Source organism: Haliotis rubra, unplaced genomic scaffold (assembly GCF_003918875.1).
Source record: "Haliotis rubra isolate DU_JTF1 unplaced genomic scaffold, ASM391887v1 Scf1430, whole genome shotgun sequence".
NCBI classification, from domain to species: domain Eukaryota; kingdom Metazoa; phylum Mollusca; class Gastropoda; order Lepetellida; family Haliotidae; genus Haliotis; species Haliotis rubra.
The window spans coordinates 7549-151727 of record NW_025765371.1 but is presented as its reverse complement, the minus strand read 5'-3'; the positions used below and the strand labels follow the sequence as shown (position 1 = coordinate 151727).

Here is a 144179-nt window from a genome sequence, read left to right as displayed (position 1 = left end):
AAGTTGACCACCGTACTAGGGACCATGGGGACGTTTTCTGCAAACAGCACAGACAAGAACAAATTAATTGGCAATGTCACCATGACATGGTTATGTACTTTTTGTGACAGATAAGAGAGTGGACGCTCCTTGTAATAACAACATATGTCCCATTCATTATATGAATCATTTGCCAATTCTTGATAAGATAGGCATGTTAATATCTGCATATGTGGCATACCTGAAGTATCGACTCATGGTTTTAGGGCATTAATAAACAAACTTGTTCTTCTCGACTGCAGAGAACACAATATTACTTGTTCGATGTGCGACTAATACTTAACTAGCTCCTCATTGCTTACACAGATGTAGACGTTGGACATAGCAGATTGGAGTACAGGTTTCCCTGACGGATTCTGTTTTACAATGACCCTTCATAAATACACAGAGGCACACCGTCCAACCTGTGGGGTCAAATATAGACTGAGTTTCCTGATAAATAAGATATTCAGTGTTGCCAAATCAAGTTCTTCTGATCTATTTTATAGATTCTTCTGACCGCCTCCGTGGTGTAGTGGTTAGAGCGTCCGCCCGGAGAGCGGAAGGTCGCGGGTTCGATCCCCGACCGCGTCGTACCAAAAGACGTTAAAATATGGTACTTGTTGGTCCCTGCTTGGCGCTCGGCATTAATAGGTACTACAAGGACTGGTCGGCTCGGAGTCAGTATAATGTGTCTGAGTGGGGTATTCATGCTTCACTGCGGCATGGTATCTCAGTGGGCTAGCACTATAAAACCAGCTTAAGTCTAGGCTAGTACAAGCAGCCGCACATACACACACACACGCATGCACGTCGTCATATGAGCGAAATATTCTCAATCACGACGTTAAACCAAATTTCACCTCACCTCACCTTATAGATTCTTTTGAAGGAACCCTACACACATATCTCGCCTTGCACGGACTTTATGTGTACTTTTATCGTTTACTGATAAGGAGACACTGACTAAGGAGAAACATAAGGTATATTTGTATATCAATGTGGAGCACAATGAATACACAGACGGTTCTGATTAGACTGATCTACGTAATCCATTTTTGGATATATCCATTAAATGAGTAAGGACATAAACGGTGCAAGTAGCCTTTTGTGAAAACTCATTTACACAACCTCAAGGTAACTAAACTCAGACAGTTGTTATTGGTTGAGACATATTTAAACCCACAAGCCATACATGAGGTGTTCCCTGTGGCATATCGGACCACTCGCCTTTGTATTGTATGTTCATGGGAGATTCACCAAGGTCATCAAACAACCATCAGTCATACCCTGATGACACACACCGTATGTGCGAAAATTCGAAATCCGTCCTAGTGAGTGAGTGAGTTTAGTTTTTATTGCTGCATCGTGAGAACTTAGAAGAAAGAAAGCAGGGGGACTAAAACGAGGAATATTAAGCAATACGCAGCGTCAAGTTTCTTTTATTGACAAGGAAAAATCGTCACACACACACACACACACACACACACACGTACGTTTTATGCCCAAATACCCGGTATAGGCTGTAGAGGCGGTGGGATAGCCTAGTGGTTACGGCGTTCGCCCGGGTTCGATTCCCCATATGGGTACAATGTATAAAGCCAATTTCAGATGTCCTCGCCGTAATATTGTTGGATTAGCGCTAAAAGCGGCGTAATTCTAAACTCTCTCACTCACTCTCCCTCACTCACTCCCTCGTAGACTACCACGAGGATAGATCCGAGCCTTTCATATTTTGTAGAATAAAATAGAGCAAAGGTGAAGTTTCCTGATGTTGAATGCATAATTTGATTACATCATACGAAAATGCATGTGTTTATGACAGGTGTCACACATGGGGCAGGATACGCTAACCCTTTCGCGAACACCTGGTGTCATCACTATTTGCTAGTGATGCATGAACGCATGCCCATGCTCGCTTTTAGCAGAAATTTCATATGAATGTGGACAGGGTTAAAACTTTGTTTTTACCGCTTTCAGGAATAGTAAGCAGGGGACAGCAGGAATTGTACCCCGTACTGCATGGATGCGTCTAGATAACAAAGGCCTACAGAAATATGTCAATGTGACATACAAGTATCTGCATGCTTGTGTTTCGTTTAAGAACCAAATGTTTATAGTGAATTTTGTGTCATTCATGCCAACACGCTGCTAGCTCTGTATCGGCACATCTCATCAGACGCTGCATGTTTGCTGAACAGATGTAGTTCCACTGTAGTTCAAAAGTGGGTCATCTTTATATGTAATAGGCGGTCCTTATCGGTCGGGCCAAGATTGTCGAGATGGATGGTTCAGGAAAACAGAACAAAGTTCCTGTTTGGAGTCATCTATACTACTACATTAACACGGGTAAATGAGTCAAGTTTTAGAAGTATTGTTAACCTCACGGGCGACTGGAAATTGTAATTACATCTATAGACTAAGCGACCATGTTCCACTATCCTACACCTGAAGGTAGTACCAAGTTTTTGGTTGTTTGTTGTTTAACGCCGCACTCAGCAATATTCCAGCTATATGGCGGTAGTTTGTAAATAAAAATATCGAGTCTGGACCAGACAATCCAGTGTTCAACATTATGAGCATCGATCTACGCAATTCGGATACGATGACATGTGTCTACCAAGTCAGCGAGCCTGACCACCCGATCCCGTTAGTCCTCTCTTACGACAAGCATGGGCTACTTAACATCAATTCTAACCCGGATCTTCACGTGTCACATAATACATAGATATTTATGTATTACCCACGTCTTACATGCATTAAATTGACAAAATAGCGTATTTGTGTTATTTTTATGATTTCAAACCGAACTGGTTTCATAAAGAGGTTGCGGAAGAATGTTATTCTGTATTACACTTTTTTGCATGCCGTCACACTGTAATGACGTCACTACGCCTTGCTCGTCTACCCCCTTGGTAACCGACGTCACGATGTATGTCCGTTGCCATCGTCTCGTACAGCCTCCTACATTAAACTACTTCGTAGCACCCAGTTTCTTAGTTTGCAGTTGTTTCACTCGGCTAACATCACTGGTGGAAACTTTGCGTTTATGTTTTTCGTCGCATATATTGTCTCAGTTCGCCTCACAATTAAACAGCAATACGGCAACGTTCGCAATGTTTACATTCCCACAATGCATATAAGTTGTAGAATGAATGAATTCACGTGTTTGTTATGAATGAAAAAGTAGTTCCGTCACAACATGACCTAATTGAGCACTCTCGTACCCAGATTTCCATGCGGCCAGCCAGCATATTACCTCTGCCACAGGCCAGAAAGATGTGACGATTCGTCACATCTTACACAGTTCATTCAATATAATATACATATTTCTTAACTCTTTTAGTTTTGATGGATCTACACATCTACCTAATCTTCTTTGATATAATGGTTTACTTTCACTGAGAAAATATCCAAAAATGTGTATCACTGAACCCGTTCGTTTTGTTTCACTCGAGTGCTTGCTTGCGCATGCTCAGATAGCCACCTCGCGCGAACGACACATTGCTCCGCTGGGCGACACACTCGGTTGACTGTTTACAAACAAATAAAATAATTTTAGGTCAGTTGATTAAAAATATGTCTGTAATTATTTTCTTCTGGTAATAGTGGTCTATAGACATAGACATGATGTAGTGTCCGAATATGACGCGTATGGGTTTGTAACACTCATTTGCGACCATCTGTGAGTTAATTCAATTGACCAAAACCAAAACAACAGCTTAGTTGATTACGAATTTGTTCATAAGTCAGTAAATAAGGACGAATATCTCTGGCCTACTCATGCATGTTGCTATAAACACCGCGTCAAATGACGTACTTCCGCCGCTCTCGCGATCTCGCTCCTCGATTCTGCGGGAGGGCCCAGTTGGCACTCGAGAGTACGCACGCTGTTACGATAGTTTTTCATTGAGAGCACTACGGTAACCATAACATCTAACATAATTGAGAGTGCTCTCCCCGGACTTTCACGATGATTATGGCGGTTACCACGGAATACATGTCGTGTTGAACAGCCAACAGCGTTTTGTCTTCTTGATAATCTGGGACCCAAAAGATAACTAAACATGGTGTCAGAAGACTCAACTCTTGTCCTAGAACGTGGAGGTGTCTCTAAAATTAATAGTCGCTCAACGTCTCGAAGTGACACTCACGTGGTTTTCATACTCGCCTGCCATTACGTCTGAACTAATTCTCAACGGGAATCATCACAAACAGACATTCTCGAACTCTGTAACTGGTATATGTGTTGTAGTAACTCTCTAAACGTTTGTGCTTGATGTTCTATGTGTATGCAACGCCTTGACTGTCTGACACACGTATCGTCTGCAAAGTCTCAATCCACAGCAAATACCGTAAAACTTCCAAAAGACTGCACAAAACTCTAAATGACTGCATTTTGGAAATGAACTCAAAATCTAAAGTTGTGCTCTGAAGTAAATTCTCCAAAATGTCTGAAACTAAAAAAACATGCTTCAACATCGGGTGGTGCTACTCCAACTAACTCTCAAAATACACAAAGCTTGCCAGTCTTCCACAGTAATGTGCCATTACCTCCTAAGTTAGAAATTCAAGGAAACCTCTGTAGTAACTGGAAAAGATGGAGACAATTATGGGACTCATTTGACATTGTAGCTAGAACACTAGAACAGGGCCACAAGTATAGAGTAGATACCTTTATTACATGTGTGGGTTCTGATGCACTAGAGATCTACAATGGTCTACCCCTTCCAGATGCAGAATCAAAACATAACATTGACTGCATTCTCAATTTGATGGAACGACAATGTCTTGGAGAGACAAATGTAGTTTATGAACGTTACATGTTCAACAACCGCACTCACCAAGAGCACGAGAACATCGACACGTATGCTACTCAGCTTCGAGCTCTTGCTCAGTCATGTGAATTTCGAGATCGACATGATGTACTTATCCGTGACCGGATCGTATGCGGCATCAGAGACAATACTGTAAGAAGAAAACTGTTACTGGAATCATCTCTGTCTCTAAAAAAGTGTATTGATGTTATTAAAGCATCTGAGTCAACACCTGCTCAACTTCGTGCCATGTTTGGAAATGAAGAAATTCACTTTGCTCAAGGACGTTCCACAAAATAGAAGTCGAGGAAACCTAAACCTGAAACTCTGACATTCGACTGTCAGTACTGTGGTACTAGGCATGCACGTGACAGGGATTCTTGTCCAGCCCTTGGCAAGGAATCTCACAACTGTGGTAAAATGTCTCACTTTTCCAAACAGTGCAAAGTCAAACCCATTTCCAAATTCTGTAGAAATGCTATGCAGCTGTCGTGTTGTCTGTGGACGAGGGTCGCACGGATGCTACAAGACGGCCGATATTACATTGGCGATATGTGCAGGGGCGGATACAGCTTTTTAGAATGGGACGGGTGTGTGTGTGTGTGGGGGTGCATACTATTGAGAAAAGGGAGGGTGCACATGTCATTTTCACCCGAGTTTCAAAGGTCATTTAATAAACTTTCAGGACAAAAGTGTGCGTGTGTGTGTGTGTGTGTGCTTGCGTGCGTGCGTGCGTGCGTGCGTGCGTGCGTGCGTGCGTGCGCGCGCGCGCGCTCACCCCTGCACCCCCCTTCTGGATCCGCCTGTGATGTGTAAAACGATACTCATAGGTACATAGGAACACTTATAGACTGAACTGTGTAACATTTCACGAACAGAAGTTCGTACTTAACTGTGTGTATCGGCTCACAGAGGTCACGCTCACATTAGAAAATGGCGGAGGGAGACCCCGGGGGTCAACCAGAGGCTACAACTATCACAGTTCAGATTAGGACACTTAACAGTTCACCATTTCTACAAGGTAATGACCAAATAACCAACGGCAGAGCCTGGGATGAATGGTTGGAAGGAATTGAGAGGGAATTTAGGTTCTTTCGTATCACAAGTGTCAAAGATAAGAAAGACGCTCTTATCATCTACGGTGGGAGAGAAATTGCCAGACTAGAAAAGAGTCTACTATACCTGGTCCTGGAAATGAAATGCTAAATGCATATGAGAAACTCAGGAAAATATAGAATGATTACTTCACTCCAAGAAAAAGCATCATGCGAGGTATTTATTCTTGAAAATGAAACCTAATTCGCATGAAACTACCACATCGTACGCAGCTAGGCTGAGGGAAAAACCACAGGATTGTGAGTTTGGTGCTACTATGGATGAACAAATTCTTGAACATTTAATCCAAACTAGTGAAAATCAAACTTTGATACGAAAAGCAATCAACAAATTATTCACTCTTGACCAATTCACAATTGAAGCATCACAGGTTGAAGACACAAGGTTACACGTACAGGAAATGAGACCTGAGTGTGCTTCATCAAGTGTGTTCAGAATTAGGAATAAAGGACGGGGAAGAGGATTCCAAACACAAGGACAAACTGTCAAGGGACAGCAGTGTAGGTACTATGGGTTGACAGATGTACACAAGCCTGCAATGAATTTTCCAGCATTCGGGGAAACATGCAAGAAATGTGATAAGAAAAAACAATACCAGAGAATGTGCAGAGCAGGCAGACAAATTTCAAGAGCCAAGACAAATTAAGAAACACAAGACTGTAAAGAAAGTAGAAGCTACGGGTTCACAAATAGATTCGTCAGATGAAGAATGTTTCAAATCTCACTTATCCATCAAGGTAATCAAGAAGCACCAACAGAACAGTACCAATTGCTGTTAATGATGTATCTGTATACATGGAACCTGACTGTGGGGCAGATGTAAACATAATGGACAAATTCCAGTTTGACTCTCTGCCTAAGGAGAGCCAAGTTCCACCACTACTGGAACACAGCACTTATAGGGTTAGTCAGGTGCAAGGCCAACTGACAGTTAAAGGAGAGTTCAGGGCTACAGTTAAGAATCCAACTTGTGGCATTAAGAGCATATTATGTCACCCCCGTTGATTGGACGAAAATCTCTCGAGGAATTTGGAATGCTGCAAATTAGAACAGATGGATCATTCAAAGCACAGGCCAATCTTAGAAACAAGCCAGAGCAGGCTAATTCTGTGAAAGACAATAGCAACATTGAAAACGTGATTGAAGAATTCAAACATTTGTTCGACGGAATTGGAAGGATTTGTGATCGCAAGGACAATAAGGTGTTTCCATGTCCATTACCTATGAAACCTGATGCAATACCAGTGGCACAGAAGCCAAGACAAATACCATACTATCTCCGGAAACCTCTGAAAGAGTTGATCGAGCAGGGTGTTGAGAATGATATCTATGAACGTAGACACAGAACCAATAACGTGGTGCTCACCATTGGTTGTACAACCTAAACCAAAGTTCAACAGGCATAGCTCAAGATAGATTGACACCGAACATGATCAGAGCCATTGTTGATATGAGAGTGGCAAACAAGAGTGTGGACAGAAGCAGGATCATACAATCACAACGATTGTGTCATCTTTTCAAAGCTGGATATGCGTCAATGATACCAACAATTAGTACTTGAACAAGCCTCAAGAGAAGTCACAACATTTTAGCACTCCATGGGGAAACTACAGATCAAAGCGGCTGATATTTGGAGCCAAGGATCTATTTGACGAAACAGTGTATACAGTTTTTGGAGTCATTCCCAGATGCTTAAATCAACGAGATGATATTTTGATTGGAGGTAGAAACAAAGAGGAACATGACAAAACACTGGCAACTGTTTTGGAAAGAGCTAGCGACTTTGTCATCACGCTAAACAAAGAAAAATGTTTCTTTGGGGTCAAGTCAATTGAATTCTATGGTCATATCTTCACTGAGGGACAAAGTGACAGCTGTGAAAAACTGTAAAGCACCAAAATCAAAGGACGAAGTGAGGAGCTTTCTACGAATGACGGGATACTTATCGAAAGTCATCCAAAAATATGCAATTCTTACAGCTCCACTTCGGGAACTCACTCACAAGAACACTAAGTTTCATTGGGGCAGGCAGAGAAGAAGGCTTTTCGTGACCTCAAGGATCATCTAACAAATCTAACAACTGTCACATACGTCGACCCAAGAAAACCGATAGTGGTACGTGTTGAAGCAAGCTACCATGAAGGACTAGATACTGGACTGTTAAAAAAATGGACAGAGGTATGCAGCCAGTTCACTACATCGGTAGGCCAATGTCTGCCACAGAAACACGTTACAGTCAAACAGAAAAGGATGCTCTTGCCATCAAATGGGCAAAACAATGCTTCAGAATGTATTTACTTGGAGCACCCAGATTCAAGATAATCACAGCACACAAACCTTTAATCCCCATGTTTAACAAAGCAAGCATCAAAGAATAGAAAAATGGGTTATGGATATGCAAGATATAGACTATGAGCTTGTCTGCGAGCCAGGGCGAGACGCCGCAGACCAATTAGACTTCCTTTCACGCCATCCCTTACCGGTGACAGGTATCGACAACACAGGGAAAGTTGTTAAAAGCATCATAGAAATAGAGCATGCAATAGAGTTGGGAAGAATCAAGCAAGAAACCGAGAAAGATGAACACTTACAGAAAATCAAGCAGAGAATATTGAAGGAAGACTGGGAAGAACACAGAAAAGACCCGGATGTCGCATTGTTTAACGGAATTCAGAAAGAACTGAGTGTAATCAATGGACTTATTTCCAGGCTGCACAGGATTGTAATCCAAAGACAGTAACAGCGAAAGGTAATCAAGGCCGGACACTCCCTGGGCCACAAGGAAATGTCCAAGACTAAAAGAATGCTAAGAGAAAAATACTGGTTCCCCGGCATGGACAGAATGATAAAAGCGGCCGTAAAAGATTGTCATGACTGTCAAGTGACAACAAAGAGTCACCTGTGAAACGCACAACCATACCTGACAAGCCATGGGAGGTGGTATCCATGGACTTCGGAGGACCATACGCGGATGGTCACTACGATCTTGTACTGATCGATAAGAGAACTATGTATCCAGAGGTCGAACAGATTTCGTCAACAGCAGTGGCACCAACGATTAAAGCGCTCAAGGAAATATTTGTCACGCATGGTATTCAAAGACAAATAGAAACTGATAATGGACCCCCATTCAATTCACAGGAATTAGCAGACTTTGCTGTCAAGAAGGGATTCAAACATCACAGAATCACACCTCTTCACCCTGGAGCAAATGGACAATCGAGAACTTAATGAAATTACTCAACAAGACTAAACAGATTGCCCACATGCAGGTTAGAAATAGCCAATTAGCAGTTCAGGAATTTCTCATGGGCTACAAATCAACACCTCACCCAGCTACAGGGTTAACACCATACAGAGCTCTTATGAACAGAGACGTAAGCATCAGGCTCGATTTCGAAAGTACAACAGATCCCAGTATAGAACAAGAAATTAATCGAAGGGACAGAATTTTTAAAGAAAAGACAAAAGAGAATGCTGAAAACAGATACACAAGAGAGCACAATTTCATGGTTGGTGACTATGTACTTGTCAAACAGCACAAACGAAACAAATTATACTCCAGCTTAAGAGTCATCGCTCTACACCATATTCCAAATAAAGGGATCAGCAATCTAGCCGAGAAGGATAAATGATGGGAGAACGATACTAAGAGACGCAAGCCACTACAAACTGGTCAACAATGTAATCCAAAATCTAAGCCAGGAATACGAAGACAAGAGGCCGACTACACAGCCTACTTCTTTGGATTGGAGAGAAGAAATGTTGTACAAGGCTAAGCCAGAAGAAACATTTCTTAATGTTATTCAGCCATCATCGCCAAACATCATCACACACAGCGGCAACATTGAATCGTCAGATTCAACAGTGCAACTGCAACCGACATCGCAGACAACCGTGCAGACAACCACTCCAGCTAGAAGTTCAAGACCCCAGCGTACTGAGAGAAGACCAGACTACTTTAAAGACTATGTAATGTGAAAGTGACTTGTCATTGGAGAAATAACAGTAAGAGCAGGGTTTGATATAGTGCTGACAGATGAGCTTATGAAACTGTTGAACTGTTGATAATTGAAAAAGGAGACCAGAGACACTGATTTTAATTTTTTTTAAATCCAGATTCAATAGGAACATTTCTGTTAAACTTAAGGTTGTTTCTGAGCAGAGAAAAGAGACTGCTTAAAGACTCTGAAGTGAAACATCCAGAAGTATGGATATTTCCAACAACTTCCAACATTTTGATTTATAGAAAGAAAATTCAGGAATTCATTTTTCGAATAATAGTGATGATCTTTTGTTTTGTAGGGATTAATTTTCCAGTGGTAATTTACTATCTCTAAAGAAAATGAGAAACGTAACAACAGCGATTGCAGCTGTCCAAGGGAGACAACTCTACATAAAGTCATTCTCTAGACATGCTATGCAGCTGTCGCGTTGTCTATGGACGAGGACGCACGCATGCTACAAGACGGCCAATACTACAGTAGCGATCCTTTGTTTACATGGGTTATGCGGTTCCACGTGCTGTCATCGAAGCTCTGTGCAGAGCAAGTGATGCAGTAACTTTGATGTATAAATATAGTCCAGTGGCCATTCTTCAAAAGGCATATAAAATAGGAGCAACCCCAACCGAAGGTATAACAAGACACAACCTATATTTTCTATATGAAATAGGTATGTAATATATATAATGCTCTGTTTCCATGGTAACATGTGCAAAATATGTTTTGGACGGGGGGTTCACTTAACCATCCACTACAACATTGTTTGTTGGGTTACAACTCTTTTTTTAAAATAATCTGTAATGTTCATCAATTCTATCAGTACTAATCATTAACTCTATTGAAGCCACAGATGGACACAGAAAGCCCTACTTACACTCATATGATAGCACATGTAGAGGCAATAATTTATCTGAAGGTATTTTATCATTTCCAACTGTGACTATGTAAAACAACCATTCTCAAAAACACTGTCCATTCATAAAGTTTCACCCAAGACTTTATGGGCGCTTCATTATTCCCAAATTTGGCAATGTTTGTTGAGAGTGATTTCCCCTCTGCTATCCAATTTGGAGTATTAGTGACTGGTCTGTCTGAGATGACATAGATATTGAACACAGTGAAGGTTCAGTGATCAATGTAAATTGGACTATGATGCTCAATATTGTGCAAACAATACAAAGATGAATTTGGCACCACCTGCCAAAAGAATCCGCCCAGTCCCAGATATAGGACATTGTATTCTCTACCATAGACAGCTTGCTGAAAAAGGGAAAGAGGCACCAAATATTGTAAGAAAACCCACAGTAGCCTCTGAAGTACGTCTAGATGAAGTGTATCATCATCTATTGCCATTCAAAGATGATATTGAAGTTGCTTTTCACAAGTCTTGTCGAGCATCGTGTACCAGCAAATCCAATTTTAACATCCGGCAACATTGCTTCATTTGTAGCAAAGGGTGGGAAAAGGGTGATAAACTAACACAGGTTGCCACAGGAACAGGGCAGACTACACATGAAAAGGTGCAGCTATTGCTAGAAATGACGGAACGGTTATTTTACGTATGACAACCTATTCTGGTTTGTTTGCCTTCGATGCCAAGTACCACCATCCTTGTTATGCTGCATACATCTCAGAACGAAACATTACATCAGCAAGGAGAAAGTTTGACCGTGACAAGGGAGACTCAGAATATGACAAGGCCTTTAAGTCAATATTTTTGTGAAAAACGTGTTTTCATTGCACGCCATGGACGTTCAGACTTATTGGTCTCCAGTACAGACACTGCGGGTGATGCTCTACGAAAGGCATCTGAATTGCAAGAACAGTATTTCATTGATGATGCTGAAGATCTTTACACTAACATCTGGATTATCTCAGATTGATGAATAACAGATCCTTCATTCTGCAGCAAAGATATTGAGATACCAGATGTCAAGCATTTGTGCCTCAAATTTGTAATATGAACCATCTACTCAACTAAATATATATGTTGTCATGTGCCAAATTTGTTCCCAATTAACTGTATGATTTTGTAATGTGGGTTACCAATGAAAAATCATACTAACACATTTCAGATTGTGGTGATGCAAATGTTTCAAATGTCCCAGTAGGAGAACGTTAGAGACCAAGATTTGTTGATGGTTGTATTTCAAAATGCATCAATGAAAGCAGTGTGTCCGATTTCACGGACCTATTCAGTTCCCACGAGGAAGCCGCTACAAGGGTGGTGCTGCATGCAATTCACTTTTCAGAACGATACGACCGTATCGTTATTCGAAGTGATGACACAGATGTCATGGTACTTCTCCTGTACTATACAAATAATGCCATGCTTAGATCATCCACAGCAAAAATAACTTGGTTTCCGCAATGCAGAAACCTGGTGGAAAGTGGACTGAAACTTAAGTTTCCACCTAGAATCCAGTGAGTTTCCGTTCTTTTACATTGAGTTTCCGCAATAACGAAAAATTACAATTACCCACTTTCTAAGGGTTTCCGCAAAGTTTCCGTTACCCACACTCCAACAGGTTTCCGCAAGGTATCCGTTACCCACACTCCGACAGATCCGTTGAGTTTCAGTTAACTTTGAAACCATCAGGTTTCCGCAAGGTTTCGGTTATTAATAAGACTCCAACAGGTTTCCGCAGAGTTTCAGTTACCAACAATCCGACATAGTTTCCGCATAGTTTCAGTTACCAACAATCCGACATAGTTTCCGCATAGTTTCAGTTACCGGTTTCAATTTCAGGTTCACAGGTTTTCATATGCGTTTCAAAGAGCCAAATTTAAACATTCTTCTTTATTCATATCATAAACTCTTGTTAAAAACAATATAAGCAATTTGTTATCATGACATTTACTTAAAGAAAAACAATATATAATAAGATTCATTGTTTTATTTTCTCAACATGAATATGAATTAGCCTATTATGATAAAGATCATACATATAACTAGTAATATAGCACTAAAAAAACAGGGCAAAACATTTTGGCATAACTCAATCCAGTTTAAGAAATCATATATCATTTATAACAAAGTAGTAATTTTTGATCAGTTAAACTTTCATTCACTTAATATCTTGAAATAGCATGTTAGATATGAAATTTATTTCTAAAATCATGCTAATGGTGAAAAATAACATTAACATACAACTTAACACAGTAATAAAACATAGCTGCATCGGACATTTATTTGCACGCCTTGGCATTCAGCCACACACTCTATGTCACAACTATCGCCAAACATCCACTATGATATACATCATACAATAACACAACATACAGCTTACAATACAAAAATAAAATAAAAATTACATTATGAAATTGAAAATAAATATATTGCAAGAGTTGGTCAGTTAGCCCAATAAGGGGCATCCCTGGGCGGAGATCCTCACGTTGGCCATGACGAGAGCAGTGGAGGTGTAGATTCTTTCCAAGTCCAGTGTCGTCGTGTATGCCCTAAACTTGCTGGACTCCCAGACAAAGGGGACGGAATGCAACTAATTGACGTCATCTTCGTCACTCACGACTGGTGATGTCATGTCTATGGTGAGTGTTGTCGCTACCTTTTTCTTTCGTCTATCTGGCCAATCAATAGATGCAAGACTGTTTAGGCGTTGTGCAAGTTTCCGAAAATGGCAGGTAATAACGAATTACTAGGTTATTTTGATAAATTACACAAACATCAATCAACAAGAAACTGACAATGCCAAGGATGATTTAAAATGAGTAATGCAAAAGGAAGTTTGAATATAAGAGAACTAAATTGAACAATCAAACTTTGCACTAGTTTTCTCAAAACTCAAATTATGCAATTCATCACACTTCATTGACCGAATGAAATATCTTATTTTCTATAGAGGACACACAATCTATACAAAATTTGCTCTGAAGTTACATGCTTCCCAGTCCAGAGGTAGTAATACGTTATATATATATATATGAACATTTATTGCATTTTCTATATAGTAATAATGATACTAGTAATAGATTTCCATCAAATTGCTATATTCAATCTCTTACAGTTCGTATTGAGCACATTTCTGGTGTCCCCCGCCGTGATGTTGCTGGAATATTGCTAAAAGCGGCGTAAAACCAAGCTCAGTCAGTCAGTCGTATTGTTGAAGGCACAAGTATATTCAACCAGTAGTGACTGTATGTTTACACCATTAAGTCTTTGAGGTGTATTTAGAAGTGAATAATGCAAGACATGAATGTTTACGGGTGTCAACGTCTTGTGAAGACACAATGTTTCGGAGTGAATGCTTACACCTGACGAAGGGGTAAGCATTCACTCTGAAACATGTTTTCACATAATAAAGGAGTTGACATCCATAAACCTTGTCTTTACACTATTAATTGGAAATTATTTACTATTTATAATGAAAGTCACTACAGATAGGTCAAAATTACCTTCACATGTTACTGCTGACCATCCTTGACCATTTGTTATACAGTCTCCAGACTCATCATCAGCTTTGCTGAAAAAAATAAACAAGAACACGTTACTTTTCTTTGCATTTCCCCATTCATTCATTCGAGTTTTAAACAAAACCTTAAACCTGAAGCGACATTTATACCAACAAGCAAACTACAGATTTATCACTCTAGGTTATGCAATCAGTAAGTGAACGGCCTGACATAAACATCCTGATGAATGAAGTTTAGTTATCTCATGTGAGTAATTACGGTATTGTAAAATCAAGGGGTCAGTTCGACTGCAATTTCACACAGGTGTGAAGTTAAGATTTATTTGGTCCAATTTGAAATCATGATTAAGTTACCGGTTATTCAAATCCATTTGCAAATGTAACTTTAGTATGGTTCATTTTGTGAAAATGTATCTAGGGAAGCATAATAATAAAATATTCAAAGTGAAATTATGTCTATGTTTCGTAGTACCATAAACACATACCTTCAGTAAGAGAGGGTGATCTTTTCCTCCAAGAGTAGTCGTGACACATGTTTCCTCACAACAGCCTAAATGAATAAAACAAATCCATTAATATATAATCTATTTGCTATATTTTTCAAAATTGTAGTATATTTTTAGATAGACTTATTTTACTTCACCAACCTTAGTTCGAGCAAAACAGTTTATACAGTCATGGGACTTAAATATACGTCCGTCGGCAAAATTCTCATAGACTTGCATGCTATTTTAGTGTAGCTGTGTAATTTTCATTAATTCAGTTTTCCATATTTGGTTGTCAAATTTTGCAGGTTCTTAGGAAATCATCTTGGTCACAGATACATAATTTTCCGCATTGTAGTTACATGAGCAACATATATACAACATTGCGTATTCTTTCCCCATAGACCGCCATGTTAAAAATTGACATAACCATGACACGCACTGAATTGAAAAGAAAACGGAAATTATGTCTTTGTAGCTGAGATGATTCATGACCCATGTGCAAAATATGAACAATATCAAACGGATATTAAATAAATTCAAGACATATTTCTAGCTGCACCAAATTAACATGTAAGTCGAATAATGCATAGTGACGAATACCTATGGCCAGCGGCTGTAATTCGATAGATTAGCTTGTTTACCAATCCAGATTTCTGTACGTAAAGTAAATAATTCATTAAACGTTATTTGACAACAAAATAAATTGGTCTTACCTGACAGGGTCGTGGTACTGCGAGTTTTTCGCAGCCATTTCCATCTTTCTTTTCCAGGAAGCGAATTCTCTCTTCCAGTGCTTTGAGGGAAACTGGGGCGGCTATGAAAATGGCGTCTCGCAAAGACTCACGGGAAAAACACTTTGTTGTTGTTTTTTAATCTAAATCTAGCATTACAGTTTGACAATATCTTTCCGCGTTATACAACAAAATAAACATACACTATACACCTAAAATGTCAGCTGTGTGTTTTTATAATGATTTAGGAAGTCTCGCGTGGACGTGATCCGGTCGCCATTGTTTTATTTGTTTACATTGCCGACATCAAAGGGGACCATGAAAGGTGGAAATGAGCAGATTGAATGTGAGTACCCAAAGTGACAACAGTGGGCTGTTATGGGCTTAAGGGTCTTTTCATCGGATTATGGGCACTAATTGCTCCTCCTCAGTGTCAAGCATCAACATGTAGGCCTAGAGATAATTAACAGTGAATAAATCTGAAAACATATTCACGTTACTTTAATAGTCCTGGGTGCCGTTCCACTAACCGATCTTATCTAAGATCAATCTTAGCAAGTTACGCCAATTTTACAATCGTCTTAGCTAAAAGTTACACCCGTTCCACTAACCGATTTTAGGCCGATTGTAGCCGGTCCTGATCTTACGATCCGATCCAAGCTTAGATCGAGACCTTTTCGTGCGAGAGATAGAGGAATGCGAGGCACGAGTTATCTCCCTTTGCATAGTCTAGCAAATGATGGAAGTAGTTTACGAACCAACTGAATGAGTGAGTGAGTTTAGATTTACGCCGCACTCAGCAATAGTCCAGCTATATGGCGGCGGTCTGTAAATAATCTAACTAAGATGCATAGCGTTCACTAACATGAGCGTTCATGTTAGTGAACGCTATGTATCTTAGCTATAAATAATCGAGTCTTGACCAGACAATCCAGTGATCAACAGCATGAGCATCGATCTGCGCAGTTAGGAACCGATTACATGTGTCAACCAAGTCAGCGAGCCTGACCACCCGATCCCGTTACTGGCCTCTTACGACAAGCATGGGTTATTGAAGTTCAATATTCTAACCCGGGCCTTCATTGGTATTTTTCAAACCAGGTGTAAACGTGGAGAAAAAAGCTAGAGCAAAATATTAGGGTAGTGAGCACCTTGGTTTCAGGTGCAAGTGCGTGTGAATGCTGGGTATGAGGCATAATATAATAATAATAAATGCATATTTATAGTGCGCCTATTCCACATCCTGGGGCATGCTCAAAGCGCCATGTACAGATAATTTACACGAGAGTATTTACAGCCGAGATTATATAGGCCAGTAGAATTGTCGAAGAACCCGGACATTTGCGATAACAAGCAAGTTTTATGTTCAAACGGCTCCAACAGCAATGCATATTCACCATAAAAAACCCAACCCAAATCAACCCTGGGGAAATTGTCATTTTGAGGCAAAAAAGCATTAAAAATGAGAGAAAATTGTTAAAATTTTCTAAAAAATATGTAAATATTTAATTCATCATTAGGATGATTGTATTTGGTTACTCAATTAGCATGCTATATTATTAGATTGAACCAGATAATGAAACTTCCTATTTAAGTTTATTTTTGTGAGAAAAGGCTAAAACATGAAAGAAAATCGTTGAAGATTTTCTTGAGGAGCTATTCCCTTATACATTGCATATTTTTTTTCATTATTTTACTCTTGAAGTATTTTCTTAATGTTTCGTACAATTTATGAAATATTTTTCTGAAACTGGGAATTTTCTTTGGGATTAAAATTAGAGAAAACTGGCAAAATTCACGATGGCTGCCATACTAAATTCAAAACAGCATATCTATTGATGTTTTTCAGAACTAAAATGTCTGCATCAAAGTAGAAAACATTTTGTCTTTCGATATGTTCCTGTCAATTACATATAATTCTTGACATAGGCACTGAAATGAAGGCACTTCATGACATTTACCTCTCAGTTATCACATGACCAATCCGTTTTCACACATGCCCTCACATTTGCAGCGTACACTGCAAGGCAATCTTCTCTTGAAGCAGCTGCAGGAACTACAGAGGTGTTTGGCAGACTTGCAGGAGCATCTAATGTCCTTCAAGAGTTCTTCTGGGGCTGGAGCTATGTCGGTGATGACAGCTACCACTTCTCCATCCACTGTCCTGAATCCATACTTGTCTCTGTCAAGCACAGTCTGAAGTTCCTGCCATGTACTCACTTGATGATGTACCCTCAGTGAATGAAAGTAACATGCTCTGCTGGTTGGAGGTATCCTTTCTATTGGTACATATTTAGTGGAAACAATGTTCAAATACCTCAGTTCATCCAGTGATCGTTCTTGACCTCCACCACTGAAAAGACCTGTCATGTATGTCTCTCCCGCTTGTGCAATCTCTTTCAATGATGCTGTTTGATGACCAAAAATGTCAACCTTCCCCTGAAGTTCTGATGATGATGACAGATATTTGAGATGTTTCACTTTACCAAACCCAAACAGAGAAGATGTGGTATCACATCCTGACATGGCATGGAGGAAAGGCAGCCGCCAGCATAATGAGAGTCCAAGAGAAAGTTGTGCTTGTTTCACTGATATGGTATTTGTTCTTGTCTTCATGTACATGTTGGAGTTCTGATCAACATGGTGCATTAGCAACACTAGTACATCTGTATCGTCTGATATGACAAACACTGGATCATGAGTAGGGACAAGCTTTAAGGCCTCTCGTACAATAACAACATCTGCATCTCCTTCATTACCAGCATGTACAACTTGAATACCAACATCTGCCAAGTAACTGGATATCAAATTGATAATTTGTTGTTTGTTGTTTTTGTTAGCAAGGAAACTATGTGAATCTGATGGCACTGGTGTTTTATCTTCAATAACTACATCAGCAGTCGTGGCTCTCATGATTCTACGACGTTTTTGCTCTGGACCCTTTGTACTGAGTTCCTGGTAACTGTCAAAGACAACTAGAAGTGGGTGTCCATCTGTTGATTTCTGTTCAGTGAGGTGAGTGTAGGCCAGACAAACATCATGTAAGTTTCCAACTTTTGGCCACTTCAGTTGTTGCAGGGCTGCACATCCATCTATGACTGAAACTCCAGGAGCAGGAGCAGTCTCCCTACAGACTATTGCTGGTAAGTCTAGGTTTATGATATGCCTGGCAAGTTGAGATTTCTGAGACTTTCGCATGCTACCATCATCGTTAAACAGTGAAGGGGATACAGATGCAAGTTCATATTTAAAGACAGATGCTGGAGGTGGCCCTGACACATAGGCAATAGCAAGGAGGCGTTGGTACAGTTCAGCAGAAGAAATGTGAAGTTTTTCTCCATCTTTTAAAGTGATTGCTTTTTTCATCACTGCAAATGTCACAACTTGATTGCTCTTCTTCATTGAAACATCACCAAATTTCTTCCCTGTGAGTGACTCTTGAATATCGGTTCCAATGGTGATCAGATTTTCAACGTTAACACGATCATCGGCTATGAGACCAGTAGCAATGTTACGAAGCTGTGAAACTTCCTCACTCTGGAATGGATTGTGACTCCTTAGGTACTTGAGAATAGTATTCATGTCCTCATAGTCCTGTTTGAGTCTCCCTGCATTTAGGTCTCTGTGCCCCATTGAAGATGAACTTGCTGAAGTCATGGTCAAGAGTCTCAGAGCTTCACTGTACTGGGCCATCACATGAGCCGACAGTAGCCACTTTGTCCTTGCTGCATCTCTGTGTGTGATATTTATAAGCCCTCCTTGTGTCTTTCCAGATCTCATGAGTGTCTGCTCAATTATCATATCACTCCATGTACCATTCCAGAATTGCTCGTTGTTTCGGCGAATGGTGAAAAGCCCATCATGAAGAAATTTTGAAGACAGAGGCATGGATTTTGGAAATCCTGAAGATAAAGCCGACAATACTTGGCATAATTGTTGTGGCCAGTGGCAGCAAACCATGGCAGCATATCTTGGGAAGCCTTTAAATGCAGATGCCAGTTTCCAGTCCTTTCAGCTCTTATGAACATACAGATTACTGAGACAAAGTCCATGAAAAGCAGCCAAAGCTTTGCTGTTCTTGATTTGCATAGCTTCTTTGCTAGTTCAATTTGTTTCATCATTTTTGACAAACAAAATTCATCTTCTTCATTTGTTGTCGTGTTCTTTTGTGTTATGAATTTCTTACTAAGTCCTTCCAACCTAGAGCAAAGTTCTTCTGAAACATCTTCACACATGCTTGTTTCATCATTTGTTTCATCCACAGGTAGAAGTAGTAAGATGTGCAATGCAGCACTTGTCAGCAAGCATGCCCTTAACGTCTTCGTGTAAGTCTTGCCATCAAACATCTTGGGGAGTGAGTTCCTGGCATACACATTTGCCCATACTTCATCAAGCCCACTGCCTTCCATAGCTTTGCAGCCAGCTCCCAAAAATGACATAATTTGGTGAAAACCACCAAGCCGCAGTTGGAGATGTCTGAACTCGAGAGGGTAGTCTGCCTTGATCTTGTATGCCTTAGCATAGAGTGCTTGATCAAATGTGAGCAGGCCGCAGCACTGTCCCACTTTCTGTCTCTGTCTGTCAACAAACAACATGGTACTATAAACTGCTTCATTTGTCTGAGGGTTCAAAGGAATCATTGGATGGTACACAATGGCAGAACATAATGATTCACCATGAGTCACTTCTGCCATAAAGCCCTGCCAGCTTGGTAGTACTTGCAAACGTGCATTTGAAAGCATCCACAGGGTGTCCTGTTTCATGTATTTCTCAAACAAAGACACACATATAGGTTCAATTTTCTCAAATACAACCTTCGACATGATGTTTCCTTAGATGGTAGGTATGGCCTGATAATGTCCCCAAAATCACCAGCACTAGCAATATCCTCGGTGGTTTTCTTCTGCCGTTTAATTACCAATCTATGCTCTGAAGGTGGGGTTTGGCATGCAATGACGCCCATGACATGTGTTGATCCTTGTCCTGTGAGAGTGTCCTCATTATGGTCAAAATTATCTGCAATCCATTGACAAAATCCGCCACCTGTGTCATTGGAGGAGATTCCAGCCGGAAGGTCATCTATAGTTTCACTGGAAACAGCTGACTTTTTAAAATCCATAACATGGTCATAGGATACGGTGAGTCCAAGAGCAGATAGGACATTCAGTAGGATCTTTGACCTTGTAGTCTGATGAACAAAAAAGACCAGTAGAAAGAAGCAAGGGTGACAAATAAGGCTTTGGAGCTGAAGCTTGCATAAGCACATGACAAAGTGAAACAATTTCAAGGTGTTGTTTTTCTGCAGCCGAATTTTCATACTTTTTACAAAATTGAACAGGACTGTAGGGATGTCTTTTTCAAGTTCAGTTATGTTTATGTCTTGCGGGGATGGATAAAACACATCTGATGATGTAATGTTTTCTATTGAAGTCCTGACATGACGTCCCAATCTTTGTGCCTGCTTGATCTCATCATCCAGGGTATTATCTTCCAAACTGTATGAATCCTGTAAGATAGATGATGCATTTTTCACAAATGTCACAACATTAGCTTTGCCATCTGTTTCTGATATTGTCAGATCTCCACCATAATATTCAAGAAGTCGACGCTTGAGATGTTTGACACTGTAAGGCTGAACATCATCAGGAAGATACAAGCTCATTTTCTCCTGCAGATCATATATTGTGAACTGACTTTGAGGATTCCTTGACAACCAGTCACATAAAAGCTGGAATGCATTACAGTTTACTGTGTCATTATTTTTAGTACTGGACTCTCCTCCACCTCTGCCCGTGAGAAACCGCTGCATACAGTGTCTGTGATACTTGGCTTCAACAGCCGGGAGATCACCTGCACAAACGATTCTTGCCTTAATTTGCAACGCATGTTCATCAAGTCTCTTTTCGCAGGTTTCAAGTATTGTTTTTTGAAGTTTGCTCTTTTTCTCAATTGAGCTTACAATCTCAATACAGCTTATTGCAGAACATCTATCAGGGTGACGTTTTAATCCATCATAGTCAAGTTGCTCAGCACAAATCAAGCAGTGGGTTTTATAGTCAAAGTTAGAGTGCAGAGTCCTCAAAACACGAGAGGTTGAATGAGTCAACTTTGTACAAACAGCATTTTTGACGTTTTTTGAAGCGGTATACCCTTTCCGACATTTCTCATGTACAAAATATAATTTGTCCTGCAATAACCTTTCATGTAAATCATCTTGCCTCTTCCCCGAAGCAGCAATTAGAGATAAAATTCCCTTTTGTGAAAGCTTGACATTCCCTTTCTCCTGGTTACAGATCGCACAAGACGTGTTTGTGCTTTCTGCAAAACAAGAATAAAAAATGAAATATTTTGATGATACATCAGTTATCTTTTTTTTATTTTTAATAGTTTTTTTCTGATTTATTTAGTATGAGATACTTCAGAAAATTAAATGAAGATAAAATAGCAAAAGAAAACTTCACTATTGAATATCTACATATTGTTAAAAGAAAATTTGTGAAAAATCTCACACTATTCAAATTGTACCATTATTAATTTAAAATTTTACTGCCTAAAAATAACTGCTGAAAATCAGTGATTTCCGTGGGATTAAACATTTTTGGCAGGATTTAAAAAAATATTCATTACAGATATATGCTATGTTTACTTTACATTAGTTCAGAACAAAATATGATTGAAAAAAAAAAGAAATCCCATTTTATATAAATATAAAAAGGATAAATTACAACAACAACACAATGACTAGGCTTTGAATACTGCTAATATACATCTAAAAATGTTTATTAAATTGTTTGAAAAAATTATGTATATTACTAAAGATTTCAGCATAGGGTCTTTGACACATGTAATTTGCCTGTGGTAAAGTAGTATATGACGCTTCCTCTAGCAGACGATGTAGTGAACATATTTTTGATAATAATACATTATTTTTCTATTATTTTGATTTTATCAGGTGAGCAGATCATATTATTATGTTTCTCACTTTGAAATAGCATCAACAAGATCATGGTTAGTAAAACAGTTCCAACTTGATTGAACAAATTGACATCACATGTATAGATCTATGTAGTCTATTGCACATAGGACAGCCCTTGCATTTTATCATGCTAGAATTATACCTAAAGACGAATTTTTCTTCAAGAATATAATAAATGTGTCCACACAGTTTATAGTTACCTGTAATGCAGCTTTCAGTTGAAGACATTTCCTTTGGAAATCACACTGGCATTAAATGCACTTGAGTGATGAGGTAGCACCTGGAGGCTGACATCTTTGTTGTGACTGGAAACGGTACTAGTTGCCTGACAACTACATACAGGTCAAACATACACACGGAGCTCAAGTAACAATTTTTTAATGAGAAATTTAACATATTTTCCCAAGGTTGATTTTGGTTGGGTTTTTATTACAGACACACAGGATCATGACAATCATTTTTGTCAACAAATTTGCTTGTTATCGCAAATGTCTAGGTTAACTAAAAAAACAGAGATTTTCTACTGGCCTATATAAGTAATAAACTGAGAACAGGTTTTAAGTCTGGACTTTAAAAATGTCAATTGTGTCAGAGCTTTTAATATGTGCCTGAATAACACGCGGCCTACCTTTAGAATCCCCCACCAAATATGCGCAGTGAAATCAAACATATGTGTATCTTATTGCTTCAGAACATTGTTCACTTCGAACACGACTGTCCCTATTCTTAACCATGACGTTGCAATATTGTTGTACAAATGTGTTACACCGACTCGCTCGGTTGTGTTCCCATGACGACAGTGGTCAGACTGGCCTGACATTTGTAAGGCTTCAGTGCAGTGTTTGTTTAGATCACAGAAATATACAAATTCATTTCATGGGAGATTTTAGGGGACGCTCACGGTGAAATGCTCGTTCTTATTTTTCACATAGAATAGGAAAGCCACCATTTTGGTTTCTCTACGATTGATTTTAGCTATCCTTAGTTGGTCATGAGCAACTTAGACTTTGAATCTTAACTTTACGATTGACTTAGGTAAGATTGGTTAGTGGAACGGTATGCCGATCGTAACGTCACGCTAAGATTGGGATTTTATGGGTTTACGATTGGCGTAGGGCTAAGATCGGTTAGTGGAACGGCACCCTGATCGAGCTTCATGAGTCCTACTCATGAGAACTTGTGTTAGTGACAAATAGGTGATTTTTCAAAACCCTGTTAGGAGTAGGCAATATACGAAAATATTTTTGCTGGACGTAAAACTTCATCATGTAAGTAATTTACCTATTGAGCTCCAAACATGCAAGTGTATTAGACATGCTTATATCATGTTCATTCTTTTCAGTTCTACACCGAGATATACTATTCCCATGTATTATAAGTTAAATTATCTAATTTTGCAGTATATATTGCTAGCTTATATGTAATGTCAGCTCAATATATCTGAGTGAGTGAGTTTAGTATTACGCCGCACTCAGCAATATTCCAGCTATATGGCGGTATTTATCCAATTATACCAGTTCTTCTGTTTTATCATTAGCATGAGTTGCTAAGATCAACTCTAAAAATCACGATCGCTTTCACGCATTCACGCAACTCTTCAAGGGGCTTACTAGTCTCATTCACATACGTAAGCTTAGCATTCTGAACGGCACGTTCAAACTCCCTTCATTTTATTACAAAGCAATGTTTAAGTTATACTGTCAAGATGCTAACATTTACACAACTTCTTCTCCTCTTCACACATTGCATCCCAAAGTAAACGTTGACAATCATATACATTCCACGACGGCTTTCCCACTCGCTGTCTCTTGTAACCTCTCTCGGTTTAGTACCGAGAGTGGCACTTCCCTCTGTGACCTATGAGATTTTAATTGATCTAGATGAAATTTACGCTGTGGCCAATGAGTGGCACTTGTGTGCAGTAAACCATGACTGATAAGGTGCTAAGAATTATGTGAGAGGTTGTTACAAATACATAAGAAATCCCAACTCCAGGTGAGAATGTAAGTCCAAGAGTCTCACATTTCGTCTGAAGAAGCTGGATACAACTGTGGTAGGTGTAACCTTTCATGTCAGGGAGCAAACAGAATATTTCAGGTATATTTTTATTATTTATTATAGTATATTTATATAGCGTACATATCCACGCAACTGGTGCATGCTCAAGGCGCTGGTATTTTTCCCATCGTATTATCAATCTCAACTCCTTGGGGAGTATACAACTCTTGCTGCCACTAGGCGCACCGAGTTATTGTGGCATTCCCATCCTTACGAGTTACCCATTCACAGCTGTGTGGACTGGGAAACATAGTCACAGTACTTTGTCCACGTTTACTGCACGTTGCTGTGCCAGCAACTGGGTGTTTGCACGTATTCATGTGGCCACCATCTGGTCATATACCAGCGGATTCGTGGGTTCTTTTAAGTGCACAGGGTTGTGTACTGTATACTAGGGGTTGTGACAACACTGAAAGAGTCTGCCCACAAAGTTGACTCCAAGGTTTTTACACCCGGTCACAGGTGGGCTCGATCCCGTCACCTCAAGCTCGCTGGATCATTAGCCTGGCGCTTTAGCCGGTTCGCCCACCGCGCCCCCATATATGACTTGTCTAGATATTCTAAAGTCCATACAGCACTTTCACCTCATGTGTTATACAGCATGGCATTGTTATATCCAGAACTGAGAGAAGAATTGCAGTATGTAATAAGGATTGGACCCGGAAGCAAAATATCAAAAGAATGCAAAAAATGTAATACCTTTGCTAATGATTACTATCATCATGTTATCCTAAACTTTCACAGAGAGAGATGCATTTTTCTCAACTCTAATAGATAATCTTGATGTTGACATGTACATGTATATCAAAATAGAGATGATGGAAGAGCATGACATGGCGGCATTCTTTCTTGGGGCCCATAACAATGACATTGATGAAATAACATGGCATTTTACTATTATAGGATTCTCAAAGTATTTGTATAAACTAAAAGATATCCTCAATCACCTGTGGTAATAATCTATCTATCCAATACCTGACTGTAAATAACCTGTATATATATGGGGAAATCTTCCCATATTCTATATTACATATATATATAGCGCTGCTCTGCTGGCGACAGACATCAACAGAGCTCCCATTGTTTTTATATTTACACAAGTCAGTACGTTTTGAGGAACCGTATCTTTGTGCTTAACAATCCTGTAAGTATGCGGTGGATTCCACCGGTGTGTTATTTGGGCGATGACGCTAAGTATATTTGTCCGCTGCGTGTCATCGTCTTGGAGGCCGTTAGTTGACTTCGTAACGGCGAACCAAGATGGACGTCATTGGCACCAGTATGGACGTGAAGAGCTGCTGGCGCTGAAGGAAACCGCGTTGGAGTTGAAAGGACTTAAAGACTTGCCCCCGGAATGTGCATCAGACAAAGGGAATAATTCAAATTCAAATTCAGGATCAAAAGTTACTAGGAAACGAGGTAAGCGGGGAGGAGTCCGCCGACGAGTTCGGGCGCGCAAATCAAGACCACCTCTTCCAACTTTTCTATTATCAAACGTGAGGTCTCTTAGGAATAAACTTGACGAACTTTCGACAAGCACAAAATATTTGTACGAATTCAGAGACAGTTGCATTCTATGTTTCACAGAGACATGGCTATCACCCTTCGTGGACAGTAACACCCTCTATTTGGACGGATTTGGTACTCCAGTTCGATTAGAAAGAGATTCAGATGCTACAGGGAAATCTATTGGAAGAGGTGTATGTATGTATATAAATGAAAAGTGGTGTCGAAACTATCTTGTGAGAGAAAGGATATGTTCACCAAACATCGAACTTCTATCAGTGTCTATGCAGCCTACTTATCTGTATATATGGAAGCTGGACACAACACACAGTCCACCAACAGACGGAGGTACGTTCCCATCAGTACCATAGCTGTAACAGTGGGACATGATGTCTGTCAGAGTTTGCCTGCAGCTCACGCACTAACTGGCTGTGACACAACTAGCAGCTTCTACAAAGTTGGAAAATCCACTGTTTAAAGCAAACTCTTGCAGCATGTTAAGGAAGAATATGCATCTTTGCGGAGATTTGGTATGTCAGGCAATTTTGAGGATGATGTTACAATAGCAAGGAGATTTATTCTGTCAATATTCAAGAGAAAAGACCAGCCCTGTGCAACTCTGGATCGTCTGCGATATGTGATGGCGTCAACGACTGACAAGTCTGCTGCTAATCTACCTCCCACTGAAGATGCCTTCTCCCAGCATGTGAGGGGAGCCAGGTACCAAGTAGCCAGTTGGTGCCAAAGTCACGTACCCATGCCAGTTCTTGGTGAGCCCATGGAAAATGGGTGGGTAGTAGCCGTGGGTGGTTCTCTGGAACCTGTGATGAACTGAACTGAGAAATCTCACACACTTGTATTGCACAGACAACGACTGTAGTGTTGGAAAGAAGTGTCAGTGTCTCAATTCTGGTTTCAAATGCACAGAATTTTGTAAATGTGGAGGACAGGATTGTCAGAACACTATTTCTTCCAAATGCTCTGACAGTGATGGAGATGAAGAATGTGACTAACACTTATCATACTACACAGAAGTTTTAAACATGACGGTTGTTAGCATATGTGATAGTCTGGATCCTACCCACAATGTAAGTTCAAATGTGAATAATTCTTTCTATGGATATGTGAACAAATAGATAAATTTGTAGTTGCATATTTAGTAGAAACTATTAGATATCTTGACGAGAGTGATGATGTGATATTAACATTGGCGTACATTTAATTCGTGCTCAGTGAAAACAGGTGCTTGATGGATGACAACCCCTTTTTACTATTAGGTTGTTTTGACATAGATCCTAATAATGTTGTCATACAAAACATACATATTGCTGCCTTCCATTGACAGATCATAGTTCAACTTGCCTAAAATATATATGGGGGTAGTCAGACAAACGATGTATTGGCTACTTACCCCCAAACTGAAGTGTCCATAACATATTCGTGTTTTTTCTGTAATACGTCCCAATTAAAATCAGATAAATTAACAAGTTTATTACAACTATTCTCAGTTTTATTGATATTTGTGTAAAGCTGAAGGTTTAAACAATCTAATGGACACAACCTTACTCTTGTTTTTGTCATCTCTTTTTTTCAGTGAATTTTGAAAACACATGAATTTGCAATTTTGGCTAAAATTTCATTTTAGATGAACGAAATACAACTATTACAAAAAAATTCAAAATACATATCTGTGTTGTGAAAAAAGCCAATCTATGTGCTTTAATTTGCAATCAGTTATGTTGAAAGATGAAATATTTCAGAAGTTATCACACATTTCGTGAAAATGTGTGTTTGTGTAAATGTTTATGTGTTGCTATGGCAACATGTTGGTTACCACGTGCCATACCTATTTTATGCGACCACAACCTTACTTTTCATAAAGGGTAGATATGTACCATGATATTAATATAGGTTTTGGCTTGTTATACCTCCGGTTGGGGTTCATCTCTCTGACGAGTCAGAAACCATGCATTGTCATGAATCTGACGGTCTCAACTGTAGGAGAATATCTATATAACAATGTAAAACAATATGAAGAGAGCACCGAAAGGCTTGCACAAGATCAGTCTCTTCTGCTTTACTTATAAGAGCGTTTGTTTACAAACAAGAGAAAAGTCCGGTCAAGTTATATGCAAATTAGCCTGAGGCAGTGATGTTATGCTAAGTCATCGCTGCACATGCACGGTCATCGGTTATCCAATCAAATCGTTAGAATCTCAGGTCAAGTCGTTACGACACAGGACAACGCGGTACGACACTCGTGTGAGGTATAAGATTGGTATGCAACAACCCATAAGTAGACCACGTGGGTGAAAAATGAGCAAAACGTCCTCAGTCCGCCGTTAAACTGTAAATCAATGCAGCAGGGAGCGGCAACCAGGTCTGTCATACCTCAGTGGGAATACACACGTACATACACCAAGCTGACCTGTGGCAGTTTTATAACTGTACAGAACTAGGCAGCGGATAATAAATAAGAAACTGACTCTATGGAGGAGGTTTATCACACTGCAGGTCGATATTGTGCAACATTAATGCATACATACTGTTATACACCTATATCAGCCGACATTTTGTTTTAATCACGGTGCTTTGGTTATGTGACCGAGTGGAAATAGTTCCGACAGTACGGAACAGTGACGTCTTCAACGGATGAGTAATAAAAAGGAGATGATAATGTTCTACCATATGTTGTTATATCTCAGCTTAAATCTAGTGTATCTTAGCAATATGCTACTCCCCTTGGCACTAGGTTTAGGTTTATGTGGAACCCGTCATATTTTGGTGTATTTCTCAGATATTCTCATGTACTGCTGTTCATAATAGATTGCATTAATTATGTTTATCTTAAATTTACTTTACTGTTTTGAATATGTATTATGACTGTATGCTGTATATCTTATGTTACTGTCCACTCGGGTAATGTACACAAGTTTGTCGGGTGTGCTATATTTAGTCTTATCAAAATGGTTGCATTAGATTGTTTATCTTACCTTCATGTAAAATACTTTAACTTTCATTGGTCAATGATATCGGTTACTTCATGTAAATATATAACAAGTTTCCGTGTCATCAGGAGGGTGACAACTGGAAAAAATATTACCCGCTGCTACGGTAACCGCCAAGCTCTCCGCCGAGAAGCTGAAGGGCTAACAATCCTATAACGTTATAATATGACGCCCGGAGATCGAAAACCGTTCCATAAGCTGTTTTTGTGTTCACTTTGTACAGATTTATTTTACCGACTTTCATTGCTTTATTTAAGCTGTTTTATACATTGAGTGGTTTGCACATAAGTAACATTTTTTAAAGCAGTTTTATGCTTGTCAGAATCTGTTTCACTGATGTTAAAAATCCAGTCGAGAAGCAGACGCCAATTTGTTTACATGACATATAGTCGGTCGCGATCTTTAACATAAAATAAACTGATGTTTTGTACATTTAACATGGCGTTAAGATAAATACGTTGTATACTACCGGCTCGGGTGACACTGCTACAAAAAGGCGTACATGATAAAGATAGCCGGGTCAGGTAAAGGTGATCTAGCTGGGATCATAAACTTGATCACGCAACAGATAACGTACGAGCTTCTCAGCACGTGGAACATTCGGTGTTGCTCCAAATAAGGTAAATGCTACTACAGCCCGTAAGACAGCACGTGTTAGTAAATCATGGTTCGGTAAGGATTGTAAACAAATGCGTCGCCAGTTTTTCCAAGCTAAACACGCGTTTGCGCTTCAAAAAACCGAAAGAAATCCTACCGAATTTGAAACTCCTACGTTTCAAAAGTAAACAGTATAAGGAGATTATGAATAAATATAAGAAACAGAATGTGAGGGAGTGAGTGAGTTAACATTTAAAGTTACTTTAGCAATATTTCAGCCTTATTGTGACTAAAACAACATATATATTAACAATAATTAAAGATAGAATATAAAATCAGTAAAACAACTAGAATATCACAGATATAAATGTAAAACTAGTAATTAAATCTAAAACATTTTAACTATAGAGGACAACACAATATAAAAATAGGCTATAGATGACCAACAACTGAGGGTAGTTCACCATACTAGGGACCATTGGGACTTACAGTACTTTTGCTACCTGCATGGACCCTAGTTGGATTTACAAATACCTTCTTCAGCCGTTGGCGATTGTACAAACTGTTAGCCAATTAAAATAACAAGAATACTACGTTTAAAATCCTGGTAAGTTTAAATTAACTTTGAAAGTTTTGGGACTTACGTACCCTCTCAGGAGGACAATAATTTTACGATACTTCAACCCCTTTTAAGGGTACAGCCACTAATAATCTAAGTTACTAATCCAAACTACCAATAATAAAATATTTATCTATGTACAAACTATTCATCAAAATTTATCTAATAATTCTTTCTCTTTTAAATATTCAATAATTAAATGAAAATGAACAGTAATAAAAAAGATCCTTAACAGTTTTTCCATTGGAATACTTATCCCTTGTCATGGAAAAATCAGTACAGTCAAGCAGGACATGCTTGACCGTGATTCTCTCATCACAAGGGATGCAAAACGGAGGATCCTCACCTTTTAACAAATATTCATGAGTATACCTTGTATGGCCAATGCGACATCGTCGCTTGATGACCTCTACAAATCTGGACAGACAACCCAAGTAGGTGTAACCAATATAAGGTTTTATTTCATGTAATTTGTTAATACCTACTTGGGTGTCCCACTTCTTTTGCATCAGATCACGGATGTAGGTTCTAATGCTAGCTTTGTAATCAGAGTATGGAATGAGAAGTGGTGTCACAGATTTATTGAGTGCTGCCTTAGCAGCCAGATCAGCCATTGTATTCCCAGGAAATGCCAACGTGGCTGAGCAACGAACAAAACACGATGTCGCATTGGCCAGTAGCAAGCTCGTTATACAATTCAATAATTTCTATTAAAAGTGGATGTTTACAAGAAAGATTTTTAATAGCCTGAAGACACGAAAGAGAGTCAGAAAAGATTAAGTATTGTTTATATTTACGGTGTTTATTAATATATTTACGAGCTGTAAAGATAGCGTTAGCTTCTGCTGTGAAAATAGAGCTGTTGTTTGGTAGTCGAGAAGATATTGTTCGGGATCCAATGACAGTGGCACATGCCACCGCGCCACCATCCATCTGTAAATAAGGATTTGTACGTATTCTATTTATTTTTTAATTGATTATAGTCTTGCTTATATTCTAATTCATTAGTTTCAGATTTCTTAAACTTTGTCAGAGTTAGATCAACTTGTGGTTATTTTGATAAGTAAACAACAGAACTGCACTAACGTTGTCATGGTGTTTAATGGGTTTGTTGTGTACAACCAATGCATCAAGCAACGCATTGACTACGTGCTGTAGTCTTGAAAACCTAAATTGAACCCAGGCAACCATGCAGTTGTTGTTTTTTAAACCAGTGAACTTCATATGATAGATCTGTCCATTCGCGTTAATTATTTGAGTGATTAGTTTTGTTCATTAGAAATACCTTTCCGGAAATATGGCAACTAATATAAACTCAGGTTGGATGCGACCTGAACAGATCACTGTGACAGCATTGCAAAAGGCAAACATAGTTGAATGATAATGTTTTCAACCAATAGAACATTATATACATAACGTGCAAACCTAAGGCTACTTCTGAAGATATCTGTTAAAAGACATGGGGAAAGCATGACAGCATAAACGTAGGAAAGTATGACGGCATAGAAAAGCATGGCGGCATGAATCGTAGGAAAGCATGACGGCATGAACGTAGGAAAGCATGACGGCATAGGAAAGCATGGCGGTATGAACGTAGGAAAGCATGACGGCATAGGAAAGAATGGCGGTATGAGTGAGTGAGTGAGCGAGTTAAAATTTATCGTCACATCGGCAATATTTTATCCATATCGTGACGCGAACAATTAAGTTTATACATAGTAATTAATGGTAAATTGTAAAAACCTGTCAACGAAGGACAGTAAAATAACTAGATTATCACAGATTCGAATTTAAAACTAGTAATTAGATCTAAAACAGTTTAACTATAGATGACAATACAATATATAAACAGGCTATATATTGCCAACAACTGAAGGTAGATCACCATACTAGGGACCATGGGGACTTACAGTACATTTGCTTCCAGCATGGGCCCCAGCTGGATTTACACCATCCCTTCAGCTGTTAGCAATTGAGACAATTCTAGCCATATATTAAAAACACACATATTCTACAATTAAACAGCCACTAACAATCTGAGCTACTAATTCAAACTTCTAATCATAAAATACTTAGCTATTTACAAATCTAATTCTTTAAAGATAACTAAATGAGAACTGATATTATTAAAAAGACCCTTCATAGTTCGTGATTTAAAATAGTTATCCCTTGTGATGGAATATTCAACACAGTCAAGCAAGACATGCTTGACCGTGATTATTTCATCACAAGGGATGCAGAACGGAGGATCCTCACCTTTCAATAGGTATTCATGTGTATATCTGGTGTAGCCAATACGACATCGTCGCAAGATTACCTCTTCAAATCTGGACTGACAACCCAAGTAGGTGTAACCAATATAGGGTATTATTTCATGTAATTTATTAATACCCACTTGGGTGTCCAACTTCTTTTGCATCAGATCACGGATATAAGATCTACTAGTAATAGCAGCCTTGTAATCAGAGTATGGGATCAGAAGTGGTGTCACAGATTTGTTGAGTGCTGGCTTTGCAGCAAGATCGGCCATTGTGTTCCCAGAAATGCCAACGTGGCTGGGATTCCAACAAATTTTGCATTGGCTAGGAGCAAGTTCATTATATAATTCAATAATTTCTATTAAAAGTGGATCTTTACAAGAAAGATTTTTAATAGCCTGAAGGCACGAAAGAGAATCGGAAAAAATTATGTATTGTTTATTTTTAGTTTGTCTTTTAATATATTTAAGAGCCGTTAATATGGCGTTTGCTTCTGCTGTAAAAATAGAACTGCTGACCGGTATTCCAGAAGATATTGTGGCACAATGACAGTGGCACATGCCACCGCGCCACCATCCTTGGACCCATCTGTAAATAAGGATTTGTATGTATCATATTTAGTTTGTAATTAATTATATCTTTGTTTGTATTGTAATTCATTACTTTGGTCAACTTCAGGCCTCACCAGTTGCCAAGGAGGAGAAGAAAGAAAACGGGAAGGAGATATATTTTATAGCTCAATGCATTTACTCAGGCAGCAGAAATGAATGGTTTAATTCGTAGCCCAAGAGGCGGAACAAGAGAAAACTTTATGTTGTATAAATCCTCATAAAGAGTGAGTGAGTGAGTTAGAATTTAACGTCAACCCGGCAATATTTCAGCCTTATAGTGACGAGAAATGTTTTACATAAACTATAAATTAAAGTTGCTATATAATGAGTCATCGAAGGACTGTAAAATAACTAGAGTATCACAGATGGAGTCTAAAACTAGCATGAACATGTTAAAACTATTTTATTTACGAAGACAATACAATATAAAAACGGGCTATAGATCGCCAACAACTGAAGGTTGATCACCATACTAGGAACCATGGGGACTTACATTACTTTTGCTACCTGCTTGGACCCTAGCTGGATTTACACCATTCCTTCAGCTGTTGGCGATTGTAGGACAATTTAGCCACGAATTAAAATGACAAGAATTCTACGTTTAACTGACTGACTGACTGAGTTTGGTTTTACGCCGCTTTTAGCAATATTCCAGCAACATCACGGCGGGGGACACCAGAAATGGGCTTCACACGTTGTGCCAATGTGGGGATTCGAACCTGGGTCTTCGGCGTGACGAGCTACTACGTTTATAAACACAGGACGTGAAAATTTTACTTTGAAAGTTTTTGGGACTTACGTACCCTCTCAGGAGGTCCTCATAAAGAGTATTAAAAACACAGTTAAATGCAGGATTAGACTCCTTAGAATAGGGTTTTGGTATATACTATAATGGTAATTTGATACGACGTTGGGTAAGGGATGGCTCATAGAGACTGTCAACAGGAGAAGTTCTAAAAGACCCAAGACAAAGTCTTAGGCCTTGGTGGTGGACAGAATCCAGTAGTTTTAGGTTGCTTTTGCTGACGTTGGTTAAGGGATGGTTCATCGGCCTCAACATAGAGACTGTCAGTAGGAAAAGTTCTAAAAGACCCAAGACAAAGTCTTAGGCCTTGGTGGTGGACAGAATCCAGTAGTTCTAGGTTGCTTTTGCACGCTCCACCATATACAATGGAGCCATAATCAACTTTAGATCGCACCAATGATCGATATAAGTGAAGAAGGGTAGTTTGATCCCCTCCCTACTTAGAATTGGAAACAACCTTTAACAAATCGAGTGCCTTCAGGCATTTAGCTTTAAGGGATTTGATATGTGGCAAGAAGGTTAAATGAGAATCGAAAATTAGACCCAAGAATTTGGCCTCTTTGACAACTTTGATGGGAGTGCCATTTAAAGATAGTTCTGGGTCTTTATGCGGCTTATATTTTCTACAAGAGTGTAGACAATTTGTGCATATATTTACCGTGACAAGAAATATTAAAACCATCCACAAATAATGATCCATCAATTGAATCAGTTAAAACCTTGGATTAACTGTTGATCTTAATGATAAACAGTGCGACAGACAAAATACTTCCTTCTGGGACACCCTGATCTTGATTATACTCTCTCTGACTTGAAATTGCCTGCCTGTTAAAATCCGTGATATACAAAGAGGTAAACGACCCCTTAAACCAAAATCATGTAAATCCTTTAAAGTGCCATGCTTCCAGGTGGTATTGTATGCTTTTTCAAGATCAAAGAAGATCGATACTGCATGTTGTTGATTTACTATAGCATTTTTAACAAAGGATTCTAAACGCACCAAATGATCAATGGTACTACGACTTTTCTTGTAACCACATTGAATATTTGTTATAAGGTTATTGGTTTCAAAATACCAAGTTATTCTATTACTTACCATTCGTTCCATGGTTTTACAGACACAACTCGTAAAAGAGATTGGTCTGTATCAGACGGGTCAGTATGATCCCGGCCAGGTTTTGGTATTGGGATTACAATGACAATACGCCACGAAGTAGGAAAATTTCCAGATGTCCATATGTTGTCAAATATATCTAAAAGTGTGACCAGACATGGTTCAGGCAAGTGTTTCAGTAGCTGATAATGGATATTGTCATCAGCCGGTGCTGTGTCATGAGCTTACTCAAAAGCTGTATACAACTCATGCAATGAAAACACTTCATTGTAGTCTTCACCGTTATTGGAATCAAAATTAAATTTTGTTTTTTCCTGTTGCTTCTGATATTTCTGAAACCCAGGGACGTAATTTGCAGATGAAGAATTTTTGGCAATATTTTCGCCAAGTTTATTTGCAATGTTACATCTGTCAGTTATTAAGTTGTCACCATATTTAAGATGGTGAACAGCAGATTTTGAACCTTTACCTTATATTCTTTGAACCATGTCCCACACCTTAGTCACGGGTGTGCGTGAATTAATTTTGGAGACATAGTTTCTGCAAAATTGGCGCTTGTTTTGTTTATATGCCCGGCGTGCCTTTGCATTTGTAATTTTAACATTATTCAAATTGTGAGCTGTAGGGTGTCTGCCAAAGTATTTTTCTGCCTTCTTCCTACATTTCCTGGCTTGTTTGCATTCATTATTAAACCACGTTTTACGTATATGAGGAATTGTAGAGGACTTAGGAATTGTTTGTTCAGCAATTTCATTCAGTTGAGTGGAGAACAAATGTATGGGATCTGATACATGTTAAAAATTGTCCGGAATGAATTTTTCCAACCACATTGTTTCAAACAAGGACCAGTTGGCCTTCGGAAATTCCAACGTGATGAAGGTGGATCATCACCCGGTTTGATAGCTTTTAGGACAGTAGGGAAGTGATCACTTCCACAAAGGTCATCATGAACAGACCATTCAAATTCGTTGTAAACATTCGAATCTACAAGAGACAGATCAGTGGAAGCATAGGTTCCTGTAGCAGGGTGTAAATAGGTGCTTGATTCATCATTAAGCACACAGAAATCATTATCAGAAATATAATCCTCAATGACCTTGCCTTTATTACTTGTATTTTTACTGCCCCATAGAGGGTTGTGTCCGTGATAATACAGGACTTAGGTAGCTGATCATACAGAATCTGAAGATCAGATTGCCGAAGAGCAGATGACGGTGGATTGTACAAAGAACACAAAGTAAAAGTAATGTGCAAAGTAAGCCCAATAGCAAAGGCTTGAAGATTGGTATTTAGATGAACACCACTATTGATGATATTCTGTCTTACTAATGTAGTGGATCCTCCAGTCGCTTTATCCCCTGGAGGAGAAAATGAATGATGACATTTGTACTGCCTTAAATCAAATGCATCAGTGTGTTTAAGATAGGTCTCTTGTAGACAGAGTGCCAACGGTTTAAAATCCTGAACCAACAATTGGAGTTCATTAAAATTATTTCTAAGTCCTCTACAATTCCATTATATTATATTTTGCGAATGATTCATGACTTGGGAGCATTTTTGGCGACCTACCACACCTCGGCTTTGTAGGCGATAAACTCCCCGTCCGATGATGGATGTGTTCTGATACATCCATATCTTCGAGGGATCCAAACTTATTATAAGGCTGGATCTCATCTTTTGAAACCTCAGCAAATTTATCACTTTGGTTGATTCTGATTTCCTTTTACAGTTTGTTTAACTGGAGTTTCGTCTACAGTTTTGGAGGAACACGAACCTGTTTATGTTTTATATGAGCAGTTTCACTGTTAGTTTTTCTTTTATCTGAAAGTCAGAGTCAGTAACAAGTCAGTCTGTGTAGCAAATTCTACAAGTTGTACAAGGTCTTCTTTCGGGACAAGTTCCGGATAGGTTGATTTTGTCCATGTTAAGTCCGTCTGACATTCACCTGAGGCTGTAGTCGGAGATGTTCTTTTGATTGGAAGCATAAGACTCACTTTGATTGAAGGATGGTATGATGTTTCTTCGCACCAGTATAGCTAATGTTTTGAGTATGCTTTAATTTATTTACCTCTATTTCCCTCTTCCATACAGGGCAATCTTTTGATGATGACAAATGATTGCCAGAACAGTTGACACATTTTTTACAGCTGCTTTCACAGTCTTCTGTCACATGTGATTGCTCTCCACAATGAGCGCAAGTTATAGGATTTAAGCACGAATTGATTCCGTGACCACATTTTTGACATTTAAAGCACCTCAACGGATTTGGGATGTACAGTTCAACTTGCAGATTACAATATCCTGCTTTGATTGATTTTGGTGCAGTTGGAGATACAAATGAGAACAGGTAAGTATTCTGACGTCGAGTAAATCGTTTCACGTACGTGACACCTTGATCTTTAAGTTCTAGCCCTAACAATACCTTTACTTGAATTCAGGGTCCGGTGGATAGACACTGTAACAGGAGATCCAGCTAACGATCAGTTGCAAGCAGGTTGATTGCTTGTTGCCTTTTGCTACATTCTATGAGCAACGATCCAGATTTCATTCTTTTGATATTTTTTACATCTCCTGCTTTACCATATATAGCTTTAGAGATAATAAACGGGTTCAGTTTGATTGGTTGTTATCTGGAGATTCAATTACCAGAAAACGTGGCCAGTAGTCTATTTGTTTGGATGGTATTTGAGTTGTACTTTCAACATTATCAAATTGACGTTTTTTATTCATGGGGGTTTCAAGTTCCATGTTGAGGTAGAGAGTTTCATCATCCCAGCTCCCCACCCACCACAGAGTATCATAAAGACAATGCTATATACAAGTGGATCTCCGACTTGCAGCACCAAGGATACTGAGGTGATATACTCAAGCAGAAAGATTAATTAATCAATCTACCAGATTGGCCCATGAGCCACCGCCTTCTGGGCACAAGACTCTAGGCAGAATAACCAGGACATATTTCAAAATCTAATGTACAAACAAAAAGAGCCAAGACCTAAAGTCCAAAATATAGTTCATAATTCAACATATGTTATATTTGGGATTACACTTTCTTAGTAATGTACAAATTCTAGTACTTATTTTGAGTTCAACCCAACCCGGGATTCGAACTCACACCCTCAGAGTCAGGCACCTAATTACCAGCACACAAAGTCAGCCGCCTAACCCGCTCAGCTACCGCGACTTCCACTTCAATTCAAAATTCAATTTGTGCAGATACAAGTAATGCACAGTGCTTGGCAAAAATGACCAGCCGATTGGTTTAACCGGGCCCATTCAACCACCCGTCTAGGTGAAGTAAGGGGCGAAGTGGTGTGTTGGGCAACAGGAACACCTGGTCCTGGTTCCAGAGCCCTCAACCACCAGACACCACCTCCACCGACACAAGGGCGCACCCACAGCAAACAGGTTGGTGGACCAAATATGCCCCCGGGTCCACATGGGGGGTTGAAGAGTACGGTGTTTGTGTTGATCTGCTCATGTCACTTTAATGTCAAGGTCACATATGGCCGATAAATGAGTATGATTGCCGATGATTTTGGAGAAACTGCCTGCTTACTGTCGAGGAAATGATATGTAGATGTTGCAATAAGTTAATAGACGCGTGGAATGTGGCTACCGATAAAATCTAGCGCTACATAGGTGCTGTCAACGTGGCTGGAATTAATAAACGAATTTATAAGGTGAGTTTTCGCTGTCTTGGCTGATCCATTATTTCGGCTTGAAATTGTGGAGGTAGCTGTTTTCGGTTAGTTGTGGCGTATAACTATTGACTAAATGATGCGATTGTGACCATGTATAGCTCATTTTGTAGGGAAATCAGCTAGCTTTCGATCTGTATGCCTCGGCAGGACCTTAAATATTTTACGCGGTGAAATCTAACTTCGATTGAGGAGAGGGTGGTTTCGTCGTTACATCCCTTTTCTTTTATATGGTAATAGGGTTGGGTCTATACACCTATATGTCTTTCTAACGCTGTTTCTAAGCGAGACACGCCCCTATGCTTAGATCGCTCATACGAGGGGCGATCAAAAAGTATTTAGAATCACCAAGAAAACGATACAAATGCAGTTATCTTTATGTTTTATTTTTCTACACATTATCTGTCAAGCTCAAGCAATTTGGCTTTGCTATGTTCCAGACTCACGATCCCCATTTTGTTTGACCTTTTATCTTCGTACCCTCAAAAAACGCAAAATCTACAATAAATGCATCAAAAACTTCAGGAAAGAAAATATGCAAGAACTATTTTGTGTTTGGGATTGATAGAAGTCCCCTAGAATCACACGTAGATAGTAAAGTTCATAAAAAAGCAATTTGAAATTACAATCGCTCGTTAGAGTGACTCCCCCCTTTATGTTGACTGAAAGAGCTTGTTTGGAGACACAACCCATCCCCTTTCAGATGACGTAATCATAAGGACATAACTTATTGTAATGTTTTCACTTATTCATACATGATGCCAACGGTTCAAACTAAACACTGAATGGTCTCTCAAATGTCAGCTCACAATATATTGTAAACAGTACCAGCTTGAATATCTGGACACAATGTTTTAGGAAGATTGAAATGGGTCTGTCCTTACAAAACAGCCCTCGACTAAATATAAATTAAGCTATCCAAATATTTGACTGTTGATTATGACGGGAAGTCATCCAATACTATACTGAACATATCTTATATGATATATTCTGAGGGCATACCATTATCCAAGAGGTACCAAATAACAGATCGTTTTTCATTTTCTTCAGTTTTGTTAGAAATATTATACCCCAATGTGTTGTGATGTGAATCACATTACCCACATATGTGAAATTTTGGATATGACTTTGCTAAAGATTCCTTCAAAATATAATTGAAGCTTTTCAAATATTGGACTTCGAGAATACAGTTAGTCTACGTACTTTTTGATCGACCCTCGTAGACAATGGCCATATTAATGAAGCTTGTCAATCATTCTACAATGTATTGTTGTCCTGTGCACGCGACTTCAAGATCCAGTTTGTTTGTAAACAAATGTCACGTGGTCATACCAGTCAGAACATGGTTCCACGTGCAGCTGCCAGGTGGAAACTTCGTGCTTTTCATGCAACAAACTGTGCCGACGACCGACTGCGCTACACTGAGGCATGGAAGGAGTATAAACACCTGTGTCAAAGTAGACAGTCCTCAGCTGGTACAGCTCAGATACTTATATTGCAGGATCCATTTATGAATAAAAACCATAAACTTTTTAGGTCACATGTAAGAAATTGGTCACCTTTTGTTAATAATGATATCTCCCCGAGTGACTGGATATCAGATTTCAAGGATCTTTTTAATGGACTTAATATGTTTCAAGAAGAACTTGACTTCAATAATTTTGTTGAAAGATGTGTTCACTCAATATATGGTAATTTGATTGAAATTACCTATCATATGAATATGGACAACCTAGACAAAGATATATCATTTGAAGATATACTTATTGCTATTTCAGATATGCAGGGGAAAGCTCCTGGTTTCAATGGGGCTATTGGTAGAGTTCTTCAAATATGCACCTAGACAATGTATTGAGCCCCTGAGAGTTTTGTTTAATGCCATTTTGTCAACAGGCGTGGACTGTAGGTGTTATTATCCCCTTGCACAAAAAACGTGATAGAAACTCTTCCTCTAACTGTAGACCTATTACCTTGTTAGATGTAGCTGGTAAAATATTCTCCAAAGTTATTTGTAATCAGCGTGGGCTGAAGAGAACGCACTGCTTGTTCCAGAGCAGGCTGGGTTTCGGAGAGTTGTCCAAACATGTGACAACATATTTGTATTGGAAACAATCGTAATTAAATATTTATCTCTACATAAAGGACGGGTGTATTGCGCTTTCATTGACATAAAGGCAGCGTTCGACATCAAGGGTAGGGCATTTAGGTTGATACAGAACATGTACAGCACTGTTAGGTCTGGCGTCTCTTTAAACGATGTACTCACTGATTTCTTTGATTGTCTCTTTGGTGTGTAAGCAAGGGTGTCAGATGTCCCCGTTATTATTTTCATTTTATGTAAATGAATTATTGATTTCATCGGAAATAGTAGCAATAAATCTATTGAAATACTAGTAGGTATTTTGCAGATATTCATGTTATTTGCAGACGACATGGTGATAACGGAAAGCTGTCATTTGGTTACAGAGGTTACATAAACTAGGTGAATATTGTAATAAATGGCAACTGAAACTTCATTGGTTTTCAGGAAGGCCGGAAGGTTGAGAAAGTATGAGAAGTTATATTTTAACGGCTGCAAGATGGAGATTGTCTCCAGCTATAAGTATCTAGGTGTTCATTTCTCCAACACAGGACCCTGGTCAGTCGCCCAGCAGACACTGTCTCAGCAAGCCCTTGAAGCTCTTCGTATCGTCAGGTCTAGTGTTCATAACTTAATAAATAAAATAATCAGTGCTTTGCTTATTTGCCATACAATATTCTCTATCATATTTTTTATGTTAAGATATTGTACGGTGCGGAGATCTGGGGGTTTCATCCATCACTATGCATATCACGTGTTCATGATTTTTTTGTAAATAAGTCTTACATCTGGGAAAATTCACTCCGAATCTTGTCGCTAGAGGTGAGTTAGGTCGTCATTCATTAGAAGTTGATCTGTTTGTTAAGATTATAAATGTTGGGTTCGTGCGTTGAAGCTGGTGGATAATGTAATGACCAATCACTTGCTGAGAAGGGACTTAGCTGTTGGGCACTCCAAGTTAAGAGGCTTCTATTTAGTTATGGTTTTGGTTACGTGTGGATCAATCAGAATGTCACATGCAGCCAGGAATGTATATCTCTGTCCAACGTAAGATGTATAGTCATTGATCGACAGACATGATGGAATACCACCTTTGCATGGTCTGTCCAGTTTATGAAACACTTAGAAACTCCGTTTCACCAGCATATTACACGACCTATCAATCATTTGATAAGTTTATTCATTTATTATCATCTGCAGACATCGACGTCATTAACAGTCTTGCACGATTTGTATTTCTTGGCATGAAAACGTGTGTTCGATTTTTTAAATCCAACTTGTAACAACCTTGCCGTTCCACATCACTGTAATAAGCCTGTACTGCACTTGTATAATGGTCCGGTGGCCTCCTTCCAGAAAAAAACATCTCTCACGAGCATCACGTCAATAAATGGATGGAAGAAATGCTTACAGGCTAAACAAGACGCATGTCATATTTGAACCTATAGCTGTCTCACTGGTATACGGACCAGCGACAGTTTTCGTTCTGTGCCATCATAGTGTAAAGTCTGTTTCTCTGATCTGCCGGTGATACATTCTGTCAAAGAAATCTGGCACGAGCGAACGTTGACATTGCGATACGAAAAAAGCGTATCGATATATTTATCGTTAGATGAAGTATCACGATTATCGATACTACGATATATCGTCACTAAAATCTTGAACGTTGTCACCCCGATCGAAGAACTTTTGAGCAGGATCCATATGGCTCCATGAGAAACGTTCGGGCAAGCTGGAATCTCCTGCAAAACTTGTAGACAGCACATGCTGGAGAGGCTTGAATATATCTTAACGTGAATAAGCAATATAAACAGACTATATTCCAGGTCCATTCAGTTGCAATACTTTATTTATAGATAAAATCGAGAGAACCCCTTCAACAGAAGAGCTCCTACTGCACCAGTAGATGATATATAAGTAGATAATGAAGGCCATTACCGGCTCTCATGGTCGACCAATATGCTTCGTAAATATTTTAGTGGAGATTCGTCTCTGTATCATCGACTATGTACGGCAGGAAAATCAATAACAGATCTCGCGTAAAGGTTATAAAGTGTTTGTGTGTATGTGGTGTACAATGTGTGTGTGATGTAGTGTGTTTGGTGTGTGTTGTGTGTGCATGTTTTGTATGTTAAGGGGGTATTTATTTTAACGAGTTTTATGTAGTGAATAAATACCATCGGTCGTGCCATGTTTTGAATAATGGCCTCTTGGGCTATGTCTCGTACAGTGAAGGTAGAAATGATCCCGAGTGATTGGTATTGACGTCCACAAAGGCCAGCGCATACAATAGGTACAACTAGCATGGATTCCTGCATTTGGCTTCAGGACATCGCAAGAACAGACCAGCACGTGGCGCATCACACGGGATAAGGTGTCTCGCCCGCCGCTGTGGTTAGTGCTGCCCATATTATTCCTTAGCTACAACTGTATGTGTTGAGATTATTAGGAACTTACAAGATCCGCTACGTCCTTGTGTTCATTGTTTGCTATTTATTCTCTACTGCCAGTTATTGTATCGAATGTTTGTGAGCGTTTAAGTGAGCGAGTTAGTGAGTTTAGTTTTAAGAGGCTCTTAGCAATATTCCAGCAATTTCACGGCGGGGCTTCACACATTGTAACAATGTGGGGAATCGAACACGGTTCTTCGGCGTGACAAGCGAACGTTTTAACACCTAGGCAACCCGATCGCCTCTCTCTTAAGAGCACCATTGCATTACACGACTATGCGTGGGAGAATAAGCCTGATAGCATATTTACTGTATCATTTGGAGTTTATACGCTGCATTTGGTTACATGTAACTGGGAAAATCCTTGGTGATATCAATGGATTTAACCACCTTGTAAACTGTTCATATTCACTTACCACACGATCCTCTTCCCTAGGTATATTTCATATTTTTTGGTGATTTCGTATTTGATCTGTGGTTGTTCAAATATATACACAAAGATCTTTGTTACGCACCCCCTGACATATCTCACGATTGAATGATTCAGTAACTGATTAAATGAAAGACTGAGTAATCTCACGTGACAGAGATATGTCCACAACGTTCAGAACGTTAGTCCATTGTCAACGATTTCACCTGATACCAGTAACCAACTGACTGTTCAACCACCCCTTATACCAGTAACCAACTGACTGTTAAACCACCCCTTATACCAGTAACCAACTGACTGTTCAACCACCCCTTATGCCAGTAACCAACTGACTGTTCAACCACCCTTTATGCCAGTAACCAACTGACTGTTCAAACACCCCTTATACCAGTAACCAACTGACTGTTCAACCACCCAATATGCCAGCAACCAAATGACTGTTCAACCAACCCTTATGCCAGTAACCAACTGACTGTTCAACCACCCAATATGCCAGCAACCAAATGACTGTTCAACCAACCCTTATACCAGTAACCAACTGACTGTTCAAACACCCCTTATACCAGTAACCAACTGACTGTTCAACCACCCAATATGCCAGCAACCAAATGACTGTTCAACCAACCCTTATGCCAGTAACCAACTGACTGTTAAACCACCCCTTATACCAGTAACCAACTGACTGTTCAACCACCCAATATGCCAGCAACCAAATGACTGTTCAACCACCCCTTATGCCAGTAACCAACTGACTGTTAAACCACCCCTTATACCAGTAACCAACTGACTGTTCAAACACCCCTTATACCAGTAACCAACTGACTGTTCAACCACCCAATATGCCAGCAACCAAATGACTGTTCAACCAACCCTTATGCCAGTAACCAACTGACTGTTCAACCACCCAATATGCCAGCAACCAAATGACTGTTCAACCAACCCTTATGCCAGTAACCAACTGACTGTTCAACCACCCAATATGCCAGTAACCAGCTGACTGTTCAACCAACCCTTATGCCAGTAACCAACTGACTGTTCAACCACCCAATATGCCAGTAACTAACTGTCTGTTAAACCACCCCTTATGCCAGTAACCAACTGACTGCTTAACCGGCCCTTATGCCAGTAACCAACTGACTGTTCAACCATCCCTTATACCAGTTACCAACTGACTGTTCAACCAACCCTTATGCCAGTAACCAGCTGTCTGTTCAAACACCCCTTATACCAGTAACCAACTGACTGTTCAACCACCCTTTATGCCAGTAACCAACTGACTGTTCAACCACCCCTTATGCCAGTAACCAACTGACTGTTCAACCAATCCTTATGCCAGTAACCAACTGACTGTTCAACCCCCCTTTATGCCAGTAACCAACTGACTGTTCAACCACCCCTTATGCCAGTAACCAACTGACTGTTCAACCACCCCTTATACCAGTTACCAACTGACTGTTCAACCAACCCTTATGCCAGTAACCAACTGACTGTTCAACCACCCAATATGCCAGTAACCAACTGACTGTTCAACCAACCCTTATACCAGTAACCAACTGACTGTTCAACCACCCAATATGCCAGTAACCAACTGACTGTTCAACCACCCCTTATGCCAGTAACCAACTGACTGTTCAACCAACCCTTATGCCAGTAACCAACTGACTGTTCAACCACCCAATATGCCAGTAACTATCTGACTGTTAAACCACCCCTTATGCCAGTAACCAACTGACTGCTTAACCGGCCCTTATGCCAGTAACCAACTGACTGTTCAACCACCCAATATGCCAGTAACTAACTGACTGTTAAACCACCCCTTATGCCAGTAACCAACTGACTGCTTAACCGGCCCTTATGCCAGTAACCAACTGACTGTTCAACCACCCCTTATACCAGTTACCAACTGACTGTTCAACCAACCCTTATGCCAGTAACCAGCTGTCTGTTCAAACACCCCTTATACCAGTAACCAACTGACTGTTCAACCACCCTTTATGCCAGTAACCAACTGACTGTTCAACCACCCCTTATGCCAGTAACCAACTGACTGTTCAACCAATCCTTATGCCAGTAACCAACTGACTGTTCAACCACCCTTTATGCCAGTAACCAACTGACTGTTCAACCACCCCTTATGCCAGTAACCAACTGACTATTATACCACTCCTTATGCCAGTAACCAACTGACTGTTCAACCAATCCTTATGCCAGTAACCAACTGACTGTTGAACCACCCTTATGCCAGTAACCAACTGTCTGTTCAACCACCCCTTATGCCAGTAGCCAACTGACTGTTCAACCTTCCCTTTATGTCAGTAACCAACTGACTGTTCAAACACCCCTTATGCCAGTAACCAACTGACTGTTCAACCATCCCTTATGCCAGTAATGAACTGACTGTTATGCCACTCCTTATGCCAGTAACCAACTGACTGTTCAACCTACCCTTTATGCCAGTAATCAATTGACTGTTCAAACACCCCTTATGCCAGTAACCAACTGAGTGTTCAACCACCCCTTATACCAGTAATCAATTGATTGTTCATCCACCCCATATACCAGTGTTCAACCAACCCTTATGCCAGTAATGAACTGACTTTTCAACCACCCCGTGTGCCAGTAACCAATTGACTGTTCAACCATCCCATATGCCAGTAACCAACTGACCGTTCAACCACCCCTTATGCCAGTAACCAACTGACAATTCAACCTACCCTTTATGCCAGTAATCAATTGACTTTTCAACCACCCCTTGTGCCAGTAACCAATGGACTGTTCACCCATCCCTTTATGGCAGTAGTCAATTGACTGTTCAACCACCCCTTACGCCAGTAACCAATTGAGTGTTCAACCACCCCTTATACCAGTAATCAATTGATTGTTCATCCACCCCATATACCAGTAATCTATAGACTGTTCAAACACCCCTTATGCCAGTAATGATTTGAAAGTCCAACCACCTCTTGTGCCAGCAATCAGTGGACTGTTCAACCACCATCATGTTTCATGTGTTTTGTGTTGATAAATAACTGAAAATGGTTATTTATATGTGATTACTTTGATTACTATAAATGTGGTCTTTGATCACAAAATTTTCAGGCAAGACTACATGACTCTTCAAGATAGTGCCAACAGAAGACGTACCAAGCCTATATACCTTAAATACTCATGTTATTTTCGAGCTAATACCTCAAGGATGAACTTGACCTTGACCTTGACCTGGGTACAAATGATATAAGAACTACATGCCTAAGCGGTACAGTAAATGTATGCAGGAAAATAGAAAAATCATTTTATAGAATTGGCATACATGCTAAATGTCTTAATGTTATGTCCGATTTTGAACAGTGGCCGATCGTATATCCTTCTCGAGTTAATAAATAAACTTATTCTCAGGCTATGGATGATGTACATACCTTCAATTTCATCAAAACACGTGCAATGCATAAATCTCACGAAAACCGTGATATCGTAAAGTCAGATTTAATGTCTATGGCATAATAAACTACAAGGTAACGTTCCAGGTAATTTTAGTTGGAGCTGATGTACACATTTGTTTCTATTGACCAGCCTGGCAAACCAATGAATCTGTAACGCAGAATACCAGGTTTATTCAAATACTATATACCTTTATAATATTTCTTCACTGAGCTACAATACCATCGATTATCAAAATACATAATTACGACTCTGATGATACAAGCTATATATTCATAATACAGTAAGCTGCGTTTATAACACGTTATACCTTATAACACTAAAAAAGACCACTCATTTCAGTTTGTTGAAACCGTATTTCTTTAAAGGCGTCTTCGTTATAAAAGTGGTTTACAGTATACATGGTATTCGTGATACTGAAACACTGTCAGCTATAGTTTCTGTTTATGGCGGTGTTCCAAATTTGAGAAATATGATAAAACATGGACATTGTACTGGTTCTGTGTTCCTTGTTCAAGGTACGACACATTGGACTTTCAAAGACGCTCACGCCGACTGTAAAGCCTCATCGTACAGCAAACCTGTTGGAAACAGAAAACAATCATTTAACATAAGCCTGAATGAATATAGTTTTATGATACCTTTTGTAATTCTCCAGACTAATGGCAACGGAAGAAGGCAACAAATGGCTCCAAACATTGTACCCATGTAGGGAATCGGACGTCCTAACAACCAGACTACACCAAGGTCATAAACATAGTCAAGTCAGTTTAATATGTACAAATTACATATACACTGTGTTAGGGTAAAGTCTCTCACGAGAGTTCGAATACCTACATATCTAACCATATACTGTGACACCCGTAATGGTGCAATTGGAACTCATTACGCCTAGACAAGCTTTGAGCGAAAAGATTTTATACTATTTGCCAAGCATACTTTGAATTTAATGTCTAAAATTTTGAAGGCAAATAATACGTTTTTTTTAATCCACTAACGGTACCGAAAATAGCCCAGAACCTTATATATCTCGGCCACTTCTACTTCTCACTCGAGTAGCCTAGTGGTTATCGGTCGTTGCGCTGGAGACCCAGGTTTGATTCCCCGCATGGGTACAATTTCTGGTGTACCCCCGCCGTGGTATTGCTGGAATATTGCTTAAAACTAAACTCACTCACTCACACTACTCGCTCACCTGCGATGCATGCTGTCATAAAGCAGGCCATCTGCCCAGTGATGTTTGCCCTCAGTACATATTTTGTGATGGTGGTCCTCCGTTCGGGGCACAGCGCGATCAGCGTTCCCATGGCAACACCAACTGCCCCTATGTGGTTGAGCCCACATAAGGCATACGTACCAAGCACCTCAGAACGTTTCTGAAATACAATGGAAGAATTAGAGTCTAGGAATTAGACATACGGATATGGGTGGCAGTCACTCGTGTGCATGTCATTTGAGACTATTTACAATACTGCATTTACATTCGCAGAATTCACATATGTGTCGGTTGTCTGCACTCAGCACTATTCCACAGGGGCTTGTAACGAAACAAAAACTGGCATGAGGTATATACAGAGACAGAGTCTTGACACTTAATAAAAGTAAAGGGTGTAACGAGGTCAACAAACCAAGTTCGTTTCGGGGCGAATTCAACAATGCCCACTGTATATACCCGATGAAATTATTTCGCATTTCAAGCCCTACAAAATGAGACAATCAGCACAAAAATCAAAGTAGTACTTTGGAAGCTAGGGTCTTCGGAGCTCGATAAGTCGTGATTTCCCGATTGCGAGCTAAAATCCCTGCTCAGAATCTGTGCTAATAACTTACCAATATTCTTGTTCATTTCACCGTATACACAAACATCATGCACTAAAACATGCTGAATTGATGGCACCTGTCAGCGCACTAGTCGCCATGGTTTCGGAGACACTTACACCTAACTGTCATAATAATTTTACATTGTCTATTCATCGCAAACAGGCCGGTGTTGCGCCCGTTTGCCATTGATGACCATGGCGATCTGATGGGACAACTTTCAGTTTTAACCAATCAGGTCGCTCGCTCTTTTCAGTGAGACCAAGGTTGTCAATAGCGAACGGGCACGACACAGGCCTTTTGGTGAACACGAAGAGCACTTCAGTCTTTATTTAACAAATAGTAACACAAACTTGACAGTTTGAAATATTCCTTTACATTCAAGCAATAGGGATATAGTTGTAACTGGGGAACTGCAGATTGGGTCTTTTTCTACCACGCAGTCATAGAGTAGATTTCACGGACTGAAGGCTACACAACGTCGATAACATACCCGGGCTCTTAAGCAGTACTTTGTTGTCATATGCTTCCAAGCTGCATTTTACGACTGTCTGGACATGTTGGTGAGTTTAATCCACCAATTTACTGTCCTAGTCATATATTTCTGCGCATGTCCTTTGGTGATTGATGTGACCGATGTGACCCTGACATTGAACGAGGAGCAGGCTTTCTCCGGATCCTGCATTAATGACCTTGTTAAGGGGCGACAGTACTTTAGCTGAGACATCGAACATTTTTCTGGCCGATTGATGCGGTTGTTGTACTTAAAACCCGTCAAAAAACATTTAACACCACGAGCGATTGTGGAACTGATTTAACAAGTAACACAGCAAGTCTTAATGCTGTAAATATACTTACGAAACAAATAGCAGAACTAAAGTAGGACATTGCTCCCTTATACGCTAATACTCGCTTAGGAAACATCTGAGAGAGTCCAAGCGATAGTAAAGTTGATGAAACAAATAACAGCGAGTCTTCACGCTCGAAATAAACTTATATTATTACGAAACATATATCAGAACTGAATTGCCTCTTTACAATGTGATTCGACGATCTCATTATATGAAAAAAGTAACAGCGGGTCTTAATACTGTAACTAAACTTACGAAACAAATATCTGTACTGAAATAGAGCATTGCTTCTTAACACTCTGGTATGACTCATTAGATAGACACTGGTTTAGGAAACATCTGACAGTCCAACAAGTTAAAGGGAAGGGAATGGGCATGACAAAACCCGATGGTGATAGTGAGTGAGTTTAGTTTTACGACGCACTCAGCAATATTCCAGCTATATGGTTTGGTTTCAACCAAACCATCACATGTCTAATACTTCAAACATAAAGTGTGACACAGCTAATGGTTTGAAATATGATGACACCTTCAACTATCAAGGCTAACTTCGCCTTGACAGATGGTGTAGAAACTGAAATGGTTGTGGTGGGTAACTTGACAAGGCGCCAGTAGTGTCACATGGTTTTACAGGCAGAGCGGGGGCTCCTACATAGCTACTCATCTCAAATTCACTACGCTGCGGATAAAAACAACAACAACAGCAAATGTATCCGAAAACTTAAAATTACCATGGAACCCAAAGTGGGAGACAGATAAGTGTTTGTCTGCTTGTTTGTTAGCAATATTCCAGCTACATGTAGTTGTATTTACTTTTGTTTGGAGAACGGTATCCACAGGATGATTTTCAAGGCGCTTCAATGTTTGCACAGTGACGTTAAAAGTATCGGCATCACTGAACGGGGAAGAAACGTGTGTTTGACTGTTCTACCAGTGTTAGACAAGGGTGTCCACTTAGACATATCTCTTTCTCGACATTTCTCGAAAACAGTCTTGAATATTTATATTCCTTTCCAGTTAATTGAATTTAATGCTATATATAGCATCCGAGCACTCCTGTTTGCAGATGTTATTAATTTGGACATGGAAATACATCTACAAGACAAGTCCAGATACTAACCTCAAGAATTCCACCGACCAATGTTACATTGGTTGCGTCTAATATTACATTGCCATCTTGCCAATGCCAGGTACCGTTATTGAACCAGCTGATATTGCTCAAGATCCTTCCTGTTGATGACCAGCCTGCCAAACTCCATAAATCCAACAAAGAATTGGCAAAGATTTTGATGCCCATCAGTTCGCCTATCTTGAAGAGGTCGACCTTGGGAAGCCCATTATGTACGCCAGCGGATAGAACATGTAGGAACAGAGCTGTGGTAAAGAGAAGAGGTCATCGAAACAGTAAGGTGACATTAGGGACTGCGGAACAATTCTTCACATTGTTTTACTTTGTATACGATTCATGGATTGATTGATTGATTGATTTTGTGTTTAACAACACAGTCAGCAATATTCCAGCTATATGGTGACGGTCAGTAAATAATCGAGCCTGGGCCAGACAATTTAGTGATTAACATCATGAGCATCGACATACGCAGTTGGGATACGATGACATGTGTCAACCATGTCAGCGTGAATGACCACCCGTTAATTTGCATACGAGCAAAAAGTAGAATCACTTCCTTTCAAATAATATTTACTATTTAGCTCTGACTTTACTCTGCTGTATACGTATAGAAACATATACGATATGGACACATTCAGCTTTTTTTGGAACAATTTATCAAATTTACCAAACTCAAGAATGTCGTGTAATTTATTTCCAATTTTATTTCATTAATAAGCTTATAAACAAACGTTGCTATGACACGCTTTTCGACTCAATGAAAACTTGAGAACTGAACTATGTTTGGATTCACGGACGAAATTGAAATAATGTCAACATTTAAAGATGTGGTATATATTTCAGGATATTGTGACAGTTGAAAGGTAAAGTGTTTCAGTTCCCAAGTTCATACGAAATGTATTGATCTCATCACGATAACAAGTTCAGGTTTGCGTCGATCACAATCGACGAAGGTGTATAACTTAACAAAGTTGAATTAGACAATCCAGTGACAGACATCATGAGCATCGATCTACCACCGTTCACTTTAGTTGCCTTTTACGACAAACGCTGGTTGCTGAAAGTGTACTCTTATAATCAGAACGCATAAATGATTCGCCAATGCTATACGTCATCCCACTACGTCAGCTCCACAAAAGGAGGTACACATACCGAGAACGTGACGCCTTCCACTCCCACCCTGTGCCCAAACCATTGAAATGCGGTGTCTATAAATTCAATAGCGGCGATGAAGACGATCTGGTTGACAACGACGGTGGACGCCAGTGTGATGCCATCAACAGCGCCGATAGATATTGCTTCCAATACGCTCTGAAATTTCCTGAAAGATATATCAAGACACTCTTGTGAACATATTATATAAAAATATAAACATATGATAATGTGAGAATGTGTTGCGATAAAGTGAGTTTAACTTCCTCCATCGGTGTGTATCGGACATCATTTGTCACAGACACTTCACATCCTGCCATTAAACATTGTGAACGCTTTATCACAACCTTGAATATGTACATTTCAAATTATTTAGATTTGGGAGCGTGTGGAGAAATTGTAACGTGAATATGCAATATGTTATGTCGAACACTTGTGTTTAGTGGTGACTTATAAATTCTTGGGAAAAAATGAACAATCATCAGGTTTGTCAGGGTTCTCGATGTGACCAAGCACATTGTTTGACATAAAATTACACCACTGCTACCCTTGTATGTCTGCATTGGACAAAGCGGCTGTTGGGTCTACTGGCATGTTTAATGATAGTCCAGACCATGTCTAGTGTAATCGATTCTTACTTACGCCATTGTTATATTGTAAGCATCTTCAGGTTTGACCCTAGTCCGTCGTGTCTCCGGCATGGTCAGTTTCGCCATTGCGAGGGCGGCGGGGGGCAGACATCACAGACGCTGTGAGGAGGTGGTTGGCAGGAGCCTGCAGAGGGATGCTTACAACATGTAACACCATACAGAATCCCCTATCTAAGGAGCACATACATACAGCCAGCAGTATTCTGTACCATCTAAAGTCAGTGGGTTTTTTTTGTACATGTTTGTAAACACCAACACCATAGGTGTCAAATTTTGAAGACAGTGCGATGACAGGCGACAGACAAATCAGGTCTTGAATGGCATTTAGAAGTAATAGACTTCTTTATTATGAGGACATAACGTTTCAGAGCATATCCTTACTCCTTCATCGCTCGAAGAAGTAAGGATATACTCCCGAAATGGTGTGTTCCTCATGATAAAGAAGTTGACATCCATAAAAACTATCTTCGATAGAGTGAGTGAGTGAGTTTGGTTTTACGCCGCTTTTAGCAATATTCCAGCAATATCACGGCGGAACACCAGAAATGAGCTTCACACAATGTACCCATGTGGGGATTCGAACCCGGGTCTTCGGCGTGACGAGCGAACGCTTTAACCACTAGGCTACCCTACCGCCGCTCTCTTTGATAGGCAACTCACCCACTGGTCATTGACATGATATTCGTATTTGTTTAAGACCTGAGTAATTCGGGGATCCATCTCTGAGCAAATATAGAACATCGATTGTGTTAATTCTGATATTGTCCTTTTGATGATTTCAGTGACTTAAGTGTCAATATCATTAGGTATCAACAAACGGCTGTACAGATAATTAGAAGAATGTATTTTGTAACTATGGTTATTAATGTTCGTTTTGTTATAAACCAAGAAGCAAGCTAAGTGAAAGTATACATTACATACGTGAATAGATACTTTTGACACAGACACATTGAGGAAGCAGCAAAGTTATAAGCAGTGAGATACAAATGAATGTTATTGGAACTCTCCGTTCTGGCAGTGGTGCAGACACGTCGTACTTCCCAATAGAGGAAGGAAGGTGAGGTGAGGTGAAATTGGGTTTTACGTCGTGCTTGAGAATATTTCGCTCATATGACGACGTGCATGCGTGTGTGTGTGTGTATGTGCGGCTGCTTGTACTAGCCCAGACTGAAGCTGGTTTTATAGTGCTAGCCCACTGAGATACCATGCCGCAGTGAAGCATGAATACCCCACTCAGACACATTATACTGACTCCGATCCGACCAGTCCGTATTGTACCCATTAATGCCGAGCGCTAGACAGGGACCAACAACTACCAAATTTTAACGTCTTTCGGTATGACGCGGACGGGGATCGAACCCGCGACCTTCCACTCCCCGGGCGGACGCTCTAACCACTACACCACGGAGGCGGTCAATAGAGGAAGGGAATATACCCTGGATGTTGCTAGAAAAATCGACAAAATGGCGTGTCAAACTAGGTGCTAGAGAACATTGGGGTCATAACAGATTGGGGTAGACTGTGTCATGTTAGTGTCACGAGATGGGGTGTCAGATTGGATGTAGGAGACTAGATTCGTGTATCAGATTAGACAGGGTAGACTAGATAGGGGTGGGGTGTGTGAGATTAGATAGGATAGACTATCACGCCTCTAACTCTACCACATAAAGAAACTGTGCATTGTCAAAATATTATCCCAGTTGATAAGTACGGTAACAATGTCAAAGGTACATATAACTTTAATGGAGGGATCATGAGACCATAACAAGTCAGGAGAATTTCAATTGAAAAGTCAATCACAATGACGTTACGAGTCCATAAGCGGGACAGGGTCAAACGACCATGTCACAAGCTCAATAACGGGTGTGTCCACCATCGGCATTGAGAACAGCAGTGCATCGACGACGCATAGAGCCTATCAAACGTGCAAGAGGAAGGCTTGTGGGATGTCACGCCAGATTCTCTCAAGTTCTGTTGCAAGGTCAAGGACGTTATCTGGCGGATGAGGAAGACGGCGTAGACGTCGATCCATCTCGTCCCAAACATGCTCTATCGGGGAGAGATCCGGTGAATTTGCAGGCCAAGGCAGTAAGTCAACGTTGTGGTGTTGCAAAGAAATCCATAGCAACCCTTGCCCGTATGAGGGCGGGCATTGTCCTGTTGGAATGTTAACCCAGGGCCATGACGTTGCAGAAAAGGAATTGCCACAGGTCGAAGAATCTGATCCCTGTAGCCCACACCAGTTAAGTTGACCTGAACAATCACCAAAGGAGTTCTTTGGCGTGCTGTTATTCCACCCCAAATCATCACGGAACCACCACCAAAGCGATTCCTCTCCAAGACACAGGCCTGTGCATAACGTTCTCCCACGCGTCTATAGGCACGTTGACGTCCATCACTATGGGAAATGTTAAACCTGGACTCATCTGTAAAAACAACATTTCTCCACCAAAACAAGGGTCTGCGGACATGATTTCGGCACCACATTCTGCGAGCTTGTCGATGACGTTGTGTCAGGATAGGCCGTATGGCGGGACGTCGTGGTCTGATCCCGTGATGACGTAAACGTTGTCGAACTGTGTTGGGGTGGATACGACGAAGTCCTGGGATGGTTCGGGCAGTCATCACTGCAGTCTGAAACCTGTGGCGAAGATGGGTCACCCTTATCCATCTGTCCTGTCTTGGCGTTGTTACACGTGGACGTCCAGAACGTGGCCGATCGATGACGTCATTTGTGTTCTGGTAGCGTCTCACCAGTGCAGAAATGGTGTTCCGGTGGCAGTGGAAATGTGCAGCCACTTGTCGTTGAGACATTCCCCACGGACCATCCCAATGGCCTCATGACGTTGTGCAGACGTGAGCCTTGGCATGCTATGCGTTTCAATAGCCGTTTAATTTTTTGAACGATCGCAAGGGCAGGGGTTGAGCTTTCCAAAGTGACAGTATTGTGTGGCATTCATTTGCTCTGTTTCTCTTTCCCGGAATGCACGTGCAACAACGTATTGCACGTCTCAAGGACGAACCCACTGATGTCACGGAACGTGGCACGTGCATGCATGTTGGATACATGTCACTAATCTCTGAGTTTAAATCCTTATGTGTCTACACAGGTTTGATAAATTTAGATTTTAAATTTTTGTATGCACAGTTTCTTTATGTGCCTAGTATATATTCAACTATGATGGTTCTTGAAGATATTGCTAACTCTTTCTTAACATACTTATATCCAAGGTCTATGCACTGCATTAATGACACCATGACCATCTGCATAGCTACGACATCTTTAGGATGGAGGCCATCATAGTACTAGTTTTCACCTTCTTCATTAAAGAATACCTTCGACGTTACCTTAACATATAACCTACATATAACCTGATTGTATAAGTGTCCTTTATAAACGCACCCTTCAATCATTAACACTTTTACGGTTGTTACCCAGAACGTACCACCCTGTACTCAAATATTGACAGCACAGTTACATAGATTGTGGAAAGGGGGCCTGTATTACTTGGTCATCCATGAATCAAAGTTTTTCGATAATACTATTGCAAACTTATGTATGAGTAACACGTTTGTCTGAAAATAGCTGAAGGGGTAAATCATTTTATATACAGGCTATGTTAAACACATCCTATGAAAGATATAACGAATTGACTGATATCTCTAAAGAACGCTTGGGAAGTGTTGAAAGTACTGTTAGTACTTACGGGACCAAGAAACATGTTGAAGGCAGCGTTGACAGATTCAACAGCGCTCGTACCCATACAGAAGAAGAGGAACTTTCCGAAGTTCTTGACAATAACTGGAGCACCCCGTAGTGGTACAGCATGTTGACTGTGGAACTCATGAAAATAATCAGTGGCATTGTCTGGAAGGATAAATCCAATAGTGTTATTACCTCTTTGGGGGAACACGTACGATTTAAACTATAGGTATCTGACCACAATATCTGATAAATGCATATACTAAGTTAAAAGGTACTAAATGGTTCTAAAACTTTCTGTATCGATTCATTTTTTTTAAATGATCATTTGATTTACGTTCCGAATATTTAAAATTGCTTTCAAGTTCGTTTAATATAATCTCTCGACCTTGAGAGAATGTTTTTTGGCATTCCAATGATCATTATGATGCAAATATCGACCAAGTTTCTTAAGATCACATATTTGCTTGGTTGCTATTTATTATAGTTTATTCACTTATTAATAGTCACTTATTAAATACATATACATATAAAACAATACCAATTTCAATTGCATGATTTGGGCAGAACAATCACCTTACCACTGAGTGAAATGAGCAATCTGGTTGCCCATATTGTGAAATATTTGGAAAATTATGATTCATTTTCACCTATTGCCCAATTAACGCAATGAGCGGGTGTTTGTTCGCACACTGCATGCAATTAGCAGGCTGTATTGCATATTGCACGCATTGGGAAAACAGCCTGCCCAAAGCACGCAATGGGCAGTTGCACAGATTGGGTATTACATATCGTCCATTTGGATGGCAGTGATGGGGCAACTATTCCTGACAACATGAGAACCAACGCACCACAAACACAAACTGGTGATCTCTGAAGCTGTCCCCAAACACAAACTGAGAACCTTTGTCTGTGTGTCTCATGTATTCTTCAAGCCTCTCTCCAACCAGTTGAAAACGCTGTATCCAAATCTCGACCGGAGGATGAACAGCGCAAACAGAAACTGTGTTGTAATGCCCCAGAACACTGCATGCCAGTTGACCTGTAGGAAATGAGGGATTTCTGAATACGAATCTGGTTTGCTTTCCAGAACTGATTATATATTTTTCCGCATTCCGTGTGTATAAGAAGGTTATCGATTTAGTGAAAGCCATGATCCCAATCATGGATATTGTTGTGACAAGGAATAATGATTATAGTGGATGCGAGATTCAAACCGCGACCTAAGGTTCCAGGCATGTCAAGGGTAACTCAGCTCATTTACGTCTAACGCATTACATAAGGACAACACTCATTGACTGTATTAAATGATGTAATTATCATAAACCTAATGTATAATCTTATTATCAGATCTTCACCAGAAGATCCGGGTTACAGTTGGTCTTCAGCAAAATATGCTTATCGTAAGAGTCGACAAATGGGATCGGGTGGTCAGACTTCATATCTTTGTATACCAGGGTGCCGTTGTACAAAGCGATCTTAGCACTAAGGTGACCGTAACTCCCATACATTAACATAGACTTACGACAGTCTTAGCACTAAGGTGACCGTAACTCCCATACATTAACATAGACTTACGACAGTCTTAGCGCTAAGGTGACCGTAACTCCCATACCTTAACATAGACTTACGACAGTCTTAGCACTAAGGTGACCGTAACTCCCATACATTAACATAGACTTACGACAGTCTTAGCGCTAAGGTGACCGTAACTCCCATACATTAACATAGACTTACGACAGTCTTAGCGCTAAGGTGACCGTAACTCCCATACCTTAACATAGACTTACGACAGTCTTAGCACTAAGGTGACCGTAACTCCCATACATTAACATAGACTTACGACAGTCTTAGCACTAAGGTGACCGTAACTCCCATACATTAACATAGACTTACGACAGTCTTAGCACTAAGGTGACCGTAACTCCCATACCTTAACATAGACTTACGACAGTCTTAGCACTAAGGTGACCGTAACTCCCATACATTAACATAGACTTACGACAGTCTTAGCACTAAGGTGACCGTAACTCCCATACATTAACATAGACTTACGACAGTCTTAGCGCTAAGGTGACCGTAACTCCCATACCTTAACATAGACTTACGACAGTCTTAGCACTAAGGTGACCGTAACTCCCATACATTAACATAGACTTACGACAGTCTTAGCACTAAGGTGACCGTAACTCCCATACCTTAACATAGACTTACGACAGTCTTAGCACTAAGGTGACCGTAACTCCCATACATTAACATAGACTTACGACAGTCTTAGCACTAAGGTGACCGTAACTCCATACATTAACATAGACTTACGACAGTCTTAGCGCTAAGGTGACCGTAACTCCCATACCTTAACATAGACTTACGACAGTCTTAGCGCTAAGGTGACCGTAACTCCCATACATTAACATAGACTTAAGGTAACCTTAGCGCTAAAGGTTGTTTTGAACAACAGCACCCTGATCTGTAGTATATTGCTCATAATCGATCTTAAGCGAATATAACTGGAATATTGTTTAATGCGGCGTTAAGGAAGGAAAACAAACTAATATCACCAGGTCTGGGCGTTTGGAGAATATGTAACCGATAACTATGAAGAAGACCAGTCCTGCGAGGGAGAGTGAAGTTCTTTGGACTTGTTTGTAGAATGGTTAGACACAGGTACGTGATAATGAACAAGAGTATCGACAAGTACAGGAACCTGGAAACAGCAAACGGACGTAATAAAGTATCTTATAGCTAAAATACATGGAATTATCATGAAACGGCTCTCCTGTTATCAGAAATTTGCGGTCCGCTGCAAATGATATTGGACCGCTCAACCTTAACGACGGGCCACTATCAGTTCTGTTGTCAAGTGACGTCATAGTTCGACATTAGTGGCTTTCGACTGGCAGATATTCTGGGTCAAACAAGTCAAAGCAACCCAAATTCCCGCTTTAAAAGCGGTAATTTTGGCTTTCTTGTTGGTGCTAACCTTAACAATTGCACTATTAAGACTGTTGATGGACCAAAACCGAACACTGTCATAGCTTGACATGTTGCAGGCTATGGTCTTGTCAAAGGCCAAAGGTCGAATATCGTCACTTTCTGTTGTGACGTCACTTGAATTGTTCGATGACGTAATTGCATTCGGGCAGTCAACCCCGTCGAAGTTGATTTGGGTAAACTTACAGTCAAATTCCTTCATTGTTTCCTTTTTCTTTTCAACACAAATTCCATGTATTTTAGCAATAATAACGGTAATGCTATTTTTGAGGGGCATTATCATTTGCAGAAGCCCTCGGTCTTTATCAACTGCCCTCCTTCGTCGGGCGGTTAATGGAAGACCTCGGGCTTCTGCAAATGGCTAATACCCTCAAAATAACATTATTATATATACATTGTTGTAATAACTAAATACCATATGCCAGCAATTACATAGTGATAAACACAATATCTTCACGAAATAATTAATTGAATGTGTCCAATCGACATTCAGCATGTCAAGTGTCATATTTAGATATTTAGGAGGCTGGGGTGGGGTTGGAATGACGACTGGGGACAAATTGTTGTTGTTTTATCAGGCTCGAGAAAGAGATATTCTCTAAAAACCAGGATAAAAGGTGTGTGCCGATTTTCATATCTAAACAACAATAATAAAGGGATTTCGTGTTACGAAAACTTTGATTTTTATCAATTTATAAAGAATATAAAATGTTCAACAACAAAACCAGAAGTGCAGTAAAACAAAATACAAGTAGGGATAATGACTTCATCAAAGACAAAATCTTACCATCTGATTCCTTTTCGAGATTATTGGCCTTCTCAGGGTCTGGCATCACCACAACCTTCTCTGATCTTCTGGAAGATTTTCCGCTGAAGTTGCTGTAGCCAACAAGAAACAAAACAAAACACATTACCCCAGACAAGCCACGACGAGAGCCTTCATCCCCAAACGAGTAGTCTATGCAGAAGCCAAGATACACCAGGTAGAGCCAACTAATGTAACCCAGACCCAACAACGCGACCGATAATAGTCTTGTGTTCATTCAGTTTGTGTACGATTGCTGTTCTTGTTTGAGCCACTCTTCCTCCACACTTCAAATGAGTACTCTCGAAACTCCTCCTCGTCTTCTCTCTCTTCTGCTCTTTCCTCCTCCTCGACTGACAGGTCATTTAAATAATGTCAGAAGTCCATTCTCCTCAGAAGTCTTCTTTGTCAGCCTTAATTAAAAATGGAGATTGAGATAACTTATTTTCCTCATGTCCGTGAATTATGCATGTCCGGTTCATCAGAATGGATCTTAAAATAATTATCTGGATAAATAACTCCCTACATATAAGTCTCATGACTATCAGGACAATGATGTGCAGCTGATGAATCAGGAGCCAACGCACCCATGAAGATCCGGGTTAAAATTGATCCTCAGCAACCCATGCTTGTTGAAGAGTCGACTAACGCGATCAAGTAGCCAGGTTCGCTGACTTGGTTGACTCACATCACCGTATGCAAATTGCGTTGATCGACGCTCATGTTGATGATCACTGAATTGTCTGGTCGGGACTCGACCATTTACAGAGCGCCACCATATAGGCTGCAATACTGTTGGAGTGCTGCGTTAAACAACAAGCCAACAAACAGGCATAACAGCCAAAGTGCAGATTTGTTAGTTTTCTTGTTTAACGGGGCGGTGGGGTAGCCTAGTGGTTAAAGCGTTGGCTCGTCACGCCGAAGACCCGGAGTTCTAATCCCCACATGGGTACAATGTGAAGCCCATTTCTGGTGTCCCCCGCCGTGATGTTGCTGGAATATTGCTAAAAGCGGCGTAAAACCAAACTCCAGTCAGTCTTGTTTAACTCAACTATACTCAAGTTGTGTGACAGCGGTGTGTGAATAATCGAGTCTAAATCACACAGTCAGTGAGCAACAGCATGAGTATTGATGCCAGCACCTAAGATGCAAAAATATGCAGCAACCAAGTCAGTCCAGCCTACTTCTCTTTCGAGAACCATTGGTTGCCAAAGAACCGAAAACTTCATGGGCCGCCAACATACACACAATCTAATAATCAGCTTCATTGTGTACCATTGAAACCAATACCTCATTTCAAAGTGAATCAATAGTCTTGATCTGACTAACTGAACTTTAATCATGGTAGAAACAAGTCTACATACGTCTGACTTTCCAGATTCTACAAGAGCAAAGGCCCCGCAGTTCTCTTTGAGTACACCATTCTCAGTTGACATCTTCAAATATAGCGGACCCTGTGACAAAAAAAAACAACATGTCATGAACAGAAAGACATGATGTTATTGTATTTCGTAAAGATATGTAGTGAGTGAGTGAGTGAGTTAAGATTTAAAGTAGTAAAGATATGTAAGCTTTATACAGAGCAGTTAAGAGACAGGGACGAATAGGTTCGGTGACTTCGGGTAACTTCTCCACGGGGTTAAAGATCGACTTGTGAGCAAGCACGTAGCCACGGATGAAGTAAAAAGGATCGTCAAACCGTCAAGACCGAGGATGACCAGTGACCGCGATGACCGGGACGCAGTTCGCCTGGCAAGACACAATCCCATGACCCATGACGAAGAACTGTTCATAGAGACTTACCGTTCGACTCCCTACCAGAACGAACCTGAGGGTTTGCCGGTCTGAGGGAACGTCGACATCAGATCTGGCCCCGATTTCTCAAAACAAACTGAAGTCTGAGTTTTGACTTAAGTTAGAGTTTTTTACTCAAAATGCGTTTCCCAGAATGAACTGAAATCGATATCTTGATAAATGTTCTATGTTGGAGTGCCTGAGTATATCAACATGTCTTACTTGGCGCTTGTAAACATCAAAATGCAACATATGTATCTACGACATGGTCTGTGTTAAACGCAGCATTGACAAGCACACAATTTTGTTATTCTTCGTGCCGAGGTTTTTTGTTTACTGTGTCAGTAAATGAAATTAATGAAATATATATGTGTTTTCCAAAGTATAATTATTCCTGGTTATCTACCCACACACGAGGAAACAAGAGTACCAACTCGGCGTGTTTTTCTTGTTAGTAATACAGAAACTAATGATGTTTTGTAATTCAAGATGCTTGCAAACAAACTTGTATTAAAAATACAATCATAGGAAATACACATTAAACATGTATCCGCAGCATGTCAACAACTAGCAACTTTATGGCAGATCTATGTGTAGGGCTGGCTATCGATACAGATCATAGTGATCTATAATCGTTAACACATTATCGATTGATTGGCGATAAACTTATTGGAGACGTAACAAAGAGCTGTCTGAAGAAATTAATACCAGTTGTGACATCACTGGTGGGGTGGACATGTTATTGCATGAATTAATTAACAAAACAGTACCCTGGAGCCTAGATTATCTCAAGCGCTAAGATAGTCGGAAGTGCCATACATTAACATTAACTCACAACTATCTTGGCCGCTAAAGAGCTTCGAAAATCTAGGCCCTGAACATGAATTTAGAAACTGAGGTCCGCGTAAGTATCCATCTGTTCAGCAAAATGATTGATCTATATAATTGTTATGGACTAAGTACACTAAAGAAAATTATCCAAATTGTGTAATTTTATCAAAAATTGTCAAAATCAACTGTTAGTTAAACATAAAGCGAGCCACTACCAATGTATAATAGTGAATGAGAGTTTATGTTTTACATCACAAGGAACAATCTCTCAGCCATAACATGACGAGAAATTTAATGTAATTATTGGATATAGTATGAATAAAGAAGCCTGTATTTGATGGACAGTACTAGAATATCACAGATAGAATATGAAAACTGGCTGATAGCAGTTAAAGAAATATATTATTAATCAACAATACAATATAAAACAGGCTATTGATCTCCAACAACTGAAGGTAGATCCGCCATACTAGGGACCATGGGCACTTACGAGTACCTTTCCTACCTGCATGGACACAAGTTGGATTTTCACCATCCCTTCAGTCACTGGCGACAATTGATGAGTTAAGCCAAAATTTGAAGAACGAATATGCTTCATTTAAAAGCCTGGGCCTAGTTTTCGAAGCTCTTGAGTGGCGCTAAGGTAGTCGTAAGTTAATGTGAATGTATGGCGCTTACGACTATCTTAGCACTAGAAGCTTCGAAAATATAGATCTGGCTTGAATGTAGATGCTTCGAATGGAATGGGACTTACATACTCTCTTAATGGAACAATAAACCAATGTATACTAGCTCTCTGTATAGCCTAAGTATGAATTATGTATGGAGCCTTTAATACATATTTGTATTTGTACTCAGTATATCTATACACTGGAGTCAGATTTGTCTCTTCTTCAGACCCGTGAAGATCCGGGGTAGAATAGGTTGCCACAAAAGGCGACCCCATGCTTGTCGTAAGGGGCGACTAACGGGATCGGGTGGTCGGAAACTCGCTGACTTGGTTGACCACATGTCATCGGTTCCCAAGTGCGCAGATCGATGCTCATGCTGTCACTCACTCACTCTTCTTCCATGCATGAAATGAACTATAAATATGTGTAATCTTACCCGTCTCCCTTCAATCGTGAAGATCCGGGTTAAATTGATCTTCAGTAACCCATACTTGTCGTAGAGGCGACTAACGGGATCGGGTGGCCAGGTTCGCTGACTTGGTTGACACATGTCATCAGTGTAGATCGATGCTCATGATGTTGATCACTGGATTGTCTGGTCTAGACTCGATTATTTACAGATCGCCGCAAATATAGCTGGAAAATTGCTGAGTGCGGCGTAAAACTAAACTCTCTCACCGTCAGCCCTCGCTTTCTGTTTCGACACTATTGCCAGTTATATTATTATTCAATGACATTTGCATCTCTAAACTTTACGTTGTTGTATCCGCATTCATTATTTCTGAATCCGTATGACTATATGATTTACGACAAACATGGGTTCCTGAAGATCAATTATAACCCGGATCTTCATAGGTCTCTCGAACAAACGCCGACAATTTGTTGTATACTAGGATAAAACACGTCCGAGGAATATTGTCAGATAAAATAACGCCCCGATGGGATAAAACCTAGAAACGACAACTCCGAAAGTTATTTTCGAAAATGAGCATTATAGATCATATAAAAAACGAGGGTAAGTGTTTTGTCTAACTAAACCCGAAAAAGGAAATTAAATCCATTAAAAAAAATTAAGATTATTTTTCCATGAACCTTAAGAAACGTGCGTAAAATATCATGTATTCTTGAAGAAGAAATGTGAAACGTATTGTGATTTACTGGCTTATCTCAGGCCAAAGTGATACGCACTCTTGTCTATAGATACAGAAGGTTACAAGTTAGATCCACGAAAATAACCCCAAATCATTCATTACATCATTATGTTGTGTACATAAATTAAATGCAAAATGCATTTCTGTAGAAAGGCATTCGCGTTATCAACGGAAGATACAAATCTATTATCAAAGGAGAGTCATATTAGTACCGGGAACTATTATAACACAATATTATGAGCTTAAACCCGACTCGAGAACAATAGGATGACCCACGGCGAATACATAAACTACTGTTAACAGGGAATATATTATTATTTCATCTGGCAGCATCCCATTTTAGACTGACTGACTGAGTTTGGTTTTACGCCGCTTTTAGCAATATTCCAGCAACATCACAGCGGAAATGGGCTTCACACATTGTACCCATGTGGGGATTCAACCCGGGTCTTCGGCGTGACGAGCCAACGCTTTAACCACTAGGCTAACACACACCCCCTAACCCCCACCCCCACACACACCCATTTTAGAAATAAAACGCGATGAGATATGTAAACAATTATAACAATTCTATTCGTGAAGCACTCTCACCTGTCGTTGTTGGAGCCATAGGGTGTTCCTCAATTGTTACTCACTTCCGGCCTAGAAGACAAACCTAAAGAACACCGATACATGGTGGAACCATGGCGCTCAGCGGTTCGGGAAACCAATTGTCATTTCACCGCATATATTTATATGTCATGAAAATATAATCTAATTCGCGTTGGGTTGTTTAAGAATTCATTTGTTCGACTGTGGTGACAGTTGGCGTTGTTGTTTACAAAGGTTTGACAGTATTAATTTATTTGAAATATGTTTATTCACTAATTAAATAGGAATAATTCAAGAACAGCATGGCTGAGTTTTGTGTCGGACCATAAAATATTCTGACGTTACACACATTCACATTTTGAATTATTGAAAATGTATCTTTTATTGTTGAATATATGTTCATTTATATATACTGTGTTTTGAAAATATATTCTTATTTATATTTCAAGATAGTGACATGTTAAAACCATCACTCATCTGAATCTTGTGTTAATTTAATTTCTAATAAATTGGGCGGTTGGCCACGTGTATTTGGGCGATGTGTTTTCATGTGATGGTGAGTGCAGCTTGGAGTTTGGAAATTTTGGTAATTTCAATTCAAATTGTTTCTTTAGCCCGTCAGTTTATACCAGCATGTATTTCCACACGACACGTGGGCACGCTCAAAGATTAATGTGGACTCGATTTGATTCTCAACTCCTAGGGAGGGATGCAATCAGTGCTGCCCCTAAGATGCTAGGTTGACAATCCCGTTGTAAATTTGTAAAATTAAGTACACTCTCCTGGGACTAAACAAAAACATCTGAATAGTGAGTGAAGTGTTTACGACAAATCAACAGTATCTCTGCCATGGTGACGAGACTAGTTTTCTTGATCAATGGCTGCCACAATGGACAGTAAATCATTACCATTCCAAGTTTCGAGATTCCAAGCTTGCCGTTTCCATACTAAAACATTGTAATCAATACATTCATCAATAGTACATTTAATACCATTGACCACCTTACTGGAGATCATGAATTAAACAGGGTTATTTGTTACAACTACTCTCTGTGTATTTGCCACAGTCAGGAAGTGCAGATGAATGTTTTGCACTGAAAGATCTTAGACGGCGGCGATCGTCAAAGAAGCTCTGTGAACAATTCCTTGCACAGTCTTGCGTCTCTTGAGCGTTGTTTCATCCAAAGGGTTTTGAATCCGGTATTTGCCTTGTTTAAACTTGTCAAAACTCCCATCACAAAGTCGGATATTTATAAGGTGCTCTAAATGAGTAAGTAGAGTGAGCGAGTGAGTGAGTTTTGTTTTACGCGGCTTTTTAGCAATATCACAGCGGGCGACACCAGAAATGGGCTTCACACTTTCTACCCATGTGGGGAATCGAACCCGGGTCTTCGGTGTGAGTGAGTGAGGGAGTTTAGTTTTACGCCGCACTCAGCAATATTCAAGCTATATGGCGGCGGTCTGTAAATAATCGAGTCTGAACCAGACATTCCAGTTATCAACAGCATGAACATCGATCTGTGCAGCTGGGATACGGTGACATGAATCAACCAAGTCAGCGAGCCTGACCACCCGATCCCGTTAGTCGCCTCCTCCGACAAGCATGGGTTGCTAAAGACCAATTGTAACCCGGATTTTCACGGGTGAGGAGGACGACGATGATGATGGTGATGATAATGATGATGGTGATGATGATTATGCTTGTATATGCAGGTTAAATACACTGTTTTGGCATATGCACGTGACTTTCGATTCTTTTTCGATCCGTCAATCTGACTCTCAATTTTAACCCGGATCCTCACGCCGTATTTAAGCAGCCATCGCCCTACATTTAAACACCGAGATTACCATCCAGTGTATTTGGTTGCCTGACAACGAGCCTATATTGCTGGGGAACCTGTATTGTTACCCTCAGGTCGTGAGTGGGCTAACATAGTTGGATACACCCTAGGACTGTATGGATCAATCCAAAACACAGAATTTCATTCATGTCATAATAAATGATAAATACATAGTTACATCCACAAGATATCAGTTTCATACGGTTTCAGTGCCTAGTTCAAATACCGAGGGATTAGAAAACCTTCGGTTACGTACACAGTGATTACCTGGGAAAGTGTTATTGTCTGAAATCCGTTCACCTATCTCTGAATGCGTACCAAAAACAAATATTAACGTGCCGTTAACCTCCTAGGTAATAAAAGTTTAACGTGATGTCAATTTTCAAAGAGCTGGGTATGGAATTCGAGTTCACACTGATCCGTTAACAAAGGGAATGCATGTTTCAAAAGGATTGATTTTGGCGCATTGTGAATATACACATATTAGATTTTACTATTGATTGTAATGCAGACAGAAGAATAGATAGTAGATCACCGTGTCGATAACGATTCCAAGTGAGGCTACATATCTCAAACAGGTTTTGAAGATTTTGTATTCCGAGGCAAGATATGTCACCAAGACGATACCTCCGAGCCATAGGCATCACCTTCTGCAATATGATAATAATCATTAATCATAATAATTTCTATAGCGCCTACAAACCACCAGTAAGGTGCTCAGTGGCGCTGTACAAAGTAAAACACATTTCGATGGTCAATTTTGGAAAACTTAAAGCGTTCGCTCGTCACGCTGAAGACCCAGGTTCGATTCCCCACATGGTACAATGTGTGAAGCCCGTTTCTCACTCACTCACTCATTTATGTACTAACGACAAGCTCCACTACAATCTGATAACAAAACATATAAAACATCAAGAGTCATTGTCATCATCACAGACAGGTCAAGTGCATGCTACTTTGGGCAAATTAGCGTTTTGAATTCTCTGAAGTTCAGATAGCAGAGATGTTGGGATATTGAAGCAGAGAGCATTACAGTAATGGTGTTGTGATGTAACAAGAGTTTGCAGCAAGAGCTTGACTGTTTCTGTGTTGAGAAGATTAGACCGATGTTGTGAATTTTGAAAAAAAAGCTTTTGACAATTGATCGAAGTGTTGCTCCATGGGCATGTTTGTCTGAAATGTACGTCCACGATGTCTGCGACAGGTAGATAATGCAATATCACAGTCACCGATTCTGACGGTGAGTGATGATGGGACTTTCTGTAGCTGCTGATTTTATCCCAAAGTACAAAATTATGTTTTGCTGACATTTATTCTGAGATATTTAATGGTCACCCATGTTCTGATCTCGGCTAGGCAGGCTACAATTGGTTGGACTCCATTGTGCCTGAGATGGTTCGAGTGGAAATGCACAGCTGGTTACCGTCAGCACGGAGTTGGAAACGAAGACAATGGCTCCTCACAATATCTCCAATTGGCAGGATGTTGATGCTAAAGAAGAGCGGTACCAGTCCTGAACCTTGACGCACTCAACTGTGAGAAATGTTGGCGCTGAGTTCACCGACCCCAAAGGTAATGTACTGCGTTCGCTCAGAGAGATAGCACACATAATCCATGAAAGAGCAGTACCGGTGATTCTCATCTCTTGAACAACACAGCATGGTCGATTGTATCAAGAGCCGCCGATAGATCTAGACGAATAAGCAATGTCATTCTTTCTGATCCATAGATTTCATGATGTCATTGTGAACTCTGACAAAGTGCTGTCTCGGTGCTCTGGCGACGGAAATTTGCAGACTGAAAGGTTAGAGTACACCATTTTAATTGAGATGTTTGAGGGAGACTCAGAGAGAGAATTCTGTCTAACGTCTTTGAAATAAAGGACAGGTTTCACACAGGCCTATAGTTTTTAAGTTCATTCCGATCTGGCTTCATGTTGTTAGCAATGGCGTGACAGCAGCCACGTTGAAAGATTCAGGGACAAGACCATCCTTGAGTGATATGTTCCCAATATCCAAGAGCAGATCCGAAACATTGTCTATAGTCGCTTTCAGCAGCCAAGTAGGGATTGCATCCAGTGAAATTGATTTTGTTTTTGATTTCAGAATCACGTCTTTTAGTTCCATCGAGTAAGACATTGTGAAGTATCTAAGTGGATTTCCAGTAAATTCACTTAAGTGAAAGTCCCGTTTAAACAAAGCACGTTTTTGTCAAGACCATCTCTGATTTATCAATTTTAAGTAAAGAACGATGTAGTGAGTTAAATGAGTACGTGTTCGAGGGTTCTATTATGCATGCATCTTTGCCATAAACCGACATCTTCCGAGATCTGTAAAGTCTCCATTAATCTTGCGCTACTGGCCATTTCGTACAAGTTATACACAAAGAACTTAGTTAAGCATCCCCTGACATATCCAACGATTGAATGTGCTCCGATCTGAACCCTTTGGAGCATATCTGGGACATGATTGGTCGTCGTGTACAACAAAGGGATCCTCCTGTACAGAACCTGGTCCAATTGGAAGCTGCTTTACACAAGGAATGGCGTAGTCTGCACCTTCAGAGGATCAGGAGGCTGACAGGGGGTATGAAGAGGAGTGTGCTGCCTGTCATACAGTCACATGGTGGTTACACTCGGTATTGACCTTGAATCGTGTAAGGTACGCAAAATGACATTTTGAATGTTCACATTCACCAATAAATTCAACTTTTAACATCCCAGGGCCATACTTGTACAGACATAGTTTTGTATGAAAATCAGTGGGGCGTTTTTGTAAATGAGCAATTATCATCATAAATTCAACATGGATTCCAGTCATATTTTCGTTTTGTATGAGTCAAAGGATCATACGGGTAAGAAAAACTCATGTTTTTTTCTTCATGGTCACCATGAGAAGTTTCATGTACGTGTTGGAAATCTGTCATTGCAAAAATATAATGGGTGCTTAATTAAGTTCGTTGTGTATATATCGCCACACATGAGGTGGCCTAAAGTCCGAAGTCTAAGGTCCCCAGTTCAATGTGCAGAGTGGCTTCCCTTAACGTGTGCCAGAGACCAATGATCACAGGTTCGAATCCTGGTACATTCTAAGTTTATCAATGCCATAACTATGCCCGTTTCTTGTAAGCGTTCGACACTTGCATCTTTCGGCATTTCGTCCACCACAAAGCACACATGCCGTGAAGGAGGCGTTGAAGTCCAAAGTATCCTAGGCTTCTCCTTTCATTCATACATGGGTACAATGAGTAAAGCCCCATTTCTTGAGTCCCCCACCGTGATATTGCTGGAATATTGCTAAAAGCGGCGTAAAACCAAACTCAGTCAGTCAGTCATTCATACTGTGATCGGTTTGTTGGCGTGGCTTCCTATGTCACTGTATCCCGGAGATGTATATGCTTTAAGGAGGCGGCGGGATAGCCTAGTGGTAAAGCGTTCGCTTTTCACGCCAATGTTCAGGTTTCCATTTCCTACATTGGATTAATATGTGAAGCCCCGGTGTCCAAACCGTGATATTGCTGGGACATTCATAAAAGCGGCGTAAAACCTTACTCAGTCAGTCAGTCATGTTTCAGTCATTACATTCCTGTATTTTCATATTTACAAATAGCAATCTAGGAATAAAGCTGACTATGGCATGGCATCAAACGACATTCGCGCTTCACTTAACATTTCTTAGAAGATCACATCAAGCGTGAAGACTGCAGTTTATTCCCACGAGAATAGTTCAGGTAGACCGTTTAGATTGCGTCTTGGGACAGCAGTGCTTACTTCTTAGGATGAAGTTCTGAAAATGGGAGAAAAAAAGAGTTAGATAAACGGAACTATATAGAAAGGGTATATGTAAAGTTCGTGATTAGGTATCTCTGTCCTCCACTGTAATAGAAATATTGAAGTATCGAATGAATGTAATCATCAACATCATCATCAATATAATGATCTTCCTCATTGCCATCGTGAATATTGTCAGTACAATCATTACACCTTATGTTGTCATTGTCACCGTTATAATAATCATTCATTTACTAATTACCACAGTTAAATCATGATTATCATAACTTGTGTCACCATTACCATCATAAATGTTATCATTAACATCATTCTTATCAATATCTTCATGAATATCATATTTACAGTCATGTAATGCAATAATCAACACCACAATTATTATATCCTCTATCATCTACAGAACTGTTGAGATTCTTGTGAGGCGTTTAGAAGTTGTTGAATATATAAGACAGGTATATGGATGGCAACCTCGTCTTTATTGTATAACACGACGTTTCTGGGCTACGTCTTGCCTGAAGAAGGGGCAGAAGTAGCCCAGAAACGTCGTGTTAATAAAGAAAAGTTGCCATCCATATATTTGTCTTATCTACAAACTTCGTTATATACCCAACTGTTTATACTGTCCGTTGTCAACAGATATTTCCAAATGAATAACTTCATCCTCTGAGACTGTGAGTATTACACACACGAAAATATTTTTAACTCCCTCACTAACTCCTTTATCATCATAATATCTTCTTTACCTCATAATATTTTCATTGTGAGTGAGTGACTTAGTGAGGTGAGTTAATATTTAACGTCACATATAATATTTTCATAACCATCGTTACCATTATTGACTTCGTTGGCACATGACCATTGTCTTATCATCACAATTAGAATAATCGTGCATGCAGAATGGTTGAAAATAAATCACTAGACACATGAGACTGGTAAACGTGTGAGCTACTCGGATGTTGTGAACGTTGTTTGCTCGAAGACGACCACGATATCGCGTGATCAGATGGAAACATGTATGAATAATTACATTTGTATGTATTTCACAAAGCGTTTTGTTATCACATTTACATCCGAGGACACATTAAATGTGACGTCCGTCAGAAATACAATGTTGACATCCGCTTGTCAACATTTATCTGTCAATACGATATGTACATACCATTAGGGCTTGAGTTCGTCTCGGAGAATGAATTTATTTATTGCATTTTCTGTCAATCAATGTAAATGGATGTATGTATTATAAATGTGATAAAATAATTAGATTGCTTTGGGATAAACATGTGAGACCACAAAAAACTCTTATCACCGTAAAAAATCAACGGCGCGCATCAATTAAAACGTGCTGTGGACATTCATAAAGTATGGATTTTGCATCAGCAAATGTTGCAGCGTTCGTAAACGAGCGATGCAGCTATGCGGGCTGGTACGAAATTAAATGAATATATTTGACTGACTGACTGACTGACTGAGTTTAGTTTTACGCCGCTTTTAGCAATATTCCAGCAATATCACGGCGGGGACACCAGAAATGGGCTTAACACATTGTGCCCATGTGGGGAATCGAACCCGGGTCTTCGGCGTGAGGATCCAACGCTTTAACCACTAAGCTACCCCACCGCCCCAGAATATATTTTGAAGTATATATTATATTTACACTGTAATCGTCCTATCTGAGGTCATGACGTATCCACTGTGATCGTCATATTTGAGGTCATTAAGTATTCACTGTGATCGTCATATTTGAGGTCATTAAGTATTCACTGTGATCGTCATATTTGAGGTCATTAAGTATTCACTGTGATCGTCATATTTAAGGTCATTAAGTATTCACTGTGATCGTCATATTTAAGGTCATTAAGTATCCACTGTGGTGGTCCTATTTGAGGTCATTAAGTATTCACTGTGATCGTCTTATTTGAGGTCATTAAGTATCCACTGTGATCGTCATATTTAAGGTCATTAAGTATTCACTGTGACCGTCATATTTGAGGTCATTAAGTTTTCACTGTGATCGTCCTATTTGAGGTCATTAAGTATTCACTGTGATCGTCATATTTGAGGTCATTAAGTATCCACTGGACAAAGTATTGTGAATGGGTACTTCGTGAGGATGGGAAAGTCTGCAAGTGACTGCACGAGTTGTATACTCCCCAGGGAGTTGAGATTGATAATACGATGCGCTGTTGAGATTGACATCCAATGATCGAGTGAAAAACCAGCGCCTTGAGCATGTACAAGTTGCGTGGATATGTGCGCTATATAAATATCCTATAATAATGATAATATGTATGCGAATGCGTGCTATGCTGTTGAGGTTGAATATCACTAGAGTCGTAGTAATTATTGGGAATTTCAAATATACCAAACTTACAGGCAACTAAAACATTAACGTGTATATGGCGTACAATTAGGCTCTTTTGCGTGAGAAATCAATGACTTACGATTGCTTACAGAAATCTAAGCATCCGGTATTTACCAATAATCAAGAGTGCGTTTCCGAGTATGTAACACACTCATAACTCATCAAGGTATAAAAACATCCGAACTAACTGGCCAAAATGAAAGAGTATTATATATGGATTCTTTAAATTTCTATGTACATTGTAATATTCTATAGAACATTATATAGACACACTCTGGTGCTTCTAAATATTTACGTCTCGTTAGTTAGGCATAGAATTAGCCAGCATGATAAATTCATGACAGAGCAAATATTTGCGACAAAACCTTTTACACATACATAAGAAAATGTCATTGAACTAAAGTCGAGTGTACGATTGTACGATTGTCGTGGGTATCTGTATGTGACTCACTATCAAATAGTGATTGAGTGAATGAGTGAGCTTAGTTTTCGCCGCTTTTTAGCCATATTCCAGTAATATCACAGCGGGGACACGAGAAATGGGCTTCATGCATTATACACAATTTGACAATCGAGCCGGGGTTTTCTGCGTGACGAGCGACCTCTTTAACCACTCAGGTACCCACTATAAAATAGTTAGGATTCCAGGTGTACCTACGTATTGTTGGCTTGGTTCGTCTTCGACAACTTTGAACGAGCCTTCTTCATTCACATCACATATGAGCTGGATAACGGAAGTTCTGAAACAGCATCTTTACATTGTTTCAAACAAATCATCTGAAACATAACGATTGTACATGATAAAACCAAATTATTATGAATATGTTTACTATCCCATTACATATCAGATCTATCCGCCTGTCAACCAATCTACCTATGTATCTTTGTTTGTGTGTATGTGAGTGTGTGCATGAACAGACACATTCCAGTAGTGTGGCCATTGTTTTGGTATACAGTCATGTATTAACTTTAACAATCTATGAATACGTGAGGATTTAATAGGCATGACTGTAACACGTGAATCCACTCAAACAGACCCGTCTTCAGCAACCCATTCCTGTCGTACGAGGTGACTCACGGGATCAGGTGGTCAGGTTAGCTGACTTGACTGACACATATCATCGTGTTCCAGTTGTGTAGATCAATGCTAACGATATCAATAACCTGATTGTCTGGTCAGGACTCGATTATGTACAGACTGTCGTCATACTGCTAAAGAATTGCTGAGTGCAGAGTTAAATCACACAAACAGCCATGTAATTGTGTTGAAATGTTTGTTGTTTTCCGTTGCACTCGACAAAATTCCAGATATATGACGTCAGTCTGTAAATTATCGAGTCCAGATAACTAAGCAAAGAGCAACGATATATGCAAGTGGGATATGTTGACATGTGTCAACCAAGTCAGGGAGCCTGCAAACCCCATACCGTTCGTGGCTGTATGCAACAAGTATGGTATGTATATTTGAAAAACAGTCATAACTACACTCTCAAGGACCTTGTATAATCCCAAGGTGGAATACAAGGGCAGGGCACACAGCAGCTGTTATACTCACAGTTACGTACAAAATATAAAAATGATACAACCGAAATCTTGGAAAACATTCAATGCAAATGTCACTTGTATACATGTCAAACCCCTTCTGTCTTGTAAACCGCCTGAATAATCTTCTTTAAGACCTTTGTGTTAATGAACAGGTCAGTCTTGACAGTTCAAGAGTCAAAAGTGAAATGTCAGTTATGACAATGAATATGTTTACAATGACAGTGAAGATCACAGAAGAAGCCAGGAATGTTAGTGTAGTGATCTTGTCATTAGAAACAGAACGTTACAGACTTGTGTTTACTTTAAAAATCACTCAGAAAAAGCAACTATTATGAACTGCAACCAAAGGGGAATATTTTGGTGTTTATACACACTCAACTACAAAGCAAAGTGGTCATCCTGCAAGACTCGCTACATCCACTTGAATCATCAGCGGCAGATTCACAGTCTCGCCTAGGCCATTGCACTGTCACAAGGTATGCCTATCTTACAAACTCAGTTCATCACTATAATTGGAATGCCAAGACCAAGTCCGTATTCTGGCACAGTTAAGATAGAAATAAAGTTGGATCCATTATCTCTCATTGATTTCCAAAACGACAAAAGATGATCAAACCATATTGTTTTAAAGCTGGTCAGATGTTCAGATCTATCTGAACTAGTGGTGGTCCGTTTAAGTGAAATATTCGAAGATTGGTCGCAGTGACTAAAAACGACCAAGCAATCGATCATGTTTTCTCATAATCGAACACAAACAATTCTGGAACACTTGTTTGCATTAACAAAAATTTCACAAGGTTGGCTTTGTCTGTTACATTTCATGACCACTACAAGTTCGTTCCAAGTCATGATTGAATTTATCTTCAAGACTCCAAGAAATTAATGTTCCTAACCTACTAATCATCCTTTAAAGATGTGAAATTTGTCAATGCCTTGTGTGCAATTTGCAAAAACACCAAAGAACTACAGGTTTTTTTCTTTATTCTTTTTGTCCATTAACAAATATAATCAGGAAAATTTCATAAATGACGCTAACCAAATATTATTTTCGATGATTGATCGGTTGTAATGAACCAATCATCAATTATGAGATTTTGACCAATTCCCAGCACTAATCTGAACACAACAAAGAACAGGCAGAGGTCGACGTGCACACATTTGTGGGGATCTTTAGAGTTGTCAACGCCAGCAACATTACCAGTTGTTTCACCTTCTGTCGTAGATGTCAGAAACGTTGTAAGCGAGGACGAGACCCAAACTGGGGTCCTGTATGAAGCTGGCCTGTGTGGAGTTCCCGAGGCTGTAGCTGAGGTCAAAATGCGGAGTCAGCTCGCACAACTGGAATGCAAAAGTTCTCTTTGATGCAAGAAAAAGATCCTATCATCCAAGTGAAAATATGACCCACAAGGAATGCGTGTTCCAGTTTGGCCTTTCAGGTACTTTAGACTTTGTTTCCTTCCTTTAGACCACTATTTATTTTTCAGTTATTATCATTAATAGAAGGAACTGATAATACAACTGAAATGCAAAAGTTCACTTTGACGCTAGAATAAGGACCCTAGTTCTGTGTCAGTTATTATCATTTATATTTATTTAACCAAATTTTTTCTGTACCCACAAGGATCCCTCTCACTGATTGCAAGCCTGTTATATGACAATATGCCCAGCGGGCACACAACGTTGAGAAAACGTTTAATCAACGTTGACTTTTGGTTGTTTGGTTGATCAACCTTTCATAAAACCTTGATTCAACGTTCATCATGCGACCAAAGAAAATTAGTCGAGATTCGTTTAGTTGTCAACGTTGTTTCAACGTAAGGAACCAACAAAATGTCAACTAATTGTTTCCTTGGTAAATTTGATACATAATTTATATTGGTAATAGGTATCCAACTTAGCATCTATCATTTCTGAATATTAATTTGATAAAAGATCCAGATCCATAATCTAACATATTGTTTGATTGTGCGTCGATCAACGGAAGGAAATGTTACGTAAATCATCGTAATTGAAAATGAAAAAATAAATGATTTTAGGTATAAAGTCAGCATTTATCCGAATTGCATTAAATTTGATATTTTCCCGCAAATTCCCGACAATTTGCTTTCAAACACATGCTAGATGTTGACCTTTCGATCGCCTCGTTTGGTCATATCCGGGCTTGCGCACAATTAACGCGCGCGCAAAGGCAGTTGATCGTTGTCAGTTCGGCGTTTCACTTTGGCGAAGTTCAACGCAATATCGTTTTATTTTCAACATCTTTACGGCATGCTGGTGTTTATTTGGTAAGTATTTCCTTCATGTATAATGAAAGGTTACCGGTATGTCACTTACGTGTTTCTCAATTTCGTGGAAGCCCGTGTTTTCCATGAACTTGTTTTGTTATTTTTCAATATATTTGCATGCATGTATTTGGCATTTTATTATATAATCGAATAAGATTTCCTTTCGTACCCATCACCTGATTGACTTTTGCAAATATTAATTGATAAATAATCAACGAAATACATCTATATAAGGGCAGCTATACAAAATCAAATAGAATCTATCAATATTATATACTACATCACATTATTATGAAAATTAGTTCGTTTTAATAGATCTATTAGTAAATTGTGCATTGATCACGCCCTGAACCGTGGATAATTCACATCAAAATGTCTTGTGCAAGCCTTTGTGAAGGGTGAAATTGTATTTAACTTATTTGAACTTTTTTTTATTTATAAAATGTGTAACTCCACTAATGATTCTTTGTTAGAACAATTAAAAAAAAGGAACCCAAAGACTTTCATTCTTACACTGGTTTGGAAGGGTTGTGATGATTTATATTTCTTCATGGTTAAAATGTTACATATAAAAGAAGTAATTTAGAAAGGAAAACTTAATTATTAAAAATAAGATTTATCTTTAATGGAAGATTGGGTGGCATCAATTTTGTGGATCACATGAAGGGGAGCAATGCTAAGGTAAAAAGTTTTTAACATTCCACCTGTTTGCCAGTATCTCCATCACAAAGTTTAAGAGAAAGATGATAATGATCTTTCATTACCAAACACTTTGTTTTCTCATCCTTTAATGTAAAAAATGCCTTTGTTACAATTTATGACTCCTGATAGCAAAATTGCTACATCAGTACATCACCTATTTAATTTAAAATAATCTTTTCCGGGAATCTCTAAAGAAAACTAAATCTGACAGAATAACAACAAACTTCCATTGGTTTGCAGGACAATGTCAAACAGTTTGATGTCAAGAATGAATGTTGATGGGCGAAACTGCAAGTTTTCTGTTAAGAATGCAATATTGTATTCAATTACCTCTGGTATGTTAATTACCAAATGCTCTTTGTCAGCATTTTCATCATGACCATAGCAACAAATATATGACAGTAAAGCATCGTCTAATTCATAGTCTAATTGAATAATCAACTTGCAATTGAGAATTTTCTTTGAAAATGTTTAAGAAGACTTCCATTCCTTTAGCTAAAAATATAAATTGTTTACACTATAAAAGCACTTTTCCTCATATTTTGTATTGGTGCTGTTTGTATGCATGTTACATATGTTCACGTGCCAAGTTACAGCAGTGAAAGGAACTTTCAAGTGATTGATTAAACAAATACGTGAACCATTTAAGACAATATATCTTCCATATACATGCATTTAAACATAAATATTTCAGAATGTGTCCTATCTCAGGATGGGAATGCATCCGAAGCAAATTTCAAGAAAGAGATAGGAACCTTTCTGAAGTATCCACCGTCAGAGCTGGGAGTGGCAGAAAGAAGACAAGCTAATAATTATTTGTTTGCAGTTGTAATTGTGTTGAAAGATCTGAACTGTGGTATTGAAATTGGTGGCATAAATGTCAGTTTAATGCTATATGCAGATGGTATTGTGATATTAGCACAACGGAGATCAGCTACAGACTATGTCATGTATGATGCTTTACATAATGCTTTAAATTTAGTCTAAAACAATTTCTCTCTCTGTGTTAATAAAGATTTCATGAGAAGTGTCTTGTTTTATGTGCTGTCTTCAGGTATAGTCCATGCATGGTGACAGTAATTGCAATGCATTTATTCAGGGGTCTATCTAATCGCTAAAATTCAGGCAAAATATCTTCTCGGGATAACAAGATAACAATACAACAGTAAATAGTTTTTCATAATTTGGAATACTCTTTCCTTCCTACTGGAATTATATTTCCAACTGACATAAAACTTAAATGAACATTATATTGAATGTGGAATTTGAACCAAGTATTTTATGAGGTAAATCTTTTACTGGAATTTTCTGTTTCACTGTTTATTGCAGGTACCATTTTTGGCATTTTAATTGGATGCAGGAGTTTGGTGCTACTTTAGTGTAGTTTAAAGTTGAAGTGCGAGTCTATTTACAGGAATTGGGAATACAAGTATTGTAACCTTGCTTGAATTTTCACGTATTTACGTTAGATTTCTAAATATAAAAACTCCCATACACAACCACGGAACAACTCATTTAAACGTTAATAATAGGTCAGACTTCAACGTTCATTCCACGTCGGATATCTACGTCTAAATACTTTCATATACAACCCTAATTTCAACGTTGAGGACCAAACCTATTCTCAACGTTGAAACAACGATGATGTGCCCACTGGGTGTGAATTAAAGTTGACAGTCAAGTTGGGATCAACAAACTGCAAACAAGCTACATTTGTACATGATACCTGTAGTAACATAATCAGTACTAACTGTCGAAGAGATTGTGTTGTTTTAAGACGACGGCGTATGGGACATTAACATTTTACACATTCTTTTATTTTAAGGGGAGATGTTCCTCCTTTGTGTATTCCTAGTTAATGTCAGTTTACCATGAGACATATTACTTTACATGTTTTTTTTTACTTTTAGACAGCTTGGATACTGCATTGATACGTGTACATATCTTAATGTTTCTACTTTCAAAAAACATTTTACACAAGTTCATAGCAACCAGATTCTATATTTCTTATGAAAAGACATAGCTTTTACCAAAACTTTCAATAGTGTTTGTTTTGTCTGTAATATATAACTTATATTTTACATTGTCTTTGAGATCATACGTTTTAGTATTGTATTTCGTGTGTATGTGTTAGATTTAATAGTTACTGGTTCTCGTCTCGTATAGCTGAAATAATGATGAGTGAGTGAGTTTACGCCGCACTTAGCAATATTCCAGCTATATGGCAGCGATCTCTGCATAATCGAGACAATCCAGTGTTCAACAGCATGAGCATCGATCTACACGTACGCAATGGGGATACGATAACCAAGTTTCAACCAAATCAGCGAGTCTGAGCATCCGACCCTGTTAGTCGCCGCATACAACAAGCAAGGGTTACTGAAGATCAATTCTAACCCGAATATTCATGATGCGGCGTAAAGCAATATTCATTCATCAGTTTACAGACGGCCCAATATCACAGGAGGGTAGTTAATGTCCTGGAAATATCGTTACTCTCATTACAGCCCGAACAACCAGTGCTCACTACGATAACAGCTCATGCACTATGGTATGGCATTCACACGAAGAACACAACAAAGGTCATCGTGACACCTGCCAAGAGACACGTTTTGAGCAAGGGGATGAACTCATGGCCTTCAATTCCGCTAACATCAAACTGAGAAAACGTTTTGAGTTATTCGAACGCCAACATTCAGAATTAGCTTAACATTTACATTGTAATTATAGCTATTGCAACCAATAGCATACTGGCATCTGCAAGAAATGTCAGCGTTTAAATCAATGCATGGGGCATAATTTATCTGTATCTTGTTGTTTGACTTAATCACAAGCTGATGTCAATTTATTTACTTTTGTGAGCAGTCTACCACGATGCCATTTAGCATGTATTTGTTGCTGCACGGAGGAGTATGGAGCTATATGACGACGCTCTTAAGTTTGCACCCAGTGCATCCTGAAAACTTTCAAGACAATTCCAACCCTAGAATATCTTCAGCAACGCATGCTTGTCGTAAGAGGCGACTAACGGGATCGGGTGGTCAGACTAGCTTACTTTGGTTGACACATGTCATTGTGTCCCATTTGCGTAGATCGATGCCTATGATGTTGATCGGGGCGGTGGGGTAGCCTAGTGGTTGAAGCGTTGGCAATTACTAACACGGAATAAGGGGGCAAGCGATCGCAAGCAACCAAATTTGGGACCTTAGTAGGGACCGTGGGGACTAACAGTTCTTCAAAATATCGTCTTAGTGATCTTTCATCTCAAGCAGGAATGATACTGAATAAGACCTATGATATTGAAAGTTGACAGAATCTGTTTACTAAATATAGCGGGGCGGTGGGGTAACCTAATGGTTAAAGCATTGACTCGTCACGCCGAAGGCCCGGGTTCGAATCCCCACTTGGGTACAATGAGTGAAGCCCATTTCTGGTGTCCCCGCCGTGATGTTGCTGGAATATTGCTCAAACCAAAACCAAACTGGCGTAAAACCAAACTCAGTCAGTCAGTTATGATGTTGATCACCGGACTGTCTGGTCCAGATTCATTTTTACAGTACGCCACCATACAGCTGGAATATTGCTGTGTGCGTCGTTCGATGGCAATAGTGTGCATGTCCATTTAACGTTTTAGGGGCATTTTGTCTCATCACTAATACCAAAGTCCATCGTAAAGAATTCATTACATAGTACGTTGAATACTACCTTGAGTTCAGAAATATCATGACGGAGGACACAAGAAATGGATTGCACACGTTTAATTCGGGTGGGAAACCGAACCCGTGCTTTAGGCGTCACGAACCAACTCTGTAACAACTACACTACCCCACGTAACCTAATAGCAGAGTAAAACTATGATCAATTATAGTAATAATTGTCTGGTCGACAAATATGTCAATGACACGTCATTAATATGAAGGCTTTCATAAAATCATTTGGAGATCTGGGATGGAAAGTTGCCTGATTCGTTGATTTGGTTGATGGGCCATCGAACCCAGACAGCGTGGAACCTTGCTGATAATATCACTCACTGGACTGTCTGGTCCAGACTCGAGAGGCCAACGTCATATAGCCGGAGTTTAGCGTTAAACGTTAAACGTGCTTAACAGAAGACAAAATGTACATTGGATTGCAAATACAACCTCCACTTGGTGACAGCCTTGTTCGTCGAAGTTAAAACATGGGTTCCAAGAAAATCTCAACGTGGCTTCTTTGTCCTTCGTGACATCCATGAATCTGAAAGAAACAACACGTTTTCGTATTATGCAGTCCTATCGTTGTATCAAAATGGAAAAATGAGGGCAACCATTGGGAACACGTAAACTGAGGGAGTGGCGGGTAGTACCGGTGATGTACGACATGCCACCTCGTGTCATCTCTGATTTTTGGGTGAACCAACTGTGGTGAACCCAAATCACAAACTCCACTATGAACTATGAAACTATACTTCACAAATCGGCCTCATTACACAGGAAACAGTGTATCCTACCTTGGTGAGCTGTCATTGTTAGCTAGGGGACGCAGATCTATAACACCGTCTTCTGTGACGGTTGTGCACGAGTTGTTGTCCTCAACGCCGTTCACAGCTATGAGGTATGGTGTCATCAACAGGCACAGTATCAGGACCATAATAAAACAAATTCTTTTACTTGACCCAGCATGAAGTGAACAAATCAACCGTGTGAGATAGCTACACAGATATCTCTGCTAGTGTGGCTTTCGCTGGTCTGTAGATAAGATAAGGTCACACTAGGTGAGGTGAGGTGAAATTGGATTTAACGTCGTGCTTGAGAATATTTCGCTCATTTGACGACGTGCCTGCGTGTGTATGTGTATGTGCGGCAGCTTGTACCAACCAAGACTTAAGCTGGTTTTATCGTGCTAGCCCACTGAGATACCATGCCGCAATGAAGCATGAATACCCCACTCAGACACATTATACTGACTCCGAGCCGACCAGTCCTCGTTGTACCCATTAATGCTGAGCACCAGGCAGGGACCAACAAGTACCATATTTTAACGTCTTTTGGTATGACGCGGTCGCTGATCGAACCCGCGACCTTCCGCTCTCCGGGCGGACGCTCTAACCACTACACCACGGAGGCGGTCCAGTGAGATTACACTCTGTAAGATAAGATCAGGAATTAGTTCATGCAAATAATGAATAGATGCGTGATTTTTTTAAAACCAGTCAAATTATAAAGCCTGACCACCCAAGCAAGAAAATCCCGATGAGGATGTACTGGTTTGTGAACGAATTGAAAAACGAAATCCCCAACGGGCATTTCATTGACGAGTACATGTATTGCTACAATGTTTTATACAAGCTATCTTGACAAAAGGCATAAGTGGTTTATTTCACGATTGAGGCATGTTTGTTAACATTGTTCCGATATAGATCCTTTGACTTTCGATTTATCATAAATATCGGAGACGTTAATATACAATACCGAATTATTTCAAGTCTATTATATTTTCCGAACATAATTTTAAAGCGTTGAATACAGTCTTAAATGTGTATATTGTGTCAGAAGATTGAAACTTTTTTCTCCCAAAATGTAATGTATGATATTAGCGATGACACAATTTTCATATCGATAATCAACAATAATTTTTCTTAGCGACGATAGTTTCAGATTATCGATCATTTTAGCCAGCCCTATTCTTTTCCGATTGAGTCTGTGTGCAATCTGAGAGTATTAGCGATGTTGTTCATGAACATGCCGGCTCTTAGTTTATACAAAGGTTTTGTCCTAACTACGCACGTGTTAATAAATAATAACCATAAAATATAACGAAAAGGGGCCCATTTTCAGAAACTATGGTAACATCATCATGGTGATTGTCCGCATGACAGACTTTCTGAGATAGTGGTTAAGGTTTTCACGCCGAAGATCGGGTTCGTATGACAATGTGAAGCCCATTATATTGCTGGACCTTAAAATCTGCATAATTTATGTTCACTTTGGAAATATACCTAAGTGGTGTATTCTTGTGGGTTGACGTACACGCATATTTGGTCACAACTCACATCAATCACGATTAGAACCGATATACCAAGTTCAGTTAATAATTTCTGTTGGGTGTACAAGAGGCCAGTTTGAACAAACTCACTTGCCAAAGGTGAGACCTCAGTTGGCCTTTTCTGTATTTACACAACTTAATGACATCATTTTAAATTGTCACACTATCAACATTAAACTAAAAACAAACCCCCAATACATTTATTTAACAACACTTCATATCGAATATACATATTCTTGAATGTTCTGATGAAATAAATCACCTCCATAAAGTCATATCAAGGTTGAACATTTCATTAACTAACTCAGCGCCCCTGACCACCTGATCCCGTTATTTGCCTTTCAAGACAAGCATTAGTGGCTAAAGACCATTTCTAAACCGGATCTTCACAGGTTAATAATAATGCTATCTTTTGCGCCTAGAACCCAACACCATGCTGCTCTCTGGCGTTACATTATTACCCTGACGGAATTGTACTTTCAAAGCCGCTACTGAGCGCTTCGCCCGATCGTATAGGTCCGTACACCCGCTTCTCAGGTATCCATTTTGAACAGCTGGACGGACTGAGTGCAATGTGGACGAAGTGCGTTGCCCAGGGTCACAACAAGTATGAAACCCAGGTCACAAATTTTGGTGTCTCCACCGGGATTCTAACCCAGGCCTTTGGCGTGAGATGCCTGTATGCTAACCATTACACCGCTGTGCTCCACATAGTGATAAATGATACTATGTGGAATATATATACTATCATGTACGTAAAAAATATTTGTAAGTTTCATCTACATTGTACCATCTACGTAGATGAGTGAGTGAGTGACTTTAGTTTTACGCCGCACTCAGCAATATTCCAGCTATATGGTGGCGGTCTGTAAATAATCGAGTCTGGACCAGACAATCCAGTGATCAACAGCATGAACATCCAACTGCGCAATTGGGAACCGATGACATGTGTCAACCAAGTCAGTGAGCCTGACCACCCGATCCTGTTAGTCGTCTCATACGACAAGCATGGGTTACTGAAGATCAATATTCTAACCCGGACCTTCACGGGTATGTACGCAGATGAACGTATCTCCCAGATGTATATATCACCTATGTGAATGAAAGTATCTTCTAGATACGCTTCTATCCATTTCGGAAAATGATATTAAACATTTAAAGGAGCATCGGATATGCATCCTTTGCTATGAATGTTAAATCCGTGTATATAATTAAAGGTCCTTGAAGTAGAGGTAAAAGACAATAATCAGTATCGATCATCCCCTAAAACGAATTCCACTGGTCACGGAAGGCAATAAGCGGAAAACAATTTATAATGCCAGGTGTTCGACCAAACGGTAAGAAAACCCCGCCTACGTGTAGGTCGCACAACCGCACCGTTGTCAGAGAAGTGGTTGTTCTTTATCTAACACGGCGAAGTAGTACTCTCATGAGACGTCTTCCCGTAAACACATCTGACAATGAAGCGATGGACAATTACTACCAGGGACACAGCGTACTAACTGACGTTGCTGAAATATTTGTTGGTTGGTTGTTGTTTAACGTTGCACTCAGCAGTATTCCAGCTGTATGGAGTCAGTCTGTAATTAATTGAGTCTGGACTTTCAATTGTTCGGTTTTACAGCTGCTAGATAATACTTAATACCGATTATTTCATCGATTTACCGAAATTGATTCGATTTTCCTGACGATGGACTGGTTATCGATATAGATCAGTGAGCTTGATAATCGTTAACGTAATATCGATCTATTATCGATAGATATCAGAAACGTAGTTTTGAGCAAAACTGTCTGAAGCAAATGAATATATTTCTCATTACTGGTGAGTGGTGACGTGCATGGATGATTAACAAAACAGCGTCCTGAACATAATTTAGAAGCAGTCCATGAATACAGTCTTAAATGGGTATATTGAGTGAGAAAATTGAAACCTTTTTTTCTCCCAAAATGTAATGTACGATATTATCGATGACAAATTTTCATATCGATACAGTCTTTGCAACACTAGTTGAGCGAAGTTTTATTGTTTCCTGATGAACAATCTTGCACAATGGATCCCATGAATGTGTATGCCACTGAACAATGAGCGTCCGTTGGAAATATGAAATAACAAAAGCAATAAAACATTGTTTGTGCTGTTCAGAACTCCTCCATGCAAACCAGACCTTACTACGCTTAGATTTCAGACACTTGCAATATACCTTTAATATGTGTATAGCTGGCTTACTGGATTTACAACTTTCATTTATATTTTTATATCGTTCCTAAACTATTATATATTATCGTATATGGAGATCGAGAAACAGTCGACTTTGTTGTTTGAAACCAACTTTATATTAGTATGAGTTATTAATATTCAGACTATGTAAAGGGCAACTGTCGCTTCACGTAGCACATTGTCCTAGTGCATCAGGCCAGTATGTACACCATTATACAGATGTTTACAGATTATTAGTACGGAATACATAAATGAAAAAGCACGTATAGGATAACGGATTTTATACAGGCATTGTTTACGATACTAATGCGTTCAGTTCACATTGTTATCAAAATATCTAAATTAGTTCATATTATGCATCTAGTGTGCGCAGATAGAAAACACATGCTATGTTTTAACAATGTACTGAGTTTAATTCAATGCCGCTTTGAACGGTATGCTGGTTATAACACAGGGCGTCAGCTTCATATGGGCGATCTGATGCAAGTCACAGAACACTTTGGTAAAACCTACGATCATGGGCATGGTGTTGAGAACCAAGAAATGTTATAGGTGGAATCGGTATTTGAACCCACAATCACAGAGAATAACGATCCCTCAGATAACGGTGTCACCATGCTTCCTGAACAGACGTAAGACTTCATGGTAATTTTCAAAAACAATGAAACAATGAAACAATGAAAATGAAACAATCGCTAAATACCATCTCTCCTCTTCCATCTTGTAAACGTCATCATGCTACGTTGTTGCCTTGAGTGAATAAAGTAACCTAACCTACAGGAAAGCGAAAACTGAGCCATGGCACCGATGATAAACCTACAATATACATTTGCCAAAATAGCAAATAAAGGTTAAAACACCGCATCACTGAAGGTGGTGGTGCACAAGTTACTGGACATCTCCGGCATGTCATGTTCTCGTTTGGGGCGTATAACGTTACCATTTGGTCAGACTTGCTGATGTGGTTGATGCTTGTCATCGCATTGGAGTCTTGTTCATGATGTCCATCGATGGATGTGGATGGTATTACGTCCATCTTAACTGAGAAAGGACTGAAGGATTTACCCATTTAAACCACTAGGGAAAGTTATGTCCATTGTTTTATTAGCATAACTGAATAACTAGGGCAATTACTTATATTCAAAAACAATAAATTTGTACTCATTTTGATAATCTTCATCATGCCTAATACATTACACGCGTATTAAATAAGTATGTCCTCGTTGTGTAAGCCGTTTAATCACCCTAACTATGGTAGTTATTTAAATATACTCTGCTCGGGCTAAAACCCTCGCAAAGCTTATTTAAAATACTACCCTTGTAAGGATGATTAACCTACACGTCACATACATCTATCGAGGTACATCTAAGGGTAAGATGTATGGATGACAACATCTGTATTACAGTGAGGAGCGATATTTCGGTGTAGATTGTAATTCCATTCTCAAGCTCCTCTTTGTTATGAAGAAGTTATTCACCCATACATCGTTCCTCACCAAGCACTCCATCTTCTAAATACCTCTCAAAGGAGTTATACACCTATCTACTAGTGATGCTGAATAGTTATCAGCAACACAAACAATACATTTATCCATTCATGCGGAAAGAAATGGTAGTGAAATGATTAGGTGATTTTTTGTTCTGTGTTTGTTGTTTTCATAACACAAAGGCTTGTTCCAGTGAGTAGTCATCTAATATTAAACCATTGTACCTCCATAGCTCGCTTGTGTCATACTGGTATATATAAAATGAAAGGGTGTTGTTAGTATCAATTAATAAAGAGCAGAGAATCTCTCCTGTCTACAGCTGAAACATGGCGGGATGCCAGCTGGATGAAGTAATTGACCTCGTCAAAAGGGATACTGTTCCAAATGTAAGTTTACGTTTCGTGAAGAAATATGCTCATATGATAATGATTGATGTGCAATTGTTCCGAAGCAAATTTTGTGTTTGCTGATGACATTGGTCACAAAAAGCTATAAACTTCTCCGTACATGTAGGGGTCTAGGACAATCGTCACCCGGACAATCGTCACCCGGACAATTGTCACCCGAACAATTGTCCGGGTGGCAGTTGTCCTGTTCCTACATGTAGCAACGTTCTCATGACTGTGGTTGTGGATTTCATTAACGTCGCCCACGGCATTATGCTAATATCGCCTTCAAGTAGCTGAAGGGGCGGTGGAGTAGCATAGTGGCTAACGCGTCATGCCGAAGACCTAGGTTCGATTCCTTACATGGGTACAGTGTATGAAACCATTTCTGGTGTCCGCTGCCGTGATATTGCTGGAATATTGGTAAATGCGGCGTTAAACCATTTGTAAACGGGCTAGCCCCACAGACGACAACGGCCAGACGTAGGGCAGAGTTCTTTATTTGATCCAGCCAGAGGTGGGTTAAACACCCGCGATCAATTCTGGAACATGCTATAGTACATGTATGTGTGTCCCAATCTCAGAATATAATATTTAAATACAACGTAATCTTAACGTAAACTAACTATTTCAGAAAACATTACAGCATTGCATCTTGCCTTGCATGAAAAGCATGAGCAGCAACTTACAGCCAATGAGAAGTTTCAAAGCTTCTTCAAAAACTTTAGGCCAATCCGTACAGTTGGTATAAAATATGAACTGTGATATATCCTAACATAGGTGGCAAGGCTCCAAATGAGTGGTACTGAGGGTCCCTACCCCATTATGAAATTAACAATATTTTTAAAGCATATAATTAAAAAACAAACACCAAAACGATGCCAAAATGAAAACAATATTTTGCACTCTGTTTCACATACGCACTCACTTATGCAGCTCAAATACTGTTCCAAACTGCATGACATACTGTTCACTGGGCTATATAATATGTTATGTTATAGTAACAACCACTGTTTTAACATTATGACACATTGTGTTTGTTAGTTATTTAACACCGTACCTTACGGCACTCAGCTCTATTCTAGCTACGTGAAGGCGGATTTTCTATAATCGATTCCTGGCCAGATACTCCTCGCACTTGGGATATTATGGCATGCATCAACCATGTCAGGGAATCTGACACCCGAACTCGTTTGTCGCCTTTTATAACAAGTATTGGTTGTTCAGACCAATTCTAACTACACAATCAACGCAATTTGGTTGCATGTGTCAACCATGTTAGCCAGCCTGACCACCTACTCCCGTAAGTCATCTCTACAAGCTGAAGACCAATTCTAACCCAGACCTTCAAGGCTGTATTAAACATACCAATACTCTTTTTCAGGAGGCGTGGATTCCAGTACAAGATTGTCCTAAGGCGACATTTGATTGTGAAGAAGAAGAAGATGAAGCCAAGACCACGCTTGGCGAAGAACATGAAAATCACGAACATTATCTGCATTGTGGAGCAGTAGTTGCCGGGGCAAGGGCGACTGTCTGGGCGAAGATAGTTCGCAAAAAGAAGCTAATTTGCATCACAGGTTCACTGGTGCTCTTGACAGCCTATGCCGTATATTTGGGATTCTGCATGAGGTTTTCTTTCGGAGATGAAGGATCTCTGCGACTGCTGCTTGGAACTGTCTTTTTGCTTTTCATCTATACGAAAATAAAGTTTGGAGCTCAGGCGCGAGATGCCCTCCTTCCAAAGATAAAGAGGATTAAAAACCTTGGCGTCGATAAGCAGAATAATACGATGGTTAAGTATTATATTTAATAAATGTTGTATGTTCTTAACACCACGTGTATTTAATCATAACCAGACATAAAAGGTCTTTTTTCCGAACAAATCAATTAGAAGAACTAGTCTAGAAAGAAATAACATGTTTTAAATTTCTTTGATGAATATGTGAATGTGAAATAAATCTGTCGCGATTTTAATCATTCGCGTTCTGCATGCATGACATGCTCTTTTTATACTCTCTTATTCAGTAATATATTTCTATTTTTAGTTGTCATATATGTTTCTGCATCTCAGTGAGCTAGCACTATTAAACCAGCTTAAGTCTGGGCTAGTACAAGCAGCCACACACGCGCATACACGTCGTCATAGGAGCGAAATATTCCTAAGTGCGACGTTAAACCCCATCTCACCTCAAATATGTTTCTCCGAGTATAGCTATTCTTGTATACTGGTATATGCTTTCTTGTTGAACCGTGGCACATATACTGTGTGATATGTCGTCATATCTTGGTATGACTGGAGTACTTATAACACCGGGCTATAATCCATTCCCTCACAAGTAAGAACTTTAGATGACCTGATGTTGGCAGGTTCCTGTATGTAGCCCTGGTAGTGTTCATCGCCGTCTACTTGACAACCAGCAACCTCACCGCTGACAACTTCGTGTCCCTAGCTGGTCTCATATTCTTCATTCTATTAGGATATCTGATATCGGAACATCCAGCCAGGGTAATGGATCTCATTTAGAACCGTTGACTTTTCGAATCTATTAAAGTGACTTTTACCTCACGCCGGCAGTGTTTCAGCAATACCTTGACCAGACAAGCGTACTTATATTGTCTAAAACCATCAAGGTAGTGTGGAATAACTTGTAACGTAAAATAAATCATTATTGGCATTTAAAACTACATGTAGTTTGGAACTAATAAGAACAGACGTTTCATCAATGGCATTAGTTACAAATCATTTGTAGACTAACAACAACCAAGATTAGGCCACCTTATGTGAGACCATGGGGATTTACGGTGCCTCTGGTGCCTGCGTGGTATCCCAACAGAATATATGCATATACATATAAAAAACTATGTACATACATGGATTTCTATTTAGCATATTTAGCATTACAATTAAGTTCTGGTGAGTATACCCTGAGCCAACTAGGTCTGCTCTTTGGGAATACATTGGAAATATTTGGCAGCAATGATGAAATAAGCAAGTAGGTAAAAGGCTTCACGCCATACAACGGCATCATGCCCTTACACATTTAAGTCGTCAGGATGCAACTGTCATCCTCAGGTGTCGCATTGGACATTGTCATTGTCAACAATCATTTTTGCATAAAAAGGAGATGTTCTCCCATGAAGTAGTCCTTCTTTGCCGTACTCAACTGATTATCAGGCATCTATTGTTGGAATGTATGGATTTTGCACCGATTCTTCACGGTCTTCATAGAATATCTGAACTTCCCAATACCGTACGTTGTTTATTCTCATCCATCACCCCCTAATCATCCAATCTTCATATATCACCATTTCAGGTGAATTGGCATTCGGTGTTCTGGGGAATCGGTACTCAGTTTTTGTTTGCCTTGCTGATACTGAGAACCAATTTTGGCTATGAAATCTTCCGATGGCTTGGAGAGAGGATAGAAGAATCCCTGGAGCATACAGACAAAGGCTCGGAATTTGTTTTTGGAAAGAGTTACAGAGATCACATGTTTGCATTTAGGGTAGGCGTGGTGCTCCTTCCCTTTGGTAAAATGAACTATTAGAATTTACCAGGCGATATATACCCTTGGATAATATTTACTCACCACTTTCGCTTTACTTCCTTTGATATAGTAATTTCTAAACATATGAACGTATTTCTGAATTACAGTCATATACTGAGAATGTTATCGATTATGTTATTGCATGTCCGGCATGTTCGCTCTTTGTGAGAACACCCGGTGTCATCTCTAATATTTCAGTTATCCATTCATGACTTCCACTGCGGATTTGCCTTGCACAGTGTATTCTGTTCTGTCGAATGATCAAGCCGTACTAATGTTAATCTCTGTAAAATATGATATATTTGGGGCCTTACACTTTCTCAGTAAATGTAGCTAAACACCATTTCGTATCCATCGTTATTCTCTCGCTTTGACCTTTTTTGATATTTACAGTCTAACTAGAATGTATTTTCGACTTAAATAGGTTTTGTTTTTATTTCTTATACATATAGTTATGTAGACTCAAGTGTCTTGTTTGTGTCCAGATCATGCCATTAGTGATGATGTTTTGCTCCACTATAAACGTGCTATACTACTACGGGATTCTTCAAGCGTTTGTGGCCAATTTGGGTTGGTTCCTTACCTTCTGCCTTGGGACAAGTCCAGTGGAATCCGTCAACACAGCCCTTAACATAGTCTTTGGACCAGTAAGGACATTCAACATTCTTAACAAGTTTTCACATATCCCTTAAAAAAGAAATAAGCCTGGAATTTGGGATACTGACCGAAATGTCACGTTGAAATCCTATCACGTTGATATTTTTCATGTCATCTGTACTTTCAAAAGTTTAGACTCACTTAGAACACTTACTTTGTGTTATGTATATAAACTACCGGACAAAGATAGTTATCACCAACTTCACTTGACCCAAAAATAGAAACAAAGGCGTACGTGAGATTTGTGATAACCAGTTTACAAACTGGAATCGTTTTCCAATATTTTGACACAATATTCATCGTAATCCTTGTCTTTCATTTGCCGTAATTCATTAAGAAAGAGTGAAGGGGTCAAAATTAAAAATCAGAGTTCATTCCAAACGTGCATAAAGAGTCCCATAATGAGTCAGGGGACACGTCATCAACAACGAGTGTGACCACCATACACGCCAACACACGTCTCCTCATTGACGTCGTCAGTCGGCGGATGACGTCAGCAGGAACCCTGTTCCATCAGTGGAAGAGCGTCTGTTCAAGTTCCTGTCCGTTCGCTGGAGGTGGATCAACTGTCAAGTTGCGTTTTGGCGAATGTGTTCTGCTTGGGTTCAAACCTGTACTAGCGTTTGCTTTTTAATACAATTACATTAAAAGTGATAACTTTCTTTTGACCGGTAGTTTATATATGGTTACATCGAAGATTGATTTCTCCACTTACTAGGGGAACCCTCTGCAAACCCTATGTAGATGAATTGCACGAGGATCATGCATCAAATTGCTGAAAAGCATGTGCAAATATCGTGCATGTGAACAGCTGCGTTTTGGTGTAAAGTTTTGTAAAAAAGTCGCCTATTATCACTGATTTTCATGACAATAATCTTTTCAACGTTACCAATTTGTTTTACAATACATCAGTTCATGTGTTAACAGTATCCTTGAACAGTATTGAATATCTGGCAAAATTTGGTCGAGAACAGTTGCCTGAAGTAAATGTCTATATTTACACTAGTGAGTCTAAACGTTTTAAACGAAGTATAGAATACCATGCTAAGAATATATATCTTTGGCTAAAACAAGACAAATTACATGTTTATCTCCGAAAAATCAAATTTATTTCTCGCGCCCGGTAAACAAAGTTTAGCTTTCCGTTTTCTGTGCTGTCCATCTCCCATCCGCTTGAATTTTCATTTCGAAATAGTAAGCTATTATTCTCAGGTTTCTCCTATATCTCAATGTATGACCTGTATCATGCTAAAAATTATCCTTTCTCTTGCACTCTCATTATCAGAACAGGTCAGTTTGATCTTCCTTAATCCTTGTTTATTTACAAAGTGTTCTGGCAGCCAAGAAGCTTGATCTGTACCATACATTGATACGTAGACTAATACCAAATGATCTAAATTTTTAATCTTATGAAATAAGTTTGTGACAAACAATTTTCCCATTTCTTAAATTAATTTCCCCTCCCACTAGGCCTTACGGTGGAGATAAGAAAAATTAAAACTACGAATGGCCTTTCTGTGATATAAACCATGTTTAAAATGTGTTTTCCAGGCGGAATCTCCTATTGCGATCAAACCATTCCTGCCGTTGTTGACTCCGTCTGAGCTGCATGCTGTGATGGCGGCAGGATTTGCGAGTATTGCAGGTTCTGTCTTCGGAATGCTTACATCCTTCGGGGGTAGGTTCATTCTTCGGGGTTCGTAGTTCATCCTTCTCGCAAGGTAGTTCATCCTTCTGGGCTCTGAGTTCATTCTTCTGGCTGTGTAGTTAATCATTAGGGCTTGGTAGTTCATCTGTATGGGTGTTTGTTCATCCTCCTTGGTACGTAGGCCATCCGTCTGGCTAGGTAGTTCGTCCTTTAGGTTAGTAGCTTATACTGCAGGGTAGGTAGTTCATTCTTTGGGTTAGGTAGTTAATCCTTCTCGAAAAGTAATTCCTCCTTCAGGGTAGGTAGTCCATCCTTCGGAGGACTTCCTTCAGGGTTCATCCTTCGAGGAACTTAGTTCATTCCTCGAGGTAAGTTGTTCATCATTTGGGGGATGTAGTTCACCCTTCGGGTTAGGTACATTGTAGTTAAGCGGGATCCCTGACCCAGTTAGTCCCAGTTTGTGTTTTGGAGGTATCACTCACCTCGGTGGTGTTGGGTTGCCTCGTGTATATTCTACATGGACATGTCTTTATTCATCGTTGCCATACCTTTTACAATCAAGAGTCCGTTAAGCGTCATATACGGACTGCGCCAAACGTACATATAAATACTGTATTGTGTTCGCCACTACGCCTACAAATTAGAAGATAAAGCTACTCTGTTTTCAATTTTGCGGTCCTTTATCGTTGATTTAAGACCGCTAAATGTTCAATTTTCACGCGTGAGGTTTTTAAATTGAACATTTAGAGGTCTTAAATCAACAATACAGGACCGCAGAATTGAAATCTTCATTCTAGCACGACTGATAAGCGTTTTAAAACCGGACTCTTTGGCGCGCATGGACACTAGGCGTGAAGGGGCCTTTTCCTGGTAATTGCTTGGAATCGTCCCGTTGAGCGACAGGTTGTGTAATGAATAAATTAAAGCATTTTCAACAACATAATTATTTTTTTTCAGGAACCAATATGTTTGTATTTGTAATAAATAGCCAATAACACTTTATTCTGTGAGCAAGTGCAATTATTTCATTTTTCTCAAGGGAATTACTAATCTCCCCTATTGTATGACAATCGCCTCGCCCAAATTCAAGCAGTGGTCTCGCTTGGTTTCTTTGCCGCTAACTTTATTCACGGAAGTAACTGTTGGTAACCACGCTACTATTCCCAATTTGGATAAGACCTGAGATGCCAGCATTTATGTGGGAAACATGGACAGTGAAAGTGGAAGGACAGGGAATTACGGCTGGGACGGAAGCGGACAGGTTTGGACGCCCGGTGTCAAGGTCATGCCCGCCAGATCTAACCCGTTTTGAAGCATGGCGGAATACTGCAGCTTTTGCGCTGCTGACGAATTATCGCCACCTTTAGAATTTTCCTGCTTCGAAGTTTCCTCAGTGGGTTTAGACTCAATAATATCTTCTTCAAACCATTCGGTTTTTATTTCAAACACATCAAAGATGCTGCCGAGGTTGAAATTGCCGATGTCCGACATGTTTGTTTACAAACAAAAGGGTCAACGAGTTCATTGTATTCATACGCGGTCAATCAATCACTTTAATTAGCGTCCTTCAACTGCCATTTAAGTACGGTTTTGATGAGCTCTCAGCCAATCAGAATCGAGTATCACACAATGTCGTGCTAGAATTATGCTTTTGGGTCACTAACTACACATTTAACTTGATATGACATCAATATACAGTTGAAACCAAAGTGCATAATTATTCGTTAAACCATAATTACACCATCAACCTTTCCGTCGTTGTCATTGAACATTGGCCCAAGGAATTTATAGTACGTCTAAGGAGTTTGGTGAAATAACGTCAATGGCGACCCGCATGTCTGTTGTAACACTATTTTTAAAGATTCACTATCACTGTTGACTCGATGTCTATACAGGGCTAATCCTACATGGGACCGATTGTTTATACCCTGTGGATTAACAATCAGATCATGGAATTACTGGTAGCCACGTCCTTAATCTTCCCATATGCATAGACCTTTAAAGTAATTAGACCAAAGTAACCCCAACCGTTGTGTTGAAGTTAAGGAGACCACGAACATACTTTCGAGGACGTACGAGGACCTAGCTTTTCCTTTTCGAGATAACCGTTTTCCTTCGAGATAGGTATCGACACATGCTGAATGTTGTTCCCAGGCTCCAGCCAATCACCTACTGGCCGCTAGCGTTATGTCCGTTCCAGCTGCCCTAGTCGTGCCCAAACTGATCGTAATATGATGACCAAATAGGATTGCCTACATAAGGACGAAAGACCTAGCTTTTACTTCGAGACAATCGTAAGCTCGACAAAACGATGTTTGACTCTCGCTTAACATGTTGTTCCCAGGCTCCAGCCAATCATCTACTGGCCGCTAGCGTTATGTCCGCCCCTGCTGCCCTGGCCATGTCCAAACTGATCGTCCCGGAAACGCAGTGGACCAAGATTAAACCCAGAGACGCATACAACATCCCAGTCCCGTAACGTATCACATGAAACTCGTGTCTTGTGTCTAGAATAGAGTGCCTTGTAATGTTGTTAAGGATACGCTGTCTTATGATTTAGAAATCCCAATCTCATCTGGATCATACCGGAAATAAATTGCCCCATTAGTCAGTTTTTCAATGGGATCAAACTTGTTGTGAAAACAAATATTTGACTCCTTTCCTAATGCACTCTTACGTTTTAGTTCCTTCCCGAAATTCGTCCAGGCCTCCTAATGCACTCTTTGTTCCTTCCCTCGAAATTAGATATTTGAAATCATGATCTTTGAAAGATCTTTTCCCAAATGTCAGCAATCATAAAATATATGTTGCTGTTTTTAAGAAATAGAACCTATCTTACGTTTTCGTGACTGTAATTTGTATAAGATATGTTACTATATGTTAAAATAAGGAATAAATTTGACTACGATTGTTAGTGGCTGAACACTTAATGAGGGTTGAAGCAGTGTAAAATAATTGTTCTCCGGTGAGGGTAACGTAAGACTATATCATTTAAGTAATGTTATTATTTCTCGGGTTCTAATCGTAGAAATTTTGATATTTAAATTGGGGAAACATTTGCTGATGATCGCCAGAAGATCGAGGGATAAATAAAATCTTGCTGGGGTCCGTGCAGATAGTAAAGATACTGTCTCCATGGTCCTTATGGTGGACTATCTTTAGTTGCTGAATCTCTGTTGTCGGTCTTTATAAAGTATTGTTAGCTATGGGTATATACTTTTATGGTTACATACAAGTCTGTCGGTCTTTATAAAGTATTGTTAGCTATGGGTATATACTTTTATGGTTACATACAAGTCTGTCGGTCTTTATAACGTATTGTCAGGTATGGGTATATACTTTTATGGTTACATACAAGTCTGTCGGTCTTTATAAAGTATTGTCAGGTATGGGTATATACTTTTATGGTTACATACAAGTCTGTCTTTAGCTTTATACCTTTTATGGTTACATACAGGAGTTTATACCACAGGAACATGTAATTTTTATGGTTACATATTCATGGAAACGAATAAGGGAAACATGAAAGTACAAGTGTTCCTTTATCTATTTCCAGATTTTCACCCACAGTATAATATAAGCATGGCAAGAAACCTAGAAAAGAGTATAGGATCACTTGCTCTTTCGTGTGTTCCTTTATTCGTTTCCATGAGTATATATACCTCAAAAGTCTCGATATGGCTGAAATGCTGCCTATGTGACTCATACACTTATAATCCATTTATGCCAGTTCTTAATTTAAAACGGAAAGCCAAAGTAATTGGAATAAATGCACCCACAGTTGGATCCGTCTTGTTTTATCCTTAAGTTGGTAGGTGGAGAGTAAGTGTCGCAGCATCAATGTGGGTAGCGTCATTCTTATAATACAATCAAATTAATTACCACATTGGTTTGCAGAAAATTCAACAATATTTTGGAAGCTGTATCGGATGGTGCCAGAGAGTCTCTACCAATTGTGGCAAGTGTGATCGCTAACCAGATCATCTACATCGCTATCGTTGAGTTTGTGGATTCGACACTCATTTGGTTCGGCAACAGAGTTGGAGTGTCAGGAGTGTCGTTTGCGGTAAATTCAACAGTTACTGTTATATTCATTCGGTTCAACAATAATGTTATGTGAAAGGAATAATCGAATATTGAAACAATGAATTGGCTGAACCAATACCTATGCTAGGTGTAATGTTAACCCTCTCACCTGATTATATTGAAGCCTCGTTTATCTGGGAGTGAGTGAATATGATTTTACGCCCCTCTTTGGCAATATTCGAGGCTTTATAGCCTATGGAGTCCCTTTCGTCGAGTAATAAGAGTGACTGAGTGAGAATATTTCAGGTTTATGGCGGCAGTCTGTAAATAATCGAGTCTGGACCAGACAATCCAATGATAGACAGTATGAGCATTGATCTACGCAATTGGGATACGATGACATGTGTCAACCAAGTCAGCGAACCTGACCACCCGATCTTGTTAGTCGCCTCTTGCGACAAGCACGGGTTGTTGAAGACCAATTCTAACCCGGGTCCTCATGGGCCGCATAATAAGACATTGGTATTCTGTGCTGTGTCGTTTTATGCTGTGAACTAACATCAACAAATCTCCAACTTTTCGATCAAGATTGAAGATAAGAACCAACCGGAAGAGATGGAAGGCATATTCGAGGTGAATACTGACGCAATGTTTTTAACGTATCTTTCAGTTCCTGTGCTCATACGGTTTTTACCCTCTAGTATATCTCATGGGCTTTTCGAGTTCAGACCTCCTGAAGATTGGTGAGCTGTTAGGAGTTAAGACATTTGCGAATTCCTACTATGGCTACCATCTGTTCGGGAAACTCATCAAGAACCGCGTGGTGCTTGAACACTACGTGACGACCACCAACGGAACGTGGCATTGGGACTCAAGTGACGTCATACTGGACTGGACCAATAAGACACTTCCTGGTGGGATACTGACGGTATGTGATGGATTGGATGAGAGTTTATCCTTAGCTTATCTTTCGTTTGTTTGTTTTTTAACACCGCACATCACAGCGGTGGTTTGTAAATACGCGAGTCAGGATCAACCAATCCAGTGATCCACAGCATGAGCATCGATCTAATCAATGGAGACAATAACATGCAACTACCATATCAGCGAGCCTGACCACCCGACCCCGTTAGTCGCTTCTTATGACAAGCATGGGTTGCTGAAGTCCAATTCGAACCCGGATCTTCACGGGTGCAAGCGAATTTGCAGTACGACGACTTACCGTTCATATTAGTCAGTAGGGTTTATTTTTTTAAGAGTATGATTCACAAACTGTATGATAGAAACGGCGTGGTGTCTTTGAATACAAACGAACACTTCTTTCTAATTCTCAGAAACGATCGGAGGTGATAGGAACATACGCGTTCTGTGGACAGAACCACCTCGCAGCTCTCGGAGTCGCCATTGGTGTCTTCAGTACTCTGATTCCAGAGAGAAAACGCACCATTACCAAGTACATCATCCGTGCTAACATTACAGGGCAGTTAGCATGCTACATGACCGCTTGTATTGCAGGTAAGTTGTACATGGAATTGCCTGAACTTTATGAAAGTCATCCAGCTTCGTGTTAATTATTGTTGGGGCTTGTGGGTTAGCGTGGAGGCCGCCATAACAGCTCATTGAGATACTGTTATCCTGCAACTATGTGCATACACTCACGGACACAAAATGTAATCTGATGACAACTTATCATTGTAGAATATACCAACTTCCATGCAGACTGTCGTAGATATTCCAAATTCCGTTTCTAGAATATGGAGAATATTGATAACAAAAGATTGTATGATATGAAATAACATAACGCTCGGGTGTACACATTTCGTTGCATTCCATCTAACTGTATCATCTACGGATAGGTGTATCGGCAAAGTGAAACCAACTTGAAGCATTTAAGGTGGAGTCAAGTACGAATACGTATGTAAATATAATGGTCAGGTAGGTCCGAATTAACCATCGGGAACCATCGTTTTTCATTCATTTTCAATCATATATAAATTGCTGAAAAAAAGTAACGCACTGGGTGATCAATTTTCTTGTTGGTGTTTTGTAGAAGTGTGTTTAGTCTTTAAAATATGGGCGGTGGGGAAGCCTAGTGGTTAAAGCGTTCGCACGTGACGCTAAAGGCCCGGGTTCGATTCCCCACATGGGTACAATGTGTGAAGACCATTTCTTGTGTCCCCCGCCGTGATATTGCTGGAATATTGCTAAAAGCGGCGTAAAACCCAACTCACTCACTGACTTTGAATACCATTTTCCCTCTCAAGATATACTCAAAAGTGTTCAGCCCGACTTGGCTCGAACTGCCAAAAGCAATCTATATATACGTTTCATGAAATGTATGTACATTTATAGATTAGTATTATATCTACCAAGATGTGATATGGCATGACATTTGTGAGGTTTATGCAGCTATTGATGTTAAGTCTCTGTGAACCGTCGGGGCCAAGCCGGACTGAACACTTCCGATAAGAACTATGATGAAAGTATAGAAAAATCATTCTTCACTTTGGAAAACGTGTTTGTTTTAATCACTATGAGCTTTGAGACGAGAAATAAATAAATGTAGATGTAAGGATGTTCTAACGATGAACAAATGTAAAAAAAACCCGACTTCACATTAACAGACAAGTTCGTATAACACCATGCACGTCCCCATGCCAGCTCGGGGCATGTCGGCCTGAACAACATCTGATAGAAGCTGTTATGAGAATACGGGATAATGGATCCTTTCTTACCAAAGTGTTTGTTATATACGATGAACTTTGATATTTCCCAAACAAATATCACCTCGTCAGAAGAAAAGAGACATCTTCGTTTTGTAAGATAGTAAAATATTAAGTAGGGGATTATTTGTCATCCTGGAAAAAGTATGCAACGCAGGCAAATCAAACTTAAGAAACAGGCCTAATGTACAAAGTATATAATGCAAAATGACTGGTTACTCACACTATTGTCCCGCATACAGTAAATATTTGGAATTCCCTTCCTGTAGATTATTCCAGTGTTAGTTCACTTGCTGAAGTCAAAACACCATTAAAGGAACATAGTGGTGTTTAGTACATATACATGTATTATATTGATTTGAACTACGGATAGAGATTCTGCCAAATTAGACATATTCGATTACGGCTTGGGTCCAGTATTCTCAATGCAGGCAAATGTGCCAAATTTACCGACAGTCCTCAGTCAGTCCTATATGTAATTGCGGTTATTGTAATGAAGACGCACTTTGTTTCCTTTTATCTGCCTCATGGCGGTGGGGTACCCTGGTGCTAAAGGTGTTCGCTCTTCACGCCGAAGACCCGGTTCGATTCCTCACCCAAGCAATAATGTGTGTTCCTGGTGTCCCCGCAGTGATATTGATTGAATATTGCGCATCCCTCATCCACTCATTTGATCTACCTACACTCAATTAGATAAAGAATGTATTTAGGCATATGTTTTTCTATTCTCCATGGCCCCTCAGCTTCCACAAAAAACGTAAATCTTGAAATTATGAAATCCGTACACAGTATCATAGTTTCATATCGCGGATTCTCAAACGTTGGCTGAACACATCTTCAGAACATCAAAAACTATGTCCCTTGCTATATGACAATTGTTTGTATAATATCAGTTCAGTTATTAATTAATACCATCAACGTTAGCTTGTAAAATTGTTGATTAAAGTGCTTTGTCACCATTCATGTGAACGTCACATTGCATGTTAAAGGAGGGGGGAAGGGGCACTGAAATACATGCTTCTCAGTCGTTTCACTATTCGATTCTTTGGCAGTCGTTTCATTGATTGGTATTTTGAAGGAAAAAGTCGAGGAATTCGCTTCTAAGGTTTCATAGATTGAAGGAATGAGTGTGAGTGAGTTATTATTTAACGACACATCGGCAATATTTCAGCCATATCGTGACGAGAACATATGTGACTTTGAAATGGAACAGATGTATATTATAAATACCTGTCGACGAAGGACAGTAAAACAACTAGAATATCACAATGACAACTAAAACTAGTGTGGAAAGTTAAAACTAATAGCACTATTTGGACAATACAATATAAAAACTGGCTACATATCGCCAACAACTGAAGGTAGATCACCAAACTAGGGACTTGAAGGCATGAAGGTAAGTACAGATCGTTAAATATATAAGTCACAGTCACTATGGCTGTTCCATTGTCTCCATCTGTGCTGCACCCGTGAAGATCAGGGTTAGAATTGGTCTTCAGTAACCCATGCCTGTCGTAAGCTGCGACTAACGGGATCGGGTAGTCAGGCTCGCTGATCAGTTTGACACATATCATCGAAACCCAATGGCGTTGATCAATGTTCATTAGGGCTGGGACGGGTAGGAAAAAATGGAATCGAGTACCCGCATGTACTTACCCGAATCGGAATCGAGTACCCGGAAGTGTAAAGAATACAGCGCTTCTGTCAACTTTCTGAAGATTCAATCACGAGTTGACAGAGATTATTATAGAAAACTCGAAAGGATGGCAATAAGACATTAAAACAGATCTTAGGCTATTTAATTTACGTCTGTTAAACCAATATAAAGAGTAACACCATTACTTACATTCATCGTTTAAACACAGAACATTTCGTACCCGCTGTTACTGTAACTTTCACTACTCACTGCGCAGATAAATTACAGTCGTTAATAATATTCTTCATTAATCGGAAAATACCAATGATGTAAATATGTGTTACGTGAATTATGAAAAAAGACAAGTTATTATCTGCCCTTGTCATAACAGAGTTCTCTCCCTTTCCGGTACTCGATTCCAAGAAATAGGACTTGATTCCTGCTGTACCCGACCCGGATTCGAGTACCCGAGTACTCGTCCCATCCCTAATGTTCATGCTGTTGATCATTGGATTGTCCGGTCCAGACTTTCATATTGCTGGAATATTGCTGAGTGCGGCGTAAAACAATAACCAATCGACCGCCCCACCAACAACTCTATCTGTGTAGGCTTCCATGTCTTCACTATCAGCAATTTGTGCTGTTGTCACCGCCACTTTGTTCACTACCTAGCACTATCAGTGCTCTTTACCAAGACTAGTTGCGCCTGGATTAACAGATGGCTTATATTTCTCCATTGCCATTACCGGTCAGAGACATTTACCTACTGTTAATTTATTTATTCAGTTCAACATCGTGCAGCTAAATTCTTTTAGCCGTCGGAAGCAAAACTCCAAATTTAGCAGATTGTGGCGCAATGGGCTGGGTTTCTCAGTACACTAAACAAAAAGAATTGAGATTCTCCATTTTGGGCGTAAACTTCATTTACTTGAACTCAGTAGAAGACATTATTTGTAGATGGTCGGGACATTGGAGGAGATCTTGGTATTTGGAGCTCATGAATTATTGGACAGTTTTCATTTACCTATGAATGAACTGTTTAGCATTTCACATGAGGAATTTGTTGTTGCTAAAAAAACATCTTAAGGCGCTAGACTGTTTTGATTGGTTTTCTGGGCTTTGGAATGCTAAAGGGCAAGGGAAATGGAAATACATTACGTACTTATCGTCTCTTTAAAGATTTATTACAGGTTGAACATTATATTGAAATAATTCTTCCAAGATCACTTTGTAGTATCTTGAATAAATTCCGTTGTGGCATTTTGCCCTCAGAGGTATAATTAGGTAGATATTCTCGTCGGAAGTCTGTAGTAGCAAAGCTGTTGAGGACGAATTACATTTTCTGGTTAACTGTGATTATTATTCAGATCTTAGATATAATCTTTGGAAAGAAATAACCAGGGGCAATAGCCACATGTAGAAACAGTTGAATCTATTTCAGTCATAATGTCAGCAGCAACTCATTAACATGTTTGCTATTTATATATTTTATGCTTTTTAGTGTAAGAACGTGTGTATGTGTGCGTGCGTGCGTGCGTGCGTGCGTGCGTGTGTGTGCGTGCGTGCATGCGCGCGCGCGTGTGTGTATGTGTGCGTATGCGTGGGTTGGTGTTTGTGTATATGTCCGGGCTTGAGTGTGTGTATGTACGGGTGTGATTTTATTACCAATGTTTTTTTATACAACTGTGGTATTATCTGTGTCTCATAGGCCATATGGCCGGATGCTGCTTTTAAATTCCTGTTTAATGTAACGTCTCTTCTAATGAATTGCAGCATGTGACACATTAAGAAACTATACTTCTTCTTCTTCCTACTGACTTCCCCTGTTGTGTGCCCTTCCTCCTTTATCATCTTATCACTGTTGTTATTTTGCCATGTACTTATGCTTATATACACATGCTCCCTGGTTCCAATTCACCCGATGGAGGAGCAGAAATACTCTATGCATGTTCCTCATGTTAGAGATTTTGACATTCATCAATTTTCACTTGTAGTACTTCTGACATATGTTGTATTTGGGATTGCACTTTCTTAGTAAAGTACAGATTCTAGTACTTTTGTTGTTGTTTTTGTTTGTTTGTTATTTTGTTTGTTTTTTGTTGTTGTTTGTTTGTTTTATTTTGTTCGTTTTTTAGAGTAAGGCACTTTAATCATTTGAATACTTCAAAAGTCCATTCAGAGACTTGAATGTTATGACGTTATTGAATAAACATTTGGTATCAGAGTTTGGGAAAGTTATGCATTTATTAACGCTGTAGGTGTATCTGACCAGATCTGCACGTTTGAGTTTATTATTCTGCAATCCACTTTTAGCATTATACGCAGGCCCGGCCCGGTCCTTTGTATGGGTTTTGGACAGTCCCAACTGATACCCTTCTTGTGTGAGTAAGTGAGTGAGTATGGTTTTACACCGCTATTAACAATATTCCAGCAATATCACGGCTGGGTCACCAGAAATTGGTTTCACACATTGTACCCTTGGGGAATCGAACCCAGGTCTTTCAGCGAGACAAACGAACACTTTTACTTCTAGGCGACTTCACCAGAGGCATCACCAAAGACCTGTTTGATATTGATCCTTGTCCATTTCGAAATATACTGATAGTTCTACAACTCCCATCGTAATATTTTCCTTGAGATAATAATAGAGCGCCGCTGCGGGAGATATCTATCGATTACCAATGCACTTTAACTCATGTTCATTTAACTCGTCCCTATTGTCACAGGTATGCTGTATGACGAGACGCTAACCTAACAGGGGAGGATTTAAGGCCAGCTTTAGAAGCAGGTTCCAAGCAAGGTTCCAAGCATCAACTCGCAGTCTCGTTATTGTCAGCCGAAGAAAAAAACTGATTGTTATCACACGCGTTACCAATTTACAGTGGATCTAAATGAATAAAGAACTGAGATAATAAATAGTTGTGTTCCTTGGATTAAACTCCTTTGCATACGCGCCTAGAGAAGCTGTTGATATGTTGATGGGGCGTGTTCTGTTTGTTAACATTTATTTATTAAACGTAATTTACGTTTATAGACTAGTATTATATCTGTCTGATGATACTTTATAATGTCACAATACATGAATTTTAAAGATTGGTGGTACGTTAAAATGAAACCCTTTTCCTCTACATTCCCAGGATTGCATCTAACTAAACGTTTAAACATGGTTTACACTACGACTTGAGACACTGTAAAGTTGTATTTAGATAGGAAATTGTTTGTGGGTATGTACATATGCTATGATACGTTTGTGTCGGTTATGTGGCTGTTGACAGGTGAGATACAAAAACGTTTTGTTCCTATATGTAGGATTAAACTCCTTAACACATTCGCTTCGTTGAGCTGTTGATCTCTTGATGTTGATTACATATCTACACCCAAATGTGAATGCAATAAAGCAACTGAAAATGGTTTACATTATAGAGATTTAAACAAGAATACAAAGTCATCAATATCCCCCGCAACATCAAAATACTCTTTATGAATATGTCTGCTAGTTATGATTGTGTCAAATGTTTTGGAGTGTATACAGCAAAATAGAAGGAGAGTATTGAAAGGTTTTTAAGATCTGCTCCAGCAAGGATCACTACCAGCGAATTCAGTTGAAGCCTAACGTGTTGCCATGGAAATGCAACATGATAACATCCTAAGTCATGTCTCCATGGAAATCACAAAAACTAAAATTCATATGTGGGTCTATCCCCCAAAGGCACATCTAGGGATCATGTTTAATATGTGTACCAAGTTTGATGAAGCTAGCATGTATAGTTTAGGAGATCTGATCTGGACAAGAGGACATCCCCAGAACCACAGCATGAGTCATGCTTCCATGGAGACAGCAAAAAAAATATTCATATCTGGGTCTAACCCCAAAAGGCACATCTAGGGATCATGCTTGATATGTGTACCAAGTTTGATGAAGCTAGCATGTATAGTTTGGAACTCGTTTCTTTATCCCCCGCAACTTCGTTTTCTGGTGAAAATTATGATATTCTGCGACTGAAATTACATATTCCACCTCGCCGTCAAAAATAGAATCTAAATCCGAAACGAAATCATTCGACAAATTGCTGTTAGAAACAGCTTTCATTGGAAAAGGCATACTGTTATACAAATAAGTATGCAATGTTTCTTATAAACTAGTGGGCAAAAGAAAGTGAACACAGCTTATTAATGATCGATAAAATCAAAGCTAAACATACAATGTTTTAAGTTATAGTACATTTTAAAAAGCCAGCATTTGGGACAATGCACCCACAGTGTCTATGATAAACTCCTCACAGATAAAGAGCACAGTTCATGTAGTGGACAGAGGGGTAGGAATAGCACAGTTCACAGATACAACAAGAGTCAATCATGGAATGTATCCGTCATGTCAAGTCTCTGGTCACGCATACACATCCTTAGTAACGAGTGTGACCACCTCTAGCAGCAATACACATCCAGACTCACTGTCTCATAGATGTCGTCAGCCGCCGAATGACGTCATTCGGAATCCTATTCCACTCGTTACTGAGAGCGACGTCAAGTTCTTGTCGGTTTGCTGGGGGCCGTGGCCGTCTTCTCACCTGGCCGTTTCGGTCTAAAAGGATTTTACTAACTTGGACAACTTTGCCAAAAATTCAAAATTAAAAGTCCGCACTTTCTTTTGCCTATGAGTTTATGTTCTTAATGTGAACATAATGTGTTTTTTTAAGTCATTATTATCAGAACGTTTATATGTGAGGGATGTTTTTAATTCCTTTATATTTCATGATTCACATTTTCAATATTTTAATAAATTTGTGCGCACCATAAAATTGCCAAGTATGCAAAATTCAATAGAAAACTTTGACAATATAATAATAAGAAGAAGAAGTTTATTGTATTTTAGGCGTTCTGCCCACATACAGAGTACTAAAAATATACAGTCACTCCCACAGTCAGATGCTGTATCACATCAGTTTGGATTATATAATATGTTTAAAGCGTCATTTCTTAAGTTTGTTGTATGTTTTAAATGAAACAAGAGAATGCAATTTCTGGTGGTTTACCTAAGTACTTTCTGGGTATATACAGAATTCTCATGTTATTAAGGATATGTAAAGTGGGTATATACAGAATTCTCATGTTATTAAGGATATGTAAAGTGGGTATATACAGAATTCTCATGTTATTAAGGATATGTAAAGTGGGTATATACAGAATTCTCATGTTATTAAGGATATGTAAAGTGGGTATATACAGAATTATCATGTTATTAAGGATATGTAAAGTTGGTATATACTGAATTCTCATGTTATTAAGGATATGCAAAGGCAAAGTGGATTTCATTCTCTACACCTCGTTTACATAACACACAAATCCTTTTATTTTTATCAGTCCCTATTTCTCTACGTTCCTTGATTATTAATCCTGACAAACCCAATCTCATCCTAACAACTAAGTCACGTAACCTATCAGAGGTTAGTATGAAAAGGTATTTTTCGGGTTCAAGAAGACCTTTAAACTATATGTAAGATTCATACCGTGTACTTCCGTTTTAATTCGAATGCCAATTTTGAAAAAAACCCATTATGGATCGTTCCCTGAATTCATATTAAAATATACGAACATTACCAATTGTCTGGAACAACTATTCGGTGCCATAGCCGTATGAGTGAGTGAGTGAGTTAAAATTTAAGTCGCATCGGCAATATTTCAGCCATATCGTGACTAAAACTAGTTCTAAATTTAAAATATATACAGATAATATATAAAACCCTGTCAACGAAGGACAGTAAAACCACTAGAATATCACAAAATGAGTTAAAACTAGCTAGCATATAACTTTAAAAGTAGAAAACTATTTTTGGACAATACAGTGTAAAAATGGGCCAGTAACCGCCAACAACTGAAGGTAGATCACCATACTAGGGACCATGGGGACTTCCATAGCCGTATGAGAATTGAGGTTTCGAATGTGTGAAGCCCATGTTACCTTACCCATAGTGTCTAAGTTTAGGAGCATATCGTAGGGCTATTTTCGGTAGACGATGTTCATACATGTCTAGAATTGTTAACCAGAATTTAAGGCATCCAATTTGTGAAGCTATATGTAGTGGATATCTACCATTTCACCATATACCATAGAATTCGGCGTAGGCCCGACCCTAAGTTATTTTTACATGCCAAAGGTGTTATTTTTCTAAATAAATCGGACATTTTATCAAAACCCCAGAGTCAAATGATTATTTTACATGAAATTTACAAAGGCTTCAGTGATAATCGTTTTTGAATTAATTCATATGAAGTAATGAACAGTTCCATCGAAAACCATCGGAAACCAACCTGGGATTCGGGTAGTTTGTCAATACTGTGAACTGATTGACTAAAACGGCAAAATTTCCGTGAATATTCTGCAATTCTGCTGTGAGTTTCTGAAAAACCTTTCCTCGATAACGTAACTGCAGACTTTTCGGGTAGTGAGGGTGGCTGACGAACGATGCATGTCACCGTATCCCAGTCGCGTAGATTGATGCTCATGATGTCAGTCACTAGACTGGTCCACTCCCAATTATTTACAGTCCGACGGCATATATCTGGTGGATACTTGGAAAACAAGCAGTACAATCAAACATGTTGTGATGACAACGTGACCGTTTCAAACTATCATACGAATGGGTGTCGTAAATAGTGATGTTCGTTAGGCTGTACTGAGGTAATCTAGGGCAAAGTGACTATACCAGTACACGATGTACAATTCAGCAATTATGTCGTCAAATGCATCCGATTCCATTTGTATTACATTATTTTGTGATTTTTAACCCATCGACCACATTCACGCAGACAACGTTTTGTTGGTCATGTTCAAATGCCTCGCAATCAATAGTTAAACTGTCATTTATTTGACTGTAAAACAAGTCCTACAATAATATGTCTTTACACAATGGAGTTTAAGTTGTAGCTGACGCAGCGCGAACACTGCTTTCGTGATACAATGAGTTTAACGAGTGACCGAGCTGCCATTTGTAACAATAGTTTCCACCGAGTACGCGTTAATTGTTGTCCTTGAAAGTCATTATCTGATGTCATCTTAATCGACTGATATCCTAATGGTAGGACAGGAACTGTTTACCCTCCTCGCAAATGCCGTACTGCTTTCGTGATATAATGGGTCTTTACAATGAGCTTAACGAGTGACCGAGCTGCCATTTGTAACAATAGTTTCCACAGAATACACGTTAATTGTTGTACTCGAAAGTCATTATCTTATCTTAATCGACTAATCTCCTAATGGTAGGACAGGAACTGTTTACACTCCTTGCAAATGCCTGATTTTCAGTAAACCTTTCACATAACTGATATTATGTTGACGTTTTGTATACACAACACATAAATTATGCCTTTTATTCTGATAAAGCAATATTCGACCAAGCAATTTGCAAATGTTCAGAGAAGTTTCTCTGTACAATGAAAGTCAATATGATGGCTGTTTCTTGTGACGGGCTGGTCATTGTTCACATTTTGTTTGAAGTGACACTAAGCAGAGGAAATTGCCCGTAATACATACAGCAGTTTCTGTTTATGATACCCAAACCAAAGACTATCCGAAGTTACTTCGTTGAACAAATACATATATTGACTATTCAATATTGTGTCGGCGACCTGGAAATTTGTATGGAAACGTGTGTTTTAGTTCCAGCTGTGAATTCAATATGTTGTTGACACAATATCCCAAATGTCTGGACACAATGTGAACTTCGTGGCATACGTCTTAAGCAGAATCTGATATTTACTGGGCACATTTCTTTCTTTCAATAGCATCACAGATCGCTCGCCATCATGCCTCCCTCCGTAGAAGTACTTGATGGTCTTGCGGACGTATCAAAGAGTGAGTGAGTTTAGTTTTACGCCGCACTCAGCAATATTCCAGCTATATGGCGACGGTCTGTAATTAATCCAGTCTGTATCAGACAATCTAGTGATCAACAGCATGAGCATCGATCTACGCAATTTGGGTACGATGACATGTGTCAACCAAATCAGCGAGCTTGACCACCCGATCCCGTTAGTCGCCTCTTGCGACAAGCATTGGTTTCTGAAGATCAATGCTAACCCGGATCTTCACGGGTAACTTATCAATTAACCATTTTCACAATAGCAGACTCTCCATAACGTAGTGGATCGTGAAATATACATATAATACCTGGCTGTCAGATCACCATTTATACAAGACTATCAGAGTCAGAACGGCTTCTGAACCAAAACTGAACGTGTAAACGCTCCCGGAACATTATACAAGAACCATGCATTTCAACCCACTCGCCCATTCTTGGGGAGAGAGCATGGTGGCTCAGTCGCTGTAGGCGCCACAGTTCTCCCTTCAGTGTTGTATCTCTTGGCACGCCAGAACCAAATCTTCTTGGGTTCAAATCTATTTCTCCCGTTTGAGTAAGTGAGTATGATTTAACGCCGCTTTTAGGAATTTTCCAGCAACATCACGGCGGGGGACATCAGAAATGGGCTTCACACATGTGGGTAATCGAACCCGGGTCTTCAGCGTGACGAGCGGACGCTTTAACCATCAGGCTACCCCACCGCCTCCCCTCCCGTTTGAGTTCCCAGGCTGATAAGCACCATGGTGGTCATACGTCGGAGACCTGCATCACGTTCTTCTTACATTAAGCTGACCAATCCAGTTACTGGTCTAAGCCGCACTGAACCAACGTCACTTACCAACTCATTGTCATTTTATATCCCCAACCTTTGTTAGAATGAGTGAGTTGATATGGAAATTTGCTCTATGACTGAAACAACGCCGATGCGATAACTCAATCACCTAATATTGAAGCATCGTTTACCTGAGCGTGAGTGAATATGATATTCCAGCCTTTATAGCCTTTAGAGTCGCTTTCGTCCAGTAATACGAGTGAGTGAGTTTAGTTTTTTACGCCGCACTCAGCAATATTCCAGCTATATGGCGGCGGTCTGTAAATAATCGAGTCTGGACCAGACAATCCAGTGATCAACAGCATGAACATCGATCGACGCAATTGGGATACGATGGCATGTGTCAACCAAGTCAGCGAGCCTGACCACCCGATCCCGTCAGTCGCCTCTTACGACAAGCATGGGTTACTGAAGATCATTTGTAACCCGGATCTTCACGGGCACTTTTTGGAGGGTGCTTTAACTGTAGTACGTAACTGGCTGAACATGAAACACTTTCTTCCACACGCTACCAGTCTCTGTTATTCCGAACCCGGATCGAACAACGTTGTAGTACAGAAAGCACTTCCTGCTTCCATGATCATGGACAAAGTATAAACACCCTGGCGCCCTCAAGCACATGTCCGAGCACTCCAAGTGGTTGATATCTTGACGCCAGTCCAGGATCCCTACCTTGTCCACTGGCACAGACCAAGGTTCGAATGTAGTCACCAATGACGAGCAGGGTATCAGGAGGCTTGAATCTATAAATTAGAGAATCAGTGTCAGTGTATACTCTTAAAAAAAGGAAGAGGAACTTCATTTTAAATTTACGATTGTAAAAAATTGGAAGATATATCGGATGTCAATCAATGTTGGTATTATAATAACACTTCCTTATGACCATAGTTGTTTTACAGTAATCGCTCTTCAAAGATGATTGGTGTAAGACGTGAAATTTGCATGTGTACGATTTTCATTTTAAAACAAAAACGGTTTGGGAACAAACACCAACAACTGTGTGATGCAAGATGGATGTCGAAATTAATGATCTACAGCTATGTATCTACAGCTATAAAGATGTCTGTCTGTCTTGAAAATTCGTTAACGCTTATACTTCCTTTCCAAATTGAAAGTTCAGGTTCCCCTACTTTTTAAGAGTATATTTAATGGTTTTCCCGTGACGTTAGAACGTCCGACCGTGTTTCTTGGCTGGTCAACACCTTACCCGTAGGTTTCAGCAAAGTGTTAAACATCCGAGACCTGCTTCACACATCCTCACACAGTTCACTGCCACGACACGTGTAACTCCTTTGGTACTCTACAATCAACACGAGTGGTGTACACAGAATGAGGTTTTTATTCTAGCAGTACAACTATGTGAGTCCGTGGGAGGCTACCAGGGCAATTCGGCAAAGTGAGGCTGGCACTTGGACACCAGATGGACTGGTCAGCGTCCGCTCATCCTTGTCCTTGGTTGCCTTTCTGCTGATCTGTAAGCGCTCTTCCCGCTGTCCAAGACTTCCCCTATCCTGCCTGGTTTTAAAGGCAGAAGAACGACTAACAGCCTGTTTAGGTAATAATAATACGGATTCTTATATTGCACTAAACTCAATACCAAAGTGGGCTCAAAGCGCCAACAGAGTTCATACTACAGGTTTACAATCCATTTCAATTCAACAGCTAGGTCTTAAGATGGAGATGGTTTCAGATCAAATGGGAGAGCGTTCCATTCAACGGCAGCATTATACGCAAAGGATCTTGAGCCTGATGTTTGGGACCTTTAGTAGCTTCTTTGAGTGGCATTTTAGAAGTTGGGAAGTACAATATAGAATGAAACTTTATGGATAACCACTTCTTTTTCATTCGTGAGTGGTGACGTTTCGATACAGATACTTGTACCAGATTATGCTTGACAACGGTACAAGAATCTGTATCGAAACGTCGCACCTATAAAAAGAAGTGGGTTATCCATAAAGTTTTGTTCTATATTGTACCTTTAGTAGCATCAGATCACTGGAACGGAGAGTTCTTGTACGGACACAGTCTTCTACTAGATCACACAGATCACCAGGAGCTGTATCATTGATACACTGATAGGTGAGGGTGAGGATCTTATGATGTATCCGTTCTTTGACCGGCAGCCAGTGGAGATACCAGAGCACACACAAGAAATAAAATGGTGATTTCCAAACATTACCAATTTGGAAATATCATATTTCCAATTTGGAAATATCATATTTCCAAAAATTCAAAATGGAAACATTATATGTTTCCAAGGCTTGGAAAATTTTGGAAATCTCATATTTCCAAAATTGGAAATGTCTTGGAAACATCATCTTTCCAAGACATTTCCAAACTTGTAAATGTGGACTTTTTCCAGTGACAGGAGTGATGTGACAGGACGGTAATTGGACATAATCTGCGTAGCTGGTCATAATGACTGGTCCGAGTTTGACATATCTCGACAAGTGTACACGACTAATGCTATTAAACATGCTATAACTGGATTACTGTTCAAAGTTGTTTTAAATCCACTTTCAGTCATGAACTCATTCACTTGATACCGGTAGTCAACATTTTCAATAATAATGTTTTAGAAACCACTGAAAACCTTTAAACGGTCACTGGTAAATGTAATTTATCAAATAGAATATGTTATATATGAGTCATTCTCAAAATTCGTGCATATTTTATGTAGGCAAAAATTGTAAATTTTGTTTTCTTGTTTTACTTTGAGAAGTGGTTGATTACGTTCATAGTATTCTGAATATACAAAACATAAATCATGCAAGCTTAACGACGTTTCATTTTTCATATTTTATCCCGTTTATTAGAAATTTCATGAAATTGCATCACTACCGTTACGAAATTTGTAACGTCATTTTGAAAAGAAAAAATCCAAAGATGATATTTATTTAATGTACATATATATTAAACTATCTAGTTTTACAATATAACGTGGCTAATGAGTTTTGAAATTTTATATCTATTGCTTAAAAGGGGCAAACAAGTCACAAAAATTCTTTCATTTCTGATTTGCAAAAGTAAAGTTATATGTAGAGAAAAATTCACAATGAGAATATGATTTATATTATGCTTACTTGAAGCTCTACTACGAAACATAGTTGCACTACAAATTCCAGACATAAACAGATACATCAATTTTAATTTAATAAGGAAAATGATATTGTGACACAATAACGGTAGTGAAGTTTTAATAATAGCCAGTTTTATATGTTTACTTTAAAAGATAATTTGATGAAATCTGTCAATTAGATATTTAAGAATGTTTGGAGAATATGTAATAGGCAAAAGCGTTACTTATGGATATCACTGTCATGTAAAAAACAAGTAAACTCTGCACATTACGGAAGTGACATTGTGACGGTATGTAATGTCACTACCGTAACGGCCCTATCACAGCCATTTTCTTCTTTGTCACAGCCGTTACACTTCCCTGTCCTTACTGTAACAAAAAATCATCCTTATATGCAAATTGATTTTATTCATTTGATCCATTTTTTATGTTGAATAAGATTCCAAATCATTTGAAATCTTTGAATTTGAAAATTTAGGATACAAACAACATCAAACTAGAAAAATGTCACTGCCGTCACAAAATCTGTCCTTACCATAACAAAACCTATGATAACGGCAAGCATGTAGCTGTAACATCATTTATTATGATATGTTAAAAAAATTCCTTTGGAAAAGATGAAAAAAGACGAACAAATTCGAATTGCACATCGGCCACTGGAGTTGTGACACACGAAAATAGAGTAAAATTGGGGGTTTGGGGGTGGGGTTTGGGTGGTGGTGTTCAAAAATAAATATAAAAATGTGTTTTCCCCAATTTTATTATTGTAAATTGTAGAATAAACTGAGATAAATTATAACATAAATGTGCACGAATTATGAGAATGACTCATATGACATAGGTGTATAACATGTTTCTTTAACCAGAGGCCAATGCATTCTGAAACATTCTGACTGGAGGCATGTCTAAAGGTATCAAACTGATATGAATGATAAAATCACCTTACAACATCAAGAACAAATATGGACGTCAGAAAATAACCAGTTTCGATTATACGAGACATAATGATACAAGGATGGATCACTGAGAACCAATGATGATTCCAGATGTTCCTGAAAACGGTGAGCTGTACTTCGTTACCTGGTTCAAAAGAATGTATGTCTCATGCCTGTCCCATCCCCATGATTGTCGTAAGAGGCGACTTAATTTTGCAACCAGTTTTGCCTGATAACTTTCAAGACAATTCCAACCCGTGAACATCCGGGTTACAATTGGTCTTCAGCACCCTACGCTTGTCGTAAGAGCTGAGGCGACTAACGAAATCGGATAATCAGGCTCGCTGACTTGGTTAACACATGTCATTATATCCCAATTGCGTCGATCGATGCTCATGCTGTTGATCACTGGATCGCCTGGTCCAGACTCGATTATTTACAGACCGCCGCCATGTAGATTGAATATCGCTGAGTGCGACGTTAAACAGCAACCCAACAAACCTATCCCATTTCAGTTTGTTTCGTATCGTACATGGTACTTACCATACGTACAGATTGGCGTGCCACTAGCGTTCCTCCATGTTCCAGAAGAGTCACACACCCGCAGCCCGACGTCACCATCGTTACGGTATCCATAGCTACATACGTATGTGACTCGATCAAGGTATCTCCTCTGACCAACAGCAATGGCGTTTGGGTAGTGCTCATGTGGAGGGCACGTGACTGCTGAAAAACATATTGTGAATATGCGAGTGATTACGATGAGTGAGTGAAAAACGGACTGCAGAGAAACGTATTTTGAGTGAGTGAGTATGGTACGCCGCTTTTATAATATGCGAGCAATACTGTAATGGGACACACTGCGTGGGACACCAGAAATGGGCTTCAACCAATGTGGGGAATCGAACCTGGGCCTTCGGCGTGACGATTGAACGCTTTACTTCACGCCTACCACACCGCCCCAAACATGCAAAGAAAATAAACACCCAAGGAAGTAGAGCATCTCAGTACTTCCTCGAGTAAAGTGAGAAATGAAGTGATGACAAAGATGACAAAGCTGTCTGCTAGACAGATAGGGAGGGAGATGGAGACGACTCTGTGTCGGAGGAAACGATAGATGAGGAGGGAGATGGGGATGACTCTGTGTCGGAGGAAACGATAGATGAGAAGGAGATGCGGATGACTGTGTCGGAGGAAACGATAGATGCGGAGTGAGACGGAGATGACTCTGTGTCGGAGGAAACGATAGATGAGGATGGAGATGGAGACGACTCTGTGTCGGAGGAAACGATAGATGTGGAGTGAGACGGAGATGACTCTGTGTCGGAGGAAACGATAGATGAGGAGGAAGATGGACATGACTCTGTGTCAGAGGAAACGATAGATGTGGAGGGAAATGGTGGTGACTCTTTCTCTCTGAGGGAACGATAGATGCGGAGTGAGATGGAGATGACTCTGTGTCAGAGGAAACGATAGATGTGGAGGGAGGAGGTGGTGACTCTGTGTCGGAGGAAACGATAGATGAGAAGGGAGATGCGGATGACTGTGTCGGAGGAAACGATAGATGCGGAGTGAGACGGAGATGACTCTGTGTCGGAGGAAACGATAGATGATGAGGGAGATGGAGATGGATGACGACTCTGTGTCGGAGGAAACGATAGATGTGGAGTGAGACGGAGATGACTCTGTGTCGGAGGAAACGATAGATGAGGAGGAAGATGGACATGACTCTGTGTCAGAGGAAACGATAGATGTGGATGGAAATGGTGGTGACTCTTTCTCTGAGGAACGATAGATGCGGAGGAGATGGAGATGACTCTGTGTCAGAGGAACGATAGATGTGGAGGGAGGAGGGAGGTGACTCTGTGTCGGAGGAAACGATGGATGCGGAGTGAGACAGAGATGACTCTGTGTCGGAGGAAACGATAGATGAGGATGGAGATGGAGACGACTCTGTGTCGGAGGAAACGATAGATGAGGAGTGAGATGGAGACGAGATGGAGACGACTCTGTGTCGGAGGAAACGATAGATGAGGATGGAGATGGAGACCACTCTGTGTCGGAGGAAACGATAGATGAGGAGGGAGATGGAGATGACTGTGTCGGAGGAAACGATAGATGAGGATGGAGATGGAGACCACTCTGTGTCGGAGGAAACTATAGATGAGGAGTGAGATGGAGATGACTGTGTCGGAGGAAACGATAGATGAGGAGGGAGATGGAGACGACTCTGTGTCGGAGGAAACGATAGATGAGGAGGGAGATGGAGACGACTCTGTGTCGGAGGAAACGATAGATGAGGAGGGAGATGGAGACGACTCTGTGTCGGAGGAAACGATAGATGAGGAGGGAGATGGAGACGACTCTGTGTCGGAGGAAACGATAGATGAGGAGGGAGATGGAGACGACTCTGTGTCGGAGGAAACGATAGATGAGGAGGGAGATGGAGACGACTCTGTTTCGGAGGAAACGATAGATGAGGAGTGAGATGGAGACGACTCTGTGTCGGAGGAAACGATAGATGAGGAGGAGATGGAGACGACTCTGTGTCGGAGGAAACGATAGATGAGGATGGAGATGGAGACCACTCTGTGTCGGAGGAAACGATAGATGAGGAGGGAGATGGAGACGACTCCTGTGTCGGAGGAAACGATAGATGAGGAGGGAGATGGAGACGACTCTGTGTCGGAGGAAACGATAGATGAGGAGGGAGATGGAGACGACTCTGTTTCGGAGGAAACGATAGATGAGGAGTGAGATGGAGATGACTCTGTGTCGGAGGAAACGATAGATGAGGAGGGAGATGGAGACGACTCTGTGTCGGAGGAAACGATAGATGAGGAGGGAGATGGAGACGACTCTGTGTCGGAGGAAACGATAGATGAGGAGGGAGATGGAGACGACTCTGTGTCGGAGGAAACGATAGATGAGGAGTGAGATGGAGATGACTCTGTGTCGGAGGAAACGATAGATGAGGAGGGAGATGGAGACCACTCTGTGTCGGAGGAAACGATAGATGAGGAGGGAGATGGAGACGACTCTGTGTCGGAGGAAACGATAGACTCTGGAGGAGATGGAGATGACTCTGTGTCGGAGGAAACGATAGAAGTGGAGGGAGGCGGTGGTGACTCTTTGTCTGCGGGAACGATAGATGTGGAGGCTGGTGGAAATTGCACTTTGTCTAAGGAAACTACAGGTGCCGAGGCAGACTGCGCTGACACGTAATCTGTCTGCTGGAACAAGAAGTTTTAGATGCATTGATGATATTTACTCTGATTGATCAGGAGGTGGAGTGCCACTTACTCTGTCAGAACTGCACAAAATACAAAAAATACACACTTGCAGTCTTTTTGGATTTCTCCTGGAAGAGAACCAGGTGTCATCCAAACATTACACAAATAGGTTTAAAAGGGGCATTTCTAAATTTTGCATCAGCCTCTCTAACAGACAGAGGCTTTATGGTCTCCATAGACCATCAAATCTCCCAACACTAGAAAATGGCACACACCGGGGAAGAATCATCTCAGCCACCCTCTTCAATGTTATGGTTGATGATATATCCAACAAACTCACTAAAAACACATACAAATTCCAGTTTGCCGACGATGGAGCAATATGGGTTAATGATAAAAATATACACAAAGCACAAAAACAAATTCAAGCTGCACTTAACCATATTGAAAACTGGACCAACCAAAAGGAGCTCCAACTCTCTATCACTAAAACAACAACTGTAGTATTCAAAGCACAACATTGAAGTAAACAAAACGTACATCTTTACATAAACAAACAAAAATTACCGCAATCAGATGCAGTAAAATTTCTAGGTCTAATCTTAGACAAGCACTTAACATGGAACAAACACACTCAATTCATACAATAAAAATGCACGCAGATCTCAACATTATTAAATACCTATCACATAGTAAATGGGGTAGCAACAAACAAACATTACTACAGTACTACTATATATAGCACTCATCAAATCTAATGTACTCTATGGCTGCGAAATATTTCAAGGTATTGCACAAAACATAAAACAAACTCATTTCCATCCAATTCCAACCACATAAATGTATAACTGGAGCCTTCCCAGGAACATCCTTCCAAGCATTATTGGTAGAATGCGGGGAACTGGACCTCACTCTCGAATGGGAAAGATTACCCCATTACAAACAAGACTGAAAACCACTATACATCTCTTACAAAATAAAAATAAAATCATTATCAATAAAGGCAAATACCCCAAACCTCTTGGACCAAAATACAGGAAATTAAACAACAACTTGATGTATATACTACAGAATATAATACAAACCCATACTACAAATCTCTTCCAAAATCCTGACCAACACAAAACTGAACACAATATACTTAATAAATTCACAGTGCAAGAAATCATACAACAAAATTACAATCCACAAGATTATGTTCACATTTATACAGACGGATTCAAGGACCAAAATGGTAATGCTGGTTTTGGTATCTACATACCCGAAAAAAGCCTTAAACAATACTACAATCTCCCAGCAAACTCCAGTATCTTCACAGTAGAACTCGCAGCCATAGTTCAGGCCTTGCAAACAACATCTGACCAAACAAACACTACCATCTGCATTTTAACGGATTCCGTAAACCATAACCAGATTAAGATTAGCAAATTGCAATCTTAATCACTATCTACACAAAATCAACCTTCATCCAAACGACAAATGTATCACTTGCCAAATTCCTGAAACAATAGCCCACACTATCTTTTACTGCTCAAAATATAATACACAAAGAACCCCATTTACCAATGCATTAAAACAGTACCTCAACAATGGTAACTCTTCTGATCTCAAGCACATTCTAACAAACCCCAAATTAATTAAACCACGCACTAAATATCTCATTCATACAAAATTATACCAAACAATCTAGTAACAAAAACAATAATACACTAATTCCACTTTTTTCCATTTAAAAAAATTGTTATAAGTATGTATATATGTTCTTTTAACTTTAAAATGAGTTCTCTGTTTTATCAACTTCATTTTTAACCTTTTTTATGTTTATCATTATTCACTAAATAAATATGTTTTTAAGCATGGGTTGGGTGTAAAACCAAAAAACAATAACAATAACCACTTATTACACTACATCTATATTAAATTCCAAGTCATCTGGGGCGGTGGGGTAGCCTAATGGTTAAAGTGTTGGCTCGTCACGCCGAAGACCCGGGTTCGATTCCCCACATGGGCACAATGTGTGAAGCCCATTTCTGGTGTCCCCCGCCGTGATGTTGCTGGAATATTGCTAAAAGCGGCGTAAAACCAAACTCAGTCCAAATCATCTATTACTCTTAACCTATTTCATAATTGTTACCTTTTTAATTCCGACTCCCATTCAAATTTCCCTTAATACTCAGTTTTTGGGGTTTTTTCACTATTGGGGTGTATTTTTTTGTAGTAACACCACTCTTTCAAAATTATATTTTTTGTTCCCCTCATTTCTTATATTTCATTTAGGTCCCCAAACCTCGAAATTTAAATCACCTCGAAAGCTCTGGGGGTCTCAAACCTCGAAATTTTAGTACCTTGAAAATTTCCCGGTATACGGTAAGTGTACTACCCCGTCGCCGAAATACCTTAGTTCCGCGTGCGACGTTAAATAAAGCAAATAACAACAACAACTTACTCTGTCTTAGGGAACAAGTATGAGGACAAGTAGTTGCGAGGTCACTGGTTTCACAGGATCCCCTGGAAGCGTGGAAGTCACATTCGCAGTCTGTGTCAGCTCCTGCCGCTACTGTTGCGGAGTTGAAAGACTTCAAATTAATTCATATCAACACCACTGTAGACTATGATGTGCCGTTGAAAAACAATGCACGAGGCACGGTTTAAAAGACGTTGTGTTATCGCATGTCAGTAACTGTACCTAAAGTGATTCAATCAGGAACCGCGGTTGTAAACTGACGAACAAAGAAAGTACACACCCGGTGCTTTTAGATTAATTTCCAAAATCGACGTAAATGTTTTGAAAAGAATTTTTACAGTGATATATCAGTAACAGACTTTCCTAAAATGTTGCGAAAACCCCACAGATATCGTGCCCAATTGCGAAGTTGCCAGTCAAAATCACAACACTTTTCAAATAATCCCAAAACACCAGGTGTGTACTTTCTTTTGTCCGTCAGTTTAGCTATCATACCCAAGGGTTCATTGAACGTAAAACAGGAGATCTTCGTCAATGGATGGGTGGTCAGTGGTGGAGGTGAGGTGAGGTGAAATTGGGTTTTACGTCGTGCTTGAGAATATTTCGCTCATATGACGACGTGCATGCGTGTGTATGTGTATGTGCGGCTGCTTGTACTAGCCCAAACTTAAGCTGGTTTTATAGTGCTAGCCCACTGAAATACCATGCCGCAGTGAAGCAGGAATACCCCACTCAGACACATTATACTGACTCCGAGCCGACCAGTCCTTGTACCCATTAATGCCGAGCGCCAGGCAGGGACCAACAAGTACCATATTTTAACGTCTTTTGGTATGGCGCAGTCGGGGATGGAACCCGCGACCTTCCGCTCTCCGGGCGGACGCTCTAACCACTACACCACGGAGGCGGTCGGTCAGTGGTGGAAATTCTGAACCCTTGTTTATGCTCCTTGCTTACTTACCATACTAACAATGCCATAAATACATAGTCAATGCATAAACAGATACAGTCAAACACCTTTGTGCCGAATTTAAACGGCCCTACTTGAACACTTCGAGTAATTCAACGTTAGACACAAACGGAAAATGATGGTTAAAGAAGGAATAAGCAGGGACTAGGTTTTTCCTTCGAGACAAACAAATTCGAGAGATCAATAAATTCGAGACAGACATAAGTTCGAGACATCAAAGTTCGACACAAACATGTTTAACCCTAGATGGAAGTAGACACATAACAAGTTTACACATTTCCGGAGGCAATAAAGGCCACTTACTCATACCTCGCCCTTTAAAATTCTAGTTAATACGAGAAGATCATCACCTGAACACTCGGCGCCAGTGTTACAAGACTGAGCACAGTAACACATCATGTATAGCGGATTAATAACGCACTCGTGTATCCCCATCCAGTAGTTGCAGTCTGCATGGGTATCTGTGCACGCCGTCGATCCTGAAACACACAAAACACATTACAGAATGTTGTTGTTTATTGTCGCAACATTCCAGCAGTCTAGTGGTCAACATTATGGGCTTCGTTTTCTGTAAATGATTTGTTTGTTTGTTGTTCGCACTGGGCAATATTCCAGCTTTATGGCGGCGATCTGTAGATACTAGTGGTGATGCGATTAATTGAAATAATCGAAGATTGGTCGCAGTGACTCAACGACCAAGCAATCGATCATGTTTTCTCATAATCGAACACAAACAATTCTGGAACACTTGTTTTCATCAACAATATTTTTCACAAGGTTGGTTTTGTCTGTTACATTTCGTAACCACTACAAGCTCGTTCCAAATCATGATTGAATTTATCTTAAAGACACCAAGAAATTTATGTTCCTAACATACTACTCGTCCTCTAAGGATGTGAAATTTGCCCCAAAACATCAAAAAAACTACATGTTTTTTTCCCTTATTTTTTTGTGCATTAACAAATTTCATAAATGACGCTGACAAATTATTTTCGATGATTGATCGGTGGTTATGAACCAATCATCAATTATGAGATTTTAACCAATTCCCAACACTAGTACATACGAGTCTGGACCAGAAAATCCAGTGATCAGCAGCATGAACATCGATGTAAGCAGCTGGGATACAGTGACTTGTGTCAACCAAGTCAGCGAGAGTGACCACCCGATCCCCTTAGTCACCTCTTACAAGTTATGTAAATGAGAGACGATGGTATGTATCAACCATCAACCATTGCCTTTTGCAATATTCATAAGTTGTTTTCACCGATTCTACCTGGATCCTCGAGGGCCAACAGAACGTTCGACCAGGATTGCAAAACATCGGCTATTGATGTCGAAGCACTCGTACATATTTGTCAGTATGAGTCAATCGTTATCCATGGGGCTTTAGAAGCAAAATAGCAGAGACAATTATGTGAATGCATAACTGATTGACAGCTGGTGTTCACGAAGATGGTTACACAATAACGTGTGCTGCACCTAGACATAAAACCTTCGGGATGCAGACTGAAAAGCGTTACGTATATTACACGCACTTATTTCCATAAGAGCCGGTAAAAATACTTCTTGTTGTTTTAGCATTGATTCAGCATTATTCCATAAGAATGTTTAAGAACAGAATCATTGATTGTGATAAACAGCGTAGTTTTGGTAATATAAATCAATCGTCTCATTTGATGTACTTTAAAGAAACTAAGTCACTTTTGAATGTTGAATATTATGTAAATTTTATCAACCAAGCAACTGTTGGAAGAAATATTTGCCTTCTTAAATTAAATTCCGTCCCTTTACGATGTAATATAAGAGGTGTGAACGTAGATACGTATTGTAGAATGTGTGAAGAGGGGTGAATGAAAATGTTATACATTGTTTTAATGTAATGCTTACAATGTAATTAGGGATAGATATAGTCCTGAAAATGGTCTGGTAAATTAAGTCGCTAATTATCATAATATATTAACTAGCAATTGTAGATATACTCTTGTAAATTGTTCTAATTACATCAAAGCAGCTCTTGCGTATAGGAACATCGTTACATCATTAGCCATTTAATTGAATTACTATGTAAAGTTTCTCCTATTCTACAATAATGTACTCCTTTTTGTATGTATTGTACATGGGCGGATTGCCTACAAACCGAAATAAAAGAATTGAATTGAATTATATACATATCCATATAAATAATGGTTGGCTGGCTAGTTGGTTTACTGTTAAAGCCGCACTCAGCAATATTCCAGATATATCTAAATAATCTGTAATACTGGAGTCTGGACCAGACGATCCAGTTATCAACAGCATGAGCATAGATCTACGAAATTGGGATACGATAATGTGTCAACCAAGTCAGCGAGCCTGACCACCCGATCCCGTTGGTCGCCCCTTACAAGCATGGGTTGTTGAAGACCAATTCTAAAAACTGCGTACAATAAGCTACAAAAATGGTGAAATGTTTTTATCATATATGGATCTTGCTTTAAGACGACGTCCAACAACAATGACCTTTGTTATATACGTACACGGTGAATATATATTCTTTGCTGTGTTCTTGGCTTGTTGATTGCAGATGCTACAAAGACTCTTTTCAGCATCCTTTGATAAAATGCACGATCAAGGGAAACGATTTTAAGTGAGTTGTTTTTGTTACCACACTACTTATTTCATCATTATCGCGTGGACGAAATCGCTTTGAAAAATGTTGCATTTATTAAAATTTCGTTTCAGTATACATTCAATGATTTTGCACAGAAACTTCAGAAGGGACGTTGTCCCCTTAATGCAACGTCGCCCGTACGAAACAAGTCAAATCGTGACAAAATTTATCAAGCTTGGAAGTCAATATGTGGGATTATCCATGGCCACTTGTCGCGCTTCCTTTTATTTTGTCACTTTATGTTTGCTTTTGTAAGAACGGCACCCCGTAAATGTCCCCAATAGATCTGCTCATAAATGCAATATAATTGGTATTGGTATAGACGAAGACGAGACAAACAGACACAATATCAACGTGGATTTAGAAACGTCAGACTTCCATATTATTCTTTCTGTGCCCCGGCAGTCTGTTTCACAGTTCCTGAACCGCAATATTTTCTCATTTGCCTAGCCCTTTCTGGAATGCTACAGCTGTAAATGAAGCAAGTCTAGACTTCCACAGGTAGTCTTGATTCCCTCAGGTAGTCTAGATTTCCTCAGGTTCAGTGGTTTGAATCTCCTTTTCTCACCCTTGTATACCTTGTAAATTGTTCTAATTACATCAAAAAAGCTCTTAACAGTTCAACAAACAACAATTGAAAAAGTCCTGCTTGTTTCTATCAAATTTATATATATTTATATTATAGAGACTAAGCGTTGGTAGTGACCAGCCTGAGCAATGGTGAGGTTGTCTACCTGCAATGCAGGCTAGCCATACTGGGCAAACTCTTGAAATGAGATTTGTTCCTGTTGTAAGGCTAGTCTTGTTGTCAGGAAGCATTAACACCACACAAACGGTTCCTTTCGCACTGAAATCATTGTTCCATACGCTTGAGGTATATATTTATTGTTTCAAGTGTTAGGGTTGCCAAGAACATGCATGGGAATTTGGACAACTGAGACAGATGTTCATGCAAAACATGCAAATTGTTCATCCTGAAGTACATGTACTTTTAATTGATCGTAAATAACATAGTTTAAATTTCTCTATACATAACTCCTAAATGTTTCATTGTGTAATTTACTTTGCTAGGCAAGGATGATTTCGAAAGGCCATGGGATCGAAAAAATTATGCCTTGTGGAATATTAATGAGTGCGGCGTTACACAACAAACCAACCCTTGTGTGATAGGTCCTGTATCGTTGACATCAGAAAGGTTGCTATTTTCGTACTGAGTTATTGCGCATGACACCTAAACCACGCATGGGATTTGTATCCTTAAGACATGGATCTACAGGTACTTTGACCTTTTCTATTATTTATGCTGTAGCTGCGTGGCAGCCAAGTGTATGGCACGCGCTTTGTTGTGTTTGTTTGTTTGTTCTTTAATGCTGCACTCAGCAATCTTCCAGCTATATGGCGGCGGTATGTAAATAATCGAGTCTAGACCAATTTCAACATCATGAACATTGATCTGCGTAATTGGGAACCGATGACATGTGTCAACCAAGTCAGAGATTCTGACCACCCGATCCCGTTAGTCGCTTCTTATGACAGGCATGGGGACAAAAGATTGAAGGGCACAGGGGAAATTGTTTTGGGAGATTTATTGAACAGGTCACTGAGGCACAACAATACAGTACAGGGGAAACATAACCCGTGTGTACATGTAGTAAATGACATCGGTAAGCGAATGAGTTGGGAAATACCACCGTTTCAATGGTACTCCAGTTATATCAGACGTATAGTAACGGCATTGGGAGCACATGGCAAAGAAGACAAAGCGGACGGGCACTGCTCTGTGTTTCGGAATATGTTTCTGGGTTGATGTGCATCATGCCTGTGCTCAAGGGTTTCCGAAACCTTCCGGAACATGCATCACTCAACCTGTCCTGTGAATGAGTGAGTGAGTGAGTGATCGAGTGAGTGAGTGAGTGAGGAGTGAGTGGAGTGAGTGAGTGAGTGAGGAGTGAGTGAGTGAGTGAGTGAGTGAGTGAGGAGTGAGTGAGTGAGTGCAAGCCGCTTTTAGCAAGAATGTTCACCAGAAATGGGCTTCACACATTGTATTCATGTGGGGAATCCAACCCGGATCTTCGGCGTGACGAGTGAACGCTACTAACTACTAGGCTACCCCGAACGCCCTGTACAACCCCAATATGGTTGTCTTGATTTTACATATTGGAGTTGTACACGCCCTCTGTTCTCCTTCCGTGATATAACAAGACACTGCCCAAAGCGGCATTAAGCACTTCTCACTCCCTTCGATGGAAGGCACGACTGGCAAATATATCAATGTATGCACAGAATAATGTATTGTCGTCTTTGCCTTGGGCCTTCAAATCACCTGCCTGAAAGCATTGATTTCATTGTCTGACATGATTATTACCTGTTTACCTACATGGAACAATCAAACATAGAAATGTCGTAGTTAAGGTGAGCGAGTGCGTGAGTTGGTTTGACACTGCTTTGAACAGTGAATTTCTGTGTCTCAATCGACACGGCTAAAGTGGACCCGTATAGAACCGTGGTTTCTCGGGTTCTCTAGCACTGTGTAGGTTGACGTCATGGTCCTTAGCTATGTCCATTGCTTTTTACTTACGGTTTGGGGGTTTTTGTTCGTTGTTGTTAAACGCCGCATTCAGTAACGTTCCTGCTGTATTCGAGTCCGTACCAGACAATCCAGTGATCAACGGCATGAGTAATTGGGAATCGATGACATGAGTCAACCAAGTCAGCGAGTCTGACCACCCGACTACGGGTTGTGTTAGCCGCCTCTTACGAGAGCATGGGTTGCTGAAGATTAATTCTGATCCGGATCTCCACGGGTTATTTACAGTGTCACCATGTTTGCTTAGACTAGGCTTCCTAATGACGTCACGGGAATCCCCGGGTCGCCATGAGCGGGCTTTACAAACTGCAAATACAGCTTGAAATAAAAGCTGCAATCCTCCTAAAATGTACATAAATTCGACAAATAAAGACTCCGGGAAGTCGGTAAAACTAATACTTAACAGATACATAACGAAATCCGCACACCCAAGTGTCCTCATGCATGTCAGTAACATCCACATGCACAGCTCCCGCAACATGTCCCTACCCGACTCGGGGGAAATGGCTGCCGTTTATGCTGAACGATTTATCACGCCGGCTCTACTTATGATTGCAGGCGGAATTATTCTTACGATGTAAAATTAATCTTTTTGGATGAAAAAAAAAGAAAAAACATATCATTGTTGAAACCGTAACTTTATGATCCGGTGGGTTTACGAGCGTATTTATGTAATTTTATTGCCTTGAAGTTGACACTGTTAAATATAAAAGAAAAACTTGCGACTAACTTTCTGGACAATAAAGGCACATGATAACATCCGGTGTAATAAATACAGAATATTGAATGCAACTGTCAATTTTTAAAATGTGTAAATAATAACGACTTTAATTAATTATAAGCAATAAATACAACCGGAAATGATGTACCCAGTATTACTTTGCTTTGGTATATAAATGGCGTGTCACCACGGGTATCACGAGAAGAATACACGCTTAGCATGTGGACAGAAGAGAATGTACAGCTATTAATCAACAATCAGCAGATACCCTGTAAGTAAAGCATTTTATTTCTTACATTTTACATGTAGTAGTTACGTAAATTATTTTTTTCAAGCAATAATATATATATATATGTCTTTACAATGTACGGTTATGTCATTGTCGGGATAGGACATTTTTGGACTTCAGCTGCTAAAGTTTAAATTCACTGTAGGAAATATATTACTTGAAATTAACTTAGCCTTCTATGAAGTACTTTATGCTGTGAACTGACATGATTTGGAAATTATTTGGGTCGTATTAAGGCTTTTTTCAACATTTTCTTTCACACTTCAAAAGTGCTAAGTAAGCGGTCCCGTTAAAATGTCACCTAATAATACTTTTTCTGGAATTCCCCTTTTAATTTTACAATACAATTAACAGTTGCATACGGAGACATTTCAAACTTAATTTACTTGCACTATTGTATAGGATTGTTATTGCTGCTTATATTTTAACTAATAGGCTTACAATAAATCGGAGTTTAGAAAGCATAACATTAAATGTCCAAAATGTTTCAATGGTCAAAATACATAAAATAATAGATTGTGTATTTTAAATTTTTTAGCATTGATTATACTGAGGCAATGCATTGCTTTGAGTAGGTTACATGTAATGTGCACTTATACCTTGCGTATGCATGCTTTAGTATTGGGGAAATTTTGTTTGTTTTCAAGGTGAATGGGATTCCTCCAAATCACTCAATTATGAGGATTTGCAATCATTCATAGAATGTATTGAAAAGGATGTAAGGTGTTAGCCCGCACACTAACATCTGTGCTGACTCTATTAAAACCAAAATGGGCTGGTGCCTTACCTCTAATAACAAACATAAAAAGCAAGCTAAAATAAAAGAAATAAGGGTGTTCACGGCGAACCCCGATCACTTTATCATCCTCTGACGATTCACCTGGATCATTATCGCCTTCACCAAATCATTGAAAATGTATATATATCACATGTGCAATACAACTCTGGACTGGTAATAAGGGTGTTCAAGGCGAATCCCGATCACTTATTCATCCTCCTGACATTTCCTTTCCATCATGCTCGTCTTCACCAATTCCTTTCAGTTTATATGTAAAATATGATATGCTCCTTTGGCTTGTGACAAGGGTGTTCGAGGCGAACCCCGATCACTTTTATTTGGCTATTTTAAAATGGATCTTGATCATCTTCCACAACTTTTGAATGTATATAACAAAAAGTTGCAAACTCCTTTGGAGTGTCTTCACCCCGATCACTATAATTTGGCTATTTTAACCTGGATCTTGCTCATCTGTATAATTGCATTTCAATGTATATAGAAAATGTTAAATACTGCTTTGGGATGTTTTGATAAGGGTGTTCAGAGCGAACCCCGATCGCTAAGGGTGTTCATGTAGCTATTTTAACTGATGTTGCTCGGCTTCACCATATATTATCAGTTTATCTCGGTAACCTGGATGGTATTCATGTTATACCTGAATATCTATAGAATTGGTGTGGCATAATTGTCACACCAGTTAGCAAATACATTCATACGAAAATTATCTGATCATATCAAATCTGTATGTGTATGGGATTTGGGAGATTTGAAAGATATATAATATCTTTTGAGAGGTAGGTAGCTGTCACCAATTATCTTATTCCTTAAACAACTATTCGTCGTGAAAGTTATCAACAGCATAATCTTTCATGTGAAGTTTTTCATTTTGGGAGTGGCATTTAACTGCATGGTTGTTGAGTAGAAGATCATAGAAAGGCAGGGATGTTTGAAATGGTGAAGCATATGTATACATGTTCTGTAGGAAAAAAAGGTTCATGATGACAGTTTGAGAAGAGAGGAATATGCGTTTCCCATGGCAATAACAATAAGAAAATGACGACAAAACCTAAAATAATGGTTATGGAATGCATGTATTGTGAGGTATTGAAAGTGTACCATCACAACATATACTGTGGTTTAAAATATAGACATACAAAACATTAATACACAATTTTCATAAAGTAAGTCAGTACCCCTGACTCAAGACTACTTGCATTTGTCTCTTCCCCTGCTGAGTAATTATGTATTCAATATTATGGTATCTGTATATGCCAGCAAATTGTATATATTTCTTACATATGTTTCCAATTTGATTGTTGTCAATACTGAAATATATGCATACATGTATACATCTGCCAGCTTGGGATGGTCCACATGTTGAGTGTGATTTATTTCATCACTGATATCAGTGATAACACGAAGTACAGACTGATTATTAAAAATATTTTTCTATGAATGTACATGCTGTTTAAATACAGTATGTACAGAATGCCAGTTTGTGGAGCGCAATATCATGCCGAAGCCTTTGGTTTGGACCCCGGAGGAGGCACCTAGGTTCGGGTCCCGGGGGATGGGCACATTTGCGTAGTATCCTTGGACAAGATACTTAGTTCCATATTGTCTCAGTTCACCCAGCTGTAAAATGGGTACCCGTGAGGATGTGCTGGCAATGTGAGCGATTAGTTCATTGTGTTTAACAGGCAGCATGTATGTATGCTCCTCGTTGAGTTTAAGAAGTATGAGAAAGTGTGATGGTGTCCTATGAGTATGATCAGGTATGATCAGGGACAGGAATGTATGCAGCGCGGTGAACAGGCAATCTGGATGACCAGCATATACGTGAAATATTATTATGGCATTTTGCTGACTAAACTATTACTGTTATACAAGAAAACTTACCACAATTACACCATTTCCTTTGAATGATGAGTGGATATACAATTTCACAGATTGAAAAGAGCCTAAATCCACTTGAAACTGATGGCCATTTCTTAAATTATATGGCAATGTTATTCCAAGAAACTGGACACATGTACAAGATATATACAAGATGACATGAATAAAGCATTTCCTAAAACATGTTATCCCTGAAATTGTACATAGTAAACAGTCTTTGTATATTCCTAAATGACTTTCAAACTACTCTGAAACACACATTATGATTAGGAATATTGGTATACATGTACATCTTAACATTTGCACATTTCATGTTGACATTTTGCACTTTGTGGTAACTGGTTTGGTGAGAGGTTGCACAAATTTATTGGCCATGGAAATTTCACTGTTTTGAAATGTGAATTCTTTTCTATGACAACATATGTAAAACTGTCATATAAAGTTCTCAGTAACTACTTAGCTTCTTAAACAACACAAATCATTTTTAATTCACTTGGGGTACAGAAGTAATATCCACATGTAAAATAAGTTGTCAAGAAAGAAAGGGTTATGTAACTCTAAATACTATTCTTCTGAGGTTACTGTGTAATAATGACCAGGTCATTCATCAATAGTTGTCAGCAAATATCATTGATATCTGTAGCAGACGCCCCTGAGCTCCTTACAGTGATAGACAATTGACATGTTTGGACAGAGTAAGGTGTTTTTTATTGTTGCTAAAACAATACTTGTATGGAAGAGATAACTTACAAGTGAAAATAAAAATTGCATGAATTATGAATAATATTATGTTTTTGTCTTTTTGCAGGTGAGTAAATAAGCCCACTATAACAGACAGATGCAAGAGTTACCCCCCTTCCGTTCAGTTTAACAGTAAATTCTCACCACTTAACTAGTCTTTTTACCACAATGCGTGTATGTGATGATATACTGTTGATAAAAGATTTTATTGAAAAAAATATATATCTATAACTGGCTTGTTGTTATTTCACTGGAGGCAATAATTTAAATCAGACTAGGATCCCTACTTAGACTCCATCTGAATCATTATATTATATAATGGCCACTCATTCATACCTGCATAGTCTTGAACAGATTAGTGTACACGACCTAACCATGCACAATACTGCCAATTGTTCTTAAATAACATTTAAGTGAGTGAGAATGGTTTTACACCGCTTTCAGAAGTATCAATGTCACCCACGTGAACAAGGCAACGTGGTACACATTGTCACCATGTTGGGAATCGATCCCAGATATTCACCCAGTTGACAAGCATATATGCTTCTACCATCTACCCCGTCCCCGGAAACCACATTACAAACACTAAACGCTTAAGCATGTTAATATGAGTGAATGAGTGAGTTTAGGTTTACGACTATTTTAGCAATATTCCAGCAATATTACGACTGGGGCTCACAAGAAATGGACTTCACACAATTTAACCTTCTATTGTTATTGTTAAAACCCCCACGTAAATTCAGTTCAAACAGTTCTACCAACATTTAAGAGAAATCAGTATCGGCCTATATAGTTGTTGCAAATAGATCCCAAACGTTTAGCCTCAGGCGCTACTTCCACTGTGATGAAATCCTAATCCTAATCCCGGTCTTCGATTTTTATTCCCTGCATGTACATGCATTTTAGAACATGATGTATTCTATTGTCTATTCTTGATAATTTCAATCGTTGTTTTTGTTTTGTTTACATCCAATTGTTTCGGATGGAGAGAACAAAACATTTTAATCGAAGGCAAAGATGCGGGTGACGAATATTAATATGACCCCAATAAAAATAATTTCAGAATAATGAGTAGGTAGGTGAGTTTAAAGTTTATCGTCACATCGGCAATATTTCCAGCCATATCGTGACGGGAACAATTAAATTGTACGCAAAGTAAGTAATAGTAAAATTATAAAAGCCTGCCTACGAAAGGGACAGTAAAATAACTAGATTATCACAGAGAATGAATTTAAAACTAGTAACTAAATCTAAAACAGTTTGCTTATAGTTGACAATACAATATAAAACCGGGCTATGGGTTACTAACAACTGATGGTAGATCACCATGCTAGGGACCATGGGGACTTACAGTACTTTGCTTCTATTTCGGAATAAAAATGAGCAGTTGGACTGAGTGTTACTGCGGCATATGAGCCTGGGAGGATTTTGTAAATCCGGAATTAAAAGAATTTGACATAAGAAGCACTTTCACTATGGATTTGGTTCTTTTGATTACTTATTAACATACTACCATACGATATGGAAAAGAAAAGGCTCAGAATGTCAAACGGTCATAAAGATGGAAGTGACAAAGGAAGTATTTTCCTTTTGATGAGAAATTATTGTTTTAATTCGGAAACAACCAATGACCGATCAGATATTGTTATTGCCGTTAGCGGCAGTTATGAAGTAGGTAAGGGGAAAGGTTTAGGGGAGCCTTAAATATGCGCCCAAAACTAAACAAACTGTTGATATATGTATGTTCGGTTAAAATTGTGTCATGCTTCCCCCCGTTTTAACGAGGAAGTCAGAAACACAACTCTCTGTATGCAGCCATACATTAAATTATCTTCAAGAATCTATTGTGTTCATTATAAAATGTTTTTGGTTTTGGTAAAGCACAGTTTCTTTACTTATGAGCCTTACGTTAGTTCTCATGAGCTGGACTTCACGCATAGAGGAGATAAGATCTTTATCTAAAATGATTCTTTTATGCCTTCAATCCACAGTATCCAAGCCTGGTGAATTAAAACAATCTCATCTCTGCGACAACGCCGACGATTTTTAAATGTTTATTTACTACTGGACAGAGTAGATGTGTCTCTGCAGTAGCTAGTGTCAGTAATGTCCCATTTATTTTGCCAAGATTCTGCCGTTTATTGAAATTATTGTGAAACCAGAGCAAAAGTAATCTCTTGGAATTAAACCCAATAGATTCCAGTAATGTCTGGCTGCTGCTGAGCGTTGCAAATACATCTTAGCAAGTTTGTCAACTTTTCGTTTGGACAAACCCTAGACAGGAAATGACAAACAAGAGTAATCTCTTGGAATTAGCTTAATAGATTCAATATCTGGCTGCTGAGCGTTGCAAGCCATCTTAGCAAGTTTGTCAACTTCTTCGTTTCCAACTCCTTCTCCACTGTCTTCATTCCACTTTAATATCCATTCTCCACCATTACATGGTGCCCCTGGTCACCTTGGCTGTAAATCCATCCACTATTATTCATTATATTTCACTTTTAAGCTCCTGCTATCCAATACTGTTACAAAACCCCTGAACAAATAATTCCATCCATCTTCATTCCTTCATTCCTTTCCACCCAGCCAATTCTAGAGATCCCCACCATTTTTATCTAATATACTCACTCTCATCCATTATTATATTTAATTATGGGAATAAAATCTGCGTTTCCATTTTAATAACACTGTGTTTTATTGTTTAATTCACTCCATCCATCCTATGCATCCAAGTTGTATTCCACTCCATTCCACCATTAAAGTTGTGTTCCTTTATTCCTTTACAAATTATTTCATTATTTATTCCAATCCACATATTCCACAATCCCTATATATCCAATTTTCGTTGTGTCCCTAAAATATTACCACATTTCCATCTACTGTCCCTATATCTGGCTGATGTCTCCACTTGGTTATACATGTGCCATGCAGTCTCTGTTGTATGTTGTGTCTGTTGTGTGGTCAGGTCTGATGATCGATCCATTGGGGCTCTGGTCCTTTCCTGGATCCGTTGGCCATCCTCAGTCTAGGGCCAGTGATCCATGTCCGATCCATTGTGCTCTGTGTGTCCAGTGGCCACAGTCCTTTCCTTCCATGTCTGGGTCTCAATGTGGTCTCTGCTGGGTTTTCGATGTCAGTCGGTTGATCCACCACACCTACCATTTCCGTTTCCTTCACTGGTCCACCACACTGGTCCACCACCTTCCTGGGTCAGCCAGGTTTCCTGGGTCCAGCTCAGGTTTCCTGGTCCACCTTTTTCTTTTCCGTGTGTGTTCACACTGGTTCCACCCTGGGTCCACCACCTTTCTGGGTCCATACCACACTGGGTCCATCCACACACCTTTTCAGCCACCATTCCTTTTTTTCTGGTCCACACACTGGGCTGATCCATCCACACACCTGCACACCTGGGCTCTGGTTCCACACACACACACTGGTCCACCACACCACACTGTGTGCTTCCACACCCTTTTCGGCTCCAAGTTTCCTGGGTCCACTGGTCCACCTCTGGCCACTGCATCTCTGGGTCCACCTCAGCCACTGTGGGTCCACCACTGGTCCACCACCTTTTTTTCTCGTGCTGTGTTCCTTTCCATGTCCATGCATGTGTGTGTGTGTGCAGTGTGTCTGTCTCCTCCTCCTGTGTGTTTGGTCCTTGTGTCTGTCTGTGTGTGGTCGTGTCTGGTGTTTCATGTGTGTCCAGTGTTGTGTGTGTTGTGATGTGTGGAATGTGTGTTGTTCTGGTTTGTAGTGGTTCCAGATTTGGCTCACTGAAGTTTGGTGTTCAGTGGAGTGAATGGTTGTGTGTGGTTGTGTGATTTGTGTCTGGTTTGTGTGTATTTGTGTTCACCAGTTTTGTCAGTGTGTTTGATGCCAGTTCTTTGTCAGTTCAGTCCAGTGGAGTGAGGTGAACAGTGGTGTCTGGTGGGGCTCAGTGTTGTGTTTCTGTTTGGTGTGGAATGGTGTGTGTTGATATGATTTGTCAGGGAATGTGGTGGAGTGGGGCTGTTTGTGCCTGGTGTGGAAGTGGAATTGGTGTGTTCTGGTTGGTGTGTGTGGAATGGGTTTCAATGGATGGTTCGGTATTTGAACCGTGGTGTTTTGTGATCACCCGATTTGATGCCGGAAGTGGCAGGTGAAGATGAACCGGTGACGCTGGTTTGATCGTTTTGGAAACCAGACGTATCGTTTGGTTTGATGATATGGTAACAGGCCAGTTCCGGTGTTTTGGTGACGGAGAACATTTAACCAGTGACCGATATTCGATGTGAACTGACGCTGTTGGTGGTGAACCATTATTGATTTATTTGTCTGTGGGCTGTCATTTGGTTTGTTGTGGGCCAGTGATGGCGAGCACGATACTGATGGACGGTGGTGGATGGTGACAGGCGTGAGGGCGAACACCAGTATTGTTTGTCACCGGTTGTTCGGTGGGCCGACGGGCGGTGTGTTCCAGTATGACAACAGTGGTGAACCGTAATACGCCGATACTGTTTGATGGCTGACGGTATTCGTTGTGTTTGTGTGCGAGTGAATTGAACGGTATTGTTCGTACTGGTTTGACGGCGGAGTAATGGGCTCTGTTTTGTGTCGGTTTACGCCTCTCTCGATTGACGTCGAAAACTGTTGAAATGAACACGAGGAGCCGTGCGTGTCGAAGAGGCATTGAAGATCGAGGTCGAGCTCCACTGTGTTGACCGGGCGAATGTCGTGATCGTGCTTCATTTCGCTGGTGCTGGCTGGGCTTTCGGTTACCAACGGTCCGGTGATTGACGACTTTGTTGGCAGTGTTTACGTTCAATGATCAGGTTGTCTATTCGAACTTTCGTGCCGCATAACTGGAATGACCCGATGAACGGCTGAAGCATACGGCAGAACGCGTATATTTCGCGGTAGTGAACCGTGAATGTCAATGGGCGGCTTCCGGCTTTTGATGGGTATTACAATGTGCTGGTGCCCTTTCTACTACTCCGTTTTATCAACAGAACCTCTTTGTCATCGTCTTCAAAGAGACGGCACTATTTATTTATCGCTTGAAACTTTCGTCGCTCAACCGGCAACTGACGCCAATCGAACTGTGATGAGTATGTCGTGATATTGTTTCAGGTAACTTTGATGCTGGCTGTGCTTTCGGTGCGGGATTAATCTGCTGGTTAATGCTGCTTTCAAGCTTGATTTCAATGGACAACACGGCCTTCGATTTCACGAAATCGGGCTTATGACAACAAATGATGCCAAGTCGTTATCAATCCTTGTCCAGATTTCGTTCTGTCGGCGACATGTTGAATTAACCGAGATCGGCTGTTTATTCTGGTCTGGTTAGACCGAATCGTCTGTCTGCCCCGCAACGGCATTGACAATGCTAAATGGTAAAATATATTGAACCGAAACAATAGTTTTATGATTCGGCTGTACAAGCAATTCAATCCGGTGTGGAACGTGACATGCTATATGCATCTTCGCTCTTGATACCCAGCTTCGCATCGGCTGTGTATTGTTTTCAGTTCCGGCATGGTTTAACTGGTGAAGTTGACGGAAAACTATAAACGTCGATATTGAATCTGATAGCCCAATTCCCGGAGATACTTGTTTTGATAGTTTCCTGATCTGGGCAAGGGGACCCGAACAGGCTTGCTGAGATGACATCGGCAATGATGTTGGTCTGTTGGCGGAAGTGCGCGTTTCCGATAATTTCTCTTTCAATAGGCCGTCTTGGCAGATAAATGGTTTGATTGACACTTACTGGCCAATTTCGGTGATATCAGAAAAGGCCATCTCGAAGATGGTTGTTTTAACCTCTTCGAACATTGGTTGAGAACTGATAAAGAGACTTATCAACTCATGAAGATGAAAGGCTTTGTGTAACAAAACCGAAAACATAATGAACGCAATGCGCTGACGATGACTTCCTGAAGCGTGTTTGTTTCTCGTTAAAGGCCGAGGTACATGATGATTTAACTGGACATGCAACGGTTCGTTTTGAATCATATTCGAACTTCGCCAACTTTGCCCAGCGTGACAACGTCGGATCGTGATTAAAACGATAATTTCTTCGTCGAAAGAGCACTTCGCTGTCGCTTTCCGTCTTTATCGTTTTGACATTCGGTTCAACCGATTGGTAATGTTAATAAAGTAATCAAGAACTCGACAGTGAAATGATCGATAACACAATTCAATCCCCGAACCTAATCACTCGATCAACCTTTCATTTTATTCAATAGAAATAATGGTCTAGTAAGTGATCTACTGGCATTGACATTTCAACCGGTTTCGACATTGTCAATATATTAAACGTGCCCAGTTACTGATTTTGAAGATACGATGCTATTGATAATCTGGATGATAAACTAATGGCGAGCTTTGGGGCCCCGCTGTACTGCCAATGATGACACGGGCTAATTGTTCTCGTCTGCGTTAACCAATTCGAATATTGCCGTCTGTGACGATGGAACACCGCTCGCTCATCAATTACGAGTGAGGATATATCAATATTCGATAAACGCATCTTTTCGCTCGTTAAAGAAACAGCGTTTATGCTAAATCAGCAATTAATCAAACAAACAGGTAGGTTGAAATTATCGGAAATGAACGCGGGGCTACGTCGTATTCTATAACTGCATGCGAAATGAAGTTTTGTCAACTTGAAGTTATTGACCTTCATTAACCGATCTGTTTTCGTTGCGTGTTTTAACGTAGTGATCGAAAGCGAATGGATGATAAGTGAACGCCAACTGCGTGTTGGCGCCGCTGATATTGTAGACGAATATGACCATACGTAAACACGAATGACTGAAGTTTTGATTCCCCTCATGGCTGACCGATCATCGCCAGCAGACCAGGCTCGCTATTCGCTTGTAGAACGAATCGAGATTTCAGTATTAATACGGTGGTACAACGCAGACTGAGTTCGATTGCTGACTATGGTACGTTATTGTTTCTTTTGAATGTTGATGGCTTCGATTTGCGATGGAGATGTTAAATTTGTTGATCGGTACTCGGCCCGAATGTTAACGGAATGTTAACGAAATGATAAATGAGCTTCTAAAGAAGCATTCATTCGCTATTAACGTGTATGTGTTTCCCGCAACTATTGACAGCGATCGGCTGTCTGGGATCGGTAACGTGAACAATGGCGTTGCCGTGATACGATGACTGAGTGTTGACACCGATTGACAATCTGAAACTGCGCAGGTAATGAATGATGCGTTTATGGTAATGATGCCGGATGTCTTGTTTAAATATTGCTCAGTCTATGCTGTTGAGAAAAGATTTTGATGAGAAAACTAATCGTCACATGCGCGACCAAAAACTGGTTGATGTTGGTAACTGGTAAACTGAACGGAAGAGCTGACTCTGCGTCTCATCTGATTATGGTCAGTTTCATTCACCTGAACAAAGGCCTTTCAATATAATTCGTAATTCAAATGCGATATTATTTTCGCTGATGAACATCGCCCATCTAAGCAAAATAAATAAATAAAGTATGGTTTAACGAAGGTAAACGCTAACTTCCTGTCCCAGGCTGATGATTATCGTGGGGCTTTCGAAATGCGGGCTATCGATGACGAATACGGTCGATATTACGCGACCTCGAAGGTAGTTACGTCGACATTTTACGTGGTGGATACTTCTTGATGGAAATGGTAAAATTAACATTAATTGTTTTAAGAAACTAATTGCTGAAGACTGAAGCGTAATGTTCGACATTTCAAAACGATTAATTTCAATAAATTTGTTAGCGACTTCCCGGTTCTGAAGTGAAATCGGCATGAGAATATTGCCGAAATCGAGATGTATTGACGCGATAATGAAATACCGATTTCGCCGTTTTTCGAATCGTTAGGGGCTAATACCAGACTGTTTGCCATAACACGATTTAAAGACTGAAGTCTTGTTTCATGCTGTATTGTGCGTGTCCGGATTTCTTGATTAACGATTGCCGTATCCCGAAATGACGTCGTTTTCGGGGCGGGACGCTCTTTCGATCTGATGACCACCGCTGTCATCGTCGTCGAAAGAAAACTGGCGTAACGATAATAGTTTTGGTCGGCAAATGCCGTAATATCATTCCTTGTCGGTTTGCCTGATTCGATATCTGGTCTTTAAGGACGATGTCATCACTGTCATCTTCAAACTCAATGATTGATACGCCGTCGGCTGATTGGCGGTGATTCTGTCGCCTGTCGGTGTGGTGATCCGGCATGGTGCTTTCAATGAAGGATATACATGCTGCTGGCACAATGTCGCTTTCATGCTGGTGGCTGGGTGATAATGTCTTTGTCGAAATACTACTGGCCATCGGGACCCGTCCGCGCGCGAAGGTCAGAAAGGCTTCGGCTTTAGCATTCTGTGCGCGCGGCTGTTTTAGCACGTTTCTGAAATCCTTGTTTTCAATAATCGATAATGTTAATGTCTGATATCGATGATAATCACTTCAGCGCTCGCGGACCATCCCCAGATGGCGATGTCATATGCGCCCATGTTTCGTGTGTCGGCGTCATATTGAAGGCATAGCTCTGTGAGAGTATATACGATGCCATAATATGAATATTACTCGGCGAGAGAAGACAGGGGCTTCGAAGAGATGTGCTAACTTACTGTATGAAAAAGAGGCCGACAATTAATGTTTTTGTATCTGCGTACGTACGTATCTGACGCTGATATTACACTTCAACGCATCTGCAATACAACAACATTCCATATTACATTGTTGCAGAACGATATTTTCTTATTGTTATTGCCATGATGCGCATATTCCTCTCTACTGGTAGTAAATCGACGCATATGGCGCTTAATGCTTCACCGTTTCAGCATCCCTACTGCTCGGCAGCGTATCCGCTCTGAAATGAAGCTTCGTAGATTGTAACGACGGGCTATTTCGTGAAATGAATTGTTTGAATGAATGGTGATGACCTACTCTCGAACATTATAGCTCTTTCCGGAATCTCCCGGAATCCCCATGCATGCAATTTGTTATTTGGTGTTTTGTGTGTAATATTTCTGAAGCTGTTGAACAGTTGTCGCCACACAATTCTATGAATATGATTATCAGTTACCAATATATGATGACTTGACAACATCACGATTAAATAGCGCATGATGGCGATCATTCGCACAGGCTGCCAACATCTGGCATCTAAGCTTATTTAACATTTTCTATATACGTGAATGCATTACCGATGAGCAGATCGGAACAAGCTAACGGAATATGATCGGGAGAATCCAAAAGGTGGCATTTTGTTATATATTCGAGATCGAATCCCGTAAAATAGCCAAATAGAGTTCTTATCTATTTTACATATGTAAACTGAAGAAATTGTCTGGAGGAAGGTGATCGGGGTTGCCAGCAACCGTCGGGCTTATTGCGCGATATACATTTTCAATGATTTGGTGAGCGATAATGACTCAGGTGATCGTCGGAAGGATGATAAGTAGGGGTTGTAAATGGCTACCCACTTATTTCTTTTACATTTTGGCTTTGCTTCCATGGGCTACGTTGATGAGGCACCGGCCATTTTGGTTTTAATAAGAGTCGGCACGAAGATAATTCGTGCTGCCCTCGCTTTTTCAATGCATTCTATGTGGTGCAAATCATCATGGTGTTTGGAGGGTCTATTCTGCGGTTTCTGGTAAGAAATTTCAATACTGGCGTGCGCCCTCAAAGTGCGCGACACACTCAAAGTATTAGACCTTTCGGTAATCGATGCTTTAAAGAAATTTAAAGATACACCGATCTATTATTTTAGCGGCTGTTTTGACCATTAGTATTTTGGACATTTTAATGTTATGTTTTCAAACGATAACGGCAATGGCTGTCTGGTTTGAGAGATATTCTTCATAACAATTGTAGCCAAATTAAAGGGAATTCGAAAAAGTAAGGTAGACATTTTAACAGGACCGCTTGACCGGTGTGAAATGTTGGCTTAATACGAACCGAAATGACTGCAAGTAATGTCGGTTCACGGCATAGCGCTTCATGAAACTGGTTGTCAGTATTTCACGGTGAATTTGCTTTGAAATCGATCTGCCCGATGGCATGGCTGTTACGTGTGAACATGCTATATATGTTATTGCTTGAAAAAATGATTTACGGCTACTACATGAAAATAGCACACTTTACGGGGTATCTGCTGATTATTGATTAATAACTGTACGTTACTCTTCTGTCAACAACGTCGTGATGCCATGACGTAATAACGCATCATTCGGTTGGCATTATTATATGGTAAAGTCGTTAATGCATTTTAAAATTGACGATTTTCAATATTCTAATTTACGCCGGATGTCGCTGACCGAATCATGGTTACTAACATGTTAACGGTATTCGGCTTCGAACAACAAAATTACATGGAAATGCGGCTCGTAAGCTACACCGGATACGGTTTCGCTGACGATATGACGCCGCTTTTCGTGTAATTTTACGTCGTGAACTAATTCCTTACTGCGGTATCATAGATTCGCTGAGGGCAGAACAATGTTAACGATGCGCTTGCTAGTGCCTAGATTATGCTGTTAGTATTGACTTTCGATCTTGTTTGTCGAATTGGCATTTAAGGAAGGGATTACGCTTTATTTGTTGTAAAACCCAGCGCGACGAGCAACGTATTGTTAAAATAGCTGGTAAGTCACGGATCATTAATCGGCCGGCTCTCGACTTCGAACTTTCAACTGACTTCGGTTTCATGATATCGATTCCCAATTTCATGTGATTGATCACTGAACTCGGCCGTTTAACGACGAAACTGAAATCGTAAAAACGTGGTTCAGGACAATGACGTCGGCTTACGGTATGACCCGATACCGGTTACGGTCGCGCAACCGTGTTCATTGGTTACCAATGCTGTTAACGATGTCGAAACCAACTCGCGCCGATTCATTTCTATGTTTGATTGTTCATTAACAATTGAGCGAGCCCGACTTGTCATGATCGGTTTAATGAATCAACTTCGAGCGGTGTTTGATTTGAGGGCAAAGACGTGACTACTGTGCGCTCGATATGTTGCCGGTCTTGAAGTTATTGTCTGCGCTTTGGGCGTGACCTGTCGCGAATATTACGGTAGTAAGGCAAGGGCAACCATGTTGAAGTTGTACGCGTTCAACTGGTATTGTGGCATTCCTCTGGGTTATCCCCATATTCAATATTCGGCCATTCTTGCTAAGCGGCTTTGCGCTCGCTGCTTTCGCTTTCGCTCGCGCTCGCTTCACCGCTCGCTCTTTCACTCTCGCTTCGCTCGCTTTCTTCCGCTTTCACTCTCGCTTCGCTTCATCACTCGATCTTCACTCGCTTTCGACAGACCAGTGATGCATGTTCGGAAGGTTTCGGAAGGCTATGGTACGGGCGTGATGCGCATCGGCCGAAACGCTATTCGAAACACCAGGCGATCTTCCCGTCATATTCTTCTTTTATCAATACCGTCTGTTGCTGAATACCGAACGGTGTGACCGTTCATCGATGATAAATTTACTACGTACGCGGGTTATGTTCCTGTGCTACTCAGCCAGCATCACCATTCAAATCTCCCCGAACTGTTTCCCCATTTTCGATGTTTTGTCTATGCTTTAAAACGACTAACGGGATCGGTGTTGACGCAATCGGTTCCACAATACCGGATCAGCTGTTCATGATGAACGGTCTGAACGTTGACACCATCATATAACTGGAAGACGAGATGCGGCGATGAACGAACGAAACGACAAACGTCGCCGCCCGGCTTTACCGCTATCTGGCTGGCATAATCAATGAAGATCAGTACCCCACTGTGAATCGATGTTAAGGATCGTCCTGATTTTGCGCAATAACTCGAGCAATAACGGCCTTTCGATATACGGGAACTTTATCGCACGAGAGGGTTGGTTTGTTGACCAACAACGCCTATAACGTAATATTCCACGAACGCTATTTCGATCTATATTTTCGGCGTCGCCTAACTGTACGTAGGAGTTATATTGAACAATTTCGTGTTCATCGAACGTACTGTCTTTCGATTGTCAGAATTGTTATTTTGAACATGGCGTACTCAGGCATTGTCGTTAATGATTTCGGTGCGAAAACCGTTTATTGATTGTCTTCACGACGGCTGAGCAACAGCACCTTTGAACAAAATCTTCGTTTGGGGTTTGCTTAGTGCGATGGTTTTAACCATTGCTCGAGCTGATCACCGGTATCTTATAATATGGTATATGAAATTTGATGAAGTGGCTGGGACTTTTCGGTGTTGTTCGTTGAACTGTTAAGGCTTTTGATGATTGGAAGATGATTTTACGAATTTCCACGAAGGATTCCACTGAACCTGATCTGAACTGCACTGATCAAAATTTACTGGTCTGGCTTCAACTTCGTTGCCAACCGGCATTCGAAGTCTTCGAACAAATCGGAAAATATTGCTGATTCGAGGCTGTGTACCGTACGAAGCGTATCGGATGGGCGTTCTGAAATCACGTTCGTTTGATATAGATATTTCGTCTGCCAACCCCGTATGTGCGTTGAGCGGATCTGTTGAGACATTTACGAAGTTATACAAGAAACAGGCATGAAGTGACAGGAATGAAGTGACCGATGGTACGACTTTGTTTGACTGACTCTGCGGGCGACGTTACGTAAAGCGTCCTGTATTATATCGTGGTGTTATGCTGAACGAGGAAATTTTTAATGGAAATGCGGCATTTTCAAGCATTTCTGCTCGCGATGTGATGAAATGGCTGGTCATGAAAATCGTTTCCTTGATCGTGCATTTTATCGAGGATGAAAATTAACATCTTGCAATCAACAAGCCAGGCGGCGTATGTAACTACTTGCGTGTATGCGTATACGGCTGAGGTCATTGTTGACGGACGTCGTCAGCGAAGCTGGATCATATGATCAAACTGTT

At 39.9% G+C, this 144179-nt stretch overlaps 5 protein-coding genes and 1 long non-coding RNA gene across 6 annotated transcripts; 1 reads left to right on the top strand and 5 right to left on the bottom strand.

Annotated features, from left to right (window-relative positions):
* Nucleotides 1-47284: 47284 nt before the first annotated feature.
* On the bottom strand, nucleotides 47285-51221 carry LOC124269275 (sodium/nucleoside cotransporter 1-like). The gene is made up of 3 exons (XM_046704282.1): nucleotides 51045-51221; nucleotides 48451-48631; nucleotides 47285-47836 (listed from the first exon to the last, which is right to left on the bottom strand). The coding sequence occupies exons 1-3, from the start codon at nucleotides 51219-51221 to the stop codon at nucleotides 47802-47804; spliced, it is 393 nt and encodes a 130-aa protein (XP_046560238.1). The 3' UTR covers nucleotides 47285-47801.
* Nucleotides 51222-51824: 603 nt separating this feature from the next.
* LOC124269269 (sodium/nucleoside cotransporter 2-like) lies at nucleotides 51825-52919 on the bottom strand. Its single transcript, XM_046704278.1, has 2 exons — nucleotides 52848-52919; nucleotides 51825-52374 (listed from the first exon to the last, which is right to left on the bottom strand). The coding sequence occupies exons 1-2, from the start codon at nucleotides 52904-52906 to the stop codon at nucleotides 52173-52175; spliced, it is 261 nt and encodes an 86-aa protein (XP_046560234.1). The 5' UTR covers nucleotides 52907-52919; the 3' UTR covers nucleotides 51825-52172.
* A 3738-nt stretch (nucleotides 52920-56657) lies between these two features.
* LOC124269271 lies at nucleotides 56658-59183 on the bottom strand. The gene is made up of 3 exons (XR_006896476.1): nucleotides 59120-59183; nucleotides 57410-57600; nucleotides 56658-56723 (listed from the first exon to the last, which is right to left on the bottom strand). It is a non-coding gene; the product is annotated as an uncharacterized LOC124269271 (long non-coding RNA).
* An 11741-nt stretch (nucleotides 59184-70924) lies between these two features.
* On the bottom strand, nucleotides 70925-82546 carry LOC124269274. Its single transcript, XM_046704281.1, has 5 exons — nucleotides 82407-82546; nucleotides 82060-82153; nucleotides 76141-76268; nucleotides 74044-74125; nucleotides 70925-71021 (listed from the first exon to the last, which is right to left on the bottom strand). The coding sequence occupies exons 1-5, from the start codon at nucleotides 82544-82546 to the stop codon at nucleotides 70962-70964; spliced, it is 504 nt and encodes a 167-aa protein (XP_046560237.1). The 3' UTR covers nucleotides 70925-70961.
* Nucleotides 82547-87944: 5398 nt separating this feature from the next.
* LOC124269267 (solute carrier family 28 member 3-like) lies at nucleotides 87945-105601 on the top strand. The gene is made up of 11 exons (XM_046704276.1): nucleotides 87945-88032; nucleotides 89417-89827; nucleotides 90403-90541; nucleotides 91350-91541; nucleotides 92069-92230; nucleotides 93792-93918; nucleotides 96234-96363; nucleotides 97786-97954; nucleotides 98585-98842; nucleotides 99249-99429; nucleotides 105000-105601. The coding sequence occupies exons 4-11, from the start codon at nucleotides 91527-91529 to the stop codon at nucleotides 105026-105028; spliced, it is 1071 nt and encodes a 356-aa protein (XP_046560232.1). The 5' UTR covers nucleotides 87945-88032; nucleotides 89417-89827; nucleotides 90403-90541; nucleotides 91350-91526; the 3' UTR covers nucleotides 105029-105601.
* Nucleotides 105602-111423: 5822 nt separating this feature from the next.
* LOC124269273 lies at nucleotides 111424-134830 on the bottom strand. The gene is made up of 5 exons (XM_046704279.1): nucleotides 134470-134830; nucleotides 121996-122124; nucleotides 120658-120768; nucleotides 115522-115704; nucleotides 111424-111707 (listed from the first exon to the last, which is right to left on the bottom strand). Exons 1-5 carry the CDS (start codon nucleotides 134828-134830, stop codon nucleotides 111424-111426), a joined length of 1068 nt encoding a protein of 355 aa, XP_046560235.1.
* Between the last annotated feature and the right edge of the window lie 9349 nt (nucleotides 134831-144179).

What these genes read in the sequence shown, in the direction of transcription:
- LOC124269275 (XM_046704282.1), bottom strand. Translation starts at nt 51,221, where the DNA reads ATGGGCATCAAAATCTTTGCCAATTCTTTGTTGGATTTATGGAGTTTG. An exon ending in TGGTCGGTGGAATTCTTGAG is followed by an intron (nt 48,632 to 51,044) that starts GTTAGTATCTGG and finishes ATTGTATTTCAG; the next exon opens with AAACGTTCTGAGGTGCTTGG. An exon ending in TATGACAGCATGCATCGCAG is followed by an intron (nt 47,837 to 48,450) that starts GTGAGCGAGTAG and finishes TGTTTCCAACAG; the next exon opens with GTTTGCTGTACGATGAGGCT.
- LOC124269269 (XM_046704278.1), bottom strand. Translation starts at nt 52,906, where the DNA reads ATGCCGGAGACACGACGGACTAGGGTCAAACCTGAAGATGCTTACAAT. An exon ending in GCTTACAATATAACAATGGC is followed by an intron (nt 52,375 to 52,847) that starts GTAAGTAAGAAT and finishes TATATCTTTCAG; the next exon opens with GAAATTTCAGAGCGTATTGG.
- LOC124269274 (XM_046704281.1), bottom strand. Translation starts at nt 82,546, where the DNA reads ATGGTCCTGATACTGTGCCTGTTGATGACACCATACCTCATAGCTGTG. An exon ending in TCTGACATCTACGACAGAAG is followed by an intron (nt 74,126 to 76,140) that starts GTGAAACAACTG and finishes ATGCTGTTTCAG; the next exon opens with AACTTCCGTTATCCAGCTCA. An exon ending in ACGAACCAAGCCAACAATAC is followed by an intron (nt 71,022 to 74,043) that starts GTAGGTACACCT and finishes TCCCATTTTCAG; the next exon opens with AACTTCATCCTAAGAAGTAA.
- LOC124269273 (XM_046704279.1), bottom strand. Translation starts at nt 134,830, where the DNA reads ATGCAGTGGCCAGAGGTGGACCAGTGGACCCAGGAAACTTGGAGCCGA. An exon ending in CACTGGCGCCGAGTGTTCAG is followed by an intron (nt 120,769 to 121,995) that starts GTGATGATCTTC and finishes ACTCCGCAACAG; the next exon opens with TAGCGGCAGGAGCTGACACA. An exon ending in TACTTGTTCCCTAAGACAGA is followed by an intron (nt 115,705 to 120,657) that starts GTAAGTTGTTGT and finishes TATGTTTTTCAG; the next exon opens with CAGTCACGTGCCCTCCACAT.
- LOC124269267 (XM_046704276.1), top strand. An exon ending in AATGCTTACATCCTTCGGGG is followed by an intron (nt 93,919 to 96,233) that starts GTAGGTTCATTC and finishes GTTGTTCCCAGG; the next exon opens with CTCCAGCCAATCATCTACTG. An exon ending in TGTCAGGAGTGTCGTTTGCG is followed by an intron (nt 97,955 to 98,584) that starts GTAAATTCAACA and finishes CGTATCTTTCAG; the next exon opens with TTCCTGTGCTCATACGGTTT.